Source organism: Uranotaenia lowii, chromosome 2 (assembly GCF_029784155.1).
Source record: "Uranotaenia lowii strain MFRU-FL chromosome 2, ASM2978415v1, whole genome shotgun sequence".
NCBI classification, from domain to species: domain Eukaryota; kingdom Metazoa; phylum Arthropoda; class Insecta; order Diptera; family Culicidae; genus Uranotaenia; species Uranotaenia lowii.
In genome coordinates, this window is record NC_073692.1 from 44,437,233 (window position 1) to 44,565,056 (window position 127,824).

Sequence of the window (127,824 nt, forward strand, 5' to 3'; positions counted from 1 at the left end):
CGGTTGAGCCACATCGCAGCTCAAGGATCATCTAGCCGGAGCGTGTCCGACGGATTCTTTCCACGTCCTCTCCTAGGCCCACCAGCCTATCACTCGTCCTCATCTGGCGAAGGGCATCGGCGTGGGTACCTTCCGGTGCCTTAACCACCAACGCCTCCCCCTTGTCCCTGAACCGGTTGGGTTTGGGCTTAGACTTGGACTTGGGCTTGGCTTTCCTAACCATTTTCCTTTTGCGCTCAACTGTCTAGAAAAAGTGAATGATGTAGAAAAAGTGGTAGGTAATCATCATAAAACAATCAAAACGAGGATCAATTGACAGAAACAGTGATTTTATTTTTCGTAGTACATAGTATTCTAAAATTACAATGTTTTACAGATAGATTCGTTTCAAAAGTTTATTCTTTGAACTTAACTTAACCTGTAGACAATAGAGATGGAGAAATAGAGAATTTGAAAAACACGCACTACATTCAATGGTTTGGTTTGTATATCGTAGTTTATGTAGATTTGGAGAACATGTATATTAACTGAAAAATAAATACAAAGGTTTTTTTTTTAGTTTTAGCTCAAAGACTTTTTTCCTAAATCGTTTTATTCCTCTTTCTTGGAATTCTTCACTCGAAAGGCGAAAGGTTTTTTTCAGTTACATCAGTTGAATTTTTCAGTTTTTAACTGGTCTCATCCTTAAGAGAGAGAGAGAGGGCACCCATACGCTTAATGCCAGGCAAAGACAACGTGGGCCATAATGAGATATCCGGTGGTCACAATAACACTAACTAACATGATGGGAAATCCAAGCCTTTGGAAGGAAAAAAAATTAAAAATTAGTTTAAGGGTAGAACATGGTTGATAAGATTTAAAGCGTACTTAAAATAGTCCATGAAACTGAACCGATATCCGTGCTGTTCCGCTATTCCAGCACAAATGACATTGGCCGATGCTCCCACAAGGGTTCCGTTGCCTGAAAAATTCAATTTAATATAAATTTTCTGTTAAATATTTTGGAACTAAAAAAAACAAACCTCCCAAACAGGGACCGAAAGCCAATGCCCAAACCAGCGGCTGCAGTGGCAGTCCCAGGGAAGATTTCTCCGACAGGGCAACCACTATCTTCACCATCATGGCCGTAACGGGTATGCTATCTACGAAGGCCGATGTCAGAGCCGATATCCAGAGAATGATGATGATGGCAACCGCCAGTCGAAGATCTTCCGATACCGATAGAATAATCGATTCCGTGGCATGGCCAATCCAATCGATCAGTCCCATCCTTTCGACCGCTTCCATCAGGGTAAACATGGCCGCGAAAAACAGCAACGTAGGCCATTCGATGCGGGACAGCACGGCGTCCATGTCGTTTCTGAAGATTAGAAAATAAGGTTAGAAATTTCCCTTAGTTGAATAAATGAGAAACTACTCACTTATCGGAAATGATCAACAGAAGAACTACGCCCAGAAGGGCAGCCCACCCGGAAGAAAGTCGGCGCAGTTCCGGGATCGACTCCAGGAAGAACAGCGATATGATGAACGCACAAACGATCCCGGATTTGATCAGCAGCCCCTTGTTCTTGATCGGATGTTCCTTCTGCAACTCGTCCAGAGTCGATCGGTACAGCTCCTCCGGGACGCAACCCTTGGTCATCTTTTTCTTTAGTTCGTGCCTCAGCAAATGGACCTTCTTCATCAAAGTTTCGCGTACAATGTTGGCATCTTTGGAATAAGGTGGGATTTTCCCTGCTGCTCGTTCCCACACCTTGATGTTACGGCGCAGCTCTTTGAGCTCCTTGGGTTCGTGCATGCGGAGGTTGTTGATGTTGCGGTACTTCAACCGCAGGTGGATGTTCGTTGCTATCACGACGATGATTACGCCCACCATCATGTGGGCGGTGAAGGTCAAAAATGTTACACCCTGAAGAAAGATAAAAAAGTTGTAGATGAGTCATTTAAAAATAGTCCTTGGATCCTTGAAATTGTACAGAAAAGAGCGTTAAGAATGCTGAATTAGCTTAAAATGTATCAAACTCCAAGATCAGGTGTTTATAATTTCCTTTAAAATTTTCATGTTGTCACATTTTTATTTGAAGCCAATAAAGCTAACACGGCCGTTACAATGAAGTGCAGTTCTAAAAATGCGTAAAGTTTTGGATTTTTTTGCTATTTTTCTACGAGAGGCAGAACAAAATTTTCATGAATAAATGAGTTCATTTTACCGATAAAATGACTCAAAAAGTACATTTCGCAAAAAATTTACACAACGATGAGCACACTTTTCTCGATCGAAAAAGAGTACATGTTGTATTTGTGTGGTGTTGGATTCCCACGACTAAACGGCCAAGTAAATAGTCATCACATACAGTGATGTCAACCTTCCAGATTTTGTCTGGATCTTCCAGACTTTTTGGACTTTTGCCAGACATTTTTTCAGGTTTCCAGTCTTCCAGACTTTTGACATTTCTTCCAGACAATTCCAGACTTTTGGCTTAGAACGTAAATTGTTCTAAGAAACTATGAAAATTCAAAATGGTCATGGTGAAATTTTACTGTAGATGATTAGAATTAATGAATTTTGAATGCAGAAGTGGTTGAAAGCTAGGAATAATGGCAAATGCTTGAAGTTGTGCGTTAAATTGAGAGTCAAACAGAATACGTAAGCTATAGTGTCAGAAACAAACGATTAGTGGCTATCTGCAACATTAGGATCTGGCGACCAAAAAAAAAAAAAAAAGGGGGACCACCTTCCCAAAAGCAAGCTATCCAGACTTTTCCCGACATTTCCAGACATTTTTTCAAAATCTTCCAGACTTTTTCGAAAAACAGTTGGCAACCCTGATCACATATCAGGTGACTTGTGTGGCGACACTCACACTACCTTGCCTCGGTTTGACGCTGTGCATAGCAGCGTCTCAACGGGCAGTTCTGTGCCAGCATTAGACCCATCAAGTTGTGTGCTCTAGTAGTGATCTGATTTCATGAATCGGGTGATTTCCCAGTAATGATATAAAGCTGCACAGTATTAGAAGAGTAGTTATGTATGGTATCCCTGTCCTAAATATATGAAATTTATCTAACTTTTCCGTAATTGATAAGTATTATAATTAGGTATTTTTATATTTCGTATCGTCTTACCTACTATCAGCTCTCTTATATTTCTGGAGAAATTTCGATGAGTGTTTACAGGACTACAAAAATTTATCTCAAAGATAAAGTGCCACTGAAAAGCGGATGTTTTCAAACCACGAAAAGTCGTTACATATATTAATGAATTACCTATTACCTTTTAAATTGATACAATCTTTACTACAAACTTTAAATGGGTACAAAAAACTTCAAATTGGTAAAGGACATTTTTAATTATTTTCTGTATTGAATCAAAATCATTGGAGTTTTGACAAAAAAAAATCGCTTTCGACCAAAACTCAATTGAACAGTATTTTAAAAAAGGAGTAGGCGATGACTTTTGCCAAACGCACGCGTTTTACTCGTCGTCCGCGAAAATTTCATAAAATCCTAAATTTAAATTTGGAAAATGGACATTAAATGATCTTAAAATGTATCAAAGTGAAGGCTGGAATTAAGTGTAAAAGTTTCCACCGCCGAAATCCCGGAGAAATTTATTAAATTTGATGAAAAGAGTTGCTAAATGGGAGGTACTAGATTTTTGTCACCGAATACCGGCCGGAAATGTGTTTTTTTGTTTGTTATTGTCAATTTTTCGGAAAATTTGCAGTTTTAAATTGAAAATATTCGTTCTAAACGCGGAAAATATTATCGCCGTATGATCGGGAACGGTTTACATCAGTTGTGTTCATTGGCTTATGATGAAATTAGTTGTTTTGTGATGTGATGTTTGTGCATCTAAGAATTTGTTTCTTGAGAACAAAGTGTTTAGTGAAACTCAATTGATTACCCAAGCAACCAAAAGTCTCATATCTACTTAAACTCATGCTTCCAAAGTTCGAATTTCGCTGAACAAAGGTTCTGAAGGGAATTGGTACCGAATTTTCTCGAATGTGGGCATGAAAGTTGTGTATGTATTAATCTGACTCTTGGTCATCCGACACGAGCGTGCACGTGCCAAGCCAGTCAGTCAGCGAGTGCGAGCGGGTGAGCAAGCCAAACGGGACGGCGCGCAGTTGCCCCAGCTGGATACAGTCAAGTGACCCGGCACAACGGCGACGGAACGCTGGACCGGTCTGCACATTTGGCGACCGTGGCAGGTGTTTACTCTAACGCCATTTAGGGCGATCTAGACGAATCGGAATTGAAAAACAAAAACGAACCGGAAAGAAAAATGTTGACGAACGTTCACGATAAAATAATTTGCATCAAGTGACCCTAAAAATCAAAGTGGATACTAATTATGCATTTTGAAAAAGTGAGTTGAGTGAATAATTTCATTACCTATTTCGTGAAGAAATGATTTCAAGAAAGCGCAGTGGTTTGAAAGATCACCAGAAACTAATTCGAACAGAATAAGAAAAGGAAAGCATGGTGAAGAATAATTATTCAATTTTTTGGCATTCAAGTAGTTGAAAATAACAGACCGGAAAACTTCGAACTACGTCCATGCTTATTTCAAGTGTGCAGTTAGTGGATAAGGAGAAAATTGCAATATTAAGCAAGTCTTGAGAAGTGATTTACTTATGGTATTTTGAATTTCAAGCGAGTTCATGATGGGTAATTCAGAGGCGAGTTGAGAGGACAGCCTGAGTGTATTGGTAAGAATATCAAGCGAGTTGAGAGGACAGCTTGAATTCCATAGGCTAGTTGAGAGGACAGCCTGAACGCATTGACAATGATTTCAAGCGAGTTGAGAGGACAGCTTGAAAAACCAAAGGCGAGTTGAGAGGACAGCCTGAGTATTGATAAGAATATCAAACGAGTTGAGAGGACAGCTTGGATTCCATAGGCGAGTTGAGAGGACAGCCTGAACGCATTGAAATGGATATCAAGCGAGTTGAGAGGACAGCTAAAAAATCCATAGGCGAGTTGAGAGGACAGCCTGAGTGTATTGATAAGAATATCATGCGAGTTGAGAGGACAGCTTAAAAATCCAAAGGCAAGTTGAGAGGACAGCCTGAGCATATTGAAGACAATATAAAGCAAGTTGAGAGGACAGCTTGGATTCCATAGGCGAGTTGAGAGGACTACCTGAACGCATTGACACGGATATCAAGTGAGTTGAGAGGACAGCTTGAAAAACCAAAGGCGAGTTGAGAGGACAGCCGCCTGAGTATTGATAAGCATATCAAGCAAATTGAGAAGACAGCTGTGAGGACAGCCTGAGTGTATTGAAGAGAATATCAAGCGAGGACAGCTGGAAAACTTATAGGCGACTTGAGAGGACAGCATGAGTGCCTAAGCCTAAAGTCTGCTTCATTTAATATTGGAACAAATTCTTTTGCTCATTGTGGTGCTCCTAGTGGACGGATTTGGAAACTTTTTTCACCCACGTGTCGGGAAATTTATTACCTTTCACCATGTATTTATGTCATAACACCAAACGATAGCATTTTGTAAACAACCGCCATGGAAGCCGAACTGAGAGATCAAATTGTGCACAGTTTTCTTGAAAATCCATTGTTGTCGGCATCGAAGCTAGCTAAACAGCTTAAAATGCCCAGAAATACCGTATGGCGTGTTATCAAGCAGTACAAGGAAACATTGACGACGGCTCGGAAGCCGCATTCGAAGCGTCGGAGTGGAACTGTCGACCGGAAACTGCGTGGGAAAGTCATCAAGGCCGTCAAGAGGAATCCCAATCTTTCAGACCGCGATTTGGCCAATAAGTTCCAGGCCGCTCACAGTACGGTGCGACGAATTCGTCTCCGGGAAGGAATAAGGTCATTCCGAGCCAGCAAACAGCCAAATCGGACGCTGAAGCAGAACAATGTGGCCAGAATCCGTGCTCGAAAGCTGTACGACCAAGTGCTGACCAAGTTCGACGGATGTATTCTGATGGACGATGAGACCTACGTGAAGGCGGACTTTGGGCAAATCCCAGGTCAAAAATATTATTTGGCGACGGCTCGGGGGGATGTACCTGCAAAATTTAAGTTCGTGTTTGCGGATAAATTCGCCCGCAAGTACATGATTTGGCAGGGGATATGCAGTTGTGGACAGAAAACCAAAGTCTTTCTCACTGACAAGACAATGACAACAGAAGTCTACAAAAAAGAGTGCCTACAGAAACGGATTCTGCCGTTTATTCGTGCCCACGACCGTCCAGTAATGTTTTGGCCGGACCTCGCAAGCTGCCATTACAGCAAAACGGTTATGGAATGCTACGCAACGAACGGGGTCAGCGTAATACCGAAGGACCTCAACCCCCCAAACTGCCCCCAGATCCGGCCGATAGAGAAATACTGGGCAATCACGAAGCGGAGGCTTAAGGCAAAGGGAAAACTTGTTAGGAACATGACTCAAATGAAGAACTGGTGGAATCAAATCGCCAAAACGGTGGACGTATTACGGGAAAAGTACGAGAATTTCTTCGAAACAGCAATGAATAATTTTTTTAATTTTTTTTATGAAAGAGTAAAGAAAATGCTACATTTGTATGAAAAACAAATTATGAATTCGTTAATAAATGACTGAACTACACGCAATTGTTTGTGTTCCAATATTAAATGAAGCAGACTTTAAGTGAAAATTATTAGGCGAGTGTAGAAGGCAGTTTAAGCGTATTGACAAGAATTATCAATCATGTTTAGAGGAGCGCTCGAGATGAAAGATATATGTAACAAGTTATACGAATTCCAAGCCAGTTAACAAGACAACTTGAAATTACAAGTTCGATAAATCAGCTTTGGAGTCTCATAAAAATAGTAACCAAGGGGGTTAAAAGACCAGCTAGGGTTGTAATGCTACTTTGATACGATGTATTGAATTCCAAGTGAATGGAGAGGACAGCTGAGGAAAAAATATTTGAGAAGGTAGCTGGATTGTCACGAATCACGAAGTTCCTCAAATCGCCTTTTTTGAGACATGTCAATCGCATCATTCAGAATAAAAGTTACAAATTGAGTCTCAAATAGCCTTCTCTGGACTCAAAGTTCCAAAAAGTTCCTCATATAGCGTTTTTTGAGACATGTCCGCAATTTCATGAAATATAATTGTGGGAAATATCGTGAATTCCACTTTTTAAGTTAAATCTTATCATGATTTTTAGTTTTTTTCTGATAGTTTTTCTCACAGCAAGACATTCCTTCCTTTATTTTAGTCTGCCTTCAAAATCTAGTGTGCATAATTCGACATCAAGTAAGTTGAACATTTTTTAAATGACTAAAAGCGATAAATCGAAAATTATTTTAAAGAAAGAAACAAAGTAAGGAAACTACATCCGATATTTTTTTCGAAAATTTCTAGAACAAAATCTCTGTTCAATGTTCAAAATAACGAACTGTGAGGTTAGATGAAAAATGACGAAAATCCATATGGGACTGTTCTGCGAGTAGGGGCAGTGAAGTCCCTGATTAAAAATTAAGTAAACATATTTCACAAAGCCTTCGGTTGCTTGAAAACTATCAAGTTTTCAGATCTAAGTGTGTTATGAGTTTTTCAGTGATTTGACAAAACAAAAACCATTTTTCCAATCATTGATTTTTCCAAACACGCGCTTCTGTTGAATATTTAGTATTTTCTAAGGTTTGGACCATATAAGGCACTGCAAAATCAGCTATCTTACGTGTTATGTTTTTTTTTAAACTATAGACCGTAAACTTAAGAACCGTCTTATGTTTGTTTGATTTTTTTTTTTCAGAGTCAGAATTAAAATCTAGAATTTTAATTCCAAAATAAACATTGAAATTTGAATTTCAGATTCAGGATTTAGAATTAAAATAAGAATTGTGAACTAAGATTCTAGAATTGAAAATTATAATTATATTTCAAAATTTTGATTGAAAATTCAAATGAAGATTCAAAATTTGTTTAACTGGGGAAAAATTAAACCGTTTCACATTTGTGGCAAACTTACGTGTTTCAGAATGTACTGGTTCGAGGTGATAATGATATTCGGAGGATCCCCAACCGGGGTCATCGTTCCTCCGATATTGGCGTGAACCGTTATCGCCATCAGCACCGGCACAGGATTCATATCCATCACCTCGCATAACCTAAAACCAGAATAATCATCAATGAAGGAATAATTCAAGTGTAAAATCTTCCCACCTTATAGTGATTGGAGCCATCAGTAGCACCGTTGTCACGTTATCCAAAAATGAGGAAATCAACGTCGTACATATACACAAACAATGAATAAGATTCCATATTTTACCGTTGGTGATCTGAAAACAAACAGAGGCGTTTTATAGCGTAAACACAAATTTCGCCGAAACCAACAACTGGTTTGTAACCTTATAGATCCACACAGCCACGTAGTCGAAAATTCCCGTTTCGGCCATGATCGCAACCAAGATCATCATCGAGAACAGCAGCAGAATGGTTTCCACATCGATCCACCCCACGATGTCCTCCATCGTGGGTCGATCGTTCAGGGCTGCCAGAATCGAAATGGCCAACGTCGATGCGATGACGGCAGCAAACGTTCGATGGACAATTTCCCACACGATCAGGGCGTACAGGAATATGAGGACGAAAGCGGCGTAGATCACCCCGACGTCTCGTTTGACCGGAGCATGATCGTATTGCACCGAAATTGGCATCGGAGCCTTGATGTTGCTTTTGACCATCAGCCGAACGGCAGCCTTTTCCTCGTGAATCCGCTCATAGCTACTATCACTCATCTCGAAAATGTGCTGTTTCTTCAGGATCGGTGCACTATCGAACAGATACGGGTGAACTATGGGAATGTGCCAAGGTTCGCTGATGTTATGAATCGCATTCGGTGGTACCGATTCTTCAGTCATATTCCCTTCCAATGTGGAGCTCATTGATTGCAGATAGATTGTCAAATAGTTCACTGTAATGTTGGTGTACGGTTCCCCGAGGAAGGTTCCCTCAAACGTAAATCTCACCCGAGTGCTCAACGGAACTTTCGGCAGCACATAAGATCGAGTTCGACCATCCGGAACTGACAAATGCTTCGGATGAATCAGCTTCTCATCTTTGACCACCAAAAAACCGATTATCACCATCCAGGTGATGAACAGGCAGATAATCTTGGTATACTTTCGGAACGGATTGTCCTCATCCGAGTGATTTTGGCCGGTATCGTTGAGGTCATCGTGTTTCGGTGGGGTTATGTTACCAATGTAATGACCGGCCAAGTGATGAACATGCGGCTTCGGGATGTCTCTACAGAGAAAAAAAAAAGTTACAGTGGTTGTATATATGAAACGACCGAGAAGTTCACGTAGAATTACTACAGCCTATCCCGAGTCAATGTGTTTTTCGTTTCAAATAAGCATTCTAGAATAAAGTATGTCGAATTTTTTAAAGGAACTTAACTTCGAAAAAAATCATTCTTCCATAAATTGTCGTTTTAATAACTATTAATGGTCTAAATCGACCCATAAAGATAGTATGCAGCTTTTTCAACTGCATAACAAAAGGCGAATTAAATATAAGTATAAGCAGAAACAAGGCCGATGTCGTCGAAATTATGCGCCCGGCAGTTATGCAAATAATGTGATAAACACATGAGCTTTGTATCAAACGCTTGCGAGAAAAGCCTACAATGACTGCTTTGATCTAAACGCTTGACTCAGGGCAAAAGCTCTCAAACTGTTTTTAGTCTCATGCGTCTCGTTGGATTGGAATCAGTATCATGTTTTCATTTCCCTTAAGATCACATAGCAATCACTAGCTTAAACTGTTGCTTAAACACGAGATTCCCGAGGAAGCGTTAGATTGACCATGTTTTCATATCTACAAATAACAAAAAAAGGCCCTTTTCAGGGCCAAAATCTTAAAGAGAGTTGCGCTTGACTTTTCTTTTATTATAGGTGGATGACGAGTGCGTTGTGTTGGTGGTGCGTGATGGGTGGGTGGTGTGTGATGGGTGGGTGGTGTGTGATGGGTGGGTGGTGTGTGATTGGTGGGTGGTGTGTGATGGGTGGGTGGTGTGTGATGGGTGGGTGGTGTGTGATGGGTGGGTGGTGTGTGATGGGTGGGTGGTGTGTGATAAGCTGTGGTGTGCGATGGGTGGTGGTGGTGCGTGATGGGTGGGTGTTGTGTGATTGGTTGGTGATGTGTGATGGGTCTGTGATGTGTGATGGATGGGATGCCGAAGGCGTTGTGTTGGTGGTGCGTGATGGGTGGGTGGTGTGTGATGGGTGGGTGGTGTGCGATGGGTGGGTGGTGGTGGTATTTGATGGGCGGGTGGTGTGTTACGTGCGGGTGGTGTGCGATGGTAGGTGTTAAGCGAAGGGCGGGGATGGGGAGTGTGGTGGGAGAAGGTGGTAAGGGGGTTGCGGCTGTGTGTGTGTGTGTGTGTGTGTGTGTGTGTGTGTGTGTGTGTGTGTGTGTGTGTGTGTGTGTGTGTGTGCGTGTGTGTGTGTGTGTGTGTGTGTGCGTGCGTGTGTGTGTGTGTGTGCGTGCGTGTGTGTGTGTGTGTGTGTGTGTGTGTGTGTGTGTGTGTGTGTGTGTGTGTGTGTGTGTGTGTGTGTGTGTGTGTGTGTGTGTGTGTGTGTGTGTGTGTGTGTGTGTGTGTGTGTGTGATGGGTTTGTGAGGTTCTGAGCTGTCACACACAACTTGCTTCCGCCGCTGTTGGTCAGCTCTGCTACTGCCCGTGTCACTAGTTTCAATTTCTCTGATACAATGAACCAAACAGTCAGTTGACCCCTTGTTTTATACCTTTCGTAGGCTGGAAATAACAAAACTCATGAAGGGGCGGGGCGTCTAATTTTTTTTCCATTTTCGAATAGCCAATCAACGTTGAGCAGGCTTGGTATGTCTTTTAAGAGAGATGTCTTTGAAAGAGGCGTTTTTCGTGACGCGAGATCGGTTCGCGAATTTCAATTTGCCCCCCTATAGTGTTGCCGTAAGACGTAATTCTACGTCAAAAACACGACACGCGCATTAGAAAAATAACTCATATGTGATGTTATACATTATTGTTCAGCTATCATGTTACTTTTTCTCTTTGATGTGATCCACTTCGCGATGCTGGCCCTGCTCGTTGGTGACATTGATGGTGATGAACTCGTTGCCGTTGTCGTCATCATCATCGTCGTCCTCATCCTCCTCTTCCTCCTCAACCTCGTACTCCAGCTGCTGGATCTCCGGAAAGGAGTCTTCGTGATCGTCACCTGTTGGGTACAAAAAATAGTATGAAATATGAGTACAAGAATACATCCTTATTAGATTTATTTGTAATACTAATATTTGAACTCATTACTCAACTACTCAATCAAAAATATCAGATCAGCAATCAGCGATTTTTTTACAGTTTCTGACAGCATGATTCAAATATTTAGACGATATCGGATCCTACATATCAATTAGAGGCATTTTAGTGCAGCGAAAAAATTGTGATTTTTTAAAGTTAAAGGAGACCTGATTCTTTACATAAGGGACCTTAACAATCTTTCTGAAAAATTAAGCTTATTCGATTGACTCTTTCTAGCAATATTGCTTCTAGTCAGTTTATAAAATATTTAATGCTGGAATAGTATGATGATCTCTGCGGAGGAAGGACTCATCGACGATGATGTTTTTGCCGGGATGGCCGAACTGTAGTAGAGAACAGGTAGGCCTAGATAAGTTGAAGAAAGGATAAGATGAAGATCATTTCAAGATGTCAAAAAATGGTTGATGGAAGCGAATGGTTATTGATTCTCTCCTTAAGTGAAACCCGTAAGACCTGTCAAAAAATAGGTGCTATTTTAGCTTCATCCGAATTGCACTAATGCACAACAACCACCCAAATTCGTCAGCGCTTCCATCGCCTACAAAGCCCTGATACCTGACACGTTTAATAATGTCGGCATCCATCATTTCATGGAATAAATCGTTCTTTGATATCCAGGAAATCTAACAGCGAGCTAAATTCTGTATAAAAGTGTGGATGATTGATTCCATGAAAGTAAAGACAGGGAAAGGTTTGATCAAGCACGATCCTAAAATTTCGATTGTGAAAGTTGTAATTTTTCGTCCAGCAGACTAAAATAGTCCACACATCATATTGACAAGTTTAAAAAGTTGTCAGTGAATTTTGAATATGGCGAATGCGCCAGATGTAAACAAATGGAGTTATCAGCAGGGTGATAAAGTACGTTCGGACTGGGGGAGGAAGACTGAAATTCGCTGAATCGTTTTCTGTATCGTTTTTTACTGTTTGGCAAAAAGCCAACAATTGTTGAAAAGATTTGTAATCGTAAACTTTAAACTATATGAAAATTATGTTCGATTAATGGGAACTACCCTAAATCTAAATCTGTTATTTAAGCTATTTTTAGAACAACCATTAATCAAACAATTTTTATTTATCAGCTTCAAAAACTACAACGAAATTTGAGCAACTCAATACGCCTGATCTGCAGAATTCGCCAGAGCAAAACAAAACCTAATTAAATCATTGTTTCATGCAAAACAAGTGCTTTTCAGCATCAAAAAAGTTTTATTGAAATTCACTAAATATGAAAGTAAGATTTTGAACCTTCGCACTGGTCGGTAGATTGATGAGAGAAATTTGACGTTTGAAAGATTTTTTTCTTTTTTTTTATTCAGTCTTCCTCCCCCAGCGTTCGGAGACCTACATTTTGAGTTTACAACGTTAAATGAAGGATATTTGGTTTTAGAGAAATAAAGAAAACAAAACATTTTTTTTTGCTGGGAGCTTATGGAGCTGTCAAACTTCGAACGCGTTTCTTATCTGCTTAAGCATTGTTAGAGGCTATGACGTAACTGTTGCAAAAAATCTGTCTATTTCCATGGATATTTTTTGTAGATATTGTGCCATTGCTTCAAAATCCGCTCCAATTTCGAAACGTCACTGTGTCACAATACTACCTGCTGGTCATCGACGCCTTCACCAAGTGCACGGAGAAAAAAGACGACAGTTGTTCTAATTATTTCAGCTGATTATACCAATCATCAAAGCGTAGTTGATTTTTTCACATCCAACTATAAATATAAAAGACAGAGATGTTAAAATCGCAAGTCTACATACTCGCACTTTGCCCTTCTTTGCAGAACGATTTTATTTCGTTAATCTCGAACTGCAATGATGCTATCGATAGTTCAACTCGGAAAGCATCAGGAAGTAAGCTTCGGGTAAACTCGACAGGAGTAAACAGCAATCGGGGGCAACATCAGCGAAGCGAAAGTACAGTTTTGCGCATTCAAAATTCAAATCGTTTTCGTTCGGCAGCCGAACACATCAATCGGACAACGCATGTGGGCGTGGCTAAAAGTGATAGATACAAGGGAATGGGAAACGAGCGAGAGAAGGGTGCGAGGCAATGTTCACTCGGTCCGTCGGCAACGATCGCTCGTGTGCATACGTGTACGGTAAACTTCGTTATGTTGTTTCATTGGTGTGATTTTATTCCTGCGAGGCAAGGAAAACATCAATGCAGAACTTTTGTCTTCGTTTTGTGTGCAATCACGTAATGATTGGAACGAAGATAAAATCAATCTGCACACAAGTTAAACTCGGAAGAAATCAGCCGAATAATTCTTTTCGATGCGAGTTTACGCACCACTGAGAAAAGACTCAACTACTAACTGATGATAGACCTATGGCTATACTTTAAACAAACACAGAGTGTTTTAAAATATGCGTGTAGTGTGTTTTCACAGCCTGCCTGCCATCCCTGCCCAGCAAAAACAAAAATAAAAAAAATGGAGAAATTTCGGCGAAAGATGCATCAGCTAGCCAAATCCAAAACATTTGGAGTTGAAGCAGGAAGATATTTGTCGCTGGAACGCCTCCGGGTTCTGAAAAATTCATCCTGTAAGATGTCTGGCTCCGTGGGCTGTTGGTGTAGATGGCCAAATCTGACTACAATTCGGGTAAGTTTGTTTAATTTGATTTCATTTTGTACGATAATTCGTAATTTTTTTTTCCGCTTCTAGATTTTACTCCATCGGGAGCAGCGTGAATCAGGGCCATCAATGGACAAGTTGAACCTATCCCAAACTCCAGCTTCTGAATGAAGATGTGTCAGCAGGAGCCAAAAAAACTGCCGGCTCAGAAGATTCCCACTTCCCAGGAAACTTGCCCCGAAGGCTGTTGGTGAACCGAGAATAATTTGCTGGGGGACATCGACGGAGAAGATCCAAGAACTGCGGTGATTTAGTGCTGTTAAAAAAAGTAACAGCAGAATTCCTGCTGTTAAAATTCATCGTTCGGAAGCGCCCGGTAAGGAAAGAGGTTAGAACCCAAAGCGCAGCATACTGCTGCTGAAGCCCATTGATGCCCATCACGAGAAACATCATGCGGATGTGTTTTAGTTATAATAAATAAATAAATGTAATAGGTTTTTCTCGATCAGCATTAAATTAAATATTCCATGGAATCACCCAGAAATCAAACCAATAGTAACGCTTATAAAATCAATCATTTAAATATAATTCAACCAATCATATCAACAGTTGACTCAATTGTACTATTCCAATTCAATCCACCATAGTAATTGTTTAATACCTAACATCAATCATACAATGAAAGTTGAATCTATTATTTTCAAAGATGAATGCATAAAATCAATCATAGAAGTACAGTTCTATCCATTATAAGTATTTTTAAATGCAGAAATTCAATCAGATAATCTATAGATAGTTGAAAGTTTCATATTTATAGTTAGCCGAGAATTAATCAGAAATATGATTGAATATAAGTGGATTATTGTTGGAAATACTATACTTTTTTCTCCGTGTGGCCTGAAATTGTTGAGACACATCGTACGACATCCATCTCAACAATTCGCATTCTAAAGGATCTGTTTGCTCGAATGGGTATGCCAACTACACTCGTCAGCGATAATGGAACTCAATTTACAAGTGAAGAATTTCAAACGTTCTGCTTGGAAAACGACATCGATCATCTGACCACTGCACCGTTCCACCCACAAAGCAACGGTCAGGCGGAACGTTTTGTAGATACGTTCAAGCGTGCAATCAGAAAAATTCAGGAGGGAAAGACAACCGTCCGAGAAGCATTGGCCACCTCCCTTCTTACATATCGAAGCACACCAAATCCATTGGCAGACCGATTCGAACTAGTCTGGAGTCTGGAATTGCTTTGACCACCGCCGGAACCAGATCGAGCACCTTACCATGAAGACCCCCACTCGCAAAGATCCTTTGCGAAAGACGAACTCGTTTTTGCTAAAATCTATGCCAAGAATAAGTGGAACTGGTTCCCGGGTGTCATACTGGAGAAAGTTGGCAGAGTAATGTACAACGTCTGGATTGACGGAAGACAAGTGGTACGCTCGCACATCAATCAACTCATTAGTCGAACCGAACTGGAACCGGAAACTGCGACGAAAACCAACTTGCCTCTGAGCATCCTTCTCGATGCTTGGAACTTCCCACGTTAGCCTTCAACCAACGAGTTTCCAACACAATCTTCAACGCAGAATCTTTGCCTTTGCCATCATCTACGCCGAAAACTTTGGTTGATGTTCACACGTCGGGACTCGAATCGTCAGCTGGTCTGCCATCACCGAAACAAACGTCTTCGCCTACACCACCATTGCCGAAAACCGTATCCGGCCCGATACCTCAACCCTCTGAAACCAGCACATCTATATCAAGATTTCAATCTGCCATCGAAGAACAATCAGCCATACAAATGCCACGAAGATCTTCACGTACCCGAAGAGTTCCGAGGAGGTTCGACTCGTACTGGCTGAATTAGGAGGGGAGATGTTGGGACCCTGGATACGCCGCTGGGCTCACGGTTGGCAACAGTGCTTGCCGACCTGCTGATGCCACGTCAGCACAATAGTCAGTTAGAATTGAGATCTCCATATTGTAACACAGCCTAAATTACGTCCGCACAAAAGTATATTTTTACCAGTAATAAAAGAAGCATTTTATAGTAGTTTACGTCGTTCGCGTTCTTACTTTTACCTCGGTCACACCCAGCAACGAACGTCGAAACAAATAATAAATGAACTTTCTGCAGTGATTTTAGTAGTGAATTCAACTCTAATCAACATCAAGCAACATGATTCATACTTACATTAAAATTTTATTTTTTTATTACTTGCGGGAAAATTTCGAGTTCTGCATACCTTTCCTAACGATGGAAAGATATCTATGCTTGTAGCTCTTAAAATCCAAATAACGAGAATTGGATTCAGCAATGCTTCTCAATAGAAAATAGATATCAAATATCATGCTTCCTTTCCTGAATCATTTCATTTTTTATTATCTACTCTCCAGTCAGGCTTTACACTCGACTGCATGGTAAAAATAAAAAAACACACTTTGGGCAGCTATAAGCTCCCACAATTCGAGAACCATGTCTGATATGCCTCCAGCCAAGGATTTATTCTCGACTGCATGGAAACATAGAACGATTCCACTCAACTGTTCCGAGAATTCAAGAACCCTGCACTGTGTCTGAGGCACCTCCAGCCAGGATTTATCACTCGGCTGCATGGTCTTAAAAATAGCCATACTTTGGGCAACTATTCCGATATAACAAGTTTCTTAGATCTCGCAAATAGATCCCACAATTTAAGGACCCGTGCTGGTTTGAGGCATTTCCGGTACTAAGCCGAAACTCAAAATTCCATCCAAATATTGAAATTTTCTTTGAAAGGAAACTGAATGTTCCTTCGAAGGAAATAAAACAAATTCACCATTGGCCAAGCCATTTCCAATACCTTAATCTTTCGTTGCTTCCTGGTGAATCTCCAAGTCTTGAAAACCATTTGGAAATAGATTTTCCTCGTCGCCAAATTTATAGTATCCAGCTTCGGCGATCAAACTAATAATAATCTTAAGTTGACAGAAGATAAACTGTATAGAAATATAAGTCTGCTTGGATACTACAGTCCAGTTTAAGACTTTGGTCCAGTTTAGGCAAAGTTGCCAGTCGAGGACTTCGGTCCAGTAAAGGACTTTGGTCCTGTAATGGCAATGTTGACAGTCGAGGACTTTCGTCCAGTTAAAGACTTCGGGCCAGTGAAGGCAAAGTTGTTAGTCGAGGACTTCGGTCCAGTTCAGGACTTCGGTCCAGTGAATATGAAGTTGGCATTCGAGAACTTTGGTCCAGTTTAGGACTGCGGTCCAGTGAAATCGATGACTGCAGTCCAGTGAAGCCAGGGTTGCCAATCGAGGATACGGTCCAGTACAGGAAAAGTTGCCAGTCGAGGACTTCGGTCCAGTTCAGGACTTCGGTCCAGTAAAGGAAAAGTTGCCAATCGAGGACTTCGTCCAGTAATAGCAAGGTCACGATCGACGGCGACGAGCTGGAGATAGTCGAAGACTTCTATCTCGGCTCACTGGTGACCGCAGATACAGTGTCGGACAATAGAATAGAACCGCTCTAATGCAAAATATTCAAATCTTAAAGGTGACTGCCAATTCAAATATAATAATATGCGACACCTAGCGGCAAGCACTTATTGTAGTATGCCAACTTTGTATACTGCACGTTTGTTGCAATCAAAGCAACCCGTTTGTTTTCAGGTATCAGAAAAGGGGTAGGCTTGATAGCGGCACGTTATCCAAACAAACGGGAAAATTGTGCCTAGCCTTTTTTTTACAGATTTCATCATATACCTGAGAAACCTGAAAACCATAAAAGGATTAGAAAATAAATAAATGTTTAGGGCATAAAGCCGATCAACGTAGGGATTTTGAAGCATTGAAGCTTAAAACCACATTGGGTGAAAAATGACAGATTGTTAATTTAGTTTAAATTCTTAGAATTAGATACACTTATGACAGGATATGCTAGAGTACATAAAAGCTTTCTAGCAAACGAAAAACAGGCATATATGAGCTAAAAAGAATCACACATTATCGATTCATAACTACAAAATTCAGGAGATTTGAGTTTACAGTGATCAGAAAATGTTTTAACCAGGATGCTACAATGAGGGCAAATAAACGATTTTATAATGGCAAAGTTGGCATTTAGCCTATCCACATAGGGATTTTTAAGCAATGAAGATATTTTTTAATCATAATATTGGAAATAAGGACTTTTTTTTAAATTTCTTTGTTAAATTCTGACATACATTAAAAAAATGAAGTCGGGCAAAAGAGGGACATGTACACACTAAGTGGAAGGTAAATATAGGTACAATAGTACCTCTGAATCATAGCTTAACCATACAGGAGATTCAGAGCACAAAGACTTGATTTTATATAATTTTATTCAACTGACCAGTTAGCGCTCTGGTTAGACGACTACAATGAGCTTCTGTGACGCCAAATTAGAAATAAGCGATATTAACACTGCACGAAGCTGTAGCAGTGGATTCCAGAACCAGGATTGACGTATGATACGAAATATCAGAGTACGATATTAAGGGAGCTTTGACTCTTCTTAACACTATAACCATTCTAAAGCTAAGGGATCATGTGTCAATACAAGAGAAGTGACATATATTAGGTGAAACAGATATGACTGTCGACATGCGATGCAAGTTTTGATCAAAAACTTAATTTAATAGGGAATATTGAAGCCTTTTGGCAACCTAAAAAAAATATTTTTTGGAAATTTTTTTCAACGGAAACGATATTTGTACGGCTTTAATGATTTAACCATGACGCAGTTTTAACAATTAAATATCTTTATGTGAACGGACATTTACGTCCACAGAATTCTGTTGCCAATCCAAATATAGAAGGGACTGAATACTTGTCCATTACAAGGAAAATACACTACTTTTGCGCTTGACGTAACAGATATAACTGATGTAATTTAGATCATATTCTTCTATGATTTCAAATCGGTTAATATTAACAGATAGCCAAAAGCAATGGGACCGTAAGCGATGCGTTTGCGATTAACATTTGAACACTTGGGAAGAGATTTTATTGAACGGAGTTACTAGGAGTGCAAAGAGATTAGTTAAATGAAAAATCATATTCCAAATTGGTAGAACGAGAAAATATAGAAGAATACAGCTTGTGCAAATGCATGTACTACATACGCACTATTGGTATACCCTTCTCGAGAGAAAATACGTACAAAGGTCAAAAAATACTAGCATGAATTTAAAACTGATTCAGATTCAAAACATTTTCTTCCAATGTTTTGAACTTGAAAAACTTCTGAACTCTGCATGCAATAATTGACCTTGACCTATTTTCTCCCCCGCCCAGATACAGCCTCATTGATTTCCAATAGACAGAAATATGAGATAAACGTATCTGGGAAGTACTGGATAAGTCGCCTCGTACGACATGGACCAGTATCCCAGTGGCAGTATTCTTTAGGCCGCTGCCACACAGCCATACTGCACGTTTGTTGCAATCAAAGCAACCCGTTTGTTCTACTCGACCAGAAAGCTGTCAGAGGGTGAAAAAAGTCGCGTCATAAAATAAGACCAGCTCATCGGTTCGGCTGTTCCGGCATTTTCAGCGCTCTAGATTTGAAAAAAATGGTGTTGTTTTCGGTGTTGTTTGTCTATTTTCGTGTCCTGGTAAGTATTTCCCATAAAATTAATCATGTAAATCATGAAAACAAACAAAAAATAAAGATTTCCTTCCTCCTACTCTGTTTTCAGCGAAAAAGCTATGGGTCGGGCACAGCACTGCACGGAGGTCCAGCGAGCGATCATCCGGAATCTGTACAAGGCTGACAAAAGCCAACGCGAGATTGCTGACTACTTAGGAAGGTCGAAAACTTTCGTTTTCAACGCGCTTCACAGCACCGGCAAACGAGAACGGACCAGCCGCCCCCGCAAAACGACGCCGAAGGACGATTCGGCAATCAAGCGGGCCTCGCCCGCTTCGATTGGGTGGGTCCGGAAAAGGAGAAACTATGGAGAAATGTGCTGTGGTCGGATGAGACCAAAGTGAACCTCATCGACTCGGACGGAAAGAGTGTAGCGTTTAAAGTTCAGGTCAGATTGAGCACCACTGAACAGAAAACACCCGAACAAAAGACACCAATCGACGATCGATGTAAAACCCGAGGGTTTGCTGCAAACTCCAACAGTAGAGAAACTATAAAAAGGCGGCAGCGACGGCGTGCGGGTTTCAATCAGTTCCTGGGCCTTCTCCCGTGTGATCGACAGTCCGATCAAGTGTGTGCTGTTTTTTGACGATCATCGTTAGCCGTGCGTTCCTGGCGATCGTTGTGCCAGACGATCGAATGCCGCTCCACCACCAAAGGCACTGGAACAGCATGAGACGCGGGATGGAGAGAGTGGGAGCGATCGGGGTGTCGATCGAGGTGATCCACCCACCGTTGACCGCCACCGCGCGGAAACGGCAATTTTCATTGCCAGTCAATAATTTTGAAAGAGGCACGATCGCTTCCACCAGCCTGAGCAACTACCAGCAGAAGGCCGAGTAAGTGAAACCGTTTGATTTCTCTTGGTGTTTTTTTTACGAAACCGTGGTCTTCACTAGAACACCATCGGCCGCTTTGGTCCAGCCTACGAATCCGATCCAGCCGACGAAAGCCGCACCTGTTGGTTCTGAGGTTGCTGATCGTGAGCGCTCACGTGGTGTTTTTTTTTGTCATTGGCCAAAGTTACGAATTGTGAAACACTATCCTAAATTGTAAATTAAAGAGTGTAAGATTTAAACTGAACCTGTGCTATAAACCAGCTGCGCATCCACGACTTCCCGCTAGCCGCCGGGCAACTAAACGAAGTGTTGGCAAATCTTAAAAGGGTTTGGCGCTTAAGCCAACAGTTTTTTTTAAGCCTTGTTCAGTTTCACGTTGAACCTTTTTTTTTGCAACATTAAAACGTTACATTTGGCGCCCAACGTGGGGCATAAATCGGTTTAATTTTGTTCATTTAGCTAAATTAGTTGTCATCTAGTAATTCGTAACTTTGTTTGTAAACCAATCTTAAGTGTTATGTTCAGTTTCACATTGAATCAAAATATTTTGATTTAGTGTAGCGCTTTTGAGCTTGATGGAATTTTATATATTCAAAGTGAAGTGATTTCACGATATTTTGCATAATCTTCAAGATAATTTTGCATTTCGGTTTTGGAAAAAAAAGTCTTTGCTAAGAAGCGGAGCACCATATAATTTCATCCAAAGTCTTTTCAGAGGAAGAAAAGCAAACTTAATTTTAAGTCTTTTCTGAAGAAGAAAAGCAAATTATATCATCAGTCTTTTCTGAAGAAGAAAAGCAAATTATATCCCAAGTCTTTTCTGAAGAAGAAAAGCAAACTTTATTTCGCATTAAAGACTCTAAATTGGAGTACTTAAAGTTGTTAAGGAGCATTTATTTTGTTAAAAGAAATAAGATAAAAAATTAAATGAAATTGTAAATCATATTTGCCAACAGCATTTAATTTTTTTTTGTTTGGGAAAGACGGTGTGTAGCGTTTAAAGTTCAGGTCAGATTGAGCACCACTGAACAGAAAACACCCGAACAAAAGACACCAATCGACGATCGATGTAAAACCCGAGGGTTTGCTGCAAACTCCAACAGTAGAGAAACTATAAAAAGGCGGCAGCGACGGCGTGCGGGTTTCAATCAGTTCCTGGGCCTTCTCCCGTGTGATCGACAGTCCGATCAAGTGTGTGCTGTTTTTTGACGATCATCGTTAGCCGTGCGTTCCTGGCGATCGTTGTGCCAGACGATCGAATGCCGCTCCACCACCAAAGGCACTGGAACAGCATGAGACGCGGGATGGAGAGAGTGGGAGCGATCGGGGTGTCGATCGAGGTGATCCACCCACCGTTGACCGCCACCGCGCGGAAACGGCAATTTTCATTGCCAGTCAATAATTTTGAAAGAGGCACGATCGCTTCCACCAGCCTGAGCAACTACCAGCAGAAGGCCGAGTAAGTGAAACCGTTTGATTTCTCTTGGTGTTTTTTTTACGAAACCGTGGTCTTCACTAGAACACCATCGGCCGCTTTGGTCCAGCCTACGAATCCGATCCAGCCGACGAAAGCCGCACCTGTTGGTTCTGAGGTTGCTGATCGTGAGCGCTCACGTGGTGTTTTTTTTTGTCATTGGCCAAAGTTACGAATTGTGAAACACTATCCTAAATTGTAAATTAAAGAGTGTAAGATTTAAACTGAACCTGTGCTATAAACCAGCTGCGCATCCACGACTTCCCGCTAGCCGCCGGGCAACTAAACGAAGTGTTGGCAAATCTTAAAAGGGTTTGGCGCTTAAGCCAACAGTTTTTTTTAAGCCTTGTTCAGTTTCACGTTGAACCTTTTTTTTTGCAACATTAAAACGTTACAAGAGTTGGGTCCATCGCCCACTCGGCTGTGCGTATATGCCCCAGTATACAAATAAAACATTCAAACATGGATGATCTGGGGGTGCTTTTCTTGGTACGGGGTGGGTCCCTTGTACTGGATCGACCGGATTATGGACCAGCATCTCTACGCCCAGATACTTCGGGAAGTAATGCTGCCACACGCCGAGTGGGAGATGCTCCTAAAGTGGCAGTTCCAGCAGGACAACGACCCAAAACATACCGCAAAAACGGTTAAAAAGTGGTTCCAGGATAATAAGGTAGACGTTATGGAGTGGCCAGCACAGTCCCCTGATCTTAATTCCATAGAGAACCTATGGGAAATAGTTAAACGTAAGGTGTACACCGAAAAATAAAAAAAAAAACAAGCAGCAGCTGTGGGAGAGAATCCAGGCGGTGTGGTACACTATCCCGGTGAGAACGTCCCAAAAGCTGGTGGAGTCGATGCCGAGCCGGGTGCGAGAAGTGATGCGTAATAAGGGTTATACCACCAAGTACTAACCCTGCAAATCGATTACGGTATGAATTTCCTTTTTTTCTTAATTTTTTTTACCATGAATTCTAAAACGGTCCTATTTTATGTCGCGTTATTTTAGTCAGTAAGTATGCTTAAAACGCACTTTTAAATAAAGAACAATTGTTTTAACTACGGATGATTTTAATTTCTTCGAAGAATGGAATTTACAATTTGTAAATGGTGCACTAAAATTGAAATTTTTTTCTCAAAGTTTTGTCACTTTCTGCTTTGGATTGAGCTGTGTTCCTATTCTATTGTCCGACACTGTAATGACAATGATCAGCGGAAGCAACTGCGGTCGAGAAACATAATGTTATTGCAAAACCATAGGAAAGCTCCTTCTAAAGTTGTTCAGAAATCCCAAATTGAATATACATACCTACACTTCATAAAAAGTAGTGGAGCGGAAACTTCATTTAAAAGATGAATTAATTTTTAACAAAAAAAGAAACTTTCTAGACTTCAGGACCTAAGAAATCCAGAAACGAGCCAAAACCAACTCATTTTATTGCTCATCTTGATACATATGTAAATCACGTAACTCCTCTTCCGATGCACCTCTAGCCAATAATGCAAGCAAATCGAGATGTAGGTCAGTGCAGTTTACGGGTAGAAATAAGTGTACGCTCATGTGTCTTTTCCTATATCCAGCAGCAGCAGCAGCAGCAGCTGATGGTTGTTTTGGTAAACTCTCACGCATCACAAATCCACGATCGATCCGTGAATTCCGCGGTCTAGGGGCGGGTGCTGGATTGAATTTTGTATAAAGAATTTATCGATATAGTGCAGCAAATGTGCGGACTGCGAAGGTTGCGTCTGACCGAAGGTTCATAAACTGTTTACGATATTGCTGTGCGGTGTCAATTTGCCGGACTTAATGACGCGCTGAATTATTAAAATTTTAGCCGCTCTCGGTTTGGTATCTAAAGTAGCAGATATAAAAGCTGTAAACTATCGTGAGAAATTGCGGAGTGTATTGCTGATCGTGGTGCTAACTTTTGCAATAGTTATTTAATCGATTGACATTTCAGTTTTATGTTTTCGTCAAATTAGCCACATTTGATGAGTTTAGAAAAAAAAATTAAGAGAAAATTCATGTTGTCATTCAGATTTGGCTTACTGCATTGTCAAATAAAGGATCTGAAAAGAGAATTTTATTTATTGACTCTTCTTCCATTCATTCAAATCAACCCGAACTGAGCCCATGAAAAAAACATCTCGTTTGTGTTATCTTCGAGGTAAATACATATCTATCATCCGGTGGAGACATCTCGCATCTCTGCCTATGGGCAGTGGCCAATTTGGCATCGGATTTCTTTCAGTTCCTGGGGACCGAAATGGACAGGAGAGAAAAAATCTCAAATGGGACAAAAAAATACGGAATAGAACCCAACGAGCTGTTGAATGACCTATGGCACAGAATTGAAGGTGGCACAAATTGGCTCACAATGGTACCGTTTTTTGGGGGCCTTTTTTGTGTGCGATGAATTGACGATTGTACTCATGTGCTGGAATGGCGCTTTTTTCTGGTTCTTGATGGTCAGAGGACAAAATTATGAACATTGATTGGTACGAATAAAAACATGTTTGTACAATGTGATCGAATATTTTAGATTGCCAGAATGTTTTTGGTTCCAAACTCAAAATCGTATTTGTCTTTGGTATTCTGAAAAATTTCCCTGAAAACGACAAATGATGAAGTGGCAACATATGCCGGTAAATCGAGTAAAATATGCACTTTAAGCAGATAATCTGATTCAGGTCTTGCTATTCAATTCACACTGTTTTGACCCGGTACAATCTGTTTGAATCGCTAGAGCCAGATAGATATGTTCTTCCCGGCAAACGAAAGTAAGTCGGTACTCAACCCATCATCATCGCATGCAAGCACTTCCGATGACACTTGTGGAGGCGCCGCACCTATTGAAGAGAACGAGCAGCGGCAGAATTGGCTCATTTGCATGTCCTAGTTCTTCTGAATGGGAAATACATATCTACAACATACGAATGGTTTTGTTGTCCGGATTCTGCTCTAAGAGAGGTGATGTTCATTTCCGTCCGTCCAACCACAATTCTGAGCCACAATTGCATTTCATCAGTGAAAGTGTTTTATGCCACCAAAGGAAAACAACTTCATCTAACAGGTGACAATTGAGAGTATGTTTCTACTGTTTTTTTAACTTCCAGTAACCTACTGGTTCATAATTCTATCAAAGACAGATCCAAGTGTAACAATTTAAATACCGAACTTCCAAATGTGTCAGTCGTTGTGATCGTCAGGAAAGTAACAGTCTCACTCAGCGAAGTAAAGAATTGTAGCAACGTTTCCTTATGTGCTGTGCAGAACTGAAATCCATCAAGAGTTGACCGGAAAGTTGGATTGAACAACGACTATCAGGTCCCAAACATTCTTTTATTTTCTTTCTTTTCCAAAACTTGTTACTTGAAATCAATAACCTTTACTGTAAGACTCCCATGTGCCAATTTTCATTATAGTCCTATGCACAATAAAGATAATATTGCAAAAACTGTGAACAGATAATATGGACGACCCCTAAGTCAATATTTGAAACCTGAAAGCTATAGAGCATCCCTCAAAACTGCTATGTGGAAATTTTCATCTCATTCCAATGTAGATTCACATACAGGGTGACAAAAAAGTCCGGTCACACAGAAAAATCTCAATATTTCAAAGAAAAAGAAGAAAATCTGAATTTGGCTTTCATAGCTTCATTCAGTAACTCATAAAGATACTTCACAGACGATTTTTCGGAATTACACCACCTTTCTCTGATCGAACCAGCTGCAGACGTCTCGGAAAGTCGTAGCAAGCGGCGCGCAACTCCATCGGCATCTCGTCCCAGATTTTCGTGATAACTCGCTTGAATTGCTCCAAGTTTGTTATTTTATACTCGTTCAGCTTCGACATCATGTAGCCCCACACGAAATAATCCAGAGGATTCAGATCCAGAGACGACGGAGGCCATTCATCCTTCGAAATGAAAACGAACAGCTTCTAGTCCGAAAAAATAATCTCGTCATCTGCGCGCCAAACCGAGCAGCGATAACAGCTGCCCTTAACTCTGCCATGACTCACAACTCAATGTAAACAAACTGCACAGAAACGAAACTCTGCCACTTTGGGCAGCAGAGTTAGCCCTTTCATTTGACATATAGATGGCACCAGAGAGATGCAACGTGTAGGCTACAGACGACCCCAAAAAAGTGTGACCGGACTTTTTTGTCACCCTGTAGTGTACCGTCTCACGACATAACTTGACGAACATAATTCCTAAAATTCACTCGGTCCATGGCAACCGTTCTCCAATTCCTCGGGCACCCCACGTTCGCCAGATCACGCTCCACTTGGTCTAACTACCTCGCTCGTTGCGCTCCCGCTCGTCTTGTTCCTACCGGATTCGTAGCGAACACCTGTTTTGCAGGACAGTCGTCCGGCATTCTCGCAACATGTCCCGCCCAGCGTATCCGGCCAGCCTTCACCACCTTCTGGATACTGGGTTCGCCGTAGAGTCGCGCGAGCTCGTGGTTCATTCTTCGCCTCCACACTCCGTTCTCCTGTACGCCGCCAAAGATGGTTCTTAACACTCGTCGCTCGAATACTCCGAGTGTACGCAGGTCCTCCTCGAGCAATATCCATGTCTCGTGCCCGTAGAGAACAACCGGTCTAATGAGCGTCATATACAGGTTACACTTCGTGCGAGGGCTAAGTCTTCTCGACCGCAGTTGCTTGTGGAGTCCGTAGTAGGCACGACTTCCGCTGATAATTCGCCTCCGGATCGCACGGCTGGTGTCATTGTCTGTGGTCACCAGTGAGCCGAGATAGACAAAGTCTTCGACTATCTCCAGCTCGTCGCCGTCGATCGTGACCTTGTTATTACTGGACAAGCGGGTTCGGTCGGTCTCAGATCCGCAGGCCAGCATGTATTTCGTCTTGGACGTATTAATCATCAACCCATGACACTTTAAAAGTCATATGACTGTCCAACAAAACGCCAAGATCCTTTATCTCCTCAACACGATGCAACTGCTCGTCCAGAATATCGTAATTATGCATGAATGGATTTTTCCTACGCTCAAATGTGATAAATTATTGGCGCACCAGTTTACAACTGTGTCCAAGAAGCGTTGAAATTCATAACAGTCAGCTTTACTGTTTATGACTAAAAATATTTTTGAGTCGTCTGCATACAGGAGAACTCTACATCATATGAGCAACAAGTTGATATCGTTACAAAACAGCATAAACAACAATGGACCCAAATTGCTGCCTTGGGGTACCCCAGACTATGGAATGGAGTCAGAGGATTCAGCTCAACCTATTTTCACAGCCTATCGACGATCTTTTAGGTAGCTTCTGATCCACGCACACAATCGTTCGGAAAACCCCAGTCGATGCAATTTTTTTTCAGAAAAATATCGTGGTTTACAGAATTAAATGCTGCAGAAATTTCGGTATAGGTATATCACCGCGATTTTTTTTGCCGGCATCCATATTTGATATGCAAAAGGATTTAAATACCATCAAGTTTGAAGTTCAAGTTCCGGCAAGCCGAAAACATGACATTGTTGACAATCCTCTCAAATACTTTCGAGCAGGCAGCTAGCGATGTGACACTCTGATCAATGAATCAAATTGCAATGAAGAAGTCACAGTTAAACGAGTCATAGACAAAATCAAGATTTTCATATGCTGTAGCTACATACCTCCAGCCTCAGGCTATCAAAGACACGTTTCCCATACTGCAAATGTGGGTTCTTTGTTTAAAAGTATATCACCCGACAGCAAAGTGATCATAATTGGTGATTTCAACTTGAAGAATACCACTTGGTATCGAGATAAAGCTAGTGATCTTCACTTTCTGCCAAACAACGTCCGTTTGCCTGAAGAATCGATTATTATCGACGATATGGCCGCCTTCGATTTGCGGCAAGTTTGTGGAATCGCTAATCATAATAACCGGTTTCTTGATCTTATATTCACTAATGACGAATGAAGTTGTCATGTTGATGAGATTTTACCTATAATTCAGCATGAGGTGCATCACAAGGCCATGGGGATAAACGTACATATGTCTAAATATTCTTCAATATGCAGATGCACTGTCAGCTCAGGAAAGTAAAGTAACGATTGATATGAAAAACTTTGACGTAGAAGCTGTTTCTCAAGCTCTTTTGGAAGTGGAATGGAATACGGTTTTTCTACATAACGAAGATATTCCCGAAACTACTAGTTCGAGTATACGATCTATGTTGGATTTCTTAAATAGCCTAGGGATTTTCGACAACATTCGCGAAAATGATCGCTCAATAGGAAATGCCCTGGATTCCAATGTTTTGTCGTTTTACACCGTGGTTTTTGGAATATTACTCAATCACTGTAAAACCATCAGAGTAAAATCGTCTCGCTCTAAATACCCGGAATGGTTTGACAGCGACACTATCTGCCTACTTAAAGACAAGCGAAAGAAGCATAACAAATTCCGCAGAAGTAAATCTGAGCTTGATGAAACAGCATACCGAACAGCGGCTAATTTATTCAATAGTTTGCATAGAGCCCAACAATGCAGCTATTTGAACGAACTTCAACAAAATATACAATCTGAACCAAAACGATTTTGGAAATATGTCAACTCGAAACGTAAGTCTAACTTGATACCAAAAAATGTTTCTTACAAAAACAACAAAGCAGAATCTTTGGAAGATGCATCCGAGCTCTTTGCCGAATACTTTCACAGCGTGTATCGTTTGAGCAACGCAGAAATAGAACAAGAACGCCAATCACCAGTAGAAATTTTACCCGAATTCACCATAGTGGCAACTGATATACGACGAAAGATTTTAACGCTTGACGAATTGAAAAGTTGTGGCCCTGATGGAATACCAAACTCATTTTTAAAGAAATGTGTGAGTGGAATCGAAGAGCCCTTACAATTCCTCTTTACTTCATCGATTCGTGCCGGTTTATTTCCGAAGTTTTGGAAAATCTCGCATGTTATACCGATACACAAGAACGGTTCCAGGCTCACCGTAGAAAACTATCGTGGTGTTGCAATTCTCTCTGCAATACCCAAACTTTTCGAGAGTATTGTATACGATAAGATTTACCCGTGGATTGAAACGAAGACTTCGGATGTTCAACATGGTTTTCTCAAGAAACGCTCAACCGTAACGAACCTAACAGAGTTTGTGTCGAGAACCTCGCAGTGGATGATGCAAGGTTTTCAAGTTGACGCAGTATACACTGACATGTCCAAAGCCTTTGATGTAATCAATATAAACGCTCTACTGTCGGTATTATGCAAGAATGGAATAACCGGATCCTGTCTCCAATGCATTCGTTCGTACCTGATCGAAAGAACGCAATACGTCAAACTGGAGAACGTGAGATCTAGTACTTTGTCGGTCAACAGTGGTGTTCCACAAGGGAGTCACTTGGGACCCTTCTTTTCATCGCTGTTATGAACGAATTTCCTGAAGTGCTGACTGATGTGTTCGCGCTGGTTTATGCCGATGATTTGAAAATGTTTTTGCCTATTCGTCACCCGAAGGATTGCGTGACTCTGCAAAACGCCTTGCACAGATTCACAGAGTGCTGCAGTAGATTTGGCCTGAAGATCAATTCCTCGAAATGCAACGTGATAACATTTTCCCGGAAAATAAGCAATATCACTTATGAATACCGCTTAGAAAACGATTTCATCATTGCTCGGCAAAGCTCAGTAAAAGACTTAGGAGTGGAGTTGGACGCGGAGTTAACTTTTTCAAAACACATCGAAAAAGTTGTAGCAAAGGCCAATTCTATGTTCGGAATGGTTAGTAGAATCTGTCACGAGCTGGATAATCCCAACACGATTGTTTCTATCCACACTGGATTAGTTAGGACTGTCATTGAATATGCCGGCATTGTGTGGCGACCGTACTACAACATACACAACAACAGACTAGAGAGAGTTCAGGAGAAGTTCTTGAAATACGCTTTGAGAAACCTTGGGTGGCAAGCAGAAATGCCGGAGTATCGAGTCTTGTGCATGCTGGTAGGTTTGTACACGCTGGAAACCCGAAGAAAATCGATCGACGCACTGTTTCTAAAGGACTTAATCTGTGGAAGATATTACTCGCCGTATTTATTATCTTGTATATCTCCGTACGAAAGCCGCAGTAGTTTACGAAGCGTAAGGCCGTTTCAACTAGCTAATCGCATCCAGAATTACGCCAGAAACGAACCAATGTACCGAATAATGGCATTTTACAACACAAACGTCGATATTATTCAACTAAGCATGTCCAGAGAACAAATCAAAAGTAGAATTGTGCAGTGCTCTTCAACAAATTAACAATTACTGTAGTTATTAAGTGTCATTTATATTATAGAATAAGATAAAGGGCTGAAGCCTAGGATCTAATCAATAAACTAAAACCACGGTAGTTAAAAACATCTTATTTTTTCACCTTTTTTGTACACTGGAAATTTTAGGAAATATACCGGTATGCCATCCTGTCCGGATGTCGTGAAGTTTTTCAGATTAATTATTGCCTCTAGAACCATTTCCTCGCTTACAGCAAAAACATTCAGATCCAGCACATCAATGGGCAATCGTGTTACAGCGGCGTTCAATTGGCCAGCGGTAGGCGATTCGACTGAAAAAAAAAACCGACGAAGTGCGTCGCAAAAAATTGCATTTTTCGTCAGTTGACATGGCAATACGATCATTTAATTGGAGTACAGCTGGAGGCCCAGACTCTTTCCGTTTGAAGTTTACAAATTTCCAGAGCTTTTTTGTATTGCGACGAAGTGCACTCTGAGTACGATTATATTTGCTTCGAAGTCTACTCCGTGCCTGATACTGGTACAAATTGTGGTTTTGAAAGATACGCGAAGGCCCATGGAAATTTTTTTCAAGTAACATTATCTGTTCAAGAAATGAATTTCAACGGTAAATTCATTTCTTGAAATTACTTGATGGTAATGATGTGTTTAAAGATAAGTGTAAATAAACATGTCAGAAAATTGGCTCGGTATTTAGACCTATATCACTCTCTCACAGGGCCGTAGGAAGAACCGACTCATGGGGGGGGGTTTTGATGACTTATTTTCACCTATGATTTTTTGTCTAAAACACACGAATAAAAAAAATTAAAACAAATTATGTTTGTAACTATATGATTATTCATTTTTAAGTACTCATTAATAGTTTTTGTATGAAATTGTAACTTAAGAGAAGACACGAATGCCACAAGGATGGCTTAGAAAACCTTAAAAAAAGTAACTTTAGAAAAGTGGTTTTTAACCTAAAGGGTGAGCTAAATTATTTTAAATGAAACCTCAAGAAATAAAATATGAAATTTGCTTTCATCGATGGTAAATTTTTTTAAAATTTGTTTAAAAGTCTGGTAGATCAAAGTTAGTTTATTTGAGCATAAAATAAGCTCTTTTTAGGGTAGCCTTCAATTTCTCTTAAAATCAAATCAAACAAGACCAATCTTCTAAACTCTTTTGCAAACTCCAAGATTCTAACCTTTGATGAAAATAATTAAAATTTTCGAATAAAAACAATAAGAGATAAAAAAAAAGTTCGAATCAAACTTGCTTGATGCAAAATTGAACTAAATTTATGATTTTAATTTGAAATTTGGCTTAAAGCAAGCTGCAATATAAATAAAAAAAAAGAGAAAATAAAATACAATCTGCAGATTTTTTTTGGTGAAGATCAGGTACATGTTTCTTAAACAGGCAATATTTTTCATAAGAAATCAATTCCATACTAAAAATCCTGTGGATGATTTTTTTTTAATATAATTTGGGATATTTTGCATGAATCAAAATTTAGAAAAAAAAAACTAAAATTTGTGATTTTCAGCTGAATTGTGTGTACAAATTTATTTTGATTAAAAACAATGAAATCTGGAAATTGAATTGACAAGCAAATTTTTATGTTTATGTTCTCTTGAAATTCTGAACAATTTTATGTTGGTTGAAAAACTCATTCACAAGCTAAATCTTCTTCTGAATACTAAACCTAAATTCAAAAAATTAACTTCAAATCTGTTTCCGAATTTCTATACGATTTCCAAAACATACAAAAAATACGATATCCGAAACTTAATTCCAGATCAGAATTTCATGAGCCAAATCTTAGAGCCCTCATTCATGAATCTTTTATTTAAATTCTGTATTGTTGGTTTAATCTTAATTCACCAGAACCTCCAAAATGGGTTTAATTTAAAATTTAATATTAAGACCTTATTTCTATGATAAGGTTGCCAAATTGCCCGGTTTTAAACGGATTGGCCCGGATATTTAATAATAAATTTGCAAAAAGTCCGGCCGGACCCGGTTGCCCAGATTTCATTGGAAAATCATCATGAAAGGTTTTTAAGTTTTTTTTTTCTAAATTTTTGATGAGCAATTCTTAGGTTTTGACCAAAATTGACCGGTTTTGCCTGGATTTGGTCGACAATTTTGAAATCTAATACCCAGATTTTGCCGGTTTTTATATAAAACAGCCCGGATTTGTCCGGCCGGCATACGTGCTGAAAAAAATCTGACAACCTTATTCTATGAACAAGTGAGAAAATTTTGAAAAACTGTAGCAGAATTTTGAACTTGGAATGGATTTTGGTTGGTACTAGTTTTTAGTTCAGATAGTTACTCTTGAATATCTTTGCTCTATTATCAAAATTTGATTATGAATTTCAAATTTTGAGTGTAGAGTAGAATACCTCGCTTGCATTTTTGGACCCTCATGGGGGGGGGTTAAAACCCCAAAACCCCCCCCCCCCGTTCCTACGGCCATGCTCTCTCATGTATTGAAGGCTATTATTTTCAACCAGATTATATTACCAGATGATGATCACAAGATCTTTTTCAAGTAGGGGTCTCCCGGATTTTTAAAACGTCACCGATATTTGAAAGAACATCAGATGATTTTTCGTAAGTTCCTGTGAATCTTCAATTTGAAATTACTTATTAGATGAAATTCGAATTTGAGCAAGATATCTTCAGAATAGATGTATAAAACCAAACATAAGCAAACAATACTTTCTACCACACGATCGGGCAATTAAGGATTTTTTGAAAAAAAAAGTTAAAAATGAGAAATCAAACCAAATTAAGGCAAAAAACAGAAAAAAGGTAAGTTAAGGAAAATAACTTGAAATTCAAAGTTTTCATTGAATTACAGCAGTTGTGTTGAGATCGTATCTAAGGATTTAAAAAAAAGTTGTTTATTTAGTTTTTTTTTATAAATCGCTTTTGAACAGAAAATTTTAAAATTTTCAAAGTGAAATTGAGTTTTTTTTATTTATGATTTGGATAAAACCGGGAAGTTTTGAACAATATCTGGGCATTCTGGGCAGATTTGACTGGATATATCATGAAAATCTGGAATAAACGTAAATAAAAGTATGAAGCTATCTACAGTCTACCCAAGTAACAATTTAGGTTTTATTAGGGACTCTATACCAACTATAAATTAAAGCTATAAAACCTCGTCCGGTTATGTAAGGATCTATAAAACTGCAATACAACGCTTAGTAGCACAAAAAGGCCCTTCTGCAGTAGGTTCTGCAGAGCAAATAATAAAACCTTGCCAATCCAAATCAACTTTCAGAGTTCTGTGTGAATTTCGCTTATAAAACCTATTTATTATATTATTTTCATCTACAAATAATTCTGCTCCGGAATTGGGTTTTCAATAATAATTTACAAAACAATTGAATCTTATATCTTAAAATCTTAAAAGGATATCTTAATTCTTTAGGTAATTCAATGCTATTTTCTAAGCTGGAATGCTCAATACCTGCTATTTATTTACTTGCGCTTTCAAATTTACCGCAAATAAGTATGAGAAAATTTGAAAAAAATTGTGGGCCTGCTGTTAATCGTTCTTTTAAACAATAAAAAACCGATTAAATTGATCGAATAAATATTGCTTCAACTATTGAATCATCTTTTGGATTGTAAATAAATTTTAAAACATTATCTCAGCAATAAGGATATCCATATTTATAATGCGTGGGTTAGGGTATAAAGGTTAATCTCTAAAATAGAAAGGTCTCATTTATAAATTCACCATTTTTTGTCTAACAAATGGCGCTAATATATGAAATTAATAAAAGTCGTAATTGAACTTTTAAAAAACGATTTTTCTTTCTAAAAACTGCTAATAAAACTATTTTTCTTTTAAATAACCTTTTTGTCTTATAAACGTGAGTGAAATTTGAAAAGCAAGCTTGAATGGTATTCTATAAACCGACAAAGTTATATAACATTCTGTAAGTCTTTCCTTCAAAACTGAGTCAGGCTTAATGAGTTTCTTTGAAGCATTTATAAAACCTTTTCGATTTGAATATGTTTGGCGGATAATTAAAAGACAAATTTTTAAATCATTTATAATTTTTTTATTGAGTTGAAAAATATTGGAAAGATGAATTTCGCCCTTTATTGTTCCCAGATGATGCGAAATTACAGATTTTTCCACAGAAAACCTTCCATTGTTGACATTATGGTCGATTGAGAGACGACTGACTGTTGTAAGCCAATTATTCGACCGAATAACTTTTATAAAACTTTTACAGCGTATAGAAGTTTGAGTTCCTTATAAACGGTTTATAGACGCCACAAAAAGTTATTTATTTGCATGTTTAAAACCTAAGCCACTTGTAATGACCGTATAAGAACACGAATACTAGGAATTGGTTTGAAAGGGCTTTTATAAATCTGAACAGGTTCATAGGAAGGTATAATTAAACATTTTCAAATCCTTTATCTTTTCAAATATAAAAATGTTTTATAGGACACTCAAAGTGCCTAATAAAAATCAAATCTCAAAAGTTTAATGTTGTTATATAAGTTGGATATATAATGGGCGTGTAGATGTCCTAGAGACTAGTTGTAAAATGGTTATTATTAAATGATTTTTAAACCAATAATAGACATTATACGTCCTTTATAAACTAGCGTTCAAAAATTATAAAACCAATCTGAATTTTGTGTGTTACTTGGGTATAGCTATCTACAAGATACACGACACGGATGCACCAAGGATGTTTTACTGAAACCATAAATTTTTGATGATTGTGTAGCTTTTTCAACGATACTTTTAGATATTTTATAAATTATCCAAAATCATATAAAAAACGCTTATTAGTACATTTTTCAGTAAGACTGAAGTGATGAAGTGGGCTTCCAAACAAATTTTTGGTTCGAGTGTAAGACTAAGTACACAACTATCAATGTGGTGGAAAGAAGGTGATGAAGAAACACGCACACTAATACAGAACTCGTTATTCAAGAAGTAAAACGGTAAACAAAGCCTACGTCACTTGCCAGGATGTTTATGTATCCTAGGCGAGAATTGTAAACAGCAGTTGGCAATGATTTTTTTCTCTATAGTTTTCGCTGTTGGTTGTTTGTTTGGAAATGCAATTGACGTCACGAATTGTCATGGTTTCAATGTTTACAAAAAAAAACTTTTACTAACACTTAGCACGGGATTTCCATCGCCACCTGAGATGTGTATACAGGTTGCACAACTATGTCTAATAACTTCGCAAACCACTTTTGAGTCTCTTACGGGAACAAAGTTGGCCTTGCTCGAGTGCGGTTGCATATTTTTCCGCGGTCTTGTTTTGCTTCGTGATTTTTCCAAATTTATTTTTCCTTCGTGTTTAAGGGCAAAGTTTCAATAATTTTGACAGCGCAGTAAACTCTTTTATATCGGTGGATTATTTAAGTAGAGTGCAATAAACGTCAGTCGTTATCCAGTGTGAAGTTAGTGGAAGTGGACAAACCAAAGGGGCTTGTACTTCTTGAACTGTTTTGTTCTCAAAGTGCTGTTGGATTGCAGTAGATGAACTCTGAACCTCGATATTTTAAGATCAGTACCTGTTTTTCTAAGTAAATATTGTAATTTTGTTTAATAAAACGAGTTCCTTTTTTTGCTAAACATGTTTGGTTTTGTAATTTGAAATATTTACATTTCCAAATTTGAAACGGTTACTATGAATTTACTATGATATTAACTTAAATTGATGGTAGAAGAAAGAAAAATCAAAAATGTATTTAAAAGTATTGATTATTCAAAACATTATTTTGTGCTCTTTAAGCATTCAAGCTCTTAAGCCTTCTAAAATGTGAGGCAAAGGAAAGAGAAAAGAATCCAAGAGTTTTGAAAAAGACATTAATCATAGAAATTTGTAGATAAATATTACAATATAATTCATTTGCATTTTAAGATGCTTTCCGTCTTCAATCATTAAAGCCCTTTTGTAAACTCTTTGCTTCAACAGAGATCCGGTTAGGGAAAAGGGCTAGTTTATCAAGGAAAAAAGTTGGATGGTATTGATTTTCCTTCAATATTTTACTCGATTCATTTTTATTGTATGTTTATCAAATACCTCATAGAAATAGGAGTTTCCTTAGGAAATGTCTAGGTGCATAGGAGATGTAAAAAAATCATTATCACGCCATTTACCAAAATTGATCCTGATCTCTACCTTTCACCAATTAACACAACCCTTTCCTTGAATACTTGAATATGGATTCGCAGGCGTATACACGGTTACCATAGTTGGTGATACTAACTTTACTCTGGTTCTGACTATTTAATTTTTTTTTATTATGCAGGAGCGAGAGGTTACTAGTTGAACTTAAAGAGCATCTTACTATTTAAATAACAATCCTTCCCTTTTCTCCATTGACTACTAGGACATGGCCGGCGCCGTTATTAATCATAAAAATCATATAAAAAAGGGAGAGCATCAGTTTTGTACAATGAGAATGGCTGCTAATTCCTGGCACCATTCTTTTGGATTTTGTGCAAAATTGATGGCCTCGATTAATCACGGAGTAGCAATCATGGGCGACGTGGAAGTTGTTCTGCTTAGCCACGCCAGCGATCATGGATTTCGAAATGTATAGTCGAAAACAAATGTCAAAAATACGAAGTTCTTCTAGAATCGGTTTAAAAAAAAACTGTAAATGAAGCATTTCGAACTCAATGATTTAAGGTGGAGTGTAGTCAATCACAGCTTAGCTAAGCTAAGCTAAACTACTTTTGAGTCTTTTACGGAAAATCATTTTTAATTCGTTTTTGTCAATCTTGATTGACTAACCATAAGAACTTGGATTTTATTGGATCAAGGCAATTAGCGATTAGTTTGAGAAAAATATGACGAAAGCGTTCAAAAGTAATATTTTAGGGATAAAGTTGAAAACATTGAAAAAAAAACCATCAAACAAAAAGTGAAGAGTCAGTGGTCAGACGATTTGAGATTCCTACCTAAAGGGGTAGCAATATTAACACATAATGACTTTGGTGTATCATTACAAAGGTGCAAATTAAAGATGGGAATTCTTGTTTTATTTTTAGCGAGGAATTTTGAAGCAATCGAAAACGTAGAATAACTACACATCGTGTGAAATATTTACCAGTTTGTAACTGGTGTTTATCAAAATATTGGTAGTTTTTTTTTAAGAATGTCACCTTGAAGATTCAAATTTATCATTAAAATTTGTCATCTGATGATCAGTTACAGCTATCATGAGTATGAGCTTAAGCTTCAACTGAGGCTTATTATAATGATACCTAATTATTTCTACAAGCCATGCGCCTCCATATCAGACAGTTAGCACTTAATGTTATGTAGAAAACAGTAGTCCAATGTGTAATTAAGCGTGTAATTTTTACGAGCGTGTTTAGTATATTCTTACATTTGTTTTAATTAATGATTTTATACAAATATCTCAAAATTCACGCAGATATTTCTCCATGTATGCGTAAGACGGTACATGACATATTGACAAAAATCCGATTTGAACTTATTTTTCGGATTAAAAATATAATACTTAACGTTTAAGAACTGCAATCACATTCTTACAGTTTTTTATCAGTAGGTTTTCACATATATCTATAGTTTGTTTACAGTTGGTTCAAAGTGTACTCACCGTGCAGCCGGGCATGCTCCAGTTCCACCTGCTGGAAGGACACCATACTGGGGTCCTGCCGGATCTTGGGCGGCAGGGTGCGCCATAGCTCCAGGGATGCCTCCGTCACCTCGCTGATGGGGACAACCGAAATAGTACGTGAGCGCTTGGATTTCTTCTTGGCCTTATCAGATCCACTTGGTTCACCGTTACCGTTACTGTGCAGTCCCGTTCCCACCGAAGAACCCCCACTCGAAAGGGTTGCTTCCGAAGGATTTGCCCGCGATAGGGTTATGGTCGGATTGGGAAGACTAGTTCCCGCAACCGGAGGACTGGAATCCCCATCGGCCCCAGCTGAAGCCCCAGTTCGACGCCGCCGGAACGGGTTCATCTTATCCAGCATGTCCATCTTTTCACCACGGGTTAAGATGAAAAGAACCCACGAACACCTGGACACTAATCTACACTACCGGTTTAGTCTTTTCGGCAGATTTTCAGAGGATTTATCCAGCAAAGCACTATCTAGAAAAGAGCACAAAGTTTCTAAGATCCTTTTCCTCGGGAAGCGAAACCATAAATGAGCAACAGCTACCCGAGGCAGGTCCTGTGTCTTGACGAAGTGATTAGTCGGTTTGATGGAAACCATAAAGTCATTTCCTCGCTCGTCTAAAGAATCTTGCGAAGTAAAACACCGAGGGGTGGAGAAAAGTCGACGAAAGTTGATTGATCAATAGTAAAGTTGCTGCTGGTGGCACCAAACACGCACCGCTCGTGGAACTTCATTGAGCCCCCCGTTAGTTGATGATTCAAATCCCATCAGCAGCCACCAGCCTTCCCATGGTAAGCGAATTATGTCACTGACGTGGTGTGGGAAAAGCGTCGTTTTTTTAGGGTAGATGCTCTGATCTCTGAGTGACAGATGTTTTCTTCAAAAAGTAAATATGTTTCTTTTTTTTTATTTCGGTTTGAATATTTTGAACTTGAAATTCTAGTGATATTTATAACCGTCTAAAAATTGAGACTTGGGTTCCTTTACCCGTCATCGAATGATATATGTACTGGAATTCTATTGCGAAATGCGTAAAGAAATGTTCCTGACATAAATATGTGAAAAAATGCTTATTGATTCCAAAGTGTTATTCAGGCACTGTAGAAATTATTTCTGTCGAATTTAAGTGTTATTCATTTTATTGCACTCAGTATTTAAAAAAAGCCCACAGGCCACAGCGATAAGGTAAATGCAAATGAGTTTGAAAAAAAAATTAAACTCACTGGCACAGAACCCAGGAATACTAAAAATCCATTCTTGAGGTGTTAGCATAAAAAATGACAAAATAATTCATAAGTTTCAAAATCTTAAAAACTACCATATGTCAGCATAAGACATATGTATATTCTGAGTAACTCTCTACAATTGTCAACATAGTCAACAGATTTTTGCTGATATGAAATTATTATTAAAACCAACTTCTACGAAGTTTCTTACTACATCAGAACGAAAAAGTTCTAGATGCAACAGTTAATAGCGTGGTTACCGGCACTTCCAAGCCTTCGATACCTTGCCTGCGTCGCGTGACGAAAGGAAACTTGACGTTTTGTTGTTCGCTTTCCGTTGATAAAATCTTAATGGAGCGAGGAAGGAGCCATCGAATGAAATCATAGCGTTCGGAGACGACTTTTTGAGAGTGTAGCTCAGTGGGCAGAAAACTGGAAAACCAATTTTGATGATGTTAGTGCCATTTATATCTGGAATGAAAATTCAGCAATCGAACCAAAAGGCCTAAATAAAATAGATTTGCTTCTTACATGGCGACCGTTGAAAATTGAAAGAAAAAAAAAATAGTTTGTGCCATTTAGTCTTTTTGTCACAATTGAGATTTTGTCACTGTTATAATTTTTGTCATTTTTGTCATTTTTTGTCATTTTTGTCATTTTTGTCATTTTTGTCATTTTTGTCATTTTTGTCATTTTTGTCATTTTTGTCATTTTTGTCATTTTTGTCATTTTTGTCATTTTTGTCATTTTTGTCATTTTTGTCATTTTTGTCATTTTTGTCATTTTTGTCATTTTTGTCATTTTTGTCATTTTTGTCATTTTTGCCATTTTTGTCATTTTTGTCATTTTTGTCATTTTTGTCATTCTTGTCATTTTTGTCATTTTTGTCATTTTTGTCATTTTTGTCATTTTTGTCATTTTTGTCATTTTTGTCATTTTTGTCATTTTTGTCATTTTTGTCATTTTTGTCATTTTTGTCATTTTTTGTCATTTTTGTCATTTTTGTCATTTTTGTCATTTTTGTCATTTTTGTCATTTTTGTCATTTTTGTCATTTTTGTCATTTTTGTCATTTTTGTCATTTTTGTCATTTTTGTCATTTTTGTCATTTTTGTCATTTTTGTCATTTTTGTCATTTTTGTCATTTTTGTCATTTTTGTCATTTTTGTCATTTTTGTCATTTTTGTCATTTTTGTCATTTTTGTCATTTTTGTCATTTTTGTCATTTTTGTCATTTTTGTCATTTTTGTCATTTTTGTCATTTTTGTCATTTTTGTCATTTTTGTCATTTTTGTCATTTTTGTCATTTTTGTCATTTTTGTCATTTTTGTCATTTTTGTCATTTTTGTCATTTTTGTCATTTTTGTCATTTTTGTCATTTTTGTCATTTTTGTCATTTTTGTCATTTTTGTCATTTTTGTCATTTTTGTCATTTTTGTCATTTTTGTCATTTTTGTCATTTTTGTCATTTTTGTCATTTTTGTCATTTTTGTCATTTTTGTCATTTTCGTCATTTTTGTCATTTTTGTCATTTTTGTCATTTTTGTCATTTTTGTCATTTTTGTCATTTTTGTCATTTTTGTCACTTTTGTCATTTTTGTCATTTTTGTCATTTTTGTCATTTTTGTCATTTTTGTCATTTTTGTCATTTTTGTCATTTTTGTCATTTTTGTCATTTTTGTCATTTTTGTCATTTTTGTCATTTTTGTCATTTTTGTCATTTTTGTCATTTTTGTCATTTTTGTCATTTTTGTCATTTTTGTCATTTTTGTCATTTTTGTCATTTTTGTCATTTTTGTCATTTTTGTCATTTTTGTCATTTTTGTCATTTTTGTCATTTTTGTCATTTTTGTCATTTTTGTCATTTTTGTCATTTTTGTCATTTTTGTCATTTTTGTCATTTTTGTCATTTTTGTCATTTTTGTCATTTTTGTCATTTTTGTCATTTTTGTCATTTTCGTCATTTTTGTCATTTTTGTCATTTTTGTCATTTTTGTCATTTTTGTCATTTTTGTCATTTTTGTCATTTTTGTCATTTTTGTCACTTTTGTCATTTTTGTCATTTTTGTCATTTTTGTCATTTTTGTCATTTTTGTCATTTTTGTCATTTTTGTCATTTTTGTCATTTTTGTCATTTTTGTCATTTTTGTCATTTTTGTCATTTTTGTCATTTTTGTTATTTTTGTCATTTTTGGCTCATAACTGTGAGTTCCCAAGCTCAGATATAATGTAACTTTGGATAAATTAACTGATAAGCACAGCTCAAATTATTATAAGAGGTGAAAATTTTAACCTTATATTCTGTCATGCATGTTTAGAGTCAGTCTATCATCGATATCTGCCAACAAAAACAAATATCTGCCCTTATTGACAGCTTCATCAAATCACCACCAAATTTCCCCAATTAAGTTCCGACTCATCGAAGCAATATAATAATTTTATGGCCTAACACACAAACCTATTTCGGAGGATGTAAAAAAAACATGATAGGCTTCAGCAAAAGTTTCGCTGAATGCCGTTCGTAAACAAAAAAAACGAGCAACGGAAGATGGCCATTTTCTGTTCCCGGATTCCGGGTCCAGTCCGAGAGAAGTCCAGAACAAATTCACCGAATCGGCGAATACAGAACCGCGCGCTCTGCCAAAAATTGTGAACACATGTTGCTGAACAATCATTTTCCTATGATGGGGAAGGGAGGGAGAAAAACTTTTCCACTTCACCCGCAGCTTCATTCACCGATTTCCACCAGACAGATGACCACGACGACGACCAAAAGGTGGGAAACTCCCTCCCGCAATCGGCACAATTTATTTCAATTCTTTCTCTTGCTGGTTGAAAATTTACAAATGTCCAACCGGCCAGGCAGTCGTAGTCCCATCCCAAATAACGAGGATCTATTAATAACTCGACTGGTTCGGTCCGTTTCGTTTTGGGTTTTACGTGTCTTCAATTTTTTTGTAATCGTTTGGTTTTTTTTATCTCTCAAGCAAGAGGTTTGCCATTTTTAAGATCGAAGACTGTCGCAAGGAATTATGCTGAATGAATCTGGTTGACCACGCCAGTGACAAGATTTTTTCAGCAGAATAAGGAACATGAGCGTCGAATTTGACGAAACGTACCATGAAATTGAATACAATGTATGCTGATTATTCACATCGATAAGTAAATGGAATATTGAGATTTGTTTTTTTTTCAATTTGACATTTCCACGTTAGATTTAGGAACATTTGGAAACACGATTTTTAGTTCAATTTGACTTATTTCATAGTATTGAGACGTATAAGTAAGCGTAATTTATAGTACGGAATTCTTCTCCATTAAAGACGTTAATACTCAGCATTCTTCTCAGCTGGAACAGTATGTCCATTTACCCAGATCCTCAAAAATTCTAAATTGGTTCCATGTTTCATTTATTGTATACCATTTAGTTGATTTATTACGCTTCGTTCGAGTTCACTTAAAGGTTGAAATCGACATCAAAATTTTCTCATTTATTGGAATTCATTGCGCATAAACTTAATGGAAATAGAATTTTAGATATCGGTACAATTCTCGAGTTTTTTGCCTAATATTATGCTTAACGCAGCGCTTTCAGCTCCCAATAAGCTTTGGGTGGTATATTTTTTAAGAGCTGGAGAAATAAAAAACATTAGAAAAAAACAGCTTTCTGTTCACCATCCTCACCCTTCGAAGCAGTTTGAATAAGTATACATTAGACTGAGTCGATTTGGGGTCATTTTTGAATTTCTCAAACCCTGGGGTCTTAAAAGCTTCGTCTTGGTCCAAAACTCATCCACGATTTTTTGTAGAATGTTTAAGTAACGTTTACATGAGTAAATTTGAACTTTTGGGTTTGTATGGAAAAATTGAATATTTTGTACTGAAAAATCAACATCATTTTTGTTTCTTCTGTGGAACCGAGCCAGCTGACAGTTTTTGTGCCAATTAATAAAATTCCTAAGGGAAATTTTCCGCTGAACAACTTTGTCCAAGACCGTAACTTCGTATCTTATTAGGCAAAACAGTTATTAGCTGTATATCAGAAGTATGTCTTTTCGCATTGATAAACAATAAATTCAATTGACATCCCTGCAGGGCGCCTAACGAGGTATTGCATGACTACTTTTCTTGCAATATTTTGCAAGGCTCCAGCAGTGATGTCAATTAAATTTGTCGTTTATCATCGCAAAAAGACATACCTCTGTTAAACAGCTAATAACTTTTTTGCTTAATAAGATACGAAGTTACGATCTTGTTGTTCAGCGGAAAATTTCCCTTAAGAATTTTAAAAATTTTCACAAAAACAGTCAGCTGGATCGGTTCCACCGAAGAAAGAAAAATGATGTTGATTTTTAGTACAAAATATTCAATTTTCCCATACAAACCTAAAAGTTCAAATTTACTCATGTAAACGTTACTTAAATATTTTACAAAAAATCTTGGATGAGTTTTGGAAGTAAGTAAAGTAGATTAGCAAAGAAAACTTGAACTTATGCTGGCAAAAATTCAAAAAATTTTTGCATTCGGCCTTTAAATAATCATGAATCCTATATAATCCACTTTAAAGGACAGGCTCTTGTTCTGTTCATGTGTCTGTTCATTTTCATAGTTTTTTGTAGTTCTAAAAAATTAAAGGCGCTTGATACATTTTCAGTTGAGTTCATTTGTACATGTTTAAAAAATGTTTTCTATTTATTTCTGTCGAAAACATCTAATTCTTTTTTCTATTATCGATATGAATCAAAACTCACCTCCTTGGCGTATTGGATTATAAAATTGTATGTATCTCTTCCCATTTTCTTTATTTTTTTTCAAACGTCTGCAAAGAGTCATACGATTATTTCTTATGCATAAGTATGTATTGAGTTCATACTTCTCAGACAACATTTGCTGCTTTAAATCACGCGGAATCAAAATAGTTTTAATTTTGAAAATCGTTTATGTATATGGTTTTGATTCGATCGGCAAAATATCAATCTGGGTCACATCTAGGCCTCATTCAGTATACTTTTTACGCATTGTGTTTTATACGACAATTTTCGACCAAAATACAATATTTGAACCGCAATAACTTTTCTGTTTCAAATCCAATCGAGTTACAGTCTTCGGGTGAAATATTTTTCTCAACTTAGGCTTTAAGAAATTTAACCATAAAAAATAATCCTTCCAGTATACCTCAAAATTTTATTCACGTTTGAGACTTAAGCAAACCCTCCCTATTGTCAGATCTTCCTGAAACTTGGCATGTGACCTTCTGGTAAGCTAATAAATAATTTTGACTTGGAGCGAGTGAGATTTATCATGTTTCATTCTTCCTATACTATGATAAATGTACTGCGTTGCGTTAAATTATTAAAAACTCCAAAAATTTCAGTTATGGTAAAGTAGCCATAACTTCTTCAATTTTGAACCGATTTTGATAAATAACCACTCGAAATCTTTGTTTTAAATTGGCATTCAAGCGCAAAATAAATTCAGATTTTTTAAATGCTACCATCGAGTCTAAAACTTTCGTTGAAACAAAATTTTCTCTAAAAAAATGCGTTTTTTATAATTTTTTTTTCTCATAAAGTCACTCATATTAGCAATACTGTTGGTCAAACGCAAAAACAGTGTGCAGATGATCGATAGAAAACTTATTCACCTTCAATATGCAAAAGAGGGATTTCAAATTACTGTTATGCCGTCCAAGATATTTTAATCTAAGTACAAGAACTTTTTTAATTTGTTCGAAATTTCATATTTGGAGCATAACTTAAAAACGGTTCTACGAAGATTTTTTTGAATTTCATTTTCGGATTCAGCGCCCGATTTCACATTGGAAATGACCTTCAGTTTACTGAGTTCAAAAATGCTGTAAACTAGTGTTATTGAAGCATTTCAATTAACTGAGCCAAGAGCTAGACAATAAATAATTCTAATTTTCCACGAGAAATGTTGAAGTTCCCTTACAAAGGGAAACCCCCTTGAAATGTATGTTAATTTTGGGCTAAGTAAAATGTTAATCTTAAGTTGTCCACGTTTATTCAACTTTTAAACAAATTCGGCTAAGACGATGTATGTCTTTTTTCAAAATTTACAAACTTCACTATCAAATATTTGATATTTTAATGCCGTCATGAGAGTTTTTGGGGAAAAAAAATCCTTGTAACTAAAGAACGCTTTCAGATATATGTACTCTCATATGAATTCATAAAAAAAAAGTTAAACCAAGTATACACCAAGGTCTTTTTGGAACGGTTTCATATTATTTTTTCTCAGAAACCGTGTTAATTCGTGAGAACCGTGTAAAGAAACCGTATAACGAAAATGAAGCAATATCAACCCGTGTTAAGAAAAATATTAGTTTACTGTTTTTTCGCAATACCCTAACATTTTAATATAAGAAAAATCATAACGCGCTCACGAATCGCTATATGATGTAGAACAAATTTGACTCTATCTGTTCAATGAAAAAAGTTTTTAAGAGTAAATCATGGAAACGCGTTTGGAATTAGATTTTTATTCCAAATCTAAGTCTGTTTTCATCACAAATGGTTTTTGATGATAATGTAAGATTCTGAAATGTAATAGTGCATTCGCAACTTATATTTATTGGTTTCGAACCTGTCTTAGAGCCATGGTTTTGTTTGAGTGGTTTCAACATAAAAATTTACAAGTTTAATACTTAGCAGTGTCATATTTGCAAATATTTTAAAATGAAGGAAGACACTGTCGTTGATTTACTTCAGAATTAAATTGAAGGCATTTCCATTTAATAATTGGAATGCAAACTGAAAATCAATAAAAATGGAAAAATAGCAAACTGTGTGTGGAAAGTTCAACCAAAAATAGCGTAGAGAGAAGCAGTTCAGAGTTGTAATCGATCGTGAAAAAATCTCCAAAAACTACTGCCGATTTCAAGACTAGAACCCAGAATTCTTGGCATCACCAGTCTCGCAAAGAACACATAAGAAGCTAGTTTTAAATTGCAACATAACACTTCGAACAATTTTCTCCCAAGTTTTCCCCTGACTTTCTAGAATTTCGACACCACTGGTTAACTTAAAAAAAAAAGTATCACTGCCTTAGCACTGGCATTTTTTCCGAATTATTCTCTCTTCACCACCAGGTCACTGATTTCACTGTGATTGGCCCTCGCCTGTCGTAATGCCCAAGAAGTAACTTTCGCAAAGGCCACTGCATCTCGAAATCATCGCAAAATAATATTCCAAACGAATACATTTCCACCTCTAGTCGTTTCCCCCGTGTCAGGGATACCCCATCCATAAATCACTCAACGACGCAGCGTGCGTAATTCACTCGTAGTGTGTAAATTTACCACACTGCAGAAATCCAAAGGATATTGCCAATCAAAACATCAATCAATCAATCCGTGGGCCGATCGTGTTGTTTTTCATCACTCGCCGATTGCCGATTTTCCCCGAACCAGGCCTCCAGGAGAAAGGTCGTAAGAAAATAACACCAGAAAGCGAGGGAAAACACAGATAGGTAATCTAAACACAGGTCCCTCCCTTCGATATGTCAGAGTTTGTCGAATTAACACTCCACCAACGCTCGGAAATTTCGGTTCCCAGATTCCGTGTGAAAGATACCGTGTGTGCTTGCTTGCCGAATACGTACGAATGGATTCGCGCTACTGACCAGACTGAATCCGTAACGTGCTAAACCGAAAAACTGGCTGGCTGAGCTACTACAACGGCACACAGCTAGTGTTACTATTATTGCTGTTGCTCTTGTTGTTGATGATGATGATCGAGAGTTTTCCGACGACCAACCACGAAACACAACCATGAGAAGGAGAGCCGGGCCAATATAAAATTATGGAAATCCACTCTCTTTCTACTAGGTAGATACTAGGTACACTACGTACGTTTAGTTTATATCTCACATATGAAACCCGAGAGGAGGCCACTATGCATAGTAGAATCGCCATCGGTCATCTTCTTCGCCCATCAACGTCGAAATGACGACGGACGGCGGATCAACCAGAGATCATCTCCATACGATACGCTCTGCTCCTCACAACAGCAGTTCGTCATGCTGCTGCTGCTGTGCTGTCTCGTCTCTACCAAATGTGTGAAAACTGCTGCGAGTCCTACCTCAAGTTTATTCAGAACGTTATAGTTACGGACTATCTCAGGCGGGTTGGCAATAACTTCTTCGCTAGAACAGACCTCATGGATGCAAATGGGCAGGAGCCAGGGTTTTTTAAACCGGCGTCAAGATTTCAAAGACATTTGACAAGAAAATAACATAACGAAATGATTAATAAATTTCAACTTGTGGTAATGATGTGCAAATCGGTAACATAGTCTACTCAATTTTAGTCACTTAATTTTCTTACTTAATGCCAATCGCTAAATCGTAGGTACTAACTGGTGAAACCAGTTATTTTTGGACTATGTCAATTAACTGGTAAACAATCTAAACCAAGTACAGAGGGTAGTTGTCTGCTACCGAACACTTATGGTTTTTTTTAGCAATAACTTCAAAAATATATTTTTGAAAATATGGTTTCACACATCTTATTTTGCTCTTTGCTAGGATATATTTCTATTTTTTTGGCATTTCGGCGAGTAATGAAAATCAAAGTAGCGCGTTATCAAACGGTATAAGGAAACATTGAAGACGATTCGGAAGCCTCAAGCTAATCGTCGGAGTGGAACTGTCGACCGGAAGCCGCGTGGTGAGATTTTGAAGACGATTAAGAGGAATTCCAATCTGTCGGACCGTTATTTGGCCAGAAAATCCTGTGCTGCCCATAGCACCGTGAGGAGAATTCGACTCCGGGAAGGAATCAAGTCGTATAGAGCTAGTAAACAGCCAAATCGGACCATAAAACAGAATAGTGTGGCCAAAATCCGTGCTCGGAAGCTATACGACCAAGTGCTGACTAAGTTAGACGGGTGTCTTCTGACGGACGATGAAACCACAGACAAATCTCCAATCTCTGCTGAACCAGTTTGATGAATGGTGTAGACTGAACAAACTTACAGTCAGTGTTTCAAAATGCTCTGTGATAACTTTTCACCGGAATAAGACACCGATCCCTTATGACTATAGTATCGGCAGCCAGTTTTTGAAAAGGGTCTTTGAAGTGGATGATCTTGGCGTGATCCTTGATGCGCAGCTCACTTTCAACAGTCAACGCTCTTCAGTTATCAACAAAGCGAATCGTCAGCTCGGCTTCATCACCAAAGTGTCACGTGAATTCAAAGATCCTTTGTGCTTAAAATCACTGTACTGCGCCCTCGTCAGATCTATAACTGAGCATGCTGCTGTAGTTTGGGCTCCGTATCAACTAAGTTGGATCTTGAGGATTGAACGTGTACAGAAGCGGTTTGTCAGATTCGCCTTGCGACACCTGCCTTGGCGTCATCCCGAAGATCTTCCAGCATATTCAGATCGGTGTCAGCTTTTGGGTCTCGAAACCCTCGAATGTCGCCGAAATACTCAACAGGCTTCTTTCGTTGTTAAGATTATAAATGGAGAAGTTCAATCGCCAAATCTTCTAAGGATGATAAACCTCAGTGCCCCATCGAGAACTCTGCGATTTAATTCGTTGCTGTCACATCAAATCCACCGAACATCGTATGGCTACAATGAACCACTCAGTGCAATGATGCGTATGTTTCAGGATGCTGAGCACCTGCATCAGTTCGAAGAATCATCCAGCCGATTTATTCGTCGAATTCGTCAGTCCAAATTGTTTTACTAATTTGATTGTAACTAAACCTTTTCATTTAAACATTTATGTTCGATGAATTCAATTATAATAAATAAATAAATAAATAATAAAAATGAAACCTATGTCAAAGCTGACTTCGGGGAAATCGCCCCAGGTCAAAAATTTTATTTGGCAACGGCTTGGGCTAATGTTCCAGCCAAATTTGAAATTGTTTTTGCCGACAAATTTGCACGAAAATTTATGATTTGGCATGGCATTTGCAGCTAAGGTAAAAAAAAACCAAAGTTTTCGTTACAAATAATTGTCTCCAAAACTGAATTTTACCGTGCATTCAATCTCACGACCCTCCCGTGATGTTTTGGTCAAATTTGGCCAGCTGTCATTACAGCAAAAACGTTCAAGAATGGTATGCAGAGAAAGGGGTCCAGTTTGTTCCGAAAAACCTTAACCCTCCCAGTTCCGTCCTATCGAGAAATACAGGGCAATCATGAAGAGGAGACTCAAGGCAAAGGTTGTCAAAGATATCAATGATGAAGACCTGGTGGAATAAGATAGCTTAAATGAGGGACGAAAAAGGTGTGCGCCGCCTAATGAGCCGTGTTTCAGGACAAATTCGAGAATTCTTTCGAAACCATGAAAAATAATTTTATCCGTATTTTTCTTAAAAGCATGAAGAAAATGCTACATAAGTATGAAAAAAGATCTGGAATCCAATACAGTGTCGGACAATAGAATAGGACCACAGCTCAATCCAAAACATAAAGTGACAAAACTTTGAGAAAAAAATTTCCATTTAAGTGCATCAAACCATTTACAAATTGTAAATTCCATTCTTCGAAGAAATTAAAATCATCCGTAGTTAAAACAATTGTCCTTTATTTAGAAATGCGTTTTAAGCATACTTACTGACTAAAATAACGCGACATAAAACAGGACCGCTTTAGAATTCATGGTTTAAAAAAATTAAAACAAAGAGGAAATTCATACCGTGATCGATTTGCAGGGTTAGTACTTGGTGGTATAACCCTTATAACACTTCTCGCACCCGGCTCGGCATCGACTCCACCAGCTTTTGGCACGTTCTCCCCGGGATAGCGTACCACACCGCCTGGATTCTCTCTCACAGCTGCTGCTTGTTTTTTGATTTTTCGGTGTACACCTTAAGTTTAACTATTTCCCATAGGTTCTCTATGGGATTGAGATCAGGGGACTGTGCTGGCCACTCCATAATGTCTACCTTATTATCCTGGAACCACTTTTTAACCGTTTTAGTGGTATGTTTGGGGTCGTTGTCCTGCTGGAACTGCCACTTTAGGGGCATCTCCCACTCGGCGTGTGGCAGCATTACTTCCCGAAGTATCTGGGCGTAGAGGTGCTGGTCCATAATCCGGTCGATCCAGTACAAGGGACCCACCCCGTACCAAGAAAAGCATCCCCACACCATGATGCTACCTCCTCCATGTTTGAATGTTTTATTGGTATACTGGGGGATATACGCACAACTGAGCGGGCGATGGACCCAACTCTTTCCGTCCGAGCCGATGAGGTTCACTTTGGTCTCATCCGACCACAGCACATTTCTCCATAATTTCTCCTTTTCCGGGCCGACCCAATCGAAGTGGTCCTTCGCATACTTCAGCCGCGCCTTCAAGTGCTTCTGCGTCAGCATCGGCACCTTCCGGGGACTTTTTCCTCCTAGTCCCTTCTCCGCCAACCGTCGCTGAACTGTCCGGGAACTCACAGATAAGTTCAGCTCGTCTCTGATCTGCTTGGACGCTTTGAAAGGATCCTTTTGCGAGGCCCGTTTGATTGCCGAATCGTCCTTCGGCGTCGTTTTGCGGAGGCGGCCGGCCAGTTCCCGTTTGTCGGTGCTGTGAAGCGCGTTGAAAACGAAAGTTTTCGACCTTTCTAAGTAGTCAGCAATCTCGCGTTGGCTTTTGCCAGCCTTGTACAGATTCCGGATGATCGCTCGCTGGACCTCCGTGCAATGCTGTGCCCGACCCATCGCTTTTTCGCTGAAAACAGAGTAGGAGGAAGGAAATCTTTATTTTTTTGTTTGTTTTCATGATTTTCATGATTAATTTTATAGGAAATACTTACCAGGACACGAAAATAGACAAACAACACCGAAAACAACACCTTTTCTTCAAATCTAGAGCGCTGAAAATGCCGGAACAGCCGAACCGATGAGCTGGACTTATTTTATGACGCGGCTTTCTTCACCCTTTGACAGCTTTCTGGTCGAGTAGTAGAACAAACTGGTTGCTGTGATTGCAACAAACGTGCAGTATACAAAGTTGGCATACTACAATAAGTGCTTGCCGCTAGGTGTCGCATATTATTATATTTGAATTGGCAGTTTAAAGGTGATTTGAATATTCTGCATTAGAGCGGTCCTATTCTATTGTCCGACACTGTACATAATAAATAAATTAAATACAGGCAATTGTAATTCAATTCATAATGAAGCAAGCTCACTTTTATTTTGATTTTTTTTACGGCTTTGAAACAAGAAACAGTTGACACTGTTTTGAACTATCAATGAGACCGTATCATTATTTTTTTCAGCAAACAACTGCAAAGATGCGCTATCTTAAGAACATTTGGTCAGAAAAAAATAAAGCTAATTTAAGATCACAATTTTAAAGCTTATACCTGTGCTTTGAAAAATAATTATTGAGGTAGTTAATGTTTTCAAAGAGCATAATAAACTTCTGTGATGAAACTTTTTAATCCTTAAGCACAGTATCTTAAGAATGTTTAGTGAGACACTTGAAAAATTTGATGAGAAGCAAAAGTCTTAGGCTTGGACAGCTTTTCTAATTCACTCTTATTTCTCAGATTGCCTTCCACTAATCGAGCTATCTGTTTCACTATAGAAGAAGCAGTACTGAAGTCCAACGAAATCACATATTTAAATTATTCGGTATTTTAGGACTAAAAAAGATTCAAGCTAGGTTGTTGAGCTTGCCAGATTTCCTAATTTTACTTGGAAATCCCCGGATTTTGAGAATTTGGGAATTGACCGGTCTGATTCGGTTGACTGGATTTATTAATCTTAAAAAAAGCCTAGGCATTTTCAATTATTTTCAACTTTGATACTTTTGTCAATGATTTTTGGAAGCCCAAAATATGATTAAAAATTTGCCGACGTGTTTCTGCAAAAAAAGTAAAAAAAGGGTTTTCAACTTGATTTACATTGAATTTAGAATTGATTTGAAGATAAACTCAATAGGGTCACTAACCCTAACTTCGGTACGTTTCTGTAGTCTTTTCTAAATAAAAAAGATCTTCAATATGGTCACCCGTGAGAATGATGTAACTTTTGATGCCGTAAACTGAGGGAACTGTTACGATTGTGATTTTTTTTCTCGTTTGAACATCTTTGTGTTATTCGTGATTTTGTTTCAAGAATGCAGTTGGCGAACAGTCATTGATGAAGTTATTCGCTTCAGCTGGATTTGATACTTACTCTTGGGCTCAAACTCACGAATAACGGTTAAGACTTGCCAACTGAGCTCTATAACATGCCCAACATTTATTTTGGTAGAAGTCTAACCAAAGCTAAATTTATTGAATTTATTGAGGATTTCCTCTTTTTTTTTCTTTAAATCAAAAAGAACGAAAATTAAATATTTTCAACTGTAATAAATTTTCACCAAACAGAATTCCAAGTTCACCCACAAAATTTAATTAGTAAGGGCAAAATGTTTCGAAAACCCTACCATTCCAACTATCATGCTGCTGTTGTTTGTCGTTTTGGCTACAACAGAAGATGGGTCTATTCTTTTATCGTCGCTCTAGTTCTTTCTCCACCCACTCGCGAATCAAACGCGAATGAGAGAAGATTAGTCCAACTGTTAGTGCATACCATGGATTAGCGGAGCCTGTTAACATGACAAGTCACGAATAACGCACATTCCACCATTCATCGGTGCGCGTATCCATTTCATTCCATTCCAGCTGATGAGAGGAAGAAGACAAATTTTAATCAATGTAGAATGATGGTACACGAATTTGAATTTTGCCTATTAGAATATCATATGTCATTGGAAAAAAACAACTCATGAGATTTTGTTGGGAGAATGTTTGTAAGAGCTTGGCGCTTCGAACAAGAGAGACAGAGTTAAAATGTTTCGCCAAAAAGGGAACTATTTTCACGTTGCTCAATTGATTTGAAATGCATAGAATTTACCCATCATTTTGCATTGTTCTGTCATCTGTCAATAGAAAACAATAGAATTCACACGACCAATCCCGATAGCGACCTTGTGTCATCTCTATTTTATCGCCGCGTCCGATGGATGGTGTCAAATGACTTTGTTATGGCCAGTTTAATTGCATTATTTCTCCCGTATGTATACAGAAACAGAACTGCTGCCTGCCACCCATCGATGGCTCATTACTTCTATCAACACACATCATAACCTATTGTATTATCGCTGATGGTGCATCAGTGCTGCCACCCATCATCGAATCAGCAAACGACCGACTGACTGATGGAAGTCTTCTCTGTTTCCGTTATGTTGAAACGAAAAAAAACGCGTCCGGGTGCTAAATACCACCCATAGCTCTATAGCGATATTCGAGCATCGGATAACGATAGCAATAAAGATAAGTAATATGTTTAACACCCACAGCACAGGAGTTTGTTTTTCATTCATCTAGCGGGGTAAAACAATTTGCTCCCTAAGATGACATTTTGAAAAATAATTAGGTAAGTGGGAATCCAGTATTTCTTTTTTTTTTTGCAAAACCTCGATTTTATAAATCAATTTTAATAAAATGATAAGACTAGATCAGTCTATGACCAGATATATTCACCGCAAAGAAGTATGAACATTTTAATCCAGTTTAAAGTCATTTTTGTGTCATTTTTTAAACATTTTTGTGCAATTTATATGTCATTTTTATACAATTTTTGTGTCATTTTAAATTATTTTTGTGTCATATTTAATTCATTGTTTGTTTTTTGTCAATTTTGCCAAATTGTAACTTTGTCATTGTATAATTTTTGTCATTTTTGTAATTTTTGTAATTTTTGTCATTTTTGTCATTTTTGTCATTTTTGTCATTTTTGTCATTTTTGTCATTTTTGTCATTTTTGTCATTTTTGTCATTTTTGTCATTTTTGTCATTTTTGTCATTTTTGTCATTTTTGTCATTTTTGTCATTTTTGTCATTTTTGTCATTTTTGTCATTTTTGTCATTTTTGTCATTTTTGTCATTTTTGTCATTTTTGTCATTTTTGTCATTCTTGTCATTTTTGTCATTTTTGTGATTTTTGTCATTTTTGTAACTTCTGTCATTTTTAACATTTGTGTCATTTTTGTCATTTTTGTCATATTTGTCATTTTTGTCATTTTTGTCATTTTTGTCATTTTTGTCATTTTTGTCATTTTTGTCATTTTTGTCATTTTTGTCATTTTTGTCATTTTTGTCATTTTTGTCAGCTTTGTCAATTTCGTCATTTTTGTCATTTTTGTCATTTTTGTCATTTTTGTCATTTTTGTCATTTTTGTCATTTTTGTCATTTTTGTCATTTTTGTCATTTTTGTCATGTTTGTCATTTTTATCATTTTTGTCATTTTAGTCATTTTTGTCATTTTTGTCTTTTTGTCATTTTTGTCAGTTTTGTCATTTTTGTCATTTTTGTCATTTTTGTCATTTTTTGTCAGTTTTGTCATTTTTGTCATTTTTGTCATTTTTGCCATTTTTGTCATTTTTGTTGTTATTGTGATCATAGTCATTTTTGTCATTTTTATCATTCTGTTATTTTTGTCATTTTTGCCATGTTTGTCAAATTTGTCATTTTTGTCATTTTTGTCATTCTTGTCTTTTTTGTAATTTTTGTCATTTTTGTAATTTTTGTAATTTTTGTCATTTTTGTAATTTTTGTAATTTTTGTCATTTTTGTCATTTTTGTCATTTTTGTCATTTTTGTCATTTTTGTCATTTTTGTCATTTTTGTCATTTTTGTCATTTTTGTCATTTTTGTCATTTTTGTCATTTTTGTCATTTTTGTCATTTTTGTCATTTTTGTCATTTTTGTCATTTTTGTCATTTTTGTCATTTTTGTCATTTTTGTCATTTTTGTCATTTTTGTCATTTTTGTCATTTTTGTCATTTTTGTCATTTTTGTCATTTTTGTCATTTTTGTCATTTTTGTCATTTTTGTCATTTTTGTCATTTTTGTCATTTTTGTCATTTTTGTCATTATTGTCATTTTTGTCATTTTTGTCATTTTTGTCATTTTTGTCATTTTTGTCATTTTTGTCATTTTTGTCATTTTTGTCATTTTTGTCATTTTTGTCATTTTTGTCATTTTTGTCATTTTTGTCATTTTTGTCATTTTTGTCATTTTTGTCATTTTTGTCATTTTTGTCATTTTTGTCATTTTTGTCATTTTTGTCATTTTTGTCATTTTTGTCATTTTTGTCATTTTTGTCATTTTTGTCATTTTTGTCATTTTTGTCATTTTTGTCATTTTTGTCATTTTTGTCATTTTTGTCATTTTTGTCATTCTTGTCATTTTTGTCATTTTTGTCATTTTTGTGATTTTTGTCATTTTTGTAACTTGTCATTTTTAACATTTGTGTCATTTTTGTCATTTTTGTCATATTTGTCATTTTTGTCATTTTTGTCATTTTTGTCATTTTTGTCAGCTTTGTCAATTTCGTCATTTTTGTCATTTTTGTCATTTTTGTCATTTTTGTCATTTTTGTCATTTTTGTCATTTTTGTCATTTTTGTCATTTTTGTCATTTTTGTCATTTTTGTCATTTTTGTCATTTTTGTCATTTTTGTCATTTTTGTCATTTTTGTCATTTTTGTCATTTTTGTCATTTTTGTCATTTTTGTCATTTTTGTCATTTTTGTCATTTTTGTCATGTTTGTCATTTTTATCATTTTTGTCATTTTAGTCATTTTTGTCATTTTTGTCTTTTTGTCATTTTTGTCATTTTTGTCATTTTTGTCATTTTTGTCATTGATGTCATTTTTGTCATTTTTTGTCAGTTTTGTCATTTTTGTCATTTTTGTCATTTTTGTCATTTTTGCCATTTTTGTCATTTTTGTTGTTATTGTGACTATAGTCATTTTTGTCATTTTTGTCATTCTGTTATTTTTGTCATTTTTGCCATGTTTGTCATGTTTGTCAAATTTGTCATTTTTGTCATTTTTGTCATTCGTGTCTTTTTTGTAATTTTTGTAATTTTTGTAATTTTTGTAATTTTTGTAATTTTTGTAATTTTTGTAATTTTTGTAATTTTTGTCATTTTTGTCATTTTTGTCATTTTTGTCATTTTTTCATTTTTGTCATTTTTGTCATTTTTGTCATTTTTGTCATTTTTGTCAATTTTGTCATTTTTGTCATTTTTGTCATTTTTGTCATTTTTGTCATTTTTGTCATTTTTGTCATTTTTGTCATTTTTGTCATTTTTGTCATTTTTGTCATTTTTGTGATTTTTTTCATTTTTGTCATTTTTGTCATTTTTGTCATTTTTGTCATTTTTGTCATTTTTGTCATTTTTGTCATTTTTGTCATTTTTGTCATTTTTGTCATTTTTGTCATTATTGTCATTTTTGTCATTTTTGTCATTTTTGTCATTTTTGTCATTTTTGTCATTTTAGTCATTTTAGTCATTTTAGTCATTTTAGTCATTTTAGTCATTTTAGTCATTTTTGTCATTTTTGTCATTTTTGTCATTTTTGTCATTTTTGTCATTTTTGTCATTTTTGTCATTTTTGTCATTTTTGTCATTTTTGTCATTTTTGTCATTTTTGTCATTTTTGTCATTTTGGTCATTTTTGTCATTTTTGTCATTTTTGTCATTTTTGTCATTTTTGTCATTTTTGTCATTTTTGTCATTTTTGTCATTTTTGTCATTTTTGTCATTTTTGTCATTTTTGTCATTTATGTCATTTTTGTTATTTTTGTCATTTTTGTCATTTTTGTCATTTTTGTCATTTTTGTCATTTTTGTCATTTTTGTCATTTTTGTCATTTTTGTCATTTTTGTCATTTTTGTCATTTTTGTCATTTTGGTCATTTTTGTTGTTATTGTTATTACTGTCATTTTTGTCATTTTGGTCATTCTGTTTGTTTTTTTGTCATTTTCGTCATTCTTGTCATTTTTGTCATTTTTGTCATTTTTGTCATTTTTGTCATTTTTGTCATTTTTGTCATTTTTGTCATTTTTGTCATTTTTGTCATTTTTGTCATTTTTGTCATTTTTGTCATTTTTGTCATTTTTGTCATTTTTGTCATTTTTGTCATTTTTGTCATTTTTGTCATTTTTGTCATTTTTGTCATTTTTGTCATTTTTGTCATTTTTGTCATTTTTGTCATTTTTGTCGTTTTTGTCATTTTTGTCATTTTTGTCATTTTTGTCATTTTTGTCATTTTTGTCATTTTTGTCATTTTTGTCATTTTTGTCATTTTTGTCATTTTTGTCATTTTTGTCATTTTTGTCATTTTTGTCATTTTTGTCATTTTTGTCATTTTTGTCATTTTTGTCATTTTTGTCATTTTTGTCATTTTTGTCATTTTTGTCATTTTTGTCCTTTTTTCTCATTTTTGTCATTTTTGTCATTTTTGTCATTTTTGTCATTTTTGTCATTTTTGTTATTTTTTCATTTTTGTCATTTTTGTCATTTTTTGTCATTTTTGTCATTTTCGTCATTTTTGTCATTTTTGTCATTTTTGTCATTTTTGTCATTTTTGTCATTTTTGTCATTTTTGTCATTTTTGTCATTTTTGTCATTTTTGTCATTTTTGTCATTTTTGTCATTTTTGTCATTTTTGTCATTTTTGTCATTTTTGTCATTTTTGTTATTTTTGTCATTTTTGTCATTTTTGTCATTTTTGTCATTTTTGTCATTTTTGTCATTTTTGTCATTTTTGTCATTTTTGTCATTTTTGTCATTTTTGTCATTTTTGTCATTTTTGTCATTTTTGTCATTTTTGTCATTTTTGTCATTTTTGTCATTTTTGTCATTTTTGTCATTTTTGTCATTTTTGTCATTTTTGTCATTTTTGTCATTTTTGTCATTTTTGTCATTTTTGTCATTTTTGTCATTTTTGTCATTTTTGTCATTTTTGTCATTTTTGTCAATTTTGTCATTTTTGTCATTTTTGTCATTTTTGTCATTTTTGTCATTTTTGTCATTTTTGTCATTTTTGTCATTTTTGTCATTTTTGTCATTTTTGTCATTTTTGTCATTTTTGTCATTTTTGTCATTTTTGTCATTTTTGTCATTTTTGTCATTTTTGTCATTTTTGTCATTTTAGTCATTTTTGTCATTTTTGTCATTTTTGTCATTTTTGTCATTTTTGTCATTTTTGTCATTTTTGTCATTTTTGTCATTTTTGTCATTTTTGTCATTTTTGTCATTTTTGTCATTTTTGTCATTTTTGTCATTTTTGTCATTTTTGTCATTTTTGTCATTTTTGTCATTTTTGTCATTTTTGTCATTTTTGTCATTTTTGTCATTTTTGTCACTTTTGTCATTTTTGTCATTTTTGTCATTTTGGTCATTTTTGTCATTTTTGTCATTTTTGTCATTTTTGTCATTTTTGTCATTTTTGTAATTTTTGTAATTTTTGTCATTTTTGTCATTTTTGTCATTTTTGTCATTTTTGTCATTTTTGTCATTTTTGTCATTTTTGTCATTTTTGTCATTTTTATCATTTTTGTCATTTTTGTCATTTTAGTCATTTTAGTCATTTTTGTCATTTTTGTCATTTTTGTCTTTTTTTTCATTTACGTCATTTTCGTCATTTTCGTCATTTTTTGTCATTTTTGTCATTTTTGTCATTTTTGTCCTTTTTGTCTTTTTTGTCATTTTTGTCATTTTTATCATTTTTGTCATTTTTGTCATTTTTGTCATTTTTGTCATTTTTGTCATTTTTGTCATTTTTGTCATTTTTGTCATTTTTGTCATTTTTGTCATTTTTGTCATTTTTGTCATTTTTGTCATTTTTGTCATTTTTGTCATTTTAGTCATTTTTGTCATTTTTGTCATTTTTGTCATTTTTGTCATTTTTGTCATTTTTGTCATTTTTGCCATTTTTGTCATTTTTGTCATTTTTGTCATTTTTGTCATTTTAGTCATTTTTGTCATTTTTGTCATTTTTGTCATTTTTGTCATTTTTGTCATTTTTGTCATTTTTGTCATTTTTGTCATTTTTGTCATTTTTGTCATTTTTGTCATTTTTGTCATTTTTGTCATTTTTGTCATTTTTGTCATTTTTGTCATTTTTGTCATTTTTGTCATTTTTGTCATTTTTGTCATTTTTGTCATTTTTGTCATTTTTGTCATTTTTGTGTTTATCATTCATTTTTGTCATTTTTTTTTATTTTTTCTACATTTTTTTTTATTTTTTCTACATTTTTTTTTATTTTTTCTACATATTTTATTGGTCTTTCAAATATTTTTAGTTTTTTACTCTCTTTGTCGTTTTGGTCTTTTCAATTTCTTAGTTTTTTATATTCTGCTCTGTCTGTTCCGCCTTTTTGCACTTTTTGGAATCTTTTTAATCATTTTGCTCAATTTAGCTTTTTTGTGTTTTGCATTCATTTTTCACTGAAAACCTTTTTCCATAGGAATAAAATTGATTCCCAAATCCATTCATTTTTTCCGGGAATTTATCATAACGGTCATTCTTCTCAAAAACCATTCCCACATCCATCTTTTTTGCAACCAGAAACGGGTAACGGTGAACCAAGCCTTGCTGCAAGTGACTTAATTTGTTTGCTTAAAAAATCATATTTCTCTTAGGAAACTTACCATGGCTGGGGAAAATCCTGAGCGTGTTTGGCCTTGTGCCGGCGAAAACTTTTGCCGGCACTTTTCAGTCGCATTTTGATCGGTCTGGCCACCACGACCGCTGCAGCCGCTGCTGGGGCCGCAATTTTGACGGAAAGTTAGTGTTCTTCTGACTTAAAAAAAAGGGTCCTACCAAAAATGGTACTACAAAACGGTGGTCCCTTTGAGAATAGGCAGTATTTTTGTTCAAATTTAGCTCGATGGATGATTGTTATGTTTTGATATTTGAGACTTCGTTGCTTCAGTTCGAGGAATCTGGGAAGAGAAAAGTTGAGAAAAAATAACTTTATTAGTTGAAGAAAAATTATCACAAAAATAGACAGCAGCACGCAGTAATTTAGAAATGAACCTACCGAACAATTTACTTCGGTAAACTTTTTCCAGCTACGAACCCAGAACCCTCTGCTACGGATCAACGAAAATAAAACCCAAAACAAGGGAAAACACTTTTAGCCCTTTCAAGTTTCGTCCCTCTTGGCACAGGAACGTGCTCCACGAAAGGTCTACAATATTATGGCTTATTCCCGGTATTTTCGTGTCCTCGTCGTTATCATCATCGTCATCATCATCAAGTTCCTCTGAGAGTTCTTCAATTTTTTTTACGTCGGAACTTTGGGTTTTGGTTCATAAAATCCCAAAAGCAGCTAAAAATGGTTCATACATCTTTAATAAACTTTAAAGTAAAAATTCTATTGAAAATCTTAAAAACCGATCAATACCGTGAATCCTTACAAACCATCGAACGATAAAAAAAAACCTTCAATACCTGGATGCTTCCATTCGGAACAATTTGCAAGTGTAAACCGGGGCTACCCTTGCTCCGGTTTTGCCCGTCAGGTTCATCGGATTATCCCCGGACTTTCCAAGGGTCAATTGAGCCACAGCAGTACAAACACGCGATATCCGATCGATGTCATCTTTTCTATACTCTCTACATGGTGGGGGTGGATAACACAAGTATCTACTATGCTGCTCACTCCCCCACAAGCAAAATGTCTTCAAAAAGAAACTATATCTAAGCATATTTTCCACATCGCTTACATCGCTTGTGTTTTCTTACAGCGAAGAGCCGTGAAGTCACAGGGATTAAAGCTTCCATAATCCATCATCAATGTTTTGCTCCTCCTTTCGAACCAACCAACAGTAGTTAGGAAATCATTAGACCAACACAGGACGTCCTCGCTGTTAGCTGTCGTTCAGCACTTGTTGCAGTTTAACCGTAAAAGTGTCCCATGAGCTCGGCGTTATCTTGATAGGATAACTGTTAAAATTGCCGTCGCAGCTCCAGTTGAAAACAAAACAGCTTAAAAATTTACAGAAAAAAATAAACCAACGGAAAACGAAATGTGCCAAAACCAAATTCCAAAATCGACTGCCAAAAGACATGTGGAAAAAAAAATCCAAAATTCCAATCTCATATCTATAACTAAGACTAAACTACCAACGTGTTAACGTTTCTTAAAATGGTAAAATGCTCAATACAAACATTTTAAGCATTGCGTCTCTCGGAAGGTATCGAATTACCAAAATAATTGCGTGTTCCATCGAAGAAAAAATATACAATCCGTGTTCATTTCGTCTTATTTTGGGATGTGTATAAGAATTTTTGCTTCTTGAATCAAAACAAATTTGATTGAATTCTTGATTCAAAAGGGTTTACTGCTTCACATTTCACAATATCCCAATATGAATCTTCTCCTCCGATGAAAACTGAAATCAAATCACTACATTGACCACCGTTTTCCTTCAAATGCAAGTGGAAATTTTTCATAGAGGTAAATAAACCAAGATAGAAGATTCAAGAAGCAAAATGCCAAATGAAAAGGTGCAAACTTCATGAACCAACATTTGTTTCAATTTTATTTAAAATATATGTAAATATCATGGAACGAACTCACTGAATGTAGGACAGTGCATTTCTGTAGTTTTGTTTTTTCTAGTCAGCTCCTGATAATTTCTCGCACTGTTGTGCTTGAGGTTCGTTATATTCACTCTCCCAAGGAAGGCATTAGGCGGCATCCATAAATTACGTAACGCAAAAAATGCACTTTTTTGACCCCCTCCTCCCCGTATGTCACAAATCGTCACGCTTGGACGTACATCCCTATGAAAATTACGTAACGCTGATAATTACCCCCTCCCCCTCCATCTTTTCATGTTTTTAAATAATGGTTTTCGATGGTTAGAAAAGATTTTAATATAAAATTTATAACGTTCTTCAAAACGGAATTAATATCTATCCAAATCGCTTCTTAGTACTCATTGATGATAACTCTCTGATAAAATAAAATGATTGTCTATTTAAAGTTGTTCTGTGCTTGATAACTGATGATCTACCTTGTTTAATTTTTTTTGCTTCTTGAACAAAATAAATTAAACAAGGTAGATCATCAGTTATCAAGCACAGAACAACTTTAAATAGACAATCATTTTATTTTATCAGAGAGTTATCATCAACAATTATGTAAAATATACTCCATTACAATTTAAGGAGTCTATCTCAGAATCATAAAAAGGGAAGGTTACAAACCAGTTTAATCATGTTGAAACTTACAAATTTTAAGCTGCATTCTGGTGGGCTTATCATTCTGCAAAAATTGCATGACATCATAATAGCTGCGATTAAACCGAAATTTTGAAGGAAAAAATCGTTACGTAACGATGAGCATACCTCCCCCCCTCCCCTATGTCACAATTCGTAACGCTCGAGCTTACTCCCTCCCCCCCCTAGGAGCGTTACGTAATTAATGGATGCTCCCTTATCACTATTGACTATCACTTGTGCGGAATATCGGCCGGCAATTCAATTCGCAAAGTTTCACGGTTTTAAACGATTTATACTTCAAAAATATCCAAAAATATAATTTTCACCGACGAAGAGAAAAAAACACGTGCGCTGCCATTCCGTCATGGCCTGCTACGATGTAGAGGGAGCTTGTAGACTAAATAAATCTAGGCAGAAAATCGGTCTGGTGGACAAAACTTTGGACCAAAAAGTCATGCTTTAGTTCAGTATGTAGCCAAAGCCGAGTCAAACCAAGAGCTTGTAAATTATTTAATCAACTGCTGTGTGTAAAAGCGATGTGCGTTATCATCGATCTATTACAAGTTTGATTACAAAACACTTCCGGGAATGTTCGAGTTGGTCAAAGTATTGACCAGACACAGACATCAATATTCACCTAAAAAAATCGGTAAAAAGGCAATGGTAAGCCATGTGGCACGCTTTGTCGTGCCTACCGAATCAATGAATACAGCTATTTACGTCCGATAGTGCCGATGGTGACGGTTCACCAACAAAGTCCAATCCACCAAATTGTCCTCAAAAGCGAAACCGATTGAAACTTTTTGGGCCCTTACCAAATCGTATTCTAGAAAACATGGGAAGCCTGGAGAATCTAAAGAAAACTTCGTAAAAGATTGGAAAAAGCTCCCAAAATCATCGCAAATCAGTCTGTGCTGAAGCCGATCATTGGCATACGAGTGACTGGAATTTTTTTTCACTGTTAAAGAAGACTATGAAGAACATAAAAGTGAAAAAAAAAACTTGCTCCTAAATTGTGTTCAGACTGTTCATCGTGCTTAGACATAATGAAACACCTTATACAACATCTGAAAGCAGCTTACTTTATACAGAAACCCATTTTTCAATCATTTCTTCCTGGAAATGGACCTCTTTGAGATGTTCACCTCAAAATCACCTACTTCAAAATAGCACAGTATTTTTAACGGATCTAAGTTTCGGTGCGTTGGAAGAATTTATGTTCTTGAATAAAACAAAGTGAGTTTATTTAGCTTTAGGGTAAAATACCTAGATTTCGACAGTTTTTGATAGTTTTGTCTGAAAAACTATGTAAATAAATTAATTTAATAAAGTTTTTCAGTTCAAATAAGATTGGTTATATGAATCAGACTTTTTTTCTACCTTTTTTTTTGATGAAAAGTTTCAAAACAACGGTTTTATTATCCTTTTTCTAAAACCTCTCGATGGTCTACTTTTCGACATTCTATTTTAGTTTTCGACACAAAAAGTTTTAGTTTTCGACAAACATATTTCCACCTGCTTTGTTAGCTCAGGAATATGAATACTTGCATAATAGTTTTGCTTGTCTACTTCACGGCGTTTTTTACACCATGGAAACAGTATAAACATTAGACTGAGTCGATTTGAGGTCATTTTTTAATTTCTTAAACCCTGAGGTCTAAAAAGCTTTGTATTGGTCCAAAACTCATCCATGATTTTTTGCAGAATTTTTAAGTAACGTTCACATGAGTAAATTTGAACTTTAAGGTTTGTATGAGAAAAACGCATATTTTGCACTGAAAAATCAACATCTTTTTTGTTTCTTCTGTGGAACCGAGTCAGCTGATGGTTTTTGTGCCAATTTCTAAATTTCCTAAAGGAAACTTTCCGCTGAACAACTTTGTCCCAGACCGTAACTTCGTATTTTATTAGGCAAAAAAGTTATAAGCTGTTTAACAGGGGTATGTCATTTCGCATTGATAAACAATAAATTAAATTGACATCACTGCTGGGTGCCTAGCGAGGTATTACATTACTACTTTTTATGCAATACCTCACGAGTTTCAAGCAGTGGTGTCAATTGAATTTATTGTTTATCAATGCGAAAAGACATACCCCTGTAAAACTGCTATTAACTGTTTGCCAAATAAGATCTGAAGTTACTATCTTCAACAAAGATGTTCAGTGGAAAATTTCCTTTAGGAAATTTATAATTTGGCACGAAAACCAGCAGCTGGCTCGGTCCACAGAAGAAACAAAAATGATGTTGATTTTTCAGTACAAAATATTCAATTTTCCCATACAAATCTAAAAGTTCAAGTTTACTCATGTAAACGTTACTTAAAAATTCTGCAAAAAATCATGGATGAAGATGGGTGTCGAAAAATAGATTATTAGGTGAATTTTCAGCGCTAGTTTTCGACAGCTCAAAAAAGAGTTGAAATTACATGAAATGTTAGCAAAAATATAAAATAAATCAGCGAAAAGATTGATTTTAGAACCTTATCCATCCGTTGATTCCTTTTATGTTGCTTTTAATCGAATAAAAGGGGAGTTTTTCGTGATTCATAATCATTCTTATCTGGTCGATGCGATTGAATTGCACAGGTGATTTAGAACGTTACTTTTGAATCATTGATTTACTACTATTCAACATCTTATTAAGAAGAATTTATATATTCAACGTGTACTAAAGTGGGAGAGAAAAATTAGAAAAATATGAACATAGCTGGCTTAAGCCACCAAATAGAAAGCTTAGCCTTTCATTGAAAATTTGTCGAAAACTAGCTCCTGTCGAAATCTAGAGTATCTACCCTATATAACTTCAGAGCTTCCTTCGAATAGTGGAACGCATGAAAATAGGTCAAAATGGTTTAGAAATTTACCCTTCAGCTTAGTTTAGAATTTTCAATTATCAAAGAACGCGAATCAAGCTGCAAAGAGCATTAAAAGCAAATTTTACGCTAAATCGTGTTTTTGTTTAAAACCAACATAATTATCGGACCATTTTGTGTATATCTAATATTTTGCGATGCCACAAGAGCGCTGATGTGGTCCAGTGGATAGACTGGCGCGAGTCTGGTAACCCAGGCGTACTGGGTTCGATTCCCGGTATCGGCAAGAAAAACTTTTGGGTTCGAATCCCATAAGTTGCCGACAGGTAAGATGTGTTTCATTGCATAAATTAATATATATTTCAGAGGGAATGCATCTGGGGAAAATCTGAAGAGACTATTGCAAGCGGAGTGGATTGCCAACCATTGTAGATCTCTGAAGGTTGGATGCCTTCCCTCGACGAACCATCGGCCGTGGAAGCCTGAGAAGCAATTCGAAGGCCAAGCCACACAGACATAGGCTGGACCTTGCTACCGATGGGGGAACTATACATACATACATACATACATCTAATATTTTGCTCTGCGACGTAGTTTTAAATACCTCCCCGTGGTGCAGAGTGGAAACGTGTCTGCAAGTCCGGCGTATTGCAGATGTACGGCCAAGAGAACTATTTACACCAAACCCACTAGAGGCTGTCGACGGGTCTGCCAAACCCGCGCGGAAGAAGTGGTGCACCCGGGTACTTAGGTACCAGTACTTGGGTGTGTGCGTGGAGGTCCAACACGCTTTCGGGGGGTCATGGCCCTGATATGCGGACGTGACCGGAGGGAGAGCGATCGCCAACTCGTTTTGCGCTTCGGTGGGTATAGACTAAGCTTGCCAGATTGCCCGGTTTTATCCGGGTTTGCCCGGATATTTGATGCAAAATTTCGATAAAGTCCGGTCCGGCCCGGTTGCCCGGATATCGTGAAAAAAGTCCGGATATTGCCCGGATTTTTTCACAATTTTCACAAAGAAACCAAAAAAAAATCAAAGTTTTTGAGTAAGTTTCAGCAAAATCGATTAACGGTATGGAAATTTTCAACGGTTGTTTCAAATAATTTCGCTGACTTACTTTTATAAACCTTTGAATATTTAAGTGTTCCAAAAAGTTTTTGGAAGTCTGCAATTACATTAATAAAATATTAATTTATTTTTTTTTTTGCTTTTATGTATAATTACACCTAAATTTTGCCCGGTTTTTGCCCGGTTTTTGGATTTGAAAAATTGAAATCCATGCCCGGATTTTGCCAGGTTTTTTTGAAAAAATGCCCGGAATTGCTAGGCCCGGATGGGAGTGGAAAAAATTCTGGCAACCTTAGTATAGACCCGATTCGCAAAATGAGTAGATGCGCAAAGTGGTGGCCAATGGTGGGCCGATCACTTAGTGACGTGTTTACACGTCAGTGTCCGAGAGGCACATTCTGCCGGAGGTGTCAGGGTTCGACACGCGTTTCGGGAATTGATGCGCCTGAACCGCGAGTGTGACCTGATGAGGGCGTTCTATAGCTCGATCTGCGCTTCGGGTGGTCAAGCGCCCGACTTGAAGATCGGGTAGTTGCGCTGAGTGGTGACTTAAGTCAACACTACTTGTGAGTTCGGAGGAGTCTGAGTCCTACATGTGGCTTAGGGGGCTTACCCCTCCTACCCGCGTGTTTGAACAGAGAAAGTGTCGTCGACAACTCGCTTTGTGTTTCTGGATCTTGGACTGGATTCACAAAGTTAGTAGTTGCGCTGTATGGGGACCTCATTCACACGATGAGATGTCGGGTCCTAACTCGTCAGAGGAGGGATTGCGCATCGAGTTTTGTTAGAATGAGGTATGCTGATTGAGGATTCGGAAACGAGTATTGCCTTGGAGCGCACTAGCGCGAAATGACCTCCCACTATTGAAGCAAAGTGTGTCAAACAGTTCGAGGTGGGAACAAAGGTCAGTGGCCCCAGGTGGACTTTATGGCGTAGGGGGTACAGTGTTCCTTAGCATTGTATCATGAGTCGTCCAATTGCACCCATGGACCCAGAGTAGCAAACTGGGGGGACGCGGTGGCTCGCCGTGCCTTGGAATGCAATCCGTAAATTGGATTTACCACCTGGGTTAACAACTAATAAAAAAACATCTAATATTTTGCGATGCCACAAAAAGTATACAAACTTAACAAAAACAGTGCAACTATTACGACACTTCCAAAATGGTGAAAGTTTTGAAAAACGATCTGGTTGGGGAAAGTATTCCTAAATGCGCCTACCGGGTTAAATACGCCTGAAGCCGTTTGGAGAAACGAGGAGAAAACATAAACCGGCCGGGCCCACTTTGGAGTAGAGAACACAGAGACGTCAGGAACAAAGAAAGAGAAGAAGCGTGTACCACCAGTAAGTTTGCATTGCACCGAGGAGCACGCTAAAAAGTGCTCCTTGTTGATAAAAGAAGTACACAACCACAAAACATAAGGATCAAATTGTGTTTGGGGATTTTGACATCATAAGCGAAAAAAATTCGGAAATTTCTAAATTTCTAATTTCTACACTTCGAGCGGAATGACAGTGAACGCGGAAAAAATATTCCGCAGTGAAAATCGGGGGAATTGAATTAAACCAATTTTTAAAGGTTTTGAATAAGAATATCAGTTCAGTTTTGAACAATACAAGTATTTCCATTTTCACGTACGCAAGAGGTGTAAATGCACCTTTAGTTGGCAGGAACAGAGTTTTGTTACCTATTGCAACCGAGATTTTTGAAGCATAATTCTCACATTCGCAGTTAAAATCAGCTGGATTCCACGTTCGATTAATTGTATTGTATATTATTTCTTACATGTATGTATGTATGTATGTAGTTGAACCCACCAGTGGCTGATAGGTCTTCCGACCCGAGGCGGTACGGGAAGTCTCGATCGTACATTCAAATATTGTTCATGCTTAACTCATCAACAATAATTGCAGCACTACCAAGGGGTCCGTTACCACTGGCTTGGGACAGGTTTGACTCATCTCACTCCCTTCCAACTGTTCGAAACAAATTAAGAATTCTGAAAAGGTACTTAAGTAACCTACTCATGATTCTAAATTTGCCGAGATACTCCGGCTGGCTTGAACCCACAATCCATTGTATATCAGTTTTCGGATCGTTCGATGCCCTGTCCAACCCCCCCAACATCCCCATTTATAGAGTTAAGCTATTTTGATTGTTGGAATATAATAAAAAAAAAAGTTACACATTACCTCGTACCGTTTTAAAAGGATACTAAAACTTCTTGAATGTAAGGGTACTTATCTTTCTCCCTAAATGGCTTCGTGAATTTTTCCTTTTTCCAACTGGTTCACCTATTCTTTTCGATCATTTTTTCGAATTTCGATCATATCTTCAATCAAATGTACTGATGAACCGATGGCTACAATCCGTTGAGAAGAAACTACGATCCGCCTCTCGAACTGCTAACACTAGTTGACTGCTTGTTGGACTGACCGTGGCGGTTGGCAGTGATTATGGCCCGGAAGAATCCTTCGACACTAATTGGGATTCTTTACTAAGGGTATTCTTCACCGGCATAATGATGATTATTCTTATTATTTTAAAAAATTTCACTTTTGACATTAACTTAAAATTTAACACCTTGAAAAAAAACACGTCATTCTTCAGACGATGACTACTTCGATTTTTTCTATTGTATATTATTTCTTACATTTGGAAAAACACTTATTTTACGGAACGAGAACTTTGAAGTCCTTGCCAGGCAACGCCTACTTCCCAAACCTGTGTGACGAAACCTAATCCGTATCAGGTTTAAATGAATTTTGAATCTGTAAAGCTTTTGAATTATTAAGCATAATCTAGAGCACAACAACTAGTGAAATTTTGAACAAAATAGACCCATTTCCTACCAGGCACTTATGCCACTTTTACCCCGTTACCACTAATCCTTCAACGATGCAGAAGGGTCGTTTGTAATAATTGTGATTAAGAGAGTGAGCTAGCGAGTATTTTACGAGCTTCCGGATGGAATTCAATTACCATTCACGCTGTTTTCCCGACCAGTGTTATGGAGTTACAGTGTGTAGTTTGGAAAGAGAGAATGTTTAGTTGAGGAGGAAGCACGCAGGGTTAACAGTAACTCCATCACTATTATGTCGAATGGCTTCAATTTAAAATGACACAAATTTTTATCACGCACCGTGTCGATCGTGAATGGTAATTCCATAAGAATGGCTTCTGGATGATCGGGAATCGCTCTGAATGAAATATTTTTCATACGCAAATGGAAGTTCAGAAGGAAGGAAGGTATTTCAATTGATGTTAAATTATCTTTCCACTGATCTCTTAGAATGTTTTTTTCACCAAGTAAATATTTTTCAAGTTCTGACACTGAATGACGAGATTTAAAATAAAATATCGAACTTAACCCCTTACCCCATGTTCTAATTTATCTACTTTTCAAAATTATTACAGAAAAATCTATATAAACAAACTTTTAAATCACAAATCCAAAAACATGAAAAATTAACGAGAAACATTGTGCTAAATTCTCAATTTTTAAAATAAAGCAGTTTCAAGTTTTCTATACCTACATATTTTATTAAAAAAAAATACTGTGCACAATAAAACACAAATAAAACAAATATGTTCACTGAAAGCCATCAATATGCTTGAAGTTATTTCGATGCATAGTACATATTGACGATAATTTCAAAATCAATAAACTTCGCAGCCGGCAGTAATAAAGATATCGGATCCGTTGATCCATCTAGTAATTATTTGATTTATTGCTGTGACATTGTAAAGGTCGTTATTTGATTAATGTTGACTGAAAATGAGTTATTATTTGCTCTTGTTTTTGATGAAATCGCCTTTTTAAAGTTCCTAAATTATGATAACTTTATAGAAAATGATGGAAAAGATATAATTTCAGACCACACATATTTCGAACAAACAAGCTCTTGCCACTGTTCTGTGTCGTGGAATCATAACTCACCTGTGTCAGTCAACTTTTACTTTCTTCCAAAGCTCCCTCGTCGTGGGATAACTTATCTGTTGGCATAAAGTAAGGCGATTCTATCTCCAATTTATGACTCATCGAAATGAAATACACTGTACGAATCAACACTTTTACACCTGCACAACAATATCCCACCAAAACTCACTACTGGCAATGTATGAAATCAAAAATGCTGAGTCGATTATTCGCACAACATAAAAACTTCACTCCCCGAATCGTCTGCCGTCTCAAGGAAACAAAAACAGAACGAACCAGCTCACACATTCACACACACTGGAAAATCTGGGAAAGCTTCAAATTTTCATTCTCTTCTCGCCGTGATAGGATTCGTTCTTCTTGCCTGAATGGCTCCTGAGAAACACCCACCTAACCTCAACAACCCGAACAGCGCGCACTTCCTGTCTTGGCCACTTCCGAAAACCGACTGACGAGACCGGGTTCCAAAGTTCAGCTCCAAAGCTCGAGACCGACAGCTGCCAAATTCTCCAAATGGATCGTGTCCTCTGTCTCAACCACGTTTTTCCTTCGATTACCTTGCATAGCTCTAGGAGGAGACAGGCAGGCAGACAGAGAAGAGAAAAACAAATACAAAAACCGAAAAAAAACCTACAGCCAGCGTCTCATGTTTGGATTACACACTTACTTGCGGCATCCATTAGAGGTCCGGTGGGAAGAAGGGACCCAGGAGGAGAGGCGGTAAAATTGTCGGAACCAGTATCCAATTTCCCATCGCGTTCCTTTTTTCTCACTTCTTCGGCTGCGTGGAGTGAGACTCCGTTTCCAGGCGCTCATACACTCACACAGCAAGTGTAAGTGAGATTTTCCCGAAAACGCACTCACCCACTCCAGGCACGGAGAACGATTGCGGGAAAATGTAAGAAGAAACTTCAATGCGTTGACGTTCACAGTGGAATTGGTGCTGGAAAAAGCTTCAGAATGAAAGTCTTTCGTGAATTATACCGCTTTTGATGAACCACTAACTGTTTGTATACTCAAGATACATTTTAATCAAAAGCATTTTTAATATTCAATTTCCAACCAAATTTATTGCACTAAGGTCCTAGGTAGAAAAAGTTGTGGACGCCAGATCTCACACCTTATAAAGGGTGTCGACGATGAAATTGCCACACTATGAAACTTTTTAACCGTTGCGTAGAATTTAATGAAAATTTGGGTGGATTTAGTTCATAATGCATTGTTTACATTCTTCAAGTTTTAAAGTTCTGTGATCAAAATTCGCGGAAATGAAGTCGAAAGAACAGCTCGTGCGTGATAAAATGCGCATTCATCACGAGAACAAGGATCTCTCGCATCGTTCCTGTTTTTCACGGCCAAGGATAAATTCAGCGTTCCGGAGCATGTCCGAACTCTGAAGATGTCCAAATTCGCGAATGAATTCCTGGTATGGCAAGCCATCTGCACGTACGGGAAGCGGAGTGCACCTTTCGTAACCCAGGACACGATGAACGAACAGGTGTACAATAAAGAGTGACTCCATAAAACGCTGCTTCCTCTCCTGAAGGCCCACAACGTCCCAACAATCAATCTGTGCAGAATCTTATGGCCTCATCTAAGGCCAAGATGCGGGCATTTGCGTATGGACTGTAAATAGAATATGAGTAAAATGGTAAAATGAAGTTAAATATTTATTTTTCAATCCCTGAAAATTTGATGGCAATTGGATGAAATCTCGAAAGTGTGTATAGAAGTTTTATCGTGGACACCCTTTATATGAACCGATTTTCATTACTTAAAGATTTCAAGTCCTCAAGATGTTTTAATCGTACAAAATTCATTGCTAAACTTCAGAATTTCGAACTGGATATCATCTTTTTTTCCTAACTATTTGGGACATTGGGACAAAAACAAATTTCAACCTCGATTTTAATCTATTGGCTGAACACAGAACATCATTCAAATATGATGTTTTTTGCCTTTAATTTAAATATGTAGCGTTTTTTAGAGTTTCAGAACGATCAAGAGAAAATATTATTTCAGTTGCTGCAAATGACTATGATGGCTTTTGATTTTTCTCTACTGCTGAATTTCAATGTTTTGAAAAAAATAAATAAATAAAATATGCATTTATTACCATCTATCACTAATCGTACTTCAAAATCCACAGCCTTATGTCTTATGTCTGAGTCCCAAAGAACAATAAAAGTTTACAATTATTCTTATTGTCTTTTTTCATTTTCATTATTGAATAATTTTAACATAAAAACATTAAAATGATTTAAAAAAACATAAAGTGGTTGGGCCTACCATGGAGAAGAGAACACAGAGACATCTAGATTACAGAAACAGAAAGAAACGTGGACCACAAGTACACGGAAAATAATAAAAAGGTAAAATTTACCGAGATAGCAAGGTGAACGCTCGTGTAAGCCAAAAAGGTAACATTTACCTCTTCGAGGTGAAACTCACTTCACAGCGAGGTAAAATTTACCTGAATCGAGGTTGGAAAAATGGTACAATTTGTGGTAGATATAGGTGAAACAACAATAATATCAAGAAAAATGTTTATAACATTTAGTAATTACATTTAGTAATTCAGTTTCTTTGGCAACCCGGAAAATGTTTTATCAGTGGGCTGTTGAATGAATTCATTGTGGAACATTGAACGAAACCAATTCATTCATGCAGCTTTGAATGTATGAGTGTAGGAAGCCGGATGCAATCGAATGAAAAATTAACAGATTCTTTTGGCGTCTTTTGAGGAATAAAGTTGTGCTGTGAGTGAGTGCAAAAACAAAAATGAAATAAAACCAATTCACCACACAATTCACCGAGAAAAAAGGTGAATCCAAAAAAGGTAAATCGGTAAGATTAGCGAGGTGAAGTTCACCTGAATTGATCGAATAAAAAAGTATAATACACCTAGAAAAAAAGGTAAAACCAAATAAGTTAAAACTTACCTCGTAGCGACCCGATCAGAAGAGAAAAACTAAATTATATCAAGATGAGATATTTTGATATTCAATTTTTTCCTATCTGGTTGAGTTATAATTTAGTACTCGTAGGATGTTAAAATATCTCAAATTATATCAAAAAATCTATACGATCATAGCTAAATTATATCAGTTCTTGATATGCTCCTATCAAGATTATATCTCGTTCAGATAGCATAGTTTGATATTGGACAGAACAAATTATATCAAAATTATAACTTATCAAGATATGAGTGCTTCGAGAAAATTTTCTAGTGGAAGGTCAATAAACCACATTATTTGATAAAACCATGCCCCATTTTTGGTTTCCCAAAAGTTTGATTCAACTTTATGAATCTGTTGAGCGAAACTCGTTAATGTAAGGTTTGAGCCGTTGACTTCGATGTCCGTGTTTCAGAAAAAGTTGAACGTATATCAAAATAAGATATAATCATTTTATTTTAGCTCAATCCGAAAAAAATCTTGATCAATGAATATGAGCTCAACCCCATTCAAGCTTGTCAATCAGAATAAGATATAATTCAGATTGAAGAAACTTAAAATCGAAAATTTGGAATACTTAATTATAACTGAATCATATGTAAATATCTTGGTGAGATACGTTTGAGTTATTATTTTAATATGCTCTCCTGATCGGGGAAGTGAAGTTGACCTGGATTGAGCTAAACAAAACGGTACAATTCATCTCGAAAAAAAGTAACTATTTGCGAATTCATTTATTGAGGTTGAGCTGTTTTGTCGTTCAGAAGAGAAGTTTTGTTTCGTGCTAATATGAGAAAATTGGAACAGAATGGTAAGTGTTTTTTTAGATATCATTTTTAGTTGTGCTGGTTCTCGTCATAATACTTTGCTTTTGTTTCAGATCGGCCCAACTTCGAGATGTATTTCACGTCATCCTCCAGATATCATTCCGGAAAAGCCGGACCTGACCGGATTAGTCGTACGGAGAAGGGCATGAATGCGTTAACGCAGTGCAGGAGAATTCAGTGGCCATTATGGCGCGGCAGAACGCGAAGCCGAATTGCCACAAGCCTGGCGAAAAAAGGACCTACCTCATTATTTTTTTTAAACACCGTGATACATTTCAAAAATAAATATAATGAAAAGCCCCTGTTTATTTTAAATAAATATGAATTTTTCAATGCATTTTATTTCCATTTTTATTGAAGAAACCAACCAAACCTACTAGAATTTTTTTTTTAAATCAGTGAATGGGAAAACGCTATTTTGCAAGGTGAATGCGAAAAAGGTAAAAATTAACTTTTTGCTAGGTGAATTGAACAAAATGTAAAATTTACCTTATTGCTAGGTGAATGAAAAAAGGTAAAATTTACCTCGAAAGAGGGGTGGAAAAAAATCACCTCGCAAAAAGGTAAATTTTACCATTTATTTATTTTCCGTGTACCATACGTTTCAAAGAATTATACATTTTTTTTTACTTCCTATGAACTTTTTTACTAAAGGTACATATAAGCATACATAAATAGATTGTACGCCCTCTGTACTACCTAATAGTTCGAGTCTTTGATAACGTAAACTTCAAAAAAGGTAAAAAGATATCAAAGTAACCGTTGTTTGAATTCGTTTTATTAGCATAAATTTCAAGTAGTCATTCAACCAAAATGGACCGCAAAAACTGTGCAGTTGTTGGATGTTTTGCTTCCAGATCCGGAATAGCAAATAAAACATTTTTTTGTGCATCTGGTTAAAGCAGGGAGGTGTTCTATATTTAAAATTGATAAGATTCGGTTACATTGAATGATCTCTAACATTTCAGGTTATTTGAGTGCTGGAAAAAGTTTAGCGGCAATCCAGACATGAAGCCCCACCACTTAATCTGCGAGAATTTCTCAATGGATGATGTTATTAATAAATCCAACCATTCCCACGGATAAGTGGTTTTTTTGTACGTAGAAACATACTGAGCAATCATTTTAGGATTTTTTCCAAATGCGTAACCAGCACTTAATGGCCCGGAGATTTTTGAAAACGTATTCAAAACTACAGATTTTTCACCATTTTCACCAGATGCTAGTGATATTCCTTGCTAAGTCGAAAGCTACCATGGCAAGATATTTTCGAAAATTCTAACGTTTTGAATGTATCCTTATTTCCTTGAAAACCACTCACTTAGAACGATACACAGTATGTACCTGAAAGGTTTTCCCTGATATCAATGTTTTTTTTACAAAGTTTAGAAATTAAACTTTTTTTCGCGTGTGCTGAATTTTGAGAGCCCCAGAAGGCCCACTATGATAAATTATAAATGTTCTGTTTAAAGCAACGCAAAACAAATTTAGGCTTTCTTTTTGCTACTATAACTATAGGAGAAACTATAATAAACGGGTGGGAGGGAATTGAAGGACAACTTTTCTTTTTTTAATTTATTACTCTTTCCTGTTAATTCAATGCAGACTGCTCCTTAAAAAAGAACTTAAATTGTATATATTTATATCAAAATCAATTTCTTTCTTAGTGTTAATTGCAATATTTCCTGAACAAACTTTGCTGTACCATTTGATTGCTTGCTTAGCAAAACGACCAAACTAACCACTCCACTAAACCAAAGAGTTACTCAAGTAGGTACAAAAAGGTTAACAACTTAAACACCACCACGCTGAGTGGTTTATCATGCAAATAAACAGACAACACATATGTTTCGGTAATCTTGGAAGGAGGTACTTGTTTGCCAAGAATGAGTACCATCAACTGAACAAAAGAAAATGGAATGAAAACATTATTGCAACTGGAAAAACGAATTATATACCATGCGTTTCCACCTCAGCAATTCCATTCAATTTGTGAGGTGAGCATGAGATGAGGTGAACTCACATTTGAGAGAGAAAAGAGACCAAGATTAAAAAGAGCTTTTCAAATGGAAAAAAATAATCCAAAGCTTGACACAGCTTTTAAGACAAATTGAAACGATTAGGTTTACATAAGTTGCATACAGGTTGCAGCACAGTTCTACATTTCAAACGAAATCACTTAAGTCAGTTTTGTGATTTTTGTCATTTTTGATTTTTTTTGTAATTTTTGTAAGTTATGTAATTTTTGTCATATTTGTCATTTTTGTCATTTTTGTCATTGTTGTCATTTTTGTTCATTTTTGTCCTTTTTGTCATTTTTTTTATTTTTGTCATTTTTGTGATTTTTGTCATTTTTGTCATTTTTGTCATTTCTGCAATTTTTGTCTTTTTTGTCATTTTTGTCATTTTTGTCATTTTCGTATTTTTTGTCATTTTTGTCATTTTCGCCATTTTTGTCATTTCTGTCACTTTTGTCATTTTTGTCATTTTTGTCATTTTTGTCAATTTGGTCATTTTTGTCATTTTTGTCATTTTTGTCATTTTTGTCATTTTTGTAATTTTTGTAATTTTGTGTAATTTTTGTAATTTTTGTAATTTTTGTAATTTTTGTAATTTTTGAAATTTTTGAAATTTTTGTAATTTTTGAAATTTTTGTAATTTTTGTATTTTTTGTAATTTTTTGTTATTTTGTCATTTTTGTCACTTTAGTCATTTTTGTCACTCTAGTCATTTTTGTCACTTTTGTGATTTTTGTCATTTCTGTCACTTTTGTCATTTTTGTCATTTTTGTCATATTTGTCATTTTTGTCATTTCTATCATTTTTGTCATTTTTGTCATTTTTGTCAATTTCGTCATTTTTGTCATTTTTGTCATTTTTGTCATTTTTGTCATTTTTGTCATTTTTGTCATTTTTGTCATTTTTTGTCATTTTTGTCATTTTTGTCATTTTGGTCATTTTTGTCATTTTTGTCATTTTTGTCATTTTTGTCATTTTTGTCATTTTTGTCAATTTTGTCATTTTTGTCATTTTTGTCATTTTTGTCATTTTTGTCATTTTTGTCATTTTTGTCATTTTTTGTCATTTTTGTTATTTTTGTCATTTTTGTCATTTTTGTCATTTTTGTCATTTTTGTCATTTTTGTCATTTTTGTCATTTTTGTCATTTTTGTAATTTCTGTCACTTTTGCCATTTTTGTCATTTTTGTCATTTTTGTCATTTTTGTCATATTGGTCATTTTTGTCATTTTTGTCATTTTTGTCATTTTTGTCGTCATTTTTGTCATTTTTGTCATTTTTGTCATTTTTGTCATTTTTGTCATTTTTGTCATTTTTGTCATTTTTGTCATTTTTGTCATTTTTGTCATTTTTGTCATTTTTGTCATTTTTGTCATTTTTGTCATTTTTGTCATTTTGGTCATTTTTGTCATTTTTGTCATTTTTGTCATTTTTGTCATTTTGGTCGTTATTGTCATTTTTGTTTTTTTTTTTTTTTGTGTTATTGTTGTCATTTTAGTCATTTTTGTAATTTTTGCTATCTTTGATAATTTTGTAATTGTTGTAAATTTTGTCATTTTGTCTTATTTGTCATTTTTGTCACTTTTGTCATTTCTTCATTTTTGTCATTTTTGTTATGTTTTTCATTTTTGTCCTTTCAACTTTTTTTGTTTTTTTTTGTCATTTTTGTTCTTTTTGGTCATTTTTGTATTTTTTTATATGTTTTTATTTTTGTTTTTTTTGTCAGTTTCGTCATTTTTATGAGTTTTGTCGTTTTTGTCTTTGTTTTTATAGCTCAGGAAAGGGGACAAACGTGATAATTTACAAAACTTTTCCTCTTAAAATTGTGATTAGTTTCTGGTCGTACTAATTGATCGAATTCGTCGCCTAAATGCTGTGGACAACCAAACCTCCGTAAAGCACTGCTCTCAATTCGAAAGCCATTATCATTCGAAAGTCGGAAATTATTACACTTCCTGTTAAACACTTTAACGCCTACAACAACCGTTTATACTCCATTAAATGGTGCCGTCGGATCCAGCATAAACGCGAGTGAACATCACCGGAGCAAGATGAAGAGAAAAAAAAACTTGTTTATAAACAAACGCCGGCACGCGGCTTCGACCGCCCAGAACTGTGCTCCAGGTGATTTCCATTTTCGTAATGCTTTTACACCGGTGAGACATCGTGCCGCCACTAAACGCTTGCTTTCATATTTACGACACTGATTACAGTACCGAATAAAAATATTCGGAAAGAAATTTTTGAATAAATTTTAGATTTTTATAGAATTAGTTTAAGAAATCAATAGCTAAAGCTTTTCTTCTTAACGAAAATAAGTATTGTTTGTCCTTCTGGAAACCTTCTATCGGTAGTGTCATCCAGAAAACTGGAAGAGTACTCCTCCCGAGCTAGTTTGTGGAGCATTCGCGCGGGTCATGAATAAGCGATAAAACTGAACAATCTGCGCCATCGGAAAGGGATCGTTTATGATAATCGATCATCACTTTATGCTGCTAGCATGCTTGCAGGTCTAAGCGAGGTACCCTATTATCACCCAAGAACTGATCATCGATCGTTGTCGGTATATTCCTTTTCCTGGCTCTCTGAAGGGCGGAACCCTATTTAGGTATAACTTGCCCTACCTTTTGGTGGGATCGATAAAATCCAGGTCTTTTGCAATTCAATCGAGGTAATCTGCCAGCCATCGGTGTCGTGGGCGTCTTCATCGATACTAATGTAGGTTCCGGAGAGTCATGAAATAACCGCTAGCGAGACGGGATCAGCGCATCGAGCACCGGTACTTTCTGAAGTACGATCATTGTTCAGAATTTCACCTTTCTCCGCGGGAACCTTGGGCCCCTATAAAAGTAGTTCCATTTTGCGCTGGTCTAGCTATTATTCGTTCAGTTCAGGTGGTCTCCGGATCGTTTAGCTCAGAGTGTTCCTTAAAAGTGAAAAAAAAGACCAAAATGACACCTGGAAAGTGGTTGCAAGTGTTGGCCGGTGGAGTTCTGATACTGAGTGCAGTGACCCTGGTGAAGAGTCAAATCCCAGGATTGGGAGGATGTCCGGACTATCAGCCGATACATAAGTTTAACAGGACCAGGTTCCTGGGCACCTGGTATGAAGTGGAACGATATTTTACCGTCAGTGAGGTGGCCACCAAGTGTGTTTCGGCAACGTACGAGCTGAAGCCAGATGGGAAAATCTACGTGCGGAATGCGGTAACCAATCGTTTGTAAGTTTGTAAAGTAATAGATACTACCTAATTAGCACGTTTCTGGAATAATATCTTTAGGGTCTCCTTCGGTTAACTCTAAGCAGTCATTCAACGTTGCTCAAGTTCACGATAGAGTTTGATATTATTTGTCAATACAAAGCTCAAACCAGTGTTGGTAAATTTCGCCCGTCACGCTTGACCCGACTAGTTTTGTTTCATCAAACGACTGGCACCGTTCTCAATTGACGGAGCCTCACTTTTCGCATGACGGATAAAGCACGACAACAATCAACATTTCTCCATCATCGACTGGCGAAGCTCTTACACATGGTCAACATTTCTCCTGAGAGTGACTGGCAAATCTCATCACACTTCGATCGGCTGCTGACGGCAGGTACAACTAATTGAACGACTTGCTGGCAGAGAGCAACAATAGCAATAAAAAACTGAAAACGAGCTTGCTGGCAGGAGCAACAATAATAATAAATGCTTTTCTTGTTCCTTTTCGGTCGTCTTCGGCTTGCTGGCAGGAGCAACAATAATAATAAATGCGTTTCTTTTTCGATCTTCAGCTCGGTCGACGACTCGTTCGAATGCGATTGGTAAATGCTGACTATGAATTTTTTTCAGCTTCAAACGACTGGGGGTTGAATGACTGGCAAACGAAGTGACTGGTCGTTAAGGAACAGTCAATTGAGTTTGACGGACCAAGAGGCTTCACAGTCACAGCTTCACGCCTCATGACGATGAGTTTTGCCAAGCCTGGCTCAAACAATTACTTGTATACTTGGCTCTAAATTTGATGTCCATAAGGATGGTCCAAAAACAGGATCATGTTCCGGAATTAATATATTGTGGGCTAAAATCTGCTTAACGCCGCTTTTTGCTTCCAACAAGGATGGAAAAAAATGGCATGATAAGAAATGCGCTACTGATGAGCTCCACGTAAAGTCATTAGTGTCACGAATTAAAGACTATATTGTTCGAATACTTGTGCACTCGTGGATACTTCATTCCGGGTACAGGAGTTATGGATCGTCACAAGTTGGGGCACTCGAAATCCTTGTGTCTTGGAGAGCCATTATCCAGAGAAAAAAATTGCAATATTAGTGTGAAAATGTTATTCCAAAATTATCCACATGATGTTCTTCAATTGAATCTTCATCGTCAACCACGATGACTTCGGGCTCGTCTTCAACATTCTCGTTACCCACGAGATGCTCATCTTCGTTACCCACGAAGTTCTCAGACGCTTCTGAACTTTTTGCTGGAGGTTCGGATTCTATTGCTGGCGTATTTTGGCTTGCTGGTTGCGAAATTGTAGAATGAAGAAGATCATTTCGACGATCTAGCAATTCTTGCTCATCAAAGACTACGCTACGGTGTATCTCTACTGTAGGATTGGTCGATCTTGGATCGATCCTTGGAAGATCGATCTTTTCCACTCCGATTTTCGATTTTTTGGATCGATTCTTCGGCCAGGAAAAAATCGATTAGATCGGTTTATTTTCGATTCGATCTTTCGATCTTATTTTTCTTATTCAGGGAAAATAAGGGCATAATAGCCACCTTAAGGGGAACACTTATTTAGCTTATTTTAACTATAATATGTAAGTCACATCATTGATTCATGTTCAGACACTAAAAAATCATTTTCCCAACTGGATGGAACCTGAAAAAAGTAGATATGAACCTTAAAAAATGCATTTTAAATTTGTGCGCCACCATCAATCGAGACAAGATGAGCGTTTTCTGCCGTAGAATCAAGCAGCGAATTTCATTTGATGAAGTCAACCGAATTATAGAGCTACAGCTTGACTAGTTAACATCTGACGATTTACCTATTGGTAAGGTGGCGGAGAGATAATAAAAAAAATCTCGAGTTTGATTCCTGGTCGAGGTGAACTTTTTTTCATTCAGCATTCATAATCAGTTGAAAAATAATATTATAATTTTTCATTACAATACAATTTCGCACATTATTTCCAAACCTCGTGAAGTGGGTGCTGGTGTTTGTGATTGATTTATATTAAAAAAAAAACTGTTAGAATTTACTAGCCTTTAGTTAAGAAATAACAGCGATTTTACAAAAATTACTTTAAATTTGGTTTTTGATTATTTTACGCATACTTTGTTTGATATCTCTCATATACTTATATTAAAAACCTTAATAAAAATTTGTACCATGAAATATTTCTTGTTAGTACATGACTCGAAAATGTCAAAGCGTTTCCGAAATATTTGGATTTTGATTTGTGTTGTTTCAAAACACTCACAAAACACAATAGAAGGATTAATCAAATTTGAATTTTTGTGCTTTTTTGCATATTTTCAATAAAAAGCTGTTCCCTCTTGTTACAAATGGAAAAGATCGATTAATCGAGAATCGATCTTCAAGCTCCGATTTTTAAGATGGATCGATCTCAGAACCATTCTTCTGAATCGATCTTGGAGATCGATCTTTTCCCGGAGATCGAACAATCCTACTCTACTGTACGTGAGGACTGTTTGTATAACCTGTAGCCGTTGTTTGCGTAACACGCAAAGACTAGTTTTTTTTTCTTTGGATCCAATTTCTGCCTCTTCTCTTTAGGTACTAGAGCATATGCATTGCAGCCAAAAATGCGTAGATTGCTCAAGTCAGGCTTTTGCCATACCACTCGTTATCCACAAGAGCTCGTGTGGGCGATCGATTTGTGAGATAAGCTGCGCAGAACACAGCTTCTCCCCATAACGATTTCGCTTTCTCGTACTTTCTCCATCAACGTTCTGTTGATTCTTTCGCTCACGCCGTCCTTGTGAGGAGTACACGGTTCTGTTAGAAACAATTGGACGCCTTGAATTCTTGAAAATTTCGTCCAACGTACTCACGGTCATTATCGCATCTAAGTTTAGCCAACTTTTGATTAAAATGCGCCGTTGCCATCGCTTCAAACTCCTTAAACTTCTCAAAAACCTCGCTCTTGCGTTTTATTAGGTAAATTACTGTAAAATGGGAGTAGTCATCCGTGAATGTCACGAAATATAGATGACCATCAAACGTGTTTTCTTCCATGTATCCGCAAACGTCAGAGTGCAGTAATTCAAGTGGCCTACTGGACCTTGGTATTTTTTGCAGACTCTTGAACCTTTTGCTTGACTGTTTTCCAGCTAAACAGCTTTCGCAAACGTCGTTTTTGTTGGAAGTCTCGATGCAAAAATCTACTCCAACTACCATCTTCTGTGTCATAAGTGTGGTTACGCCAGCATTGCTTAGATGGCCAAGTCTTCTGTGCCATGTATCAAAACCTAACCGGTTCTTTCCAAGCAGGCTTGTAAGTGGTCACCATCGTTTGAATTTTTCCGGAGACAACCACCATGCATCGTTCGTGACAATCGTGGAGAGCGCAATCGTTTGATCGGAGAGCGAAAAAATGTCTAATGAAATTTTGATCTTTTTTGTAGTTAGTCGTTCGACTTTCATCCCTCTTGCGTAGATAATCGAGATAATCATTCCACATTGTTCGACCAACACATCCAAACATCACCCGGCGCTGCAGAGTGGCGAATATTTTTGTCAACTGGAGGGAGTGAATAGAAAAGATTGCATTTGCTTATTGAGTATGTAAGTTCTGTTGCGTGATAGAGATAGGCGATGTCGTAAACTGTCAGGAATTATGGTCGTTTGACCATCAAATTATCTCTCTTGTGTACCAAGGCACGAAATTTCGTTCGACAATCACACAAAAAAGAATGAATGTCGTTTTGTTTGATGGTAGTCGACTGTTCGACAAGTTTTCGGTCGCATTCGTTTGATGTCACGAACAATGAAACTGATAAAAGCAGGCTGTGCGACTGTCAGAGAAAATGTCGATGGTTTACAAGTCTGTTTCCAAGCAAAGCCTTTGAGTTTTCAATATCCGAAACCAATTCCAGGGAATACGAACCATCAATTACTGTCCCTTGAGCAACGACCTCCCCCAAGTCTGTAATTGTGACCTTACCATCAGAAAAAGTAACCCTTTTCTCCTTAGTGGCAGCCTTTCTAACCGAAAGGAGATTTGTCTCTAGTAAGTCTAGTAAGATTTATCTCTAAGAACATTATACAATTTCATCTTCTTTATTTATCATTAACCATGCTTTTAAGTGGAACATTGCCTTTCTTATTAGCCCTCATCGACTCACCAGTTTTGGCTGTGGACAGCTCGATCGGTTTGGCCAGCTTCGAGATGTCCTTCATTAATCTCTCGTCACAGACCATGTGGTGAGTCGCTCCGGAATCCACCATGAAGCGAACACGCCTCTCGCCTTTCGTAGAGGCTTTGGTGACGACCTTTGCCTGACCGACGGCCTTCTTCCGGGTTCCGTCAACCTGCGGAGGAACCAACTTGAGAATTTCGCTAGCCTGCGGAGGTGACGACGCGCCTGCACTTAGGGGACCAAAAGTGGGACGCACGCCTCTTCTGACTCCTTGCGCTTCACGCGGGCCAACATTGCGTGAGCGCTGCCTCTGTCATGCCTGGAACCGTTCTTCTTGGTCGCCTTAAGCTTGGAACAGCGCGATTTGAAGTGACCCTTCTCGCCGCATCCGAAGCACCGACTGTCACCTTTCTTCGGCGCGGTCCGCAAAGCATGGTTTGCTACCGCTGGCTGTTGTTTTGAGGAAGTGCTGGTGTTTTGGAGGAGCTCAGAGTCAAGGAACAACCGATTGACAACGACGATTGACCTTGAGTTAAGCTCCTCTGGCGGCAGAACAGCCAGCGCACCCTGGATGTGGCTGTAGCCTGGTGGTATTACTAGCAGCAACGAGCGGACCTTCTCGCCTCTGCTTAGGTTCGCTCCCATCCGATCCATCTCCCGTATGATGAGGACGTACTCGTAACAGAGTGACGACAGTGAGTCGAACCTCTTCATGGGGAGATTCGTCCTTGACGAAATTGACCCCAACAATTTTGTTCAGGACATCGTTGTTGATGGCCATCACTAGCTTGTCCATCGCAGCTACCTCCTGTTCCATCCACCTCTGGAATCTAACAGCTCTGGCGGCTTCCTCCTCGGCATCTTCAAACGGCAGCGAGTCCACCTCTTTCGTCGGAATCCGAACCAGGGTGTGGGAGAACTTCAGCTTGGCCAAACGTCTCCCGAGGCGCATCTTCCAGGCTCCGAATATCTCCGCTCTACCGTCAAACAGCAGTTCCTTCGTGAACCCGGCTGCCGTGTGCGGTAGCGCCAAACCAGCTTCGGCCTGAGGTAGCTGCTGGTCTCTGAAGGTTGGTTGACCACCAACAGCTGGTTGACCACCAGCTTCGCCTACTGCGATGCACCCTTCGAATTTCGGGTTTGACATCGCAATCCAAAAATATCAGTAGAGATAACTAAATATGTACAGAGCTACAGCCAGTTGACCACTGGACTCATAACCTGTTGTGATACCAAAAAGCCGTAATACTATTTTGTATCGGAAAACTGATAACATAATCATCTTTATTCTCGTCAATTCTTGTAACCAAGTAAGGTTACAGTAGTGATTGATATGTCGGATTATCCATCCGTTATAGTGGAAACACTTCTTTTATGATTTCCTAACTGTTCACCTGGTATCTATTCCAGTAAACACTATACAAATTCACTCTTCGTCGATTCTTAGAACAATAGCGAATTGACCCCTCTCTGTTATTGTTTACATTTGCCACGCGGTTCGTAAGTCTACATTAATCGCCGCGGAGTAAACATCTTCGGCAATATAGCAACACTGCTGCACTGAACCTCAAAAATACCCAAACTTGAGAACTTTCCCCGCCAACCCGAATGAAACTCCCTCCCTACAGGTTTGGCTATTGGTGGCATAACCCAAAGTTAAGCTTTTAAAGGAGAACTCATCCCCCAAAATCTGATACCGCAGTAAAATGGAAATCAAAATAAAAAAAAAAAATTACTGCAGGTATGGAAATCACACCCATACCTCCAATGGCTCTGCGATTACCATCTCAGGATGCTAACCGCTCGACCACTGAAGAGTTGTTGAGAGAGGCAGCTACATCATGGTATATGCGAAACTTTCTGCGAATGAAGCGGGAATAAAAGTTATCCCCCAAAAAAACAGTTCTTCGCTTTGAACTTACCTTTCAAACCTAAATCTGCCACGATGGAGGTAACAGAATAAGATGCGCTTACAACAAAAACCCCCAAAAAAAACAGTTCTCCGCTTGAAGGACAAGTTTGGCGTATTAGTAAGCTGTGATTTTTTCACAAACTTAAGTTGTCAATCTTGAACTTAGGTTTGGCGGGTGGCAGTTCTCAAGTTTGGGTATTTTCGATTTTCAGTGTGTGACATCTCCGCCAGCAACTTGACGTTAAGTCAGCTGGCACACAGAACGAAGAAGAAGAAGAGTAAACATCTTGGGGTCGTTGCGAGTGAATTTCAACAGATTAAAATGAATTTTTTTTCTAAACTCAAAAAATTCCATAAGAACTTTATTGCAAATTAAAAAACCGCTTCCGTTTGCGACTATTTTTTTCCAGGACTCATTTTGAACTTTTTATCGATTTAGGGAGTACACAGCAAGAAAAATTCGTGTAATTTTAGATTGAAAACGATGCACGAAAACGGAACATCGTTTATAATCTAAAATTACATCATCATTACATTGAGGCGTGTAAATTTAGACCAAAAACGATGCACGGAAAAGGAACAGCTTATTGTCGTGTAAAAATACACAGCGATGTAAAATTTTAGATTTGTTTTCGGGATACTTGCATTTTTATGGAATACTAGCTGACCCGGTGTGCTTTGCTACACCTTTCAAAATCGATTGATATTTTCAGAATTTATTCAAATTTTTATTGTTTTGTTGGCATTATTTTAAATCAAAATATAACATTATTCATAAGCAACCTATAAAATGCAAGCTATAAAATGAGAGCTGCAGCTGGAGTTTCGAATTGCTACACAAAAATCACTTAAACTAATATTTTGAATCTTGATTTGTGTTAAAGATCTGATTCTATAATAATCTCGTAACCAAATACCTTTCTACGCCATATTTGTTTCCATTTGTTGGCTTCGTTAGCATAAACTGAGAACTTATGCTAAAAAAATGTATTGGGTTCAACCCCCTCCTCCTATGTACCTACTCACTGAAAGGAGGATGGTGTGACAGATAATCATAGAATCATACCAAAATGGTTTTCCATGTTAAGTTTTGTCCATTTTTCGGATTTTGTGAAAAAAAGTTAAATGTAAGCTTTCCTCTTCCCTTCCTTTATTTCCAATTTTATCATCCCACTGCAAAGAAGGAATTGTTTAACATAAAAAAAAATTCTCGTATTGAAATACCATCCCATACCAAATTTGGTTTTATTTGCGATGTAAATTCTTGAGTTATGCATAAACTTGAAAGGAAGTACCAATCCCCTTCCATTCGCCCCATTGAATGGAGGGGTGAGAACTTAATATTCATAAAAGTATTTTTTGTACTCAATAAATTGTTGATACCAAGTTTTGTTTCATTTGCTCTATTAATTCTTAAGTTATGCAAAAAAATGTATGGTAGCCCCCCTTTCCCCTTTATATCTTTCCGCTGAAAAAAGGTGGGGCTTCAATTTATAATAGAAACATTTCTCGTATCCAAATACCCTAACATGCCAAATATGCTTCAAATTTTCTCGATCAGATCTCCAGTTATACTGGAAATAGTAAGGAAGACCTGTTCTCCCCCTTTTCATCCACCTTTTTGAAGGATTGAGGGATACCAAATATTCAAAGAAGCATTTCTTGTACCCAAATATCGTTCCATGCCAAATTTGGTTCCAATTGCTGTTGTAGTTCTTGAGTTATGCAATAAAAATTGTATGGAACTTTCTTCCCTCTTTCCTTGCTCCCCGCTGGAAGAAGGAAGGAGTCTCAAACAATCATTAGAACATGTCACGTTCCCAAATATCCACCCATGCCAAATTTGATTCCATTTGCTTGATTAGTGTTTGACTTATGTAAATATTAAAAAGAGGGCCCCTCCCCCCTTTATATCTCTCTACTGGAAAGAGGGAGGGGTCTCAAATAATCATAGAAATATTTTTCGTATCCAAATACCTTCCCATGACAAATTTGGTTCCATTTGCTTTATAAGTTTTTGAGTTATGTAAAAAAATATGAAAGAGGCCCCTCCCTCTTTCAACTGCAAAAAAGGAGGGGTCTCAAATAATTATTGAAATATTTTTCGTATCAAAATACCTTCCCATGCCAAATTTGGTTCCAATATTTTGAATAGTTTTCGAGTTATATGAAAAATTGTAAGGTAGCCCCCCTCCCTCCTTTCTATCACCCCACTGAGAGGAGGGAGGGGTACCTAATATTCATTGAAATATTTTCCCTTCCCATATACCACCCATGCCAAATTTGATACCATTTGCTTGATTGGTTCTCGAGTTATGCAAAAAATTGTCTATTTTTTTGGAGGCTCCTCCCCCCCTTCCTGTTAGGGGGAGGGGTCTCAAACCATAATAGGAACCTTCCCCGGCCTCCAATACCCCCACCTGCCAAGTTTCACGAAAATCGGTTCAGTAGTTTCTGAGTCTATAGGGAACAGACAGACAGACAGACAGACAGACAGACAGACAGAAATTCATTTTTATATATATAGATTACTAGCTGACCCGGTGTGCTTTGCTACACCTTTCAAAATCAAGTGATATTTTCAAAAATTATTCAATTTTTTATTGTTTTATTGGCATTATTTTAATCAAATTATAACATAATTTATAAGCAACCGCTATAAAATGAGAGCTGCTGATATAGTTTCTAATTGCAACACAAAGATAACTTAAACAAATATTCTGAATCTTGCTCTATATTTGTGTTAAAGATCTGATAATTTGAATCTGTCTGGAGGGTCTCAAATTAATCGTGCGCAAACAATCTAACTTATACAATACGGTTTTTTTTCTTGATATGTTCTGGATTTATGCTGAAAAACTGATAAGAGAGCCCCTCCCCTGTCCTTACCTTCACCCCATGCTGAATGGAGGTCGTGATTTTTAATAATCATACCTAATTTTTTCGTTCCCAAAAATCCTCTTATATAAAATATAGTTCCATTGGTTGATAAGTTTTTAAGCTTTATAAAAAAATTTATATGGAGCCTCCTCCTTTTTTCCCTCTCTACACTGTAAAGCGTAAGGATCTATAACAATCGTAGAAACATATCTCGTAACGAAACATTTCCATGCTACATTTGTTCCCATTTGTTGGCTTCGTTAGCATAAATTGAGAACTACCTACTCACTGAAAGGAGGATGGTGTGTCGGATTATCATAGAATCATACCAAAATGATTTTCCATGTTAAGGTTTGTCCATTTCTCGGATTTTGTAAAAAAAAAGTTAAATGTAAGCCTCCTCTTCCTTTCCTTTATTCCCAATTCTTTCATCCTACGGCAAGAAAGGAATAGTTTCACATAGAAAAAGTATTTTTCGTACTCAAATACTTTTTGATGCCAAATTTTGTTTCATTTGCTCGATAAATTCTCGAGTTATGCAAAAAAAATTATATGGAAACTCCCCTTTCCCTCTTTATATCTTTCCGCTTAAAAAAGATGAGGCTTCCATTTATGATAGAAAAATTTCCCGTATCCAAATATCCTCATATGCCAAATATGGTTCAATTTGCTCGATCAACTCTCCAGTTATACTGAAAATTGTAAGGGAGACCTTTCCTCCCCCTTTTCATCAACCTCTTTGAAGGAGTGAGGGATACCAAATATTCAAAGAAGCATTTCTCGTACCCAAATATCGTTCCATGCCAAATTTGGTTCCGTTTACTGTTGTAGTTTTTGAGATATGCTGTAAAAATTGTATGAAACTCCCCTCCCTCTTTCCTTTCTCCCCGCTGGAAGAAGGAAGGGGTCTCAAACAATCATTAGAACATGTCACGTTTCCAAATACCCGCCCATGCCACATTTGGTTCCATTTGCTTAATTAGTTTTTGAGTTGTGTAAAAAATTATAAAAGTGGTCCCTCCCCGCTTCATTTCTCTACAGGAAAGAGGGATGAGTCTAAAATAATCATAGAAATATTTTTCGTATCCAAATACTCTCCCATGCCAAATTTGGTTCCATTTGCTTTATTAGTTTTTGAGTTATGTAAAAAAATATGAAAGAGGCCCCCTCCCCCTTTCTACTGGAAAGAGGGAGGGGTCTCAAATAATCATTGAAATATTTTTAGTATTCAAATACCTTCCCGTGCCAAATTTGGTTCCAATATCTTGATTAGTTTTCGAGTTATTTGAAAAATTGTAAGGTAACCCCCCTCCCCCCTTCCTATCACACCACTTAGAGGAGGGAGGGGTATCTAATATTCATAAAAATATTCTTCGTTTTCAAATACCATCCCATGCCAAATATAATACCATTTGCTTGATTGGTTCTCGAGTTATACAAAAAATTGTCTTTTGTTTGGGAGGCCCCTCCCCCTCTTTATGAGAGAGGGAGGGGTCTCAAACCACAATAGGAACCTTCCCCTGCCTCCCTCCCAGTGAAGAAAAACAAAGTACACCCACCAATACGAGCACCACCAGACTGGGGCATTCTGCTGATATTCCAACCGGTCAGCGTCACTGGGGGACCAAGGGGAATTCCGTTCCGGACTGTCATGGTCCGGATCCTTATGTCACTGTCGGATCAGGATAGATTTTGCTTACGAATGCCTCGGATCGTTCACGCAAATTCCTCTCCTGGCAATCAAATTCCGGATCCCTGCCACTTTAAAACCTGCCGTCGCTGTAATCGAGAAACAACTAATTAATTTCAATAACATCATTCGTTTGTTTGCTAATTTAAAAACCTACCACTTTTATCATAGAGATGATGGAACTTCGTCTTGGAACGAAAACACTCGCGGTTTCCGAAAAATGACTCGACAGGCAAATGGCACAAACAAACAGTGTCAGTCAATTTTAAATCAAATAGATATAATTTTACACTGCTTGTGATATAAATTTCATTGGCCGCTTTATTTTTACATCACGGAATGTAAAATTATACCAAAACAATTTATTTTTATTCGCTTTTTGAAAAAAGACTAAAATTACATCAAAAGGAGTGGAAAATTACATCTTTTTTTAATTACACTTGTGAAAAACTAGATCACTCGTGTTTTAGATTCCGTATACTTTTAGAAATTTTTTGCTGTGTAGGTACCTAAGAACTGTATCAAAAAGTCTAGTTTACTCAAAAATAGGTGAACTTTTTTCTGTGTGCAAAAGTTTGTTTACTTGCTTAAAAAGTGTTGTGCTATAAATTTGTTCGGATTAATTTTTTCATCTTCGCTATGGTTCGTATTTTTATTTTTTTTATTTTCGTAGTATTCCGTCTAACGACATAACTTTGTGAACATAATTCCGAAAATTCACTCGGTCCATAGCAATCGTTTTCCAATTTATCGAACATCTCACATTCGTCAGATCACGCTTCACTTGGTCTAACCACCTCGCTCGTTGCGCCCCTGCTCGTCTCAATCCTACCGGATTCGTAGCGAACACCTGTTTTGCAGGACAGTCGTCCGGCATTCTCGCAACATTCTTCTGGATACTGGGTTAGCCGTAGAGTCGCGCAAGTCCGTGGTTCATCCTTCGCCTCCAAACTCCGTTCTCTGCACGCCGCTAAAGATGGTTCTTAACACTCGTCGCTCGAGTTCACGCAGGCCCTTCTCGAGCAATATCCATGTCTCGTGCGCTGTGGTTCGTTTTGATCTTGAAACTAGAAAGAAAAACCGGCACACTTGGTGCACTGAAAAGGGTCTTACCTACAACCAAATCACAAAACGGTTCAAAATACACCACACAAGCGTGAAAAACATCTTCGACAAATATGGCAACGAGTCGTCCTTGAAGTATCTGCTTAGATCCGGAAAAAAACCTGATTTTAGTCAGCCCCAGTTGGATGCTAGAGTAGTCACTCATATCAAACGTAACCGATCGGTATCAACGCGCATGCGCGGATCTACGGGGAGGGTGATGGGGGTGATCACCCCCCCCCCCCCAAGCGGAAAAAACATCATTAAAATGGTCGCAAATTTTTTAACTCAATTTAGATGAAATATTACTTTTTCATGTGTCAAAATATCTTAACATTGACATTACCATTTTTACGCATGCATAAGAATTCAATAGCTGCTTAAAAATATGCTTGAATTGAGTATAAACAGTATGCGAATGTATAACTTCGTGTTGGCTTCGGGCGTGCGAAAAGGATAAAGCTTGCACCTCACTCTTTAAGGAATTTCTCTAAGCATGACAGCAGATATCCAGAGTTGTTTTAAGCGCCAGTATCAGAAACGTCGGTTGATAGTGACTTATTCTGAATGATATTGATGGTATCACAAAGCTTAAAATTTTAACTAGACACTGGGTACCTCCACCACAATTTTCGTTTCCATACTCCAAGCGTTCCAAAAGTCGAAGTGCTGAAAAAGAAAAACGATACGCAAGTGCAATGCATTTGGAAACATTCAAAAATTGGCTAGTTTTTTCCAAAACTGAACAAGGTTATTTTTGTAAAGTCTGTCCGCTCTTTGTAGTCAACCTCGCTGGTGGAGTTAATAAAACTGTTCAATTGTTAAATCTTGTGACTAAGCCACTGACTTGTTTTTCAAAACTCATTGGAAAAAAAGCTGTAAGTATTTGATAACATACTTACAGCTTTTACTTCAGCAAATCTCTTTACTTGCTTATTTGTGTTTTAAATTTTTATTTGTTTTAGATTGTTTTTAGATTTACGTCTTCAAATTGATATGTTAGTTGAACTTCTAGAGTAAAATATGTAAAATTATTGAATAAATACATTGATGGGTTTCGAAAAGTAATGAAGCAGCATTCGGTTTAAAATTGGAAGGGAAAATTTTCGATTAATTATAATTGAAACTGGCTTTTTTATCCGAATATTGTTATCTATAGTCAAAATTAACAAGACGTAGTTTTAACCATAAACCAGAGATGCTCATTTGAGTAAGTTGAAATCATACCAACATATTTATTTTTGATTGAAAATAAATAAAGTACGATTCACAAAATTAAATTGCTTATGGATTTCTAATCTGATAAAAACAAACAAATGGTCATTCCATATCTCCAACTTGATAAATAAACGTAAATTTAACTTCATACCAGTGGAAAAAATATTTGTCTGCTTTTTGCCTAAGACTAAGCCAGCCACAAACAGATGTACAGAATTCTTTGAACAATTTTACATAATGCCTTATTTACATAATGCTGAATTCTCTTCATCTTTATCATCAACACTTTTCCTGTCACAGTTTTTGTTTATCCCAATCACTAAAAAAATTTTGTCAATATTTTTTGAAAATTTACTAAATCACCCCCCCCCCTAAGAGCAATCTCTAGATCCGCGCCTGTCAACGCGTGATCTGGCTAAAACATAGGGGTGAATGACACCAGTGTGAAAATCCCGTAAATAAATCAATCAAGGATTCGAGAAAAATTGGTAGGCAGCATCCAGGAAATGCACAAAAGCTACTGTGCAGAACCTGATGGAAGGCATTTCATCAAAAGTGCGATCATTCTTTAGAACATAAGTTTTTAACTTATGTTAACCATGATATCATACTGATCTTCAAGAAACCGAATAGGAAAAATTGAAATAATCAACTTATTTCATTTTTATCCACAGAAAGATGTTGCTAAAGTGTTATCGATACAGTCCTTTAATAATATCTAACTATAACTTTCATTTTTACAGCAACAATGTAGAGCGCATCATTTCTGGCATCATGGACTCATCGGCAAAAACCAAGGACGGAAAATACACTGTCCAGTACCAATCATTCCCCTACAACTACAACGCATCGTTCATGGTTCTGGACACGGATTACGATAACTTTGCCGTCATCTTTTCCTGCAGCACGATCGGACCAGTTGGCCATACAAGTATGAATATAACCTATTCCTATTAACATACAAGGAGTCATTCTAATTTAACTTTTTTTAAATTTTAATACAGTTTCGGCCTGGTTACTGGCTCGTACTCGCCTCCCAGAGGGTCCAATCCTTCAGCGAGCCTACGGAGTGCTGGATAAGTATCGCATCAACAGAACGTTCTTCGTCAAAACCATCCAGGAGGATTGCGTCATTCGGGCTCCCCCACAGCCAGCCATTGATCCCACCGAAGCGCCAGATAGCAGTCGCGTGTCCCACGACGGAGGCTCCACAGCAATCCAAACGGAGGAAGAGTTGAACCAGCTGAGGAACGAAATCTTCGCCATGCCATCGAATCCGGACATTCAGGTGGATCCCGTAGTCGAAGAGAATGAGTAGATTTTTCTACTGACACTTTATTTTTCCTAAGAAAATACTATTTATTTTGTTTATTTATCTTATTTACAAATTGGTGAAAATCAATGAGAAAATTAATTCTTAAATAAAACAACTTAATCAATACAAAACGAATATTTTTATACAATCAGATGACAATTAACAGATGACTTTATTTTATCAACCAGTTCAACCTTTAACAAAAGTACCATAAACTGGGGGAATTTTGATCACCATGGTAGCTGATGATCAACATGAAATTTTTCTACTAATCATCAACAACAAAGTCTAAAGATTCAATACCTAAAAACCATCAAATTTTCATGAACAAATTGGTATTGGTTTGTAATGAAAATGCTTCTAAAATATGTTGTCCTCGCTCATTTTCACCATGTTCCATTACCTCGAACTTTCAATCCGTCTTTAAAAATTTCATAATCTTGAAATGCTCATTGCTAAAAAGGACATCATTTTCACCGATAAGACCAATAAACACGAAACCAAATAAAAATAATGAAAAAACATTCAATTTTATTGACATATCACACGGAGCGGTTAGCGAAAAAATAATAAAGAAAATTACACAAAGCAAAAGAAGACAACAATGAAAAATATTTTGAAAACAGAAAAAAAAAGTGAAAATAAAGCAAAAAGAAAAATTGACAAAAAATAACAGAATGAAAAAAGAACTACAAAATTGACCAAATTCACAACGATAAAAAAATTTATTAAAAAGCACAAACGACCAAAATTTAACAAATGGAAAAGAGACAAAAAAGACCAAAAAGACAAAAAAAGACCAAAAATCCAAAAAAGACAAAAAGGACAAAAAAGACAAGAAAGACAAAAAAAGACAAAAAAAGACAAAAAAAGACAAAAAAGACAAAAAAACAAAAAAGACAAAAAATACAAAAAAGACAAAAACGACAAAAAAAAACAAAAATCACATAAAAGACAAAAAACACAAAAAGACAAAAAGACAAAAAAGAAAAAAATGAAAAAAAAAGACACAAAAGACAAAAATGACAAAAAAGACAAAAAAGACAAAAAAGACAAAAAAGACAAAAAAGACAAAAAAGACAAAAAAGACAAAAAAGACAAAAAAGACAAAAAAGACAAAAAAGACAAAAAAGACAAAAAAGACAAAAAAGACAAAAAAGACAAAAAAGACAAAAAAGACAAAAAAGACAAAAAAGACAAAAAAGACAAAAAAGACAAAAAAGACAAAAAAGACAAAAAAGACAAAAAAGACAAAAAAGACAAAAAAGACAAAAAAGACAAAAAAGACAAAAAAGACAAAAAAGACAAAAAAGACAAAAAAGACAAAAAAGACAAAAAAGACAAAAAAGACAAAAAAGACAAAAAAGACAAAAAAGACAAAAAAGACAAAAAAGACAAAAAAGACAAAAAAGACAAAAAAGACAAAAAAGACAAAAAAGACAAAAAAGACAAAAAAGACAAAAAAGACAAAAAAGACAAAAAAGACAAAAAAGACAAAAAAGACAAAAAAGACAAAAAAGACAAAAAAGACAAAAAAGACAAAAAAGACAAAAAAGACAAAAAAGACAAAAAAGACAAAAAAGACAAAAAAGACAAAAAAGACAAAAAAGACAAAAAAGACAAAAAAGACAAAAAAGACAAAAAAGACAAAAAAGACAAAAAAGACAAAAAAGACAAAAAAGACAAAAAAGACAAAAAAGACAAAAAAGACAAAAAAGACAAAAAAGACAAAAAAGACAAAAAAGACAAAAAAGACAAAAAAGACAAAAAAGACAAAAAAGACAAAAAAGACAAAAAAGACAAAAAAGACAAAAAAGACAAAAAAGACAAAAAAGACAAAAAAGACAAAAAAGACAAAAAAGACAAAAAAGACAAAAAAGACAAAAAAGACAAAAAAGACAAAAAAGACAAAAAAGACAAAAAAGACAAAAAAGACAAAAAAGACAAAAAAGACAAAAAAGACAAAAAAGACAAAAAAGACAAAAAAGACAAAAAAGACAAAAAAGACAAAAAAGACAAAAAAGACAAAAAAGACAAAAAAGACAAAAAAGACAAAAAAGACAAAAAAGACAAAAAAGACAAAAAAGACAAAAAAGACAAAAAAGACAAAAAAGACAAAAAAGACAAAAAAGACAAAAAAGACAAAAAAGACAAAAAAGACAAAAAAGACAAAAAAGACAAAAAAGACAAAAAAGACAAAAAAGACAAAAAAGACAAAAAAGACAAAAAAGACAAAAAAGACAAAAAAGACAAAAAAGACAAAAAAGACAAAAAAGACAAAAAAGACAAAAAAGACAAAAAAGACAAAAAAGACAAAAAAGACAAAAAAGACAAAAAAGACAAAAAAGACAAAAAAGACAAAAAAGACAAAAAAGACAAAAAAGACAAAAAAGACAAAAAAGACAAAAAAGACAAAAAAGACAAAAAAGACAAAAAAGACAAAAAAGACAAAAAAGACAAAAAAGACAAAAAAGACAAAAAAGACAAAAAAGACAAAAAAGACAAAAAAGACAAAAAAGACAAAAAAGACAAAAAAGACAAAAAAGACAAAAAAGACAAAAAAGACAAAAAAGACAAAAAAGACAAAAAAGACAAAAAAGACAAAAAAGACAAAAAAGACAAAAAAGACAAAAAAGACAAAAAAGACAAAAAAGACAAAAAAGACAAAAAAGACAAAAAAGACAAAAAAGACAAAAAAGACAAAAAAGACAAAAAAGACAAAAAAGACAAAAAAGACAAAAAAGACAAAAAAGACAAAAAAGACAAAAAAGACAAAAAAGACAAAAAAGACAAAAAAGACAAAAAAGACAAAAAAGACAAAAAAGACAAAAAAGACAAAAAAGACAAAAAAGACAAAAAAGACAAAAAAGACAAAAAAGACAAAAAAGACAAAAAAGACAAAAAAGACAAAAAAGACAAAAAAGACAAAAAAGACAAAAAAGACAAAAAAGACAAAAAAGACAAAAAAGACAAAAAAGACAAAAAAGACAAAAAAGACAAAAAAGACAAAAAAGACAAAAAAGACAAAAAAGACAAAAAAGACAAAAAAGACAAAAAAGACAAAAAAGACAAAAAAGACAAAAAAGACAAAAAAGACAAAAAAGACAAAAAAGACAAAAAAGACAAAAAAGACAAAAAAGACAAAAAAGACAAAAAAGACAAAAAAGACAAAAAAGACAAAAAAGACAAAAAAGACAAAAAAGACAAAAAAGACAAAAAAGACAAAAAAGACAAAAAAGACAAAAAAGACAAAAAAGACAAAAAAGACAAAAAAGACAAAAAAGACAAAAAAGACAAAAAAGACAAAAAAGACAAAAAAGACAAAAAAGACAAAAAAGACAAAAAAGACAAAAAAGACAAAAAAGACAAAAAAGACAAAAAAGACAAAAAAGACAAAAAAGACAAAAAAGACAAAAAAGACAAAAAAGACAAAAAAGACAAAAAAGACAAAAAAGACAAAAAAGACAAAAAAGACAAAAAAGACAAAAAAGACAAAAAAGACAAAAAAGACAAAAAAGACAAAAAAGACAAAAAAGACAAAAAAGACAAAAAAGACAAAAAAGACAAAAAAGACAAAAAAGACAAAAAAGACAAAAAAGACAAAAAAGACAAAAAAGACAAAAAAGACAAAAAAGACAAAAAAGACAAAAAAGACAAAAAAGACAAAAAAGACAAAAAAGACAAAAAAGACAAAAAAGACAAAAAAGACAAAAAAGACAAAAAAGACAAAAAAGACAAAAAAGACAAAAAAGACAAAAAAGACAAAAAAGACAAAAAAGACAAAAAAGACAAAAAAGACAAAAAAGACAAAAAAGACAAAAAAGACAAAAAAGACAAAAAAGACAAAAAAGACAAAAAAGACAAAAAAGACAAAAAAGACAAAAAAGACAAAAAAGACAAAAAAGACAAAAAAGACAAAAAAGACAAAAAAGACAAAAAAGACAAAAAAGACAAAAAAGACAAAAAAGACAAAAAAGACAAAAAAGACAAAAAAGACAAAAAAGACAAAAAAGACAAAAAAGACAAAAAAGACAAAAAAGACAAAAAAGACAAAAAAGACAAAAAAGACAAAAAAGACAAAAAAGACAAAAAAGACAAAAAAAGACAAAAAAGACAAAAAAGACAAAAAAGACAAAAAAGACAAAAAAAGACAGAAAAGACAGAAAAGACAGAAAAGACAGAAAAGACAGAAAAGACAAAAAAGACAAAAAAGACAAAAAAGACAAAAAAGACAAAAAAGACAAAAAAGACAAAAAAAGACAAAAAAGACAAAAAAGACAAAACAGACAAAACAGACAAAAAAGACAAAAAAGACAAAAAAGACAAAAAAGACAAAAAAGACAAAAAAGACAAAAAAGACAAAAAAGACAAAAAAGACAAAAAAGACAAAAAAGACAAAAAAGACAAAAAAGACAAAAAAGACAAAAAAGACAAAAAAGACAAAAAAGACAAAAAAGACAAAAAAGACAAAAAAGACAAAAAAGACAAAAAAGACAAAAAAGACAAAAAAGACAAAAAAGACAAAAAAGACAAAAAAGACAAAAAAGACAAAAAAGACAAAAAAGACAAAAAAGACAAAAAAGACAAAAAAGACAAAAAAGACAAAAAAGACAAAAAAGACAAAAAAGACAAAAAAGACAAAAAAGACAAAAAAAGACAAAAAAGACAAAAAAGACAAAAAAGACAAAAAAGACAGAAAAGACAGAAAAGACAAAAAAGACAAAAAAGACAAAAAAGACAAAAAAGACAAAAAAGACAAAAAAGACAAAAAAAGACAAAAAAGACAAAAAAGACAAAAAAGACAAAACAGACAAAACAGACAAAAAAGACAAAGAAGATAAAAAAAAGACAAAGAAGACAAAAAAGACAAAAAAAAACTAAAAAGACTAAAAAAAACAAAAATAGACAAAAAAAAACGAAAAAAAACAAGACAAAACGACAAAAAAACATAAAAGATTAAAAAAACAAAAAAGACTAAAAAAATAAATAGACAAAAGAGACAAAAAAGAAAAACACAAATCAGACAAAAATGCGAAAAATGACAAACATGACCAACCTAACAAGAATGAGAAAAATGACAAAATGGACAGAACGCCAAATTTGCCAAACCATAAAAATAGTAAAAATGACAAAAATTACATTTGATACCATTTTTGTCATTTCAATCAATTTTTCCATTCATAAATTTTTTACGATTAGTGTTATTTTAGCCATTCTTGTCACTGTTACATTGTTGTCATTGATTTCTTTTTTATCATTTTTGTCAATTTGGCAATGGTTTTTTTTGTCGTTTGTGTAATTTTAGTTTTTTGTCAATTTTTTAAGTTCTATATCCGACTACAATTTATCAAACGTAAATCATTTTTACATCTGATGTTAACAATTAAAGGACTTTTGACTCAGTGGGATTCTCAAAGAAAGTAGGAAGAAATCACAACTGTTGTGATACAAATTGAAATGAAATCCTACGAAAGGTTTATCAACTTTCACTTGAGCCTAGTTGTCGAAAGCTTGGCGGAAAAAAAGGTCAGTAGAGTGATCGTAAAAGAAATGACGCAGAAGACAGCCCAGTTCACAGCCGGCTTTTACAAACATTCCCATTGAAGCCGTAGATCCGATCTTCTGCCGGTTCCATTAACGGATGGCGGTGGCATGTGTCAACATGATTGTTTCTTTTTTCTAGAAGGAATCAACATTAATCTTCCTTGTGGAAAACTCAGATATTTTCTAAAAAAAAAACTTTCCACCCTTCACCCTTGATCCCAGATTAAATTCATCATCAGCGTGATTATATTTTCTATAATTCATTTCGTTTGATTTCCTGATTTCAGCCAACGACGACGTCACAATGCGGAACTAAGATGAGAAATTTTGAATAATTGAACGTCTGGTACTGGAACTCGTATGTAAATCTTCTGTGGGCGATGACGAATTCCCTCCGTTTGCAGATTTAATTTGATAGCCGTCTTTCGGAGACTAAATAGATAGGTAGGTATCCCAAAAAATGACAAAAATAATGGAATACGTGTGAGGAACTTGGGCTCAGCGAGCAAACATTTTGTTTTGTAGCAAGATTCGATTTTTTTTATGTTAATTTGGCATTCATTAAAAATTAAAAAAAAACGCCTAAATTTCTTAATACATGGATTTTAAACCCGTCGAAACGTTGGACATCAAAAATATAAATCTACAGTATCGTATCCAGTGTATTTTAAAAAACTACAATAATAAAATTCTTAAAAACTATCTCACATTCACAAAACATACAGATAAAAAACCTGTTATCATTTGTTTTCCCGGAATTACGCTATCACACGGCTCCAATTTTCTGTTCGACGAGAGTAAACACGGCAATTTTTGTTTGTTGCTGTTATTGTCATTATAATTTTACCTTACCGCATCAAACGCGTATGAGCTGCAACTGAAACAACTGACGAATGAATGCTGAGCTGAGACAGATGAAGTCCACTCTAGAAGATCTTGGTACCGGACCAGCTCATCATTCAGCGACGCGTCGTCAACCGATCCGGTCGAGTGTTTCCGTGTTTACTAGCAACAGTTTCGAAGTTTGAAGATCACCAGTATTGGCAAGTCGGCGATGTCAACATAAAAAACTGACCTAACCGACTAATATCGCATGTCAAATTCAATTTGATCTGTTCAAAACGCACATGTGTTCCCTTGGCGAAGTAATAGGAGGTTCTACATTTTATTATTTTCAATCTACAACAACTAGCAGAAGCTTGTGTATTGTCAAAGATAAAATTCTGAGCAGCGTTTTGCGTCATATGTTGTAGCACTACTTGGCTCGGATGTGATTAATTGGTACCAGATATCGAGAAGATTCGAGACAGCAGTCAAATAAGTTTCCGGCGCTCCGGCTCGTCAAGATGAGAAAGCAAGTGAGGTAATTTTCCGTTGCTGAATGAAGCATTGAACACCAATTACCATTAAGCTCGAGGTTTGTTTGGCAGCGGTTGAAAATGCAATGGTGTGAATCAGGGACAAATTTCGAGTGTTGCACTTTGGTAAAAAGAAAACAGATTTTAAAGCCGTAGAATCTGGAAAATGATTAATTTAACACTCATTTTACTACGGCTTTTTACTTCAAAGATCTCTCAAAAAGTATGTTGAATCAACTTTTAGGTCTTCTTCTAGTCTTTTGAATATTTTTAGAAAAAAAAAATTGATAGCTACTAAGCGATAAATTGAGTTGTAGTGGTGTTTTTCTTGCGATTGAAAACACACCTAAGTATTTTAAAAGTTTTTGAATAAAAGTGATATTTCCACAAAAACTTTCATTCAAAAAATGTTGGAGATATTTGTAAGCTAAATTTACGAAAGTTCTATTTTGGAAAGCAAGAAGAAACCCTGGTTGAAAAAACTGGAATTTAATCCTGGTTTCTGTTGACCAATGTAACAAATTTGATGGTTTTTTTTTTGGAATAATCGGAGTGTTTGAGTTTTTTATTCTACTGGAAGAAGATTCAAAATAATTTAGAATTTTTATAGATTTATTTAAGTGTTATATTTCATTTATGAAACATGCACTTCTGAAATGTCTGCTCTTATGTGAGACCTGTTTGCACATTTTTCGTAAATTTTTGTGAAAAATGAAATGTATTTCCGTCGGCGTGTCTTGCTAGAACTTCTCATGACAAAATTTTGCCCAATAATTATTAAAAAAATAACATTGGGAGCTAATTTCTTTTTAATTATATGTCTGTTCCCAAAAGCTTCCCAAACTCTATAAACTCTTCTATGGAGGACATTTTGGCGCTACTGTTTGGTTAATATCTCCCATGGGACGAATAACAACTTTTTTTCCGGGATTTTAAGCGTCTACGGCTTATTCATCCCCTCTCAAATAACAACATACACTGCCGGCCAAAAGTTTGGGATCACCCGCTAAAAAACATGCAAATTTTGATCGTTCATAGCTCAGCCGTCTTAGGACATATTGCAAATCTTCTGAAGCTTGGGAATTGATGTTTTTTTCTAAATTCATTCAAAAATTATGTTTTAAATCCATAACCATAAAACACTCAGAATCTTAAGTGTGAATTTTCAAAAAAAAAAAAACAAATAATTTCAGGTAATTTTTTCATGGATATCACTCTAAAATATAATTTTAGTATGAATTTATGAAAAAACAACAATTCCTAAGCTTATAAATGAACCCTTCAGATCTGCAATACGATGTTAGATGAGAAAGATATGAATGAGATAAATTTGCTTGTTTTTAAAAGAATGATCCCAAACTTTTGGGTGATACACAATACTAGGGGTGATCTCAAACTTTTGGACGATAACTTAAGTGTCTTTTTTATAAATTAAAAGTACATTCTTCAATTTTTGCACAAAACTTTTTGATTGTGTTTTGAGAAGTATAGAATAAGGATTCTAATGCAACTCAAATTTTGAAATTTGGTCCACCCTATCCCGAGATGATCGGCTTTGAATATTGAGTGCGATTTTTTAAAATGTTCTAACTTTAGGTTAAGTTTTAGGGGTTGTACTCCATTTACCCGAAAACCATTGCCCAGAATGAAAAATCCCCAGAATTCCAATCGCCAGAAAGAACCATTCCCCAGATTTTTTTTCTCCAGACGAACCATTCCCCAGAAAAATTTTCGCCAGAATGTACCATTTCCCAGAAATTTTTTTACCAGAATGAACCATGTACCAGAAAATTTTTCGCAAGAAGGACCATTTCCCAGAAAATTGAAAACATTAATCCTTACTAGAAATTGTTTTAAAAAAAAAGGAATTGTTACAAAAAAAATGGGGTTTCATAACTTTATTCTTTTGCGGCAAGGCCGCAATCAACGAGGATGAAGGGGCCGAGGCGGCATAAAGCCGCCGAAGCTCCCAAATCCGAGGAGGCCGCCGACCCGCCGTCGAAAGCGGCGGCCCTAAGACATTGGTCTAGGTCTGCCGGGGCTTCCTAGGTCTGCGTGAAAGCTAGGGGTGATCCCTTAGACCCGTCCGCCACGCGACAGCGTGAAGGACAAAACGTCTTTCAAGTTCGAACGCGCAGCGTGAGGAGTCGGATACCAAAACTGTTTTTAAAGGACCATGGTAAGCATTGAATCAATTAAAGTACCTAAACCATAAACAAAGCACAATATTGGTTCTAAAATAAATTTAGTTTGAAAATTTCAAAGTCGTAGTTCCATTTAAAAAATCATTTAGAAAAAATTAATTTCGAATCATATGAAATATTCAAGAATTCATTAGAAAAAAAAAACAAATAAAAATACAAGGGGAAAAAATCTGGTAAATGTTCCATTCTGGGGAAAAAAATTCTGGGAAATGGTCCGTTCTGGGGAAAAAAATTCTGGTAAATGGTGCATTCTGGGGAATTTTTTTCTGGGAAATGGTTCATTCTGGGGTTTGATTTCGGGTATTTGTCATTCTGGGAAAAATCCATTCTGGGCAATGGTTTTCGGGTAAATGGGATACAATCGTTTTAGGTGCAAAACTAAAACATTATTTCTGAGCAAAATACCCCCGAAATAGCTATTGCTCATTATCTTTCAAATGAGATCAGAAGATTTGCAATACGTCCTAAGATGGCTGAGATATGAACGATCAAAATTTGCATGTTTTTTAGCGGGTGATCCCAAACTTTTGGCTGACAGTTTAGGTAGGTACACATAATTAATAAACAATTACTAAAGTAACCATGGAGATGGTTTTTGCTTTTAAGACAGTTAGGTGAAGTGCAATAAAGTATTCCTAGTTCTACCACCAGCCAGAACAAGTCTCTCCTTTCCACTGTCCAAAGTGCTTCCAACAACAGGTTATGGGCCCAGCACTGGTAGAAAGGAGGAGAAAGCGGAATCAACAGTGGCAGAAATGCCAGCGCCGATGGAAGGACAACGAGCCGAAGCCCGGAAGACAGGAACCAGAGCCACTGGAAGGTCGTCGGTGCAGAGCCATATCGAGGTCGTTGAGCCGCAATGAGGTACATTTTTACTAAGGTGGCGCAAAGGAACGCACACTATTGCACGTCGGAGAGAAAAAAGAAAAATAAACATAAACAAGCCCTGCGTCGCGAAGCGTCGTTGTCAGGGAGCTTCATTTATCCTAGGCAAAATGCGTCGCGAAAATGGTCGGTAGTGACGTCACTTCTGTCATGGTAACTATGTTTACGAAGAAAAAACTTTACTTCTACTTTTGCAACGTTTCTTTCTCATCACCTCTCTTTCCACCACATTGGTTGAGCCGAGGCCACTGGAAGGTCGGCGAGCGGGAGACCGTGGAAGGTTGTCGGACGAGGAACCAACTGGAAGATCATCGAATCGGGAAACCAGGTGGAGGTCGACATAATTCATGAACAATTACTTAAGTAACCATGGAGATAGTTTTTGTATAAAAGACATTTCGGTAAAGTGCAATAAAGTATTCCTAGTTCTACCATCACAAAGAACAGATCACTCCTTTCCACTGCCCAAAGTGCTTCAACAAATCCTAACTCCCAAACCATGAAGACGTTGGTTAATAAACTTTGTCAAATTCCTTCGAAGCTTTGATGAGAAAGAGACAAATCTCAACACTTCTCCTCAACATACACCTTCGCAGTCTCCTTACTGCCTACGGCGGTTCTCCTCTTCAACGTACGCATCGGACCTCATTCGTTGCTTTCATATCACGACATTTATAGTGGTCCAGCTCGACGACCTTCACTTGGCTTTCCAGTTCGAGGACTTTCAATGGCACCGGCTTGACGACCTTCCGTGGTACCCCGCTCGAAAGTCGTCGAGTGGCTCCGACGATCACCACCTGGTTTCTGACTCGAAGACGTTCCATGATACCGGCCGCCAACCTTCCATGGCTATCGGTACGACGACTTCCCAGTAGCTCCGGTCCAACGACTTTGTTGGTTCCGGATCGACGCACTTATTTCGGCCCGACACCTCATCAATGGCACGAACACCTTCCGCTGGCTGTCGACTCGCCGACCTTCTAATACCGTATTTGTTTATGCCGAGTGTTGCCGAGTGGTGCACTGGTGCACCACTAGGTGCTGTCAAACTGTTTGTTTATTCGGACGGTGTTGCACTGGTTTTGACCTGGTGTTGCACTGCCATCGGGCGGTGTTGCCTCGAAAATTTTGTCAGTGTTGCGAGAGAGCGTGTGAGTGAGCGAGGTAGCAATACACTGGCGAGGATTTATGTTTGTTTTTATCGGGTACGGTGGAACACTCCACGAGTGGAGAAAACAAATACAGTATAAGTATCAGACCAAACGACCTTCCGTGGCACCTCTCCGACGACCTTCCGTATTTCCTGGCTTATCAACCTCCACCTCGCTTCCCGATTCGATTATCTTCCAGTTGGGTCCTGGTCCGAAAAACTTCCACGGTTCCGTTCAAAGACCTACATATGGCTCTGCACCGACGACCTTCCAGTGGCTCTGGTTTCTCCCGATGGTTCCTAGTTCGTTGTCCTTTCGGGCTTCGGCTCGTTGTCCTTTCATCGGCGCTGGCACTTCTTGCCACTGTTGATTCCATGTCTCCTCCTTTCCACTAGTTCTGGGCCCATAACCTGTTGTTGGAAGCACTTTGGGTAGGGGAAAGGAGGGACTTGTTCGGCTTGGAGGTAGAACTTGGAATACTTTATTGCACTTCGCCTAACTGTGTTTTATACAAAAACCGTCTCCATGGCTACTTTACTAATTGTTCAATCAATATGTGTATGTTGTTATGTGTCCCATCGATCTACGATTAGACAAATCTCAACAGTCCTCCAGGGGGCGGCGAATCGGAAGGCGAATTCCCTGTTGGTTTGGTTCGTGTTCGTTGAATGCCTGGGCATTGTACGGGAGAAGAAGACGGCGAGGGTTTTTTTAAAGGCTCTAGAGGAAATGTTTGGATCGGCTTCGTATAAAAGAACAATCGATGATGGCGCATTTCCGAGCGTTTGATCCGTCAATTGAAATCTTCTGGCGCAAAGGTGGAGGTCAGCGATCTGATGTCTCAACTGTTTCTGACTCCACCAGATGGCTTCAATCCGCTGGTGACGACCCTTGAAAATCTGAACGGAAGGAATCTATCGCTAGAAGTGGTCAAGTAACGACTGTTAGCTAAAGAATCCAAGTTTGGACATACCCAAAGGGTCTGCACCAGCAGACAACCAAAGTTCGTGGTGAGGAACGTATTTTTCGGAATTGAAAGGATCTCACGGTCGGGACAAGGCTGTTCTCAGCATCGTAAATGGGATAGTTGATGAAGCTCCACTGAAGGGAAACTTGTGAGAACTGCATCTCCAGTTGGATTCTGGAATGTCTACTCTAAACCGCTGCCTGCGGAATATCATCTGCGCTTGGTGGCCTGGCAACTGGATCTCAAGTGAGGAACTACATCGCCGGTTTCATCAAAGAGCGCTAGAAATCGAGATTCGGGAACGTAAGTGGAGATGGATTGGGCACACGCTGCGAAAAGATGAGGACGAGAAGGATATCAAAAAAGAAACAGACCCAAAAACTCGTGGCGGTCAAGCCTAGTCGCCGAAATATGGACTGCCTGCAGGTCTTTTACCACGGCCCTATGCACAGGAGGATCGGCGCGGTAACATTAAGTAAATAAGTAAGTAATGTCTACTCTAGACGAAATCCAAGGCTTACTAAAACCATGGCGGTTTCGGAAAGTGCTTTTTTGGTGAACCCTGTGCGGCAAGAAGGATATGAAAGTCCCGTAGCTGTAAATGATGGTCTCGATGGTCTCGAAAAAAATCCTGACGTGCTCACTTCGCAAGAAAGACGTGAATGACTTTCCAGAGTCTAACACGAAGCATGGCGAACGGGAGCTCAAGCTCCCGAGTAACTTCTGCTGGTTTGAATTATACTTGCTCAGATGAACCGAACACGTATAACATGATCCGAGGTCGGCCAGACGGGTCTAAAGGGATTGCAACTATTGATGATGGGCCGAATTAAGCGAAAGCGAATAACGTACGGATTCCTGCTGATCGTCCAGGGTGACGTACGTTCCCGTACTTTTTAAAAATGCTTCAAAACCGCTACCCTGCTTACTTATTAATCAAATCGAACCTCCTGAACAACTAGTGACATTCTGTGTGACATTTTGTGGACAACATTCTCCCATGTTATTAAATTTTTATTATATTATATATGGATGGCGCCAGATTCAATCCTCCAAGAGGTGCCTACTATGCCCCTAATTTAAGCATTCCAGAATGCCACGTTTAGCCCAAGCAGGGATGCCAGGTGGTTTTGTCAAAAATCAGGACACCACGAAGAAAAAAATCAGGATTTTTTAGGATACCACTTATTCAGCTTAGATTACATAAATTAAGGTAATGCAGACGCCTTAATTTCTGTACACTGTAAATTTTTGCCTCGGTTTCCAGCAGTGATTGAATTTTGCTGAGCATGAGTCGATCAACCATCTCTCGCTCACTGCTTTACTCGGAAGCAAAGGTTGCTTTGAGGCAGCGAAAACGACAAAACCGATGATGCATACACTCTCAACATGGCCCGCCTTCAAGGAGCAGTATACATTCGAGGCAGCGAATCCAAAAAACCAAACGAATGGCTCTCACTCATCTCCTGTTACATTCTTGAGGGAACCGAATTCAAAAGGCAGAGCAAACCCGAGTCTCCTCGTTTGTGCCTGGATCGAATACCCGAGGTTTTTCTGCTGTTGCTATTATTGCACAGCAACCGCACGCAGGCAGCTAGTGTTTTCGTTTCTTTTTCCTCCCCTCTCCTTGCTCCATACGTTGCGGGCCTATCCAATGCAACAAGTTCGGTTGCTGTAGTTGTTGCCTCAACCTTTGCGGCGAGGTTGAAGATGTTCTCCTCAACGCAGCTATCGGCTTGAGTCCATCAAATTCAATAACGTAAATGAGTATGTGTGCCTCGTCTTCTTTATGCATCATGTAGCAACCGAAAGTTGAGAGAGTTCGTTCGGGGCAGCAAACGAATAGTGTCTCTCAGAGCAGATCCTCCTCATGGGGGGAGGTTTGAATGAATGTATATGTATCGTCTTCTGTATAGCTATGCGAGGCCTCAGAGCGTATATTTTGAATACCTCTGATGAGAAAATTGGTGAGGATTTCAATCACTGGTTTCCAGCAAAAAAAATTGCTGGAAACGTTCAGCAATCCAAATTTTTGCTGGAAACCAGCAATCGGTTTTCGAATTGCTGGATTTTTCAGCATTCGGTTATGTGCTTGTCATTTTTGCTGAAAAATCAGCAATCGGTTTTCAAATTGCTGGACTCTCCAGCAATTGATCTAGTTTGCTGGAAAATCAGCAATCGAGTTGTCAATTTGTAGTTAGTTTTTGTTTCGTACGCTGAAGTAAGGTGAGATTCTATTTTACGAATTTAGGTTAAATTAATATAATTATTTTATTTTGATGCCTGGTTGCTAGAATATAGTAGCAACCAGGCATCAAGTCAAGGGTAAGTTTTTATTGTACAGGTAGATATTCCATAGAAGATACTAATCAAAACTATTTTTACAGGTGGCGGATGATCAACACTTTGGCACAAAGCGGCCACCCCAGAGCCGGTGTTAGAGTGGTGAAAAAAAAGTTTTTTTGAAAATGAATAAATCCCTTATTGAAAATGGGAGAAAATAATTGTTTTTATTGCTTATTGTATGCACAGCCAATATTAAACTTTAATTTTGAATTGAAATATAAATTTCATACTAAATACTACCGGTTGTGTTGAAAGAAATAGCTGGTTTCCAGCAATCTGGATTGCTGATTTTCCAGCAATTTGAATTGCTGGAAACCAGCATTAACGTTTGCTGTTTTTTCCAGCAATTGAAATTGCTGGAAATTTTGCTGGAAAGTCAGCGGGACAAAAACCAGCAAAATTTTGCTGGTTTCCAGCAAAAAAAAATTTGCTGTGTAGGGAAGAATGACCCTGGTTGTTGAACTCCCTTGAAAAAAAAAGCCTTAATTTATGCAACCTTAATTTAAAGATCATTTAAAAAAAATCGGTACAATTCAGAACAATTTAAAAAATCATGACTAAATTTGATGTATCTTAGGCAATTTTCATTGAAAAATCTTGAAATTTGGTCCAAAGATGTAAAAATGTATGATCTCGTTTCTGGTCAAGATTTATCAAAGTTAATTCACGCGATCAAAAATGGTGCCGGTTTGAAATTGAGGTTTATTATCGCCCAACAGACGATTTCATTCTTTTTTGGACGGATTTTCGTACGCTCAAATCAAGTCTCTTATTTCAGCAAAAACTGGTTATCGTCTTAAAAAAAAACAGACATGTTTTATACCCAATGGTTGTGGAGTACCTATTTACAAAATGTTTACATAAGTCACCTTATTATATTCCGCTTCAATGAATATTTCATTAAATTTCAAGGCTTTCTCATCACTCTATTTTCAAAATAGTCTTTCTAAAAAATTACCACATGTGTATGTAAATTGTTTGCAGATAGGCAAAGCCTGCATAATCTTGTGTCAATAACTCTTACTAATTATTCAATGCTTACAAAAAAAAAGTTTGACAAACAGTTATATCATACCTATATCGCGACAACGGTGCTACGGGGGCTGAATCGGCTGTTGATACTGATAGTGTTGCCCCGTTTCCAGTGAAGTAGAACTGGGAAATTGGCTTCCCAAAGACGATACGGGTGCCGCATTTGTCGTTGAATTACTCTGCGAAAGATCACCGGGATCATTTGGATCGCATATAAAACTTTCTCCTCGTTGAACGTGCTTCCTTTCATGCGTACGCATGTTATATCGATTGTTGAACCTTCGACCACATACTCCACATGCAAACGGCATATCATCACTGTGGATGACAGAATGCTGTCGGAGGTAACCGGGCGTGGTAAATCCTTTACCTGAGTTAAAAAAGTAGAGAAGTTTAAATTCTACTTACCATCAAGTCACCATTCACCGCCCAGACACCATTTACCGCCCAAAATCACCCTTTTGTGTGTATTTCGAAAAAACTGGAATATTTTCTCCAAAAATAAGACCTGTGTTCTGTGTCGGCATCATTGTTCGACCATTTCACTGAAAAATCATCACTTAATTACGCTAACTATAGCCAGAAATAAAATATTTGGTTTTTCGTTTCCGGTCAAATTATTGAATTCGACGCCTGTTAGCGAACTAAGCATAACTGTGATCCTAGGGAAAAAAGGGGTTTTGTTTACTAAATAGTACCTATTTGCCCTACAATCGACTTGAAACGATAGTTTGATTTTTGTAGAATAGATTTGCATCGGAAAATTTTCGATTTTTTCAATAGTTGTTGTTTTTTGAAGCGTTTAGTGATGGGCGGTAATTGGTGTATAAATAAAAGTATGGGTTCCTAATTACCGGTCACGCACAATTTCTTTGTTTTTAACGCATGTATTGTGTCAAAAGTGTAAATTGTAAGAAGCATTTAGTTTGATTACGTTAGAAAATGATGTTTTATCGCTGAAAGTAACCGATTACTTGAGGCTGTTTGCCGGGAATCATCATTTTGTCAGTCAACGCACTTTGTTAAAATTTGTACAAAATTTGCGGGAAAGATTTCACAAAATGTATTCTCTCAAGATCCAAAATATGGTTTTGACAGCTCGTTACATGGACAATATTAAAAAGAACAGTTTCCGTGTTGTTAGATAGTTTTTCCTTAAGAAAACATTTTCGATACCCGAAAAAGTCGAGTGGGCGGTAATAGGGCCAGTTGAACACCCCAAAGTTTAGTTAATTATTTTGAAAAGCGTACATTTTTCGCATTCCACTATTTTTTTTATTTAAAGTAGAGCAGTTTTGGAATGTATTGGAAAAGAAAGCGAATAAAAATCTGCCGTCGTTTTTTTATTACACATGTTTGAAGTTGAAAAACCGCTTAACTGGGCGGTAGATGGTGACATGATGGTATTTAAAATTTATAATTTGAACAATTTACCACAAACCGAGCAAACATAATTTTTCGCCTCCGAGTGAATTTTCTGGTGTTTGGTGAGCGCCCCTTTCGGTCCTTTAATCCGTTGGTCACAAATCTCGCAGGTCTGATACTCGGGTCCATCGTCCCGGTGATGCCGACGGATGTGCTTCATCAGCAGATTGCGACTGTGGAAGGCTTGTTCGCATCCCTCGTGCTGACAAGAATACGGGCGAACCCCCAGGTGTTGATTTTTATGGCTTTCCATCGAGTGGTATTCGATCCAGGTGCCGCAGAAATCGCACAGGGCTCCTCGTTTCCTGTTTGGGTCGGTCGCAGTTTTACGGGCTTTGTGAGTCTTGTTGAAGCGAAAAGCAGAGAATTAAAAAATCTTAGAATTTATTGGGATGATTTGTAATTACGTGAGAAGACCATCTACCTTTTGAGCACTTTCGTATTCATTTTCTGCTTCAACCTTAACACGTTTCCTATAAGGTTTCGTCACAATACGAGTTCGTTTGGTTTTTTCACGTGACACCTCCAAATGTGATACGGGACTAGATATTCGCTTTTTGTCACCAATGTTACTAATTTCAGCATTGAAATGATCTGAAGACCTACTATCGGGACTCGAACAAACTAAGTTTGATTCATTCTGATCAACGGATTGTATGGCATCTTCAGTTCCAATTTCTGAATCTTTATTTAAGCAGTTTATTGGATATATGGGCTCTAATTCGAGCTTTTTTGATTCTTTTTGAGCATGATCGTTTGGAGTTGAAACACTGTCATGAATTTTAGGTTTTATCAATGTTTCGTGTCGCTTAGTAAGAATTTCGTCATAGGCTTTATCAATCTTCTGTTTATGCCTGTCCACTATAAGTTTGCAGTTAGCAACGACATTCAGGTTTTCCGCGTCATCCCATCCATCATCGTCAACCGACTTCCGTTCTTGGACCAGCAAGTCCCGAGCTCGGTGACACGCTTTACGAAAATCAAAAATAAGATCAATCAAGGCGTTACAAATCCGACAAATGAACGGATACGCATCTCCCAGATAAATCTTTATCCCGATAGCGTTAAGAATTCTCGAATTCTGAGGAAACATCAAAAAGCTCAATCTGGCTCGAGACATCCGGCGCAAACACATGCGACATTGAATTTGCACGCTGCCTTTTGCAACAAGTGCTTCATCTTGAATTCCGACTCCGACAGCTTCAACGTCCAAAGAGCGTTCCTTAGGCCGAGGCAGTGAATCAACTTGGACAGCACGATCCCTTAAACCAATTTTTCTGGACGTTTGGACCGACACGTGGTTACATTTGAGACGGTACTCACAGAAAGACATTTCCGGTTCCTCGTACGAAAATCCATCCGGTGGTTCGTTTTTGATTTCGGCACATTCCAACACAACCGTTTCCATTGCTTGAATTAGAAAAAAACTAGAAAATAATCGTCTGAGGAAAACTTTTGAAACCTTTTTAAGAACTTACCAGATTTTTTATTTGAGTTATCCTTAGATTTTCGAGGCATTTTCACTTAGAATAACGTATAAATTAAAATAAAACTTTAGAAAATATCGAACTTTTCTAGCGAAATTTGTTGTGATTTTCCACAGCCAACCAAAACAAACCCCTGCGACTGAATTTGTTTACATTCTGCACAATGGGAACGGAAATAAACTTGACCAAAATTTGTATCGAAATACCAATATCAATTATTTTTAAGATTCTAGCATTTAATAGATAGTTTTTTTTCTCTAATTTCAGATCTCTTCAACTCGCCGTTGCCTTAACAGCGCTCCTATCTCAACACACAAATGGTCAAATCCTCTCCCTCGGCAAATGCCCGGAAGTGGCCGTCCAGCCGGATTTCAACGCCGATTCCTATCTCGGCCTCTGGTACGAACAGGAAAAGTATCCATTTATCTTTGAATTTGGGGGCCGGTGCGTGACAGCAGAATACGGAAAAAACAGTGACGGCACAGTTTCGGTGTTCAACCGACAACAGAATGTTTTGTAAGTTTTTTTTTCTTTTGAGTGAAAAATAGTTATTGATTTTTTTTAAATATATTTAGCACGCTTGCTGAAAATACAATCCGAGGTTCGGCACGGATAGTTGAACCGGCAAAGCTGGCCGTCAAATTCTCAATACCTTGTAAGTCGAGTCATTTTGAGTTCAAGCAGTTATTTCCACTGTTCAGTTAATCATTTTACGAAATGTATAAATTATGATAATTAAATTTTTTTTTTTGTTATCATTTCAGTTGAAGTTGAATCCCCGTATTGGGTACTCGGAACGGATTACAAAAGTTTTGCCGTGGTATATTCCTGTAATGAGATTGGTGGTCTCTTCAACACGAGTGAGTTTCCGATTTTTTTTTTTTCAAAATTTAAGAGCATACAAACTATATTTAATTTAAATTTATTTCAGAGGTTGTTTGGATTCTGACGAGAGATCGGACGCCACCGGTGGATGTGATGAATCAGGCTTACACCGTTTTGGATACTGCTAAACTCACACGATCCTACCTGATTCGAACGGACCAGAAGAATTGTAACAATATCAAAAAGCTGCTAATATGATAGCTGCATAAATCTGGCTATAATCGAGGCTGCTTTTGAATATTTTGAAAGTAAATTTACAACTCGTACATATTTATTCAACCTTTAAAAATATAATTTCAAATTAAATACAAGTTAAAACACTCGTAAAAAGATTTTTTTTTCATTTCAACCATTTTAGATATTTTAATAAATAAATTTTCAATTTTGGTTTTATTTTGTTTGCTATTCAGTTTTGTGGTTTTTGTCATTTTATACTTTTTTCAATTTTAGTCATTTCATTAATTTTTTTTTTTTCATTATGTGTCATATGTGTATGCTTGCATTTTTGTCAATTTTGTATTTTTTATAATTTTTGTATATTTTTTTAAAATTATATTATAGACCTTTTTGTCATTCCCCTTGTAGCAAAAAATGCTAAATTTTGTCTTATAACTGAATGAAAATATTCATCACTTTCGTTGCCATTTCTTTGTCATCTGCCAATGCCCTTCGAAGATTACCCGGCACTCCGTGGTTGATTTGATCTTCTTCAAGTTGTGGGAACATTGCGATATGTTTAAAAGTCAAAACTTCGTTGATTGTCATTTTTGTTATTTTGGTAATCGTAATATGTTTGATTTTTTTGTTTTTGTAATTTCTATAAATTTTGAAAATTTTGTTATTTTAATAATAAGGTATTTTAATCTTTTGTTTTTCAATTTGGATTTTTTGTTTTTGTAATTTTGGTCGTTTTTGTAGTATTTGTTATTGTGTAATTTTTTTAAGTTTTAAATTTTTGTTGTTTTGGTCATTATTGTATTTTTTTATTTATGAAGATTTTAAATTTTTGTCACTTTTTTATTATTGTAATTTTTTGTTTTGAAGATTGTTTTTGAAAGTTTTGAAAAAAGAATTAAATCTTTAACAAATTTTGTTCTTATTAAATTTAGGCTTTTTGGTTTTAATGTGTGCTTTTGTCCCAAAACGATGAGAAAATTTTTGTTTTCGATTTGACGTGTAGTATATACTCATTTATTTTTCAAAATGACGAAACTTTTAATTGATTTTTGGTATTCAACATTCAAAGTTACATTCTTTTATCTTTTAGTTATAGAACATTTTCATTTCTTCTTTTTTTGAATATGGTAGTTTTTTAAAGTTCGAAGATTATTGAAGAAAAGAAGATTTTTCGATCACGTTTGTTTCGTCCTTTTGAAATCTTTCTTGAGGCTGGCTGTGGCTGTGTTTTTTCTTCTCTCTTTTCGAATTTTCTAGTAAACAAAGAGCTTGTAAAAGGGAATTTTCGCACTTGCCTTGCCAGCCAGCGAAGAAGTGAACGTACGTTTCATTTAATTATCTGCGGCCAATCTAATTGAATTGATTCACAGTTGCCCCTTTTCCAGAAGTACCAAGTAATCTCAGTTGTCTTTCTGTTACGTTATGTTTCTGATGCGGTAATATTTTGATAGCGAAGCTGCGTGGTTTGATTTCGTGTTTTTGTGTGATTCTGGCTCAGAATAAAGAGGTCACCGAGAGGACTTAACAAGTAAGTTGAATGGGCGTGCTCTGCGATTGAACTGATTGATGATAATTAACGTGTGTCACTTCTTTATTCGTTTCAAAGTGCATCCGGCAGTAGTGGGCCATCGGGTGACAATCGATACCCTGAATGCGGCCACCGGAGGGTCGGACCCCGTCGAAAATGATCCGGATCCGGATAGTCCCGTGGAGGAGGCGTTCGAGGAAAGTATGTTGTCCATAGACAAACGGTTTGCTACCCTAACAACAACCGCAGCAACTGTTCCTCCAAATAGCTTTGCTTCCGGTTTGAGAAGACATCACGGTCAAGGTATTTCCTCCGTTTTTGGCACAGGAGGGGAATAATTTTTGTTTTGTTTACGGAATCAGAGTTGTTGCGATATTTGTGTGACTGCTATTTGTTTTAGTTTTGCCACTTTCTGTTATTGATTTAGTCTTGCATGACTGGAAGATGTCTTGTTACTCACTTACGGATGAGTCATCTTTAGTTTGGTTGCTTGCAGGTAGAATATGCGCATACGTTTAGCCGCTTTATTTGGTCATATTTCGTTGTCTTATCTGGTTTCATTATTAGCAGTTATTGTCGCTGGTATTTTGACTAGGAATCAGTGCACCGATAATAGGGCTACCATATTAAGGTAAATTAAAAATCGGTTTATAAAAGGTTCAAAACAATTCATTGATTGACATATTCGACAATTTGAAAACCAGTCTAGATCTTTTCAGAATTTCAAAAACCTTACTAAAATTCTACTTAAAAAGGGTCTCCGATTCCTAAATTTTTGTTCTAAGTAATTTATGCTTATTCGATAAAATGTGTGACATTCCAATTCAGTAAAACTCTTTTATATTGATTAAACCTAATTTTAATTTTTTTGCTTATGCCTTATTTGCAATTCTATATTTGAAAACTTTTTCCAATTTTGAATTTCTAGTAGGTACTCAAATAATTTTTTGATCATGATTCATTAGTTTGAATTTTTGAAGTGTTTAATCTTTTAGAAAACATTTCTAATGGGTTTTGTCATACTTTATTTTTAAAAGCTTGTTTTATCCTCTCGTTCTAATAATCTTTTTTTCATCAGACATTTGGCGCCGTCCCTCGAGTCGTGCGGGGCCAAGCGATTCCGCGGCCTATTTCGAGATCCTGTTCGCTCGAATTCTTCCATCTGGTGATGGGCTCGTCGCGGAAGGCTGTGCGGCCTCATCGCCCGGTGGCAAACGGTACGTCGTCTACGATGTGAGCGTACGCAAAAACAACGATAGCGCCAGCGATCCACATCCAACGACTATCGAACGACGCTATACTCACTTCCTGAAGCTGTACGAGAGCCTCCGTAAGGAATCGCCGCAGCTGCTGCAGTCCGTCAATTTTCCCAAGAAGGTGCTTATGGGCAACTTTAGCCAGGAACTGGCCGGGGAACGGAGTATGGCCTTTGAAAGCTTTTTGGACTACATCATAACAGTGCCTTCGCTGCGTGATTCGGAGCATTTTCTAGAATTTTTACAATCCGACGAACTGCGCAGGGCTGGACAGCTAGTGGACGAGCGAAGGTACGAGCTGGCCGTTCCGATTCTGGAGAACATCTTCCGCGTGCTGAACAAAATCTTCCTGGATAAATCCAAATGGGTTCTGTTGCTGCTGTGTCGTCTGGTAACTGCCTGTACCACTTCGCCTATTCCGCACCCACAGGCAGAACAATGGGCTGAATTGGCTTTGCGACGATACGAGCATGTCTGCGATACGGAACTATTGGTACTCTACATTCCCCTGCTTCAAACTTGCTTGCATTTATGGTAAGTTTTTCTCTAACCTTAAAAAATATAAAATCTCACAAAGCAAAACTCAAACCATCCCTAGGTGGCAACGTGGTCGGGATCGCTCCCTTTTAGAACAACGCCTAGACGAGATGGGCAAGAAAGGTATCAAAGTAAAAGGCGGCCCTACCCTGGCCCAAGCTATCCATGCTCTGGATCCTCGATCGGAAACCACGTAACCAAATGTGGCTGCTGGTAACAGATGGGTCCCCCAAAACGCGCGATAGCAGTAAGTATTCATTTATCCACCTTTACACTTTAATTATCGGTTTTCAAAAAAAAAATCTTTGCCATTGTTTCGTGTTAGCTTCTCTGGGTAGAACATAGATTTTATATGTTTGTTAGGATAGCTTTTGCCAAGTGCACTGGTATTGGCATAGTATTGTGATGATCCGGATAATTAGGTACAAAATTAGCTCATTAGCTCATCTGTAGTGAAATTTATAACGTTTATGTTTTATGGTTGTGTTGTAGTAAAAAAAAAAGGTTTACGAATCAGTTGTCTCGGACCAGGTTGATATACACATACACCTATTAGCTCTCCTGTAAGAATAACCACCATGATAATGATTGTTCTATGACAGCGATTAGGTACCTTCTCGAAATCAAAACACTGCTCAGTGTATATCATATCAATTTTATATGATATTATGTTCATCATTTGTGGCAATATACATGATATTAATTTTGAAGGTTTGTCAGTAATTGAGCTGTGGTGTATCACATCCAGTTGATTGTGGGGTTTGGTTTTAACTTGTTTTAGAAAAATGCCGTTGATGGAACTCAATTTCATAAAATGGAATTGTTGTCTTATCCCATTTCTTTATTTTTAAACAACTAAAACGAATAGAAAACAAATACCTAATATCAGTCAACAAGGCGATTTCCTAAATTTATAGTTAAATGTTTAAATCTACCTTAGTTTCAGGCATACAACATTTCAAGCAAATGACCTTGGTTTCAAGGTTTATCTTAAATAAGGAATGAAACATTAACCATGTCATCACATTTAAATAAATTGTAACTCAGTCCAACGTCCATTAGATCGGATATTCATTCGTACAGCGTTTAGCCTAACGTTATTCGACCAAATTTAATGAATGAAAAACTGCGTCCTCGTTTTTGGAAAGAACATGCCGTCATCAACTAATGGAGGATTCCCTCGTGTTTGAAAAGTTTTGGCCTTCGAACACGCCACCTTAATCAGTCCTTATCACCTTTGTCGGCCGGAAGAATTGCGTATTCATCTCACAGACAAAATGTTTAACAATGCCTCGAGATCCGATCGGTTCTCTACTTTAAAGGGTGTCCACAATGAAATTGCCACACACATAATTGATTCGCAGAATTCGAGTTTTCATCCGATTGCCATAAAATTTTCAGGGATTGAAAAACATCTATTTAACCTTATTTTACCATGTTACTCGTATTTGCATGTAAACCCATACTTTCTTCAGTTCCTCGACTGTCTTCACTACCTTAGGTCGTTTTAGAAGGTGCTGCTTCATATTCGCCTAGTACTTCTCGATGGGGCGGAGCTGCGGAATGTTGAACATTTTCGGCACGAAATTGATCTTATTGTCCGCATACCACTTCAGCACGTCCTTGGAGTAGTGGCATGAGGCCAAATCCAAGGATTTGGCCAGAAGATAGTTGGGACGCTGGGAGGAACTCTTTCTTGTACGTTTCCTGTCCGTTCATCGAAAGGTGCACTCCGCTTCCCGCACGTTCAGATGGCTTGCCAAACCAGGAATTTATTCGCAAATTTGGACATCTTCTGAGTGCGGACATGCTCCGGAACGCTGAACTTATCCTTGGCCGTGAAAAACTGGTTACCGGGGATCACATATATTTTGTCGTCCATGATGCAGCATTGAACTTTCGTCAGCATGACACCGTGAAATTCGCGATTCCCAACGTTTTAGCGATGGAACGAGGCGAGAGATCCTTGTTCTCGTTTTGAATGCGCAAGTTTTTATCACGCACGAGCTGTTCTTTCGACTTCATTTCCGAGAGTTTTGATTACAGGACTTTAAAGCTTGCAGGATGTAAACAAAGCATCCCGCCTTAAAAATCCGGTTCCATCTTCTGTATCGTTTCATGGATGCACCTCGAGCAGTATCAGAGAATCAGCTGATTTGTTTGCCGAATTTTTCAGCAGCGTATATAGCTCGTCAACTCCTAACTGTGCTGATAACTATTTTGGAAATCTGTCGAACTATGACGTCAGGCTACCCCAGCCTCTATTTACCGAGCAAGAGGTGCTAAACATTCTCAGTAAACTTGATCCATCGAAAGGCCCAGGTCCAGATGGAATTCCATCGTCGTTGGTTTCGCGAATAGCTGTTTCCCTTGCAACACCGCTTTGTCTAATTTTCAACCGATCCATCTCAGAAGGAGTTTTTCCTAGCCGTTGGAAAATTGCTTCAATTTCTCCAATTCATAAGTCTGGAAATGCTCATCGTGTGGAGAACTACCGGCCAATTTCAATACTCTGCTGTTTCTCAAAAGTGCTCGAAGTTTTGATGTACGAAAGGCTCTATTCAGCAGCTACACCGTTACTTGCCGAGGTCCAGCACGGGTTTATTCGGAAAAGATCGACGTTGACCAACTTGATGTGCTATGCCAGTGAATTGCATACAGCGATTGGTAAAAAACTGCAGGTGGACTCAATATATGTCGACTTTGCCAAAGCCTTTGATAAAGTGCCGCATATGATCGTGATCGAGAAACTTAAGCGCTACGGATTCCCAGAATGGGCAATCAAATGGTTGCATTCCTACCTGTTACATCGTCATGGATTTATAAATATTTGTGGAATTCATTCCACTAGTTTCGATATGCCGTCTGGTGTTCCACAGGGAAGTCACTTAGGACCGCTTATCTTTGTGATTTTCATTAACGATCTTGCAACTTTCATTCAATCGCCAAAGCTACTGTTCGCAGACGATTTGAAAATCTACAGGATCATTGACTCGAGAGTGGACTGTGCTGCGCTTCAAGAAGACATCAATAGACTACTCGCATGGTGTGGAAAACATGGGATGGAAGTAAACGCCGATAAGTGCAAGTGTATCAGTTTTTTTAGAACCAGAACCTCCGTGCCCTTCGAATACGCTTTTGGTGGCACTCCACTTGAAAGAGTTGTCACCATTAAGGATCTAGGAGTAACCTTTGATCAGAAGCTATCGTTTAATCAGCATATCGCGACAACAACAGCTAAAGCCTTCGCTATGTTTGGATTCCTGCGAAGAAATACTTTAAGCTTCGAGGACCCATATGCTCTCAAGACAGTGTTCTGCTCTTTAGTGCGAAGTGTCTTGGAATATGCGGCACCAGTTTGGGCACCCTACCACTCTGTTCATATCGAACGGATCGAACGAGTTCAGAAAAAATTTCTTCGTTATGCTCTGCGTCGACTGCCCTGGCGAGACCCCGTAAGGCTACCGCCTTACTTACAAAGATGCGCTCTTCTGTCTATATCGTCTCTGAGTCAAAGAAGAACATATTTGCAAAGAATGTTTGTATACGATATCCTGACAAACACTGTTGACTGTCCACAATTGCTCCAAAGCTTGAGTTTACACGCCCCAGCACGCCGTTTGCGCAACCAAACCACCTTCTGGCTACCTAGAAGCAGAACAGTTTTTGGACAAAACCACCCGCTTAATCGATGTTGTCAAGTCTTCAACGATGTTTCACACTTGTTTGACTTCAATGTATCCAAATCAATGTTTAAATGTGCAATCCGTGACGTTCCCTAGCATTAACATAACTTTAATTTAATCATAAGTGATTTTAATACTCGGTCTGTATGACGGCAGTCAAAGACTTAAATAAATAAAAAAAAAAGCACTATGAACTAAATGCACCCAAATTTCATTAAATTCTACCCAACGGTTGAAAAATTAGAGCAATTTCATCGTGGATACCCTTTAGAAAGTAAGTGTACTGCTGTATGTAATGGCCGTAGTCAACGAGTCTCTCTAGAAACCAGATCCATGGCTTTCTTCGATTATTTCTGCGCCTTGATATAAAAAAAACCCGTCAATGTGTCTCCAGAATAAACCTCACAAATTAATCGGAGGCCACAATCGTATTTCCAAATTCAGATATTGTGAGCACTCGATGTCGTCAATAATATCATAACACTTTGGAATATCCTCTGGCAAAATGACATTCAGAGCCTTCTTCGATTCGTCTTCCATTTCCTCAATCGAGTCAGAACGGAATCCCTGCAGTGGCCTTTTGAGTTTGCTGAACAGCCAGAAGTCACACGGAACTAGAACAGGCAAACATGTTGGCTGCGAAATGATATTAGTCGATTTTTGCAAAAAACAAAAACTAACGAAGAACGAGAGCCGTGTGAAATTGCGAGATGCTAAAAATCGAAAAAATTGTCCCAAAGCCACGCCTCACTGAAATGATGGCTTTGACGCGAAATTAGACACAGATGTTGTTGTGAGTACTATCAACATACAGAAAAAAACAATTAACCCATTGTAACGATGCGTGTATTGGGTTTAACTTAAGGTTTGGTGGGTCGTCTCATGTAACCGTATAGACGACGAGAGAGAGATAGAAAACGGGCCGGGAATGGGAAGTCATTCTAGATTACGACGCGAAACAGACAGGATTTACACCCATTCACAAAAACCGGGAAGTTTAAATAAAAAAAAGCCACTTTTCCTTTGATTACTTTTTTTGTACGGGATTTTCAATTGACCAACTGCTATTCATGCACACAATTCTTTTAGTTGAACTGGTCAGACACCGTATTTGCTCGTTTCATCGTTTGGACACCACATTTCATCTATGTATGTGCTACGGTTGGCACTTCTTGCCACTGTTGGTTCCGAGCGATTCTTTTTCTGGCTTCCGGCTTGACATTCTACCAGTGGCTCCAGCACGTCGATCTTTCATGATTCCTGGTCAAACGACCTTTCATGATCCCTGGAAGGTCGTCGGTGCAGAGCAATATGTAGGTCGTTGAGCTGGGGCCACTGAAAAGTCGGCAAGCCGGAAACCGTGAAAGGTTATGGGCTCAGAACCAGTGGAATGGAGGAGAAGGGCTCAGCACTAGTGGAAAGTAGGAGGAGTGAAATCATCAGCGGCAGGAGGACGACCCGGGACCTTTTGGAAGTGCGTCCAAACTGGGACGAGCCTGGGGATGGATTGGAAGTGCGTCGAGCCTGGGACCGTTCGGAGGCGTCGAGCCGGGAATCCATTCGGAGGTTATCATGCCTGGAATCCGATTGAAGGTGGTTGTGCCTGGAATCCGTTCGGAGGTGATCGAGTTGGGAATTCTTTCGATGGCGTCGAGCCTGAAAACCATTCGGTGGCTTTGCGCCGGGAATCCATGCGTAGGCGTCGAGTCGGGAAAAAGTTCGGAGGCATCGAGTCTACAGGGCGTACAGCCTTAAGGATGGACTATGAAGTGTAAGGAGCGTCAAGCTGACGGAAGTTTGTCGTCGAGCGAGCCAGGAAATGGTTGTCGGGCAAAACCGGTGGAGTGTTGTCGAGCGAGGAATGAGGAATCTTGTCCGACGGTAAAGGTGGGGGTCCAAAACGTTTATAGTTTCTTTACGGACGCTCCCAGCACCCATCGAAATGTGAAGCGATCGAAAGATTAAACGTCCACTTACTGTTCGGGCTAACGAACGCAACATTCAGACGTTCCTCGTCGATCTGCTTCAGTCCCTCGCACAACTCCCTTGATGCTCCGATGAAATTGGTTCCCCGGTCACTCAGGATCTCCAAGGGAGAACCTTCGCGATGAAGTTACGCAGCGCTAAGATGCACGAATATCTACTAACTACAACAGACAAAGTTGTCGATTCCAGTGTACGAGAATGGGCGCTGGTAAGTTGCCAAATGGGCGGGCAGTTTCTACGGATTCGGTCGAACTTAGAGCGAAGTTGAGGAATGTTTGACTCGAGGCAGATTTCGTAATTTTATAACCTAAGGGTGAGTTAGCCTGCCCAGCATCTATAAGAACCCCCCTCAATATGCCTCAGGGTCGGCTATCCGCGTTCTAGTTGGCACAAGAAAACACGGAGCTTTGTGAAAACGAACTTTCCCCGCTTGTTTGCTTTATTGGGTTGATGGGTCGACAAGATGGTTTCTACCACTAAGATGTCACAATAACATAGGGTCTTCCTACCTTGACGATGACTGCGAACGATGAACTCCGGGGCTGCCCCAGCACCTCACTCCCTTCCGCCTTCTTCCGTTGAACTACGCTGTGGCGCAAGGTGAGTAATCCGGTCGACTTTTGGCGTGGCTCTTCTTCGGCTGACCCTTCCGATTTCCGAACCACCAGGTGTTGACGGTTACCTGATTGTGGTGTAATGTCGGGCCACTCGGCGTTGACGGCTGCCTGGGTGTGGTGAGAACTGCTAAGCTGTCGTGACGGGGCCTCTTAGGATTTGCCTCGCTGCTCTGTAGGCTTTCTCCAGACTAGCTGCAGTCCTCCAGTGGAAGGGTTCAAATCGAACAAACATAAAGGGGTCCTGTTGGCGCAATGCGACAAAACGAAAGTGGATTAGGAACCATTCCAGTGGGCCAGTTCATCATCCCTTAGGATTCCGGGGCGGCAATCACGTCTCACCTGGTTGTAGTGTGATTATTTTTCACTGTTCGCACTATCGGTTGAACCGTATGATATGGACGTTGTTTGTGGAGTGATTGTCGTAGCTGTAGGTCATCGCCTCGGATCTGAACTTTCGGCTCCGTCCTGGGATTCCGCCCCATTGCGCCGCTTTCGAAGCCCGCCTATGGCTGCCCATCTGTGCGTTTCAATCAGCGCCCTCTGTTGGTCAGCATCTTACTCGACCATTACCTAGCCATTAATTTGCGTATGGCGTCGGTGGTGTAAGGTACGGTCCGCCTCCACTCCCCACAGCGCTTCCTGTGCACATTTACATTTATGTCGACGATTCTCACTGACCTTGGGCTTCTCACCCACGCACTGGTTACAATTTTGATGACGGTGTTTAGCGCAATCACCAGGTTCGTCACGTAGTGCTACCTCGGGAGTATGAAGGGATTTTTGCTAGCCTCATCTGCTCACTAGCATTCGCCAAACTGACCTCGCAATCGCAGGACACCGTATTCTTCGATTGCTGGATTCAGCTTATACGGCAGCAAGATTCTAACTTCATCGGGGTAGGCCCGTCGTTGTCGTCTTACGGATGTTCAAGAAGTTACGCTGAACATATCCGATTGTCCGTAGAAGCTGTTTCCTACCAGAGAAGCGTTGGAAGTTGACAATGAGTGTGCATGATGGAGAATCCTAAGATCGATCTACTTCATGGTTATCCCTTGATCTCCACCGTCGATGGGCCATTAACCTTTGAGTTCATTCAGGAAGTCTGGTCCCTGAAATCAACGACTACTTGGCTGGTAATAGGGTAGTGCTTTTATCCGCAAGGATTTGCTTAGTCGGTAGCTATCTTCACTCTCCCACTTCCGCTGTATCGAGCAGCTCACTGATCCTGAAGGTCACGAACTGGCTATAGCACCGATGATCATACCGCAGCCAGCATACTACATCACGTATCGATTCTTTTGAGTATGGATACTAATTAAATGAGAAGCGAGAATTGTACAGCTATTTCCTAGACGGCTCACCGAAACTAAATGTACCAGAAGAGGTTCTAGGTTCTAGGCGTTCGCAAAACTGTTAATGGACTCTGCGTTAACCTGGTCTTTAAGATGCTCATCGGATCCGAAACAACTACCTCTAGATCCAGAGAAGCTATCCCATAATCTTTTTCGGACTTTACATGGTAGTTGATACACTGTGGACGTAATTTGGCATCCTCAAACCTTACTGTACGAATTGTAAGCTCAACTATCATAGGAACTACATTCAGCGTGCTGAATCTCCAGTATATGGTAGTTGTGAATCAAATGTGGAAGATCCCTTCCACCTTATATGTAACTGTCCCTCATTTGCCGGACTACGTTTTCGTAGTCACAGGAGTTAGTCAAAATAAGATTATTTAGATTAGTTGAGCAGGGTTGTCTGAATTAAGGAACTTATCAATTGTTATGGTTTGTGCATCAAATCATAGAAAACTTAAGAAGGTCTCAAAATCTCCTAAATTTCATGGAAGACCCGCAACTTTTTGCGGCAACCAAAATAGCGTACCTGTCGCCCAGTTTGAACTAAGCTTGAGAACCACCCATACGGCTACAAATGCGTAGAAGGGATTTCATGTCGTTTCGTGACGTAAAATGAGTAGACCGTAAATCTAAATTTTACCTTCGACCATTTCGGATTGAACAAATTTTGTCTACAAGATACGAAACATATTTATGGTAATAAGCGACTCCTAAGAGGTAACAAAACGCTGCCGAATTTCTTATCCAAATAAACCCTTGTTCCGATTTTGACACTTTGATAATTTGCTCCAGAATGTTCCTGGTTGATTTTAAAAAGCGAAGATAGAAGAAACCTACATTCAACATATTGACCTGCAAAAAAAGGTAAAACATCAGTCATTATCCAACTTTTTTAGTTCAATGATGTTACAAAAACGTCACGGTCCCTCAGGAATCGAAGAAAATACTGCACCGGTATCCATACCAACCTTAGCTGCAGATCGCAGAACACGACATTGAGGAAAATCTGCAACATAAACGGTATACCGGATTTAAAATCGTAATCATTTTACAATTCCTTGGGGAAATCGAACTCACAGCGATGGCAACGGAAAGCGAGGATTTCATCGGATCAGAGTCCACGCGACGACGAAGCAGATTTGCGCGAAGCCAATGTCCCGTCAGAAGGCTGCTTGCCGTAACAAACATCAGTGAGGCCACATCCGGTAGCATTGCTTCGGATGAGGTTCCGCCAACTGATACTATCGAAGCCGCTTTTGGTGTCTCGCCGTAGCTCGTGACTACATCTACCACGCTGATGGAACAGGCGTGCAGGACAATCGGAACCAGTATCAGGGACCATTTTTCGAAACGTCTTCCCATAATTTCGGTGTTGCCGGTTTGTGGCAGTTATTGTTTACTACTAGGCGTCAATGCTATCTTGGATTGAAAAATTTTAAGTTAAAGTTGATTCGGAGTGCAAATTTTCAATTTCAATCCGTTTGTGTTAGCTTTCAGAAGAAGGTTCCATAGAATAGTTTTCAAATTAGTAGAACATATCAATGACCTCCTTCCGAAATGCCAGAGGTAATCAGTTTAAGTGAAATCAATCAAATCTCTGTGTGTTTATCGTCTCTCTGGATGGCGTCGATGAGGCTCTTAAGATGCTTCCTTCAGTCCCTCATCTAAAATGATGCTGTTGCTTCTCCTCGAGGACAAAGGAAAACGGGTAGAATCGTTCTTCCGGTCTTTTTTTTTCTTGCCCAACCACCCACTCGAACAAACCTTACCGAATAAATCACCCACCCAGAAAGGCCAGAAAAGTAAGTAGCATGAAAAGCTTTTATCACGATTTTCCTTTCGTTAAAGACGAGATGCCGGCATACGCTCTCTCTGTAGGTATACCTAGTTCTGTTCCTGCTTTTGCCACTCGTTTCCGGATTTCTCCTGAATCAACCACCATCAAAGCGCAAATTTATGCGGGTCGCGGTAGAGTTGGGTGGGAAGGGCAAGCTAGTAGATCTTGAGATCCTGATGTGGTAGCCAGCAGTTTTTTCATCTGACTGCAATCTCAGGAAACGCAAGCGAACCACTTGTTGAATGTTGTTGGTTCATTCGGAATGGGAATGGATTGTTGCTGAATGCAAGAGTGGGGATTATCTGGGGTAGTATGTTTGACATTGTGATTGAAGGTTTCGGGAATTCAACAGAATTTGTCTCGCTGTTTAAAGGGATGTGTGGAAGCATAAAAAAAATTCTTGGCATGAAATATCTTGAATAGGATTTGAATTTTAGAACTCCAAATAAGGCATCACCAAATATCAAACTTTTCTTTTGTCATGCCATCTTCGCTTATTGTGTCCGCAAAAAAACTAGAAATGGATTTTTTTTTTTTGAAGAACACAATTCATAAAACTTGTGAGGAATTTATCGAATAACTAGCAGACCCGGTAAACTTCGTCTTACCATGTTCAATTTGGCGTCCACTTTCTATTTTTCCTAGTTTTCTTTACATTTCCCTTTTTCCCTTTACTCGAATCGTCCCGCTCAATTCTATCAAAACTAAACCAAAGAATTTAAACTCAACGGGTCTTTTAAAATCCAATTTTTGTAACTTGTTAAATAAATAACTGTATGTTGATAATATGTATGTTTCATTTGCTGTATTCCATTCAGTAGATTTATTTCGTTTTGTTATATTGTTTTTAATATCGGGACAATTTTTGGAGTAATTGCCGAATATTTTGCCTAATGCAGCGCTTTCAGCTCCCAATAAGCTTTGGATGGTGTATTTTTTAGGGCTGTAGAAATGAAACACATAAGAAAAGATTCTTTACTAACCATTTTCAAACAGCTTATTATTCATTATCCTCATGCTTCGAAGCAGTTTGAATTAAAATTTATATTTTCACCAAATCATTTCCAAAAAGTTTCGCCTGATACTTAAGTTGTAGACTTTACACATTTCAACTTAAAGTGTTCCCAACAGCACTTGTCATGGCATTAAATCTGGTGATTTTGTGTATTGCTAATTCCTTTTTTTATTCAACCAAAAATTGCAAATTAATTCTTATGAACTTTAACTCAATGAATCAAAGAAACGATTGCTTTTGAGAAGAGGAAAACATTTGTTTAGATATATTCACCCATTATTTTAAAGATTTTAATGTAAGCAGTTCTGATTTCTAAATTTCCTGAACATTGTTGGTGGTGATCTGCGATTTCATTTAGGATTACGTTATATTTTTAAGATTTAACAACATTTAATTGATAAGCAGATTTTTTTTTTAAATTTAATAGATTGAAAATAAATAATCTGTTCAGGCTACGATGGTTTCATGAGTTCATTTTATTTCCTGGAAATTATCATATAAACAAAACCTTAATAAAAATTATGTGTCTTTTTTACTTTAAATCTTAATTTTCTAAAATGAAACACCGGTCAAATCCTAACGAATATCACCACAGTTCAAATTTCATATACTCTGGAAAAAGTAATATTTTCAAAAAAAATATTAGTTATGTTGACAAAAAGAAATATCGAAGTATATATTTGTCCCATTTATTGGGGCAAGTGAAAACACATAGGTCTTTTTAGATGCGTCAGTGAAAAGACTTAAAATTAATTTAATACCTACTTGTTCTTGTTTGTCTGTTTTATCAACATTCATTGCTATATCCTAAGTTTTTCTCCGGAATAAATTAATGCTTGGTACTTCAATTTCACTGAATGCTGTTCAACCAAAAGACCTTGATTTACGAAGACCTTTATATTAATTTTGAATATCAGCTTCAGATTCAACACTCGGGATATCCTTTCTGGCCATTGTTACGAATAGAAAGGCAGCGGCTTGCACCAGCCAAGGCAAGGTACTCAAGAGTACGGAACCTCAGGGCCGGCTGGCTACTGGGTAACCAAGGACTTTACGGATAAAATACAGAAATCGGAAATTTCATGTTTCTATGTTTGCTTTTATTAATGTTTTTATGTGGCGTGTTGTCTGTGTGTATAAAACAATGTTCTGTGTCTTGTGTGGCGTGTATTTGGCTCACTAACCGTGGTTGTGCTGCAGTTGCTGTTGCGTCGCGACGTCGTTGTCCCGGAAACTCCGTTCCGGAATCAGGAGGGCCGTCGATGTAATGGCGTATCGACGGGGTGCCGAAACCGTCGGCGCCAGCGGGCGTTGCTGGACTCGGTCGTTGCA

At 37.3% G+C, this 127,824-nt stretch overlaps 5 protein-coding genes across 11 annotated transcripts; 3 read left to right on the top strand and 2 right to left on the bottom strand.

The window, feature by feature from the left end:
• Positions 1-312: 312 nt before the first annotated feature.
• Positions 313-70,693, bottom strand: LOC129745444 (P protein-like). Of its 3 annotated transcripts, XM_055738528.1 has the most exons (12): positions 70,578-70,693; positions 69,911-70,478; positions 59,504-59,797; positions 37,771-37,883; positions 11,040-11,214; positions 8,358-9,258; positions 8,173-8,288; positions 7,979-8,117; positions 1,422-1,909; positions 1,023-1,360; positions 868-961; positions 313-799 (listed from the first exon to the last, which is right to left on the bottom strand). In XM_055738528.1, the coding sequence occupies exons 3-12, from the start codon at positions 59,575-59,577 to the stop codon at positions 715-717; spliced, it is 2,523 nt and encodes an 840-aa protein (XP_055594503.1). In that variant the 5' UTR covers positions 59,578-59,797; positions 69,911-70,478; positions 70,578-70,693; the 3' UTR covers positions 313-714. The 3 variants fall into 3 exon arrangements, with proteins under 3 accessions (XP_055594503.1, XP_055594502.1, XP_055594501.1); XM_055738527.1 differs by lacking the exons at positions 59,504-59,797; positions 69,911-70,478; positions 70,578-70,693 and adding an exon at positions 46,619-46,663 and having other exon boundaries at positions 37,771-38,271; XM_055738526.1 differs by lacking the exons at positions 59,504-59,797; positions 69,911-70,478; positions 70,578-70,693 and having other exon boundaries at positions 37,771-38,327.
• A 7,886-nt stretch (positions 70,694-78,579) lies between these two features.
• Positions 78,580-93,342, top strand: LOC129749757 (apolipoprotein D-like). Its single transcript, XM_055744827.1, has 3 exons — positions 78,580-78,931; positions 92,640-92,827; positions 92,901-93,342. Exons 1-3 carry the CDS (start codon positions 78,663-78,665, stop codon positions 93,212-93,214), a joined length of 771 nt encoding a protein of 256 aa, XP_055600802.1. The 5' UTR covers positions 78,580-78,662; the 3' UTR covers positions 93,215-93,342.
• A 6,351-nt stretch (positions 93,343-99,693) lies between these two features.
• On the top strand, positions 99,694-112,811 carry LOC129748819 (apolipoprotein D-like). The gene is made up of 6 exons (XM_055743575.1): positions 99,694-99,910; positions 100,009-100,118; positions 111,878-112,126; positions 112,186-112,265; positions 112,375-112,470; positions 112,542-112,811. The coding sequence occupies exons 2-6, from the start codon at positions 100,102-100,104 to the stop codon at positions 112,691-112,693; spliced, it is 594 nt and encodes a 197-aa protein (XP_055599550.1). The 5' UTR covers positions 99,694-99,910; positions 100,009-100,101; the 3' UTR covers positions 112,694-112,811.
• On the bottom strand, positions 108,587-111,739 carry LOC129748818 (zinc finger protein 250-like). 2 transcript variants are annotated; one of them, XM_055743574.1, is made up of 5 exons: positions 111,602-111,739; positions 111,447-111,533; positions 110,548-111,092; positions 110,133-110,466; positions 108,587-109,068 (listed from the first exon to the last, which is right to left on the bottom strand). In XM_055743574.1, the coding sequence occupies exons 1-5, from the start codon at positions 111,639-111,641 to the stop codon at positions 108,761-108,763; spliced, it is 1,314 nt and encodes a 437-aa protein (XP_055599549.1). In that variant the 5' UTR covers positions 111,642-111,739; the 3' UTR covers positions 108,587-108,760. The 2 variants fall into 2 exon arrangements, with proteins under 2 accessions (XP_055599549.1, XP_055599548.1); XM_055743573.1 differs by having other exon boundaries at positions 108,588-109,068; positions 110,548-111,533.
• Positions 112,812-113,872: 1,061 nt separating the features above from the next.
• Positions 113,873-116,703, top strand: LOC129745966 (sorting nexin-21-like). Of its 4 annotated transcripts, none has more exons than XM_055739370.1 (5): positions 113,873-113,992; positions 114,043-114,200; positions 114,279-114,503; positions 115,279-115,990; positions 116,055-116,703. In XM_055739370.1, coding segments are annotated over exons 2-5 (1,074 nt in total). In that variant the 5' UTR covers positions 113,873-113,992; positions 114,043-114,199; the 3' UTR covers positions 116,191-116,703. The 4 variants fall into 4 exon arrangements, with proteins under 4 accessions (XP_055595345.1, XP_055595346.1, XP_055595347.1 ...); XM_055739371.1 differs by having other exon boundaries at positions 113,884-113,992; positions 114,058-114,200; XM_055739372.1 differs by having other exon boundaries at positions 113,914-114,066; positions 114,124-114,200.
• The last annotated feature ends 11,121 nt before the right edge of the window (positions 116,704-127,824 follow it).

What these genes read in the sequence shown, in the direction of transcription:
- LOC129745966 (XM_055739370.1), top strand. An exon ending in GAGAAGACATCACGGTCAAG is followed by an intron (nt 114,504 to 115,278) that starts GTATTTCCTCCG and finishes TTTTTTCATCAG; the next exon opens with ACATTTGGCGCCGTCCCTCG. An exon ending in CAAACTTGCTTGCATTTATG is followed by an intron (nt 115,991 to 116,054) that starts GTAAGTTTTTCT and finishes AACCATCCCTAG; the next exon opens with GTGGCAACGTGGTCGGGATC.
- LOC129749757 (XM_055744827.1), top strand. Translation starts at nt 78,663, where the DNA reads ATGACACCTGGAAAGTGGTTGCAAGTGTTGGCCGGTGGAGTTCTGATA. An exon ending in AATGCGGTAACCAATCGTTT is followed by an intron (nt 78,932 to 92,639) that starts GTAAGTTTGTAA and finishes TCATTTTTACAG; the next exon opens with CAACAATGTAGAGCGCATCA. An exon ending in CGGACCAGTTGGCCATACAA is followed by an intron (nt 92,828 to 92,900) that starts GTATGAATATAA and finishes ATTTTAATACAG; the next exon opens with TTTCGGCCTGGTTACTGGCT.
- LOC129748818 (XM_055743573.1), bottom strand. Translation starts at nt 111,641, where the DNA reads ATGCCTCGAAAATCTAAGGATAACTCAAATAAAAAATCTG. An exon ending in TAACTCAAATAAAAAATCTG is followed by an intron (nt 111,534 to 111,601) that starts GTAAGTTCTTAA and finishes TTCTAATTCAAG; the next exon opens with CAATGGAAACGGTTGTGTTG. An exon ending in AATACGAAAGTGCTCAAAAG is followed by an intron (nt 110,467 to 110,547) that starts GTAGATGGTCTT and finishes CGCTTCAACAAG; the next exon opens with ACTCACAAAGCCCGTAAAAC.
- LOC129748819 (XM_055743575.1), top strand. An exon ending in CGTCAAATTCTCAATACCTT is followed by an intron (nt 112,266 to 112,374) that starts GTAAGTCGAGTC and finishes TTATCATTTCAG; the next exon opens with TTGAAGTTGAATCCCCGTAT. An exon ending in TGGTGGTCTCTTCAACACGA is followed by an intron (nt 112,471 to 112,541) that starts GTGAGTTTCCGA and finishes AATTTATTTCAG; the next exon opens with AGGTTGTTTGGATTCTGACG.
- LOC129745444 (XM_055738527.1), bottom strand. Translation starts at nt 38,158, where the DNA reads ATGGACATGCTGGATAAGATGAACCCGTTCCGGCGGCGTCGAACTGGG. An exon ending in TTTCGGTCCCTGTTTGGGAG is followed by an intron (nt 962 to 1,022) that starts GTTTGTTTTTTT and finishes TGAATTTTTCAG; the next exon opens with GCAACGGAACCCTTGTGGGA. An exon ending in AGTTTCATGGACTATTTTAA is followed by an intron (nt 800 to 867) that starts GTACGCTTTAAA and finishes TTCCTTCCAAAG; the next exon opens with GCTTGGATTTCCCATCATGT.